General features: G+C 39.8%; 2 protein-coding genes across 29 annotated transcripts; one reads left to right on the top strand and one right to left on the bottom strand.

Moving 5' to 3' along the window:
* Window positions 1–49,429: 49,429 nt before the first annotated feature.
* On the top strand, window positions 49,430–97,756 carry CEP162 (centrosomal protein 162). Of its 15 annotated transcripts, none has more exons than XM_065056452.1 (29): window positions 49,448–49,572; window positions 50,634–50,809; window positions 51,651–51,754; window positions 56,915–57,053; window positions 60,533–60,643; window positions 65,529–65,666; window positions 65,925–66,111; window positions 67,086–67,135; window positions 69,334–69,449; window positions 70,427–70,457; window positions 70,848–70,970; window positions 71,646–71,837; window positions 72,013–72,094; window positions 72,920–73,187; window positions 74,048–74,315; window positions 75,967–76,109; window positions 76,919–77,146; window positions 77,826–77,963; window positions 78,889–79,001; window positions 79,744–79,852; window positions 81,705–81,831; window positions 82,753–82,916; window positions 84,405–84,509; window positions 85,564–85,788; window positions 86,795–87,465; window positions 88,366–88,507; window positions 90,422–90,520; window positions 92,771–92,905; window positions 94,995–97,756. In XM_065056452.1, exons 3-29 carry the CDS (start codon window positions 51,695–51,697, stop codon window positions 95,214–95,216), a joined length of 4,386 nt encoding a protein of 1,461 aa, XP_064912524.1. In that variant the 5' UTR covers window positions 49,448–49,572; window positions 50,634–50,809; window positions 51,651–51,694; the 3' UTR covers window positions 95,217–97,756. The 15 variants fall into 15 exon arrangements, with proteins under 15 accessions (XP_064912531.1, XP_064912524.1, XP_064912525.1 ...); XM_065056453.1 differs by having other exon boundaries at window positions 49,562–49,728; window positions 50,725–50,809; XM_065056462.1 differs by lacking the exons at window positions 49,448–49,572; window positions 60,533–60,643 and adding exons at window positions 49,589–49,728; window positions 67,652–67,697.
* Window positions 91,875–122,646, bottom strand: MRAP2 (melanocortin 2 receptor accessory protein 2). Of its 14 annotated transcripts, XM_065056470.1 has the most exons (9): window positions 122,487–122,646; window positions 115,596–116,512; window positions 113,461–113,628; window positions 112,552–112,656; window positions 111,449–111,592; window positions 111,156–111,305; window positions 107,263–107,362; window positions 101,586–101,997; window positions 99,159–101,304 (listed from the first exon to the last, which is right to left on the bottom strand). In XM_065056470.1, the coding sequence occupies exons 6-8, from the start codon at window positions 111,280–111,282 to the stop codon at window positions 101,604–101,606; spliced, it is 621 nt and encodes a 206-aa protein (XP_064912542.1). In that variant the 5' UTR covers window positions 111,283–111,305; window positions 111,449–111,592; window positions 112,552–112,656; window positions 113,461–113,628; window positions 115,596–116,512; window positions 122,487–122,646; the 3' UTR covers window positions 99,159–101,304; window positions 101,586–101,603. The 14 variants fall into 14 exon arrangements, 12 of the variants coding, with proteins under 12 accessions (XP_064912542.1, XP_064912539.1, XP_064912536.1 ...); XR_010471225.1 differs by lacking the exons at window positions 111,449–111,592; window positions 113,461–113,628 and adding an exon at window positions 91,875–97,145 and having other exon boundaries at window positions 101,142–101,304; XR_010471224.1 differs by lacking the exons at window positions 111,449–111,592; window positions 113,461–113,628 and having other exon boundaries at window positions 99,159–99,999; window positions 101,142–101,304.
* Window positions 122,647–126,671: the final 4,025 nt, after the last annotated feature.

The following is a 126,671-nucleotide window of genomic DNA, read 5'->3' as shown; positions in this document are numbered from 1 at the left end:
CAAGATATGGTCGTAAGAGAATGTTACCAATGCACTAGAAAGAATGAAGATGGGCATTTGCACTAAAAATACAGTGGTCACAACATAACAGTTAATAACCTTGGTGAATGTGATCACATTTCCCCTACAACCACCTTCACTGTCTCAGCATCCAAATAACTCATCTCTTCCCCTGGTGTCAGAGGCACAAGCCGATGGGATCAACATTCTCCCTTTGTTGAGAACTGCAGTGCACATGTCTGTCCAGCTGATTGTAGGTTGGATCCACCACTTCAGCTGCCAGGAGTATTTGCTTCAGAAACATTAATTTGCTACTGGAGTAAGTGGTTTGCCAAGGTATTTATTTCCAGATCAAACTCACCCCAGTGGGAAGTGTTGCACTCTTTGACCTGTTCCTCTAACTGCAGTGTCCCTTCAGCTCTCCAGGAAAGGCACAAAGGAAGGTAAACAGATGCCCTCCTTCTCCCCCTTTGGCTCCTCTGCCTGGCTGAGGTTCCCATGTCATTTCTAGTATTGAGTTCCCACATCTTTTTTAGTGCTGAGTTTTGGATCAAGGCCCCTAGTCTTCCTGCAGCTGTAACAACAGCAGCAATTTAGTGGTAAATTCTGTCAGAAGGATTATGAAATTCATTGACAAATGTTCCTGTATAGTGTGTCAGATTTGAAGAATAACTGAATGGGAAAAATAGTCTTACTCCAAAGAGTTTTGAAAAATGTGCAGTATGCACAACTATTTGTTCTATTTTGTTGCTCAAGGAATCAGTTTTGGTTATATTCACATTTCTTTTGTCACTGGTTTGTTGGACTGGGTCTGGTGGTAGCTGATGGATCTGTTTTTATGACATTGCCAAGGGAGTCCAGAAGTGTGAGGTGGGAGTTCTGGCACTGTAGTCTAATAAAAAGGGGAAAAATGCACTCAAAAACTGAATGCAGAAGGCCCAACAAGAGTTTGAAAGATGCAATGAGGGTACTTTCTTTTTTCCTTCTCCCTAAGTAACTCCCATTTATCATGGCCCTTGGGATGGCAAAGAGCCACCTGACTGTATTATTTCTCTTTTGTGATTAAGACTTTGGTGTTTTGCTGTATTTGTGACTTAGGGAGTGATTTAGGAAGAAAAAAAAAAAGGAACAAAACAACTCATTCTTTAATATGTGGAATGTGATTGTGCCTGTCAGTAAAGTGGGAAGAAGGGATAGAGAGTATTTCTCTGTATGAAGGAAGAACAACAGCTTTCCCAGTATGCTGGTGGGGTAGAAGGACTTACAGAAACTCTCAAGTTCCACAGCACATTGAAGAAACTATTTATTTTTTCCTATCCATTTTTAGGATCAAATTTTTTTTAGTGCTCATACTTGACTTAACTCTGATCCCACTGACTTCAAAAATAACAGAAATAATCCACTGCTGAGCTCTTCTGCAAACCTCACTCTTAATTCTTATGCAAGAAGGAAAAATGCAGCCTCGGAGAGCAATGGGTCATGCAAAGAAGGCGAAACTCCTAGTTTTTCATTCAGAAAGCACACGGATGCAACAGTAAGTCAGAAGCGTTATAGCAACAGAGCCTGGTATCATGTACACATTATAGATGCCAACTAATTCTCTGCCAGGATAAACTCAGAATAGCTAAGATTTCTTATTTGCAAAAGAGAGATCAAAGACTCAGGAGCAGGTCATATTTCATAGAATGAAAATACACACTTCTGGGAGCAGGCTGCCTTTTTCTTACCGTGGGCAGCTAAATAAAAGAGAAACAGGAGTGGCCAACCTGTGACTGTTGAAGCATGTGTAGCTCACAAGCGACACAGGAGTTGTTTCCTAAGCTGAGACTGCTCCACATAAGCAGCAGTAGCAATGTTTTGGTGGATAACTGAGATGCTCAGGGATAAGAAGAAATGGCCTATCAGATGCTACAGATGCTACAGTGACTGGTGGTCACTCAGTCTGCCGGGGTCCTGGTTGCTTCCTTTCTCGTGGAACAGCTGGAGACCTGCAGAGCATTTGCCATCTTACAGTTTTCTTTTTCCGCTTGGTGTTTTGAGGTATGTGTTACATATGGTGGGCTTTTAAAATAGATTAAGAGCTTTATATACTTAGTGGTGCACTAGGAAGGGTTAGCGACTCCTGTTTGATATAAATCCACTCCCCTTGTGGACCAGCAAACATAGTAACACCCATTTGGTTCCCTACTGATGGTACTGAAGAGAGTGGCTCCTGCCCTACTCACTGTCCACTATTACATATGTCTCCTTGGGGGCAATGCTTATGGTAATACATGATTCCTGCACAGAGAGTAAATCTTTCATGACAGACTACGAGACTTAATCTCTGCAGGTACATGATCTCCAATGCTTAGAAGAGAGGTCTACGGTAGGATACCTCAGCTGGTCTTCAACTGCAGGATAGACAGAGAAACTTGTTGAAGTGCTTAGAAGAAGCTAAGTATAGGTCTTTCCCTACTCTATAACATACTCCCATCTCTGGTTTCTTACTTCACAAAAAAGTATAATCCAGATGAATAAAGCTTGGAACCAGTATTTGGGCCAACATGGAATCAGAGAGTCAAGCACACTGTCTCATCCCTTGATACATTGCCATGTATTTTACATCTATAATGATTCTGGGATGCTTTCACCAAACTATGTAGTTGCTGTCAGTAAACTTATCAAGTGAAAACCACGGTAATTTAGAAAGAAAATAATCCAAGTCTCCTTCAGAAAAGCATTCTTCTAGGGCTGTGTTGCCTTGCCTTTGCGAACTGTCATTGAAATAAACGCAGCTTTTGATGGGATCAAGAGGTACACACTACAAGTTATGCAAGTTGATCCAATGCACCAGAGAACAGAATTCATTCTGGTCCTCAGCATGCCAGCTATACCTGGGGGCACTACTTGGAATGTCCTCTGGCTCAGCTGCTTCTAAGTGTTCCCTGCAGGTCTGGAGAGTCTTACTGTTTGCTGGTGTTATTGTTTCCCCGTAGGAGGCGCATCAGAAATGGTCCAAGATTCCATTACAACTCAGTTATCCATGAGTCCTTTGGACTGAATTCCTATTACTGTACCCCTCCTGCTTCACTTGTGAAGCCCATGGAAAAGAAATCAGAAGCACTTTGTCACCTTCTCCAGGAGGTATATTTCCACCCCATCCCAGCGAGCTGCTGCCAACTCCGGTGCCTAGCCCTGTGTGCAATGGGTGTGTTTTATGAATGTTGTCCAAATTGTCTTTTGATAGCTACAGCACCGCTTTACATACTGTGAACGCTTAAGTAAATACATTAACCTCAGATCTGTGACTTCACAAAGCCTCATTATAGTTTGCATGCTTCACTGAAACTTTACCCTGTAGTACTTAACATCTGTGATTCAGGGTGTCAAAGCGTTAATCAGCTGGCATGATCAAGATTAAACAAGTAGATTATTTTGATATTCTTCAGTAATATATTAAAAGTGAAACATGATCCATTGGCCCTTGAGGTTCAAGTCTCAGCACATGCAATTATACAAGAAGTTCCCTGTAAAAGTTATCTGGAGAGCTGAAAAAAGCAAGTCCTTCCCAGATGTGGTCTTAGCAGTGGTCCATAATACATGACATCAATGAGTTAAACTGAGGAAACTAGTGAAGGCCAACATCTTGGTTTTAAGTTTCAGTTGAGGTTTTTGCTTATGCCCACCTCAGGAAATGAATATTGCATTCATAAATTGTTTTTCTTATCCAGGAGATGAACCTTAACATTTTCATTCAGCCCCAGAGTATTAGATTTCTTTAACACTTTGCCACATTAGAATATGTTTTCCATCTGAATCTGATGATGCAATATCTGAAGAAAAAGTTGACTGAGTGGCATTCCATAACAAGCAATAAAAGTTTATGATGCACAGAGTATGATAATTGGCACAATATGAATTGAATGCTTCCTTATGGATAATATTTGATAAGATATAGCATGTGCAGCCATCGTAACATTTCAATCAACCCATGATTGCTACTTTAAACTGTATTTATTTTATTGTCTCTATAATGGATTTTACAGTGCCAAAAATTGGTCTGACTTCACTAGAAAGATGAAAAATCAGTGTGTTGTTTTCCCTGGTGCATTTATTTCCCACTGAAGTCCTTTTCTCTTATTTTCTTCTAATTTTTTTCAACCCATCTCCTTGCCATAAGCTGTTGACATATGATTTGTTGAAAGTTGAAGCTAGTGGACACCAGTGTTTTATTTTTTCCCCCCGTCATGGCATTATTTTTGCATAGGGGCTTTTACAAGGTTAATTAAACCATAATGGGGAAATCATTCACGGACAATGTCCTTTCCCAGTTTCCAGATTTTATAAACCTCACACCTGTTTTTCTTATGTTTTTGTGCTACATCAGCCTATAAATCCTCTTGTATTTCCCAGTGTAGTTTCTTATGAAATAAAACTTTTTTTCCTTCCATTTGCTCAACTGTTTTCAATACTTGCAGTCAAGCCTGAAGTTGTCAGTCAAGGAACAGCTTATCAGTCTGAGCTTTTCCTTTTCAAGCTTATACTCAGTGACTTTTGAGACCTGTCAACACCCAGTTGATTTTAGCCTTAACAATAAAGTCACACTCTATCTCCCACCTAGTAGCTTTAGATTAAATTCTGATGTCATATACGTCATATTTACATAGTTAAAACTCATAACAAAGCAAGCCACAGGCAATAGGATGTAATAACCATGCAACAGAGCCATTTCCTGTCCCCTTTTTTCTCTCACACTATGTTTCGTGTAGTTTATTGGATGTGAATGTTTTGAAAATGAAAATCGTCTGGGAGAAAACTGCTAGCCAGGCGTGAGGTTTAGAAGAATTCAACTAAAAGAATATATAGAGTTGTAAATGCTTGGCCACCTCTGGTATTGTAAAATAGAAACTCTTTCAATATTCCTTTCATTTCCACAAGAAGAATAGATGGGAGGCCACAATTATGTGTTCTAACAGTCGATTTTTAATATCTTTAATTCTGCTCATATTAAAGGAAAACAATTAACTCAGAGTCAGAAAGCTTTAAACACCAAAAGTTTTACAGTTTTCATTTTAAAGCACAAAGGACCTACTTCAAATACAATGCAACAGGAACTTTAACCACGGGCAATGTTTAAAAGACAGATCCACCATGGTATTTTAAACAATCAATTAAGGCAAGTTTAACAATTTTTTTTCAGCCTCGCAAAATAGCCCCATTAAAAGTAAGAAAATAAAAACTGCTGTGTGCTTCTCTCTCTCTCAGACATACATGCACACAGAGTACTCTTCACACAGTCATATCAAGAGATTGTGTTTTATCTAAAAATAAAGACTAAGCCTTAATCATTGAACTTTGTACAGAGCGGTGCAGTACCTCCTGCAAACTGTTTTTTCAAACTGAGGACAACTGAAATGCTCCCATTGATTTGGCTATTGCTAGGACTCTGAGTGAAAAGTAAAATATCACTTCAAACTATTTATTGGGGGAGATTTTTTTCACTAGTATTGATTTATTTTAGAATTTGAACCATATGCACGAATAAGAGAATACCAAGAGTGAAGGAAAAAGGCATCAGTTTCTGCCGGAAGGCCAAAGAGACCCTTCTGATGGGGAATCTCAACGACCTTTCCCTCCTGCCCTTGCCATGTCCTTCTCTATGAGGTTCCAGCATGGAAACAAATCATCCTTTAATGCTGAAGGAGGGAACTCTAGGGGATCCTCCAGCTGCTAAAACCTTACAGGTAGGCTGAGTTTAAACACAAGTCTGTTTGCATTGAGCAGGGCTTGCATCATGGGTTGCATGCAGTGGGCTTGCCCAGATGTATGGCCAGCATCCAGTTCTTGCAAATCTCGCTGCTTCTGTTTTCCTTGCTGCTACAACTGCTACTATTGTTCCATCAGCTTTCTTTGCTACAACGGCCTGGCCTGTTGAGGGTAAATCAAACCGGCCTTGGGGCCAGACAGCTCTCCACAGACTTGGGAGAATTATTTTATTTGTGCTGAGTTCTCCAGTTCTTGCTTGGTAAATAATGGTCCATTTCAAAGTGAACCATGTGTCAAAGCACTAGCTTTCTAGTTTGTCCTGAGAGTGCTTTATTTCCCAGCAGTCAGCAACCTAAATTCCTCAGGATAGACAGCTTGTTACACAGAAAGATCCACAGAAAAAAGGATCTCATGGGTGACCCTGGCTTGGACATCAAATTTAAGCTACTGGTGCTGGAAACCACAGAAAAGGTGAATGCTGGAGGTATAAACAGGAGTGACATTTGTGAGACATCCTTTGGCTCGCTTGGACAACTTGTGCTGAAATTCTGAATCTGGTCTTGGATGCAGCACTTCAAAATTATGTGAAGGGAGGGACTCACAGAAAGACAATGAGAACAAGCAGAGATTGAGGAAGCAAGGAAAGAGAAGAAATTTTGTACTGCTTAGCCTAGAAAAAAAGAAAACTGAAATGAGAAATGGTAATAAGGTTTGAATGTTTTGAATGATAGCTGCCAAAGGGGAAGGATCTATACTCCTGCTTTTCACCTCTCCTTAGATATTACAAGCAATAAGATGCTTAAGGTCAGGCATTATGAAAACCTTCTATCCATAAGGATCTTTGAGCACTGGAAGGTTCCTCTAAGGGAAGTTGTGCAGTTTCTAGTACTGGTGGCCTTTGTAAAAAGAAACATATCTGCCAGAAATGGCTTTGGCACAGAAGATCTTGTCTTGAGTCAAGGAGACGGGTAGTGAACTCCCACAGATTCTCACACCCTTGTTATCTACCTCTAAGTTTATGCTTGGCCTTTGTTTCTCTTCCTGACTAACTCCATATCAACACCTGTTTCTCCTAAGCCATCCTGCTCAAACCTGCAGCCCCTCCTAAGGTGAAGTTAATCGTCAGCAGGCAGTAGCACTGACTGGAAATAGCTACCTCTATTCCCCCAGCTCCTGTTGGCGTTTCCTGACAGGAGTTTACAACTGCAGGGAATGGACGACCAAGAGCAGTAGCAGAGAAGGGAAGTCACACAAGGTCAAGCTACTGGTCAGCAGCTCAGCAGTCATCTTGGGCCTCCCACACCCATAGACCTGTGAATCCAATGGATCATGTTATGTCTGTCAGTCAGTCAAGTGGCCTTCAGTACCAGGGTTTGGCTATCTCTACAGAAGGAAAAAATATATGGGTATAGTTAACATGTGTAACTCTAATGCATAACACATGTAGCCATGTATGTAGCCAGAAGGTGTTCATTGTGCTTGCTGGAGTGATGATTGCCTCAGCTTGCACCACATTTTTTTGTGCCACCGCTGCATTTCCCCCATCAATTGCCTGTTTGGCCACAGAGCATGAATGTTTTTTTCTTCCCACATAGTGAAACAACTGGTCTCATGCCAGCATCAAACCCACTATGGACCTCCCTGTACCACAGGAGATTTCAGGATGTCACGCAGTCAGTCTGACATTCAGAGTTGCAAAGCTCTTGCTGAGCTTTTGCACCATGCTCTGAAGTCAGCAAGAACAACAGATGTTCAGCAACTTTGGAAATCAAGCCAAGAGCCTTTGCTGGGGTTGCTCTGATGGCAGAAGGACCCTATTCTGTGTATGTGATATAAAGCCCAAGCTGTAGACTCCCTGTTCCTCAAATGCACATGACATGTACAGTGAAATTGCACTCTAAGTCTTCTGACTGCTTCATTTCATAGCAAGGAGGTTCATATGAAGCCTTCATAATGGAAGACTTGATTGAGTGGACATAGACTGCTTAGGCCTGCAGAGATTATATATGCCGATAGAAACACATGAGGTCTTGCTCATCGGAGAAGCATGACGCTACTGAGCAGCGTCTGTCTCTGGACTCCTCGTAGGCTGAGATTAGTGAAGGAAGGATGCAGAAGCTGGTGCCCCTCACAAACACCCCTTTTATAACACTGTGGTTCCCATCTTCAGGCCTTGCACCAGTCCTGTTGCATATCAGCCCCAATATGCTGAGCCTTGGCACTGGTGTGGAGGTTGTTGACCACCTGGTGTAAACTACCTACAGGACACCACCCAGTTGCTTTAAGGACTCAGTGGAAGAGCTTTTCAGCCAGCCTGAAGTAGCACACATATACATGTGAGAAACAGCTACTGCTCTTCTCGTTCTTTGATCATTGTATAAGGCAATGAATCCTGACAAGAGAGCTGAACAAGAGCTCATGTTACTGTCTGTGCATCTCAGTCCATAATGGCAACCAGTCCCTTCTCAGCTTGGCACATGGACTAATGCCGAGGAATGAGTTCTTTGCTGCCCTCACAACTCACAGTGGCCTGGGTCTGCAAAGGCTTGTCTCCAGCAGGTGGGACACCAGCTGCATCTCTTCAGCTCCGACTCTCAGCTCTCAAATGCCTTTTGTACTTTCTTTTTTTACTAACAAAGCTTTGTCACAACATTTTAGAGAAAGTACAATTTTTCCTTCATTTTCCTTACCTTTTTATTTATTTGATTACAACATTTCCTCATCTCATTTACTAATACTTTTATTTGTCTAGGGTAGAATAACTTTCTTTTAATCTGACACTCATTTGTACAGTGGCTGAGACAACATTGCTTTAAACCACTATTATTCTTTAAATAATAATAGTAGTGGTGGTGATAAGAATAACAAATGCTTAAGGCTTTATATCTCAGGAAACATGAATTGGGAGTCCGTGCTTGCAGGAAATGTTGGGAAAAGTAAGCTAGAGGTTACTTGCTTTCAAAATGTGTCCATACATTTTCTTCTGCAAGTGTTGCATCATACATTAAGCTTTCTGGTTCTTCAGTGAATGGAGCACAGCGTGTATAATATGTCAAGAAGACATTGTACCTGAGAAGTTTATGATGATTACAAAGGCAGAAGCCAGAGTGCAGTGTTAGTTCCCTTCAACTAGTCTTCTACCAGACAGTTTAATAAGGAGGAAATACAGGGGCAATAAAGTGAGTAAAAGAGAGGAGTAACTGAATTAGTTGGAGGAATGAAGCAGACTGACATTCAGCTTGCCCAGCTTGTCACTATTAGATGTGTAAGGGATAAAATAATCAGAGGAACAGAATGGTCTCAAATACTGCAAACTGTTACACAAGTCAGCTCTATGTGTCACATTAATGAGTATTTATGAAATTAATATAAAACAATGGAAAAGTTCAGTTGTTAAAATATGACCTGCCAACTGCTTCTACCATTGTTTTCACTGCATGCCATGAAACAAAGAACATTTGCAGTCCAGGCCTCCACTTCATTTTCAGCTTGTCCCAAGCTTGTGATTTGTTGTTGCAATTTTGCTAAGATGCGAGAAAACAGTGGCTGATTCCACCACCAGCATCTTCCAGTGGGCTCTACAAGGACTTTGCTACACAGGAACTGCCACACTGAAATGAACTGTCTCTTGTCAAACATCACATTGCATTCTCTTCTGTGAAGCTAAAGGCATTTTCTTGTCCTCTGCTATACAGGAAAAATCCTGTTGTTTGGGTTTTTGTTCCACTGAAAGCTGGGCCCTCTGGGCTGGGATAGACACCTGTGTTACAAAATGGCAGAGAAGATGGCTGTAAATCAAAATCAGGGCTCAAGTGCTACCTCTCTACCAAAGCAAACCAGACATGAGGACCTCACCTAGTATCATTTCATATCATGGATCTATAGTTCACACACAAGTGTATCTGAGATTAATATGTTTTTTCTTTATTCTTTAGATAGAAAATATCTGTGGTCACAGTGAGGTAATGACTGGCACACGATGATTTTCCAGTGACCTGTAAGGATGCTGCTCTTGATCTCAATTCAGCACTCCTGCTGGTATGTTTTCTTACCCTTTTTTAACATAGAGTCTTGGACTGGCTCCCACACATCCAGGCTTAGTTCTCTCAGGCTACATGTAGCAAATGCTGTCCCCTTTCTGCAAGAGTTTTTTTTTTTTTTTTCCTAAATTACTTTCTATTCTTCAACATGTGTTATTCCCTTTTTTGTTAGCTTCCTTTCTCCCCTCTGTATATTAGCTTTCCCCACTGAACTGGTGGGTCTTTACTTTCCATTCAGCCTTCCGCACTTATTACGCTCTGCCAGCCCTTGTATTTGGCTGGGGGACTCCTCTCACCTTTGCCATGCCCTGTTCAGGGCCACCACAGGAGGCAATCTCTCAGCATTGCTGATTCTTCCACACCAGCCCTTTAGCTGTCTCACATCCCAGACCTCCTCCTTGCCAGAGCAAAGGATAGAAAAACAAAGTAACAAATAACTTTCTTCACTAGGGGGTTTATGCATATAATGCATCTTTCCCTTGCTTCCTGCTTTTACCAGCTTCCTACCTCTCAGAATTCAAAGTTGTCCCTTTTAATGTCAGAATGTCATTTTTCTTGATTCCCCTCTTGGCCTCAAAATTTTGGGGTGTGCTGTCTCCTCTTTGCCTATGTGATGTATCATACAGATACTGCTCACCCCTCTGAAGATAAACTGCTAGTACACATACAGAACAACTGAGATGAGCAAATACCTGGGCAACTGTGATCAAGTGAGAAAACTGATCATTTTAGAAAAATAATACCTCACACTTTTAAGAACATTTGGGAAAATAATGCTTTGCTTTTGACATAACTCTTCCTTCCAAAGACAGCTGCAAAGGACAGCTGCAAAGAGACTGGGGTTTTGTGTTTGTTTGTTTCCCTGGCTCAGATGTCAGATTTGTGTGGTAACTTAGGGAAAAAAAAAAAAAAAAAAGAAAAGAAAAAAAAAAGTTCATCTTGGCTTTAGATACATTCAGTTGTCCCCCACTGTTATATCCAGAAACAAACTGATAAACTAGTAACACAAGCACAGCTCTGAACACAAGTGGAGTTTGAACATAAATCAGACTGTGCCCAACAGTCCCAACATCATCTCTCCCCCATCTCGAGGTCCCATTGGCATCCTCAACACAGGCAATGCATGGGGGATTAAACAAAACCAGGAGGGTTGGAGCCAGCCCTGGATATTTCAAGTACCTGCTCATATTGCCTTGTCCGAGTGCATTGTCTTTCATAATTGCCATCATATGTTTCTACGTGCAATGTGACTGAAAGGTAGCTTTATATCCATTTCACTGTTTGCTTATGCTGCATCACAGTATGTAAAGCAAGAAAATCGGGACCAAAATGTCCATAAACAAGGAAAATCAGTAGCCTGGACTAATTTTCACTAGCAATAATATTTTAGTTGTGTGTTTTGTGATGGGAAGTAGATAAAATCAACTCTCTATTTCTACTGATACTAAATGCAGATAGTATTTTCCCTTCTGTAATTGTGTCTCTTCCTTTAATTGTAGTTTGGTTAAAGCAGAAGTAGACTCTATCACATTAAAAAAAAAAATTCTTTTTTTTTCCAAATGTAGCAATAATATTAAATTGATGTGGCAGAAGAAAATAATATATTATTTAATTCTTCAAAGTTTAACAAGAAATTCAACCTATGTACATAATTTGTCTCAGACTGTTTCACACATGACTGCCAACACAGCTTTGCTTTTTTCCACGTGTTCGTTCATTTTGTTTTTACCACTCCCTAAACCCAAAATTGCCATGAGGAAAATTTTACAATTTTGTGTACTCAAGGAAATCCAACAATCCTACTTCACCAAAGTCATTTGTATTTGGAAGCTAAAATAAGACAGTTCCGAATGGATGGGAGGGCTAAGTTACAAAATGAAAGATAGTGTTGCAAACTTCACAGCACCATTATAAATGAGGATTTTTCTATCTCTAAGTCACATGATCACCATGGTTCCCTATTTCCTCAACAAATTAAGAACATCCATCAAATGACAAATCTTTCCACTGATAGAGAGGAATGTTTCCACGCTCAGTAAATACATATCCCATTACAGAAACACAGCAGTATCAAGAAGATCCCGTGCATAAATACAAATTAAAAGTAGCCTACATAGTTTCATAATTTTACACAGCATCACCCAGCAAAAGAAAATCACTGTCTGAAGTGAAAGGACTTGAACTTAGACAACATCACTCAGAAAAGAATTCATTCAGCTGGGGGACTAGAGATTTGGGGTGCCATCAAAATGTCCATAATGCCCATGATGAGGTGATGTGCTAAACAGTTCTGGGGGATCACACAAACATGTCTATGCAGATCCCCATCTGCTTCCCTTGGTATTCACCTTCTAGATTTCAGCAGAACTGTGTTTTCTTTCTGCATCAAACCATCAAAGGAGGCCAAACACAGTCAGGGAATCCATTACAAACCTCAAACCTTGGTCCAACCTGCTAAATATTTATTGAATTTGGAAAAAATGTGAGACAAATTTAGACTGAACTTGGGCTGATTTATTGTGTTTGGCAAAACATGGTTATTTCGTATGATTATGACTCTCAAACCAGACAAAGCTAAGTGGTTTCTTTTGAATGAAACTAAAGCTTAAACCAAAGCTGGAGAGACATTACTGGAACAAAAGTTGTTGGGGTTTTTGTCCTTTTTTTTTTTTTAAGGAACAGAAGTTATTTTGGTTAGTTTCTTTTTTCATCTTGAGCCAAACTCCATAAAATATTTTACCTGCGGTTTTAGTCTGCCCGCACGTATACAAATGGAAAATCATGCTGATTTTCGGTACAAGGTTTTTCCTGATCTTTATTTACCTATATTCACTGGAATGTACAAAGTCCTCACAGTCTTCTCAAGGTGGATTTCTTCACAACAATTAGATTCTTCCAGAACATAGAACTCTTAAATATGCAGAGACTCTCAACTAAAAAGAGAGAGAGGAACTCTCATGGTTTTATTGGAACGGTTAAAACAAATTACTATTCCAAATGTTAAATTACAGGCAATAGACAAGTGAAAGGAACAATAAAATAGCAACAGAAAGATGCAGAAAACAGGTTAATTTTGGTATTCTGGAAAATTCCTGTGCATTGCAAAATTCATAGCACTTCTTTATATCATCATCATCATCACCGTTATTATTTGGAATCATCAAGTGGAGTTTTTTTTACAGACAGAAGAGTTTTGGAGAAGGTGAGTTGCAAACGGTTTTTTCATAGTTTAACTGATATTTTTATGTAGATTTAATTTTTAACAAAGAAAAGAAAAAAGGAAGAGAAAAGAAGAGGAAGGGAAGGGAAGGGAAGGGAAGGGAAGGGAAGGGAAGGGAAGGGAAGGGAAGGGAAGGGAAGGGAAGGGAAGGGGAAGGGAAGGGAAGGGAAGGGAAGGGAAGGGAAGGGAAGGGAAGGGAAGGGAAGGGAAGGGAAGGGAAGGGAGGGAAGGGAAGGGAAGGGAAGGGAAGGGAAGGGAAGGGAAGGGAAGGGGGGGGAGGGGAGAGGAGAGGAGAGGAGAGGAGAGGAGAGGAGAGGAGAGGAGAGGAGAGGAGAGGAGAGGAGAGGAGAGGAGAGGAGAGGAGAGGAGAGGAGAGGAGAGGAGAGGAGAGGAGAGGAGAGGAGAGGAGAGGAGAGGAGAGGAGAGGAGAGGAGAGGAGAGGAGAGGAGAGGAGAGGAGAGGAGAGGAGAGGAGAGGAGAGGAGAGGAGAGGAGAGGAGAGGAGAGGAGGGGCATTCAAGGAAATCTGAGGATGGTATTTAAACCCGAGCAAAATGCAAAAGGAGGGCACAGAGTACTTTAGCACAGAACATGAACAAAGGTAAGAAAATAAGTTTTGAAAATAGATGGGTTTTTTATATAGATAATAAGACTATCTAGAAATGCAATGGGTAATGCTTAGGAAAGAGGTGGTCAGAAACATGCCCTTCAGAGCTTCATCTTGGGATTGTTTGTCCCTTGGACACCTCACAACCACACCATGCCCTTCATGGGGTCAGATCTCTGCCTACATGCTGGTTGCACTTCCCGAGCCTTTCTGTGCCCATCTCCAAGGCAGACAGGGCACATCGGCAAGGCACATTGCTGGGGCATGGGTTATAGCAGCTGCTCAAGCACCAACTAATTAAAGATAACAGTATGGTAGTAGGGCCACACAAAGACCAATGTAAAGAAAAATCCTGCAGTTTTTCAGTACAGCAGATGTAACAACTGCCTCTGCTCTGTGTGTAGCTGCTGGCTAACATGTAGCCCAACTGGGGGTCTCCTGCTCACCTTTCCCGTTGTCTCATGCGATGCTGTGCTGCTAAGTATGAGCAACATTCCACAGCCTGGCCTTTCAGGGGGTCACCCCAAATTAAGTGTTTGCAGAATAACACCCTGGAAAGGTGAAGTGAAGCCATTTTATACTCCGCCACAAGCACATCTAAAATAATTCCCGCTCCCACTGAGGTGGGAGAAAAAGGCTAGCTGTAATGAAGCTGCTGAAGTATAGCTCTTTCATTCATTAAAAACTATTCTTTGATTTAGCGCACAACACAAAACACCCACAGACCACAGGAAATCTCTGGGCTAATTCTCCTGCCCTTTCACCTCTCACACATTCGAGCTTTCTGCTTTCTTCCTCCTGTCCGTCTGCTTTAATCATTAGCAAAAGCCTTGTGCAACAGCTCTAGCAAGCAAAGTCAGCTGTCATCAGAGCATGTTTAAACTCTGACTGTTAGTTTCCACTAAATCAGCTCTATGCCCACAGGCCTCATTAAGCAAGGAGAGGGGCAGTAGTGCAGGTCCCAGAAAAGGTCTAGAAGGAATCACCTTTTCCCAGATGAAACTGTGGTCCACACAGTCCTCAAAACAGGTTTATCCTTTCCTGAGTTTTCCTATGGCTTTGAAGTGGAAACAGGATCAGTGCAGAAAACAGCCACTGCATGACTGACACACTGGGGGTAAATCTGAGGATGGCAGTTTTGTTATTTTTCAGTTATTTTGGTTTGGGGTTTGTTTTTTTTAGTTATTTGAATGCCAAAATACACTATTATTAGAAGGTAAAAGTAAGTACAGCTCTTGATAGTGGTCTAACATGGTAAGTACAGAGAGGACTACAGTACAAGACCTGGATGGGGTTTGATTTTGCTTTGGAAGTGAGCTCCCCTTTCATAACACGGTTGCCTTCCCACAGAGCAATGGCTGAAGGAAAAGAATGAAGGAAACATCAGGAGAAGCTCTTGATGTCTGATCAGGAGAGGCTCATGGGCAAAGAGGTTTGGAAAAGTCACAGCACTTGTCCTTGAAAGCAGCAACATAATAAAGCACATAAAATGGAGATGCAGTCCTGCCTTGTAGAATCATTTACACACTTGGATTACTTCTGCTGAAGAATGGGGTATTAATTTCAGAGATGCAATTAAAACTACTCAGATTAAAAAAAAAAACAAAACATTTGGCCACAGGTAATCAAGCAAGCTGAAGGGATACCAGGGCACTTGCGTTTCCGCTGTCTTAGAAGCAGCTTTGGGGTTTTGGCTGTGCTCCTAAGTGCACATGCACTGTTTGCCTTGTACGTATAATGTCCACTACAGTGTTCAATCAATCCCTTCATCCCCCAGCCTGTATTGATATCAGGAGCTGCCCTGACCCAGGCGCAGAACCTTGCATTTGGCCTTGTTGAACCTTGTGAGATTCACATGAGGCCACTTCTCGAGCTTGTCCAGGTCCCTTGAAATGGCATCCCAACCCTCAGGTGTGTCAATCGCACCACTCAGCTTACACAGCACCTGCCATTCAAGAGCAGAATACTTTGGTTAGGTGTCCTCAGTTTGGAAAAGTGACAGTGGAAAAGTGACAGCGCAGAGTGACCAACAGTATCACAAGTGGCATGGCAAAGATGAATGACAAATTACTATTTACTGTTTGGAGGTAGACACAGTGTCTTTTGGACCTACTCTTTGCCCTGTGCAACCTGTGAAATTTTCAGATGCTTAAAATGCCTGTACAGAAGTAGTTTTTGACACTGCATGCAATTAAGTTATGGAAGCTGAAAAGAAGCAGACAGATTGATGGGAGGGAGGTCTGTCTCAAGTTATTAATCATGCTGGATTTCAGTGTAGGGCATCACTAAACCACTGGTTGCTAGAAGCTGAGAAGATGGGTGAAGGTCTACTTGCCTTGTGTTAGTATTCTGTCACTACCTGTCTGCTACCAACGACTGCTAGAAACAAGATACTGTGTTTGAGTGATCTTAGCTTTTCACAATGACAAGAACACCTTTATGCTCTCCAGAGAGCTTAACAACTTATAGGACACCTTGCCAGGTATTGAATTCAAATGTTAAAGTTACTGACTGAAACGCTACAAAGCAAACAAATGAATGAGCAATGAAAAGTCATATTCCCGTTGCAGGATTGCCAAATTATCACCTGGTATATTGAATAGTGTTTTTAATCTCAAGCATACTTTACTTATTAGCTGGTGGAAGGGTGGCAAGTCTACAGAGGAAATTATCCTGAGCTTCAGAAAATAAGTATGTTCCCCCCAGAGTAGCAACAGATTCACATTACCATGACTGTACACTCTATAAATGGGTACATTTAATGAAATAAATTTTAGTGTTTCAACAAAGTTGAATCGTTAGCATTAACTTAAGCATATTTGAAGTTAGATCAACACCTTGGTTCTGAAATCACGTCTTAGCGAATCAGTTTCAAAAGTGTCTTTTGAACACAAATTTCATCAAGCAAAAAAAATATGTGCTGAGAATGGTCCTAGAGAGGCAGCTCCAGAGGGTGCAGCTACACTTGGAGCTCCTGATTTCATGGTCCAGGCTCCTGCCTTCCACTTCCCTCCAGAGGACCGTGGAGCTCTTGGTGGTTAGAGAGTGAGGGAGTGCTTTGGACCATCCTCCCAACCAAGGCACCCTTCCCATATGTCTGCTGAAACGAATCTGGCTGTATTCCGCCTCTTACACCTCTCTAAATGGCCACATTTTAAAATACACACATACAACGCACACGAGAACATTTAACATTTGGTTTTTGCAATGTAATGGTTTTGCTTGCTTTGTTATGGTTTCGTGCACCAGATGTAGGAATGCTGAGACATATGGAAAAGAAAATCAGCTACAGCAAGAATGAACTACCAGTCATTGTTGCAGGTTCCTTGGAGATGATAGGTGAATAAAATTAAAGACAATGTCAACCAACTGGTAGCATGATTTAGAGAACCACTAGTGTTTCCTCCTTCCTTATCAACTCCCTCAGGCCACAAATGTAGTGCTGGGCCATGTTTGCTCATTTCTTCAAAGGAAGCAATTCCAGAAAAGATCCTATTACGACAGTCAGTAACAAAAGAGCCTGTTATGAATGTTGCAAGGCGATAGCAATTAAAAGAAATTTAAGCCCCTTCGCAGCCCAGCTTGGATCTCTTTACCAAACACTTAGGAGTTTAGATTAATGTCTTATGAGCAGGTCAGCCTTAGAGATGTTACCCAGGACAAACATCACAGGACAAACATCACAGGACAAAGTTCAAAAATCTCTCCATACTGAGGGAAAACTTGGACAAAAGATAGAAAATCTAGTGAGGATCTGGTTACTCCTGGTTTGCAACCTAGCACAGTGCCTTCCAGACCACCCCGGCCTTACTAGATGTCATCACTTCCTCACCGCTCTCTGCCTGAGAGCCTCAGCGAAGACAACATGGGCACACTTGAAATAGGTTTAATCTCACCAGCCTGTGGCCCTGTGGCCCTGTGGCTAGGGGCCAGCGTAGGCACAGTCATGGCTGCAGAGAGCTGCATGGGGTGCGGAAAACACCCACAGCTCTGACACCTGTCCAGTTCAGCTGCTGCCATCCCTAAGGCAAAGACATGAGGGGCAATGCCTCTTGCTGAGGCCCCTGGCTAGAGCCTTTCTGCAGCACAGCCCTGGTCCTCCTTCTCTTCCTCCTCCTCCTGTTCCTCCTCCTCCTCCTCCTCCTTTTCTTCTTCCTTCTCCTTCTCCTCCTTTTCTGCTTTCTCATCCTCCTCCTCTTCCTCCATGAGGCAGCAGCCCCAAGTTGTACTGCTGAGGAGCTCGGAGGTGTCGTGACATGCACAAGTGGCTGTGTTGGTAATAGAGAGCAAGATGATTGACTACCCATGGACTTAGCCAGTCTCTCAGCTGGGTTTCTCAGCCCTGGCTCCTGCCCTCCTCCCAGTACCTCACCCACCTTGTTCAAACCTAGTTTAAGTATGTCTGCACCGCACCACGCTTCCAGACGCACTCACCGTCCCGACCACCATAGTGCAATCTTGGCTCCAGAGATAACTCTTTGCCTGCGCAGTCATGCACAGAAAACCCTGGTTTTCAAAAGTGTTGACTCAACCCTTCTCACAGGCACTAGGATCACTTCAAGAAACATACAGAATACTTTGTTTCAGCCATCAATGGTCTGTTTGTGTGTTTACCAACTGGAGGGGGGCTGTAGCATGCAATTTTGCCAAGGCAAAAAGGTGTTCCAAGAAGAGCAGCAGCAGCTGTAAGCAGGCTCTGGGAATTAAATAATGACATCTTATAAAACTTCACAAACTGAGCCAATAAGTGTGCAATAAGTCCGTTTTGAAATTACTGTCTTATATCAAGTTTCTCTAATAAAAGTCAAATTTGTGCTTAGAAAAGCTTAAAGCCCATATGTAGGAAAATTTTATAACTCTAATGGGAGTCATGATAGAGCAGCATGTTAGTAAATACATGTGTAAGCAGCACAGTACAAAGAGAAAAGTAGCAATATGTTAATTATCTCCCTCTTGTATTATTTTTGGTTGTCACTGTGGATGCAACTGCAAGGAAACACATGCATGTTCCTGACAGCTGCTCTGTTCCTCAAGGAATAAAACAGCAGGAAGACTGGCAATGTGAAAGAGAGAAAACAGAGGCTTTTCTTCTATAAAAATTGATTACATGTCCATCCAGAGATAGAAATAACGTTTTTCATCTTCTCAGTGACTGACTCAGAGGCAACCTTTTTAAAGGAGATATATGGGTTGGAAAAGAAAGCTGTCTGATGCTGGAGAACCGGTCTGCAGGGACAAGCTCCTTATTAACAGCCATAGGCTCTCACTTAGCTTGGAAGCATTGCAAATAGTTGTGCCAACATGGACAGAGATGTAGTCTCTCACATCCAGAAGGTCTTCATGGCCCCTGGCAGTTCACCCAGTGAGTGTGGAGCCAGACTGGAATCCACTTGGCCACCAGAGGAAAGGTGAGCAAAGCTGTTGCTGCTCTGCTGGTGTGAGACTTGGACACTCTGCAAAAGACACATCCCATCACTGGAGATGTTCTAGCTGCACTGTGCAGAGAACCACCAACTAATGGCAAGTCAACCAGTGGTTAACTGTGTTTTCCAAATGGGCATACTTTCCTTTGCCCTAAAAAAAGGTGGGCAAACTCTTTTTGCTTGCATTTTTCCTTAGCTGCAGTACAAAGCAGCACTATTCTGTCCTGTCAAAAACAGGTAACCACTGCAAGATCTTCAAGGACAGATATTGGTCCTTTCACTTGAGCTTTTAGAGAAAAAAAGCGTCTAACAGAGCACCAACACAAAGGACACCATAGGCATTTTTCCATGTGTGGCAGTACACTCTCCCCCTAGCCCCCACCTCCACTGAGAACTGATGTGACAGCTGCATGTGTGCACACCCTCCCCACCTCTCCTGCAATGGGGCAAGTTAATGGCTCTTATTGTGAGACCCAGGCCAGGGTCAATAGGAGAGAGGAGGGGGCACACGTAGCCACAGTATTGGGGTGCAGAGGCACATGTAGACACCACAGTAGGGGGATGCAGAGAAGCTTCTGGAAAGCCCACAGCCAGATCTGACACGCCTATAAACGGGGTCCACCAAGGCTGACTTGTGTGTGGTCCTCTCGGAGCGTGGGCTAAATGCTGCCACTGAGAGCCCTCCTGGGACTGGGACACCATCTAAGGTAACCTCCTGAAAGGAAAATGGGACTGCCTCATCTCCACGTGTGGGTGAGTGATAACTTAGATATTTCCTCGCCAGATAAGCAAGTGTATTAAATAATTCCTCACCACTTGGGCAGGTGTTTTCCTCACTAGACATGAGTGTATTCTGTGCTTAAATATAAGCACCTGTATTTTCTTTAATAATTCCTTGCCAGATTCAGGCAAACGTATATCCTTAATATAATTTCTCACTAAACACGTGGATGTATTTTTCCTGGAGTCAGGGATGGCTCTGGCATTGTTTTTGGTGAGCCATGTGTATGCACACTGTGGATCTCCATTATTCTTACTTGTTGTGCCCCAATAATTTCCTCAAAGTTGATAGCCGAATCTGTATTTTATATTACCGGAGTAACTGATTGTACGAAACCCTTTTCTAATTGGTTGTTTTCCCAAACTTTCCCAGACAGAATAAAAGCTTGTTTTGGACCTGGTTGTCTACCTAAAAGTAACTTTGGGGTCCCTCTGTGACACCATGGAAAGAACATACCCTTAAATTGGCAAGATGTAAAGACAAAGGACAGAACACCTTGACAAGGTGGTTTCACATGCTGAGTTAATCCAGCAAATTATGAGATAAAACACATGCAGTCCTCCCTCCATCCTCCAAACCTCACCTATCTACCATATCACAGAATCGCCTTGTCACCTGGAAGACATTAACCACAATGGGACAAATAGAAATATTTCCAAAGTTATCAAAAACTATTGTGGCCAATCCACAAAGGTGTCGATAACTAAACTGGAGATGTTGCATTAAAAAGGTGACAAAGTGCCTAAATCCAAAAGGACATTCAAGGCTACAAGTCTCAATGAGTCCAGGGTTAATAATGTAAGTCCCACAGTAGAACAGGTCTTTCAGATATACCTTTCAGATATACCTTTCTCTTCACCATTTCTGTATCTCCACTTCAGCTTATTAGATGTTGTGGTTTCCACTCTTAGGCATTTAAGCCATCCACTGCACTGCATAAGCACCAGTCCTAATATCTTTATTAGATAATGTCTAAAACTTGGGCATTAAAATGCCTGCTTCTTTTTATGGTGCTATACTTGGGCTTATTGTAGTAGACTGGGTCATCTGTGTTTCAATTTTTTTTTTATTTTGAGTTATTAGACAAGGCCACTTCAAAGATTTCCTTTGTCTTTGAGAAAAAAAAAAAATGTAGCATCTATAACCTTTCCTTATCACTGGTCTCCTTAAGACCTACTGTTCTTCAGATTACTTCATGCTGTGCTTTTAGAAGTAGACAAATTATATCATTTTCCTGTGACATGGTAACTAAAACTGTATAAACAAGCGGTTCAGATAGCAATGTGTAAACGATGCGCTAGATCATCCCAATGTGAAAATATAATGGCAATGCAAAATTTCCTGGACCACAGTGAGGGTGTGAGCAAAGTAACTCCCCAAATATGCAGGAGCTCTGGAGTTGGAGGCCAGAAAATACTCCATCATCACAAGAGCATGCAAGTATGGGAGCCTTCTTCCTTAGCATGGTGTATGTTGTATATGGCTGGGTTATCTGGACAAGACTTATGTATATGGCAGTGGTTTGTTTTGCTTGGGCTTTTTCTTCTGTGTTTTGCTTTTTGAGTACACAGAGAGGACGGGTGTACTGGAGAGAACAGGTCATGGATGCACAAATTGTTCATTGGTAAGGTGCAGATGGTGCCCCTTTCTTGTAATAGGTTATTCCATGGAGATGGATTGTCCCTGTTGCTGCCAGGGCCTTCAAGGTGAAGCCAGGCAGCCGTCCAAGGTCTTCCCTCCCAGACCTCTTAGCCAACCCTCTGGAAAATGCAATTTTTTTCAAACAAGCATCAAGACCTTGAACTTGATTCATAATTCAGGGGAAAAAGAATTTTACAACACATCCTTAAGAGGGAAGAGCTGCCTAGAGCTCTTCCAGGTTTTGGGCAGCCCAATTCCACATTAATCCCTGTGCTTATGGTTTTCTGTGGCTGATATAGACCTTCAGGCATCCTACTCAATACAAAACACTAAAAAAGGCATTTCAGAGTGAAGCAAGGCTGACTGAGCCTAGGAAGGTTATCACTCCAAGAGATGTTTTTCTCCATGTTTTATTCTACAATATGACCAAGCCAGGCAGGAAGTGTGACAGCAAATTACACAGCAACCTGCTGCAAGTAGCCTGAGTTAAAATACCTGACCTTCAACAGGACTTTCAACTCTAGAACTCTGGATCTAGCTGCTGGTCTTCAATATTGGCTGCAACACCGGGGCAGAAAACTGCAGCCTCTGTTGAGTACAATGAGAGTAGCATCCAGAGGTATTTTTGTCAAACGTTGGGAGAAGGGATTAGACAAATAAACAGTCCCAAATTCAGTACCTGAAACAGCAAGTCTTGCCTGTACCTTCACAGCATTTTATCTCTGGCACTGAAGATTTTTTACTCATCCTCTTGGCCTTTTTATGCATGTGCATGTACACTACAAAATGGGAGAAGGGTCTGGAGCAATTAGTACAGTTTAGTTTAGTATAGTAATTCTGACAAATCTATAAAGTTTCAGTAGACTTTAAGTTGTATTCTGTTAATACAATAAATACACATTATTTTAAAAAAATATGTGGGTTTTTTCCATGAAAAGATTACAATCTGTCCCTAGCTTTTGAAGCTCTTTTGCCTTTGAGACGATGAAGCTCCACAAATGTGCAACCTTGGTATGGCCATTGTTTTGTTCTAGAATGTCACAACATGCTCTGCTCAGAAATCAGAAAATATCATTGTCTCCATATTTCACTATAATCTAGGGAATACAAAGTGAGCTTTTTTATGGAATAGGACAGAGAGGCATTGGAACAGCATGTGCAGGAAGTCACAGTGTGACCACTGGGGATATGTTGAGATGCAAAATCTCACTTTTCTACTTACAGGGCTATCTGGGAAGCAATTTCCCAATAATATAAAAAGATATATGGATAGTCTGACCTATTTTTTTGTACAGACTTACTGCAGCTGAGTATTTCCTGTAGTGACCTGGATCTAATATCATAGAACCTAATAAATCAGATAATATTTCAGGTAACTAAATATTAAAAGATGCCTTAAAGATTTAAAATTTTTCCACATATCATACTCCATCTTAACAAACAAAGGTAATGTGAAACATGTAAAAATTTCCCTCCTTTATTAATTTTTCATTCTTTATCCTTTTTTTTCTTTTCTTTTTTTTTTTTTTTAACTTGAAAGCTATCCAACTAAACAAGGGGAAGCCATGACCTTAAAAAGCGCTTTTCTCTTTACCCGAGTGTTCAGAGACAATGTGTGTGGCACATTTAAGTGATACATAATCCCCAGTTCTTCCCCTCAGCCTCTAAGGAATAAAGACAGAATCTCTTGTTGTGGTAAGAGCTATTCTCCAGAATACAGATTTCATCTATTCAGTGCATCGAATGTTGTTCAGTTATTAAAAATCCTGTTTAGTTCTGATCTGTCTGCAAATACAGCATTTTCTTCTGTGATTTTACTCAAGAATCCGAATTTTCATTTCTGTCACATAGGCTCCGTGGTGATCACAGAATCACAGAATCGACTGGTTTGGAAAAGACCTCAGAGATCATCGAGTCCAACCCTTGGTCTAACTTCAGTCCATTTACTAGATCATGGCACTAAGTGCCATGTCCAATCTCAGTTTAAAAACCTCCAGGGACGGTGAGTCCACCACCTCCCTGGGCAGCCATTCCAATGCCTGATCACTCTCTCCGTAAAGAATTTCTTTCTAATATCCAGCCTAAATTTCCCTTGGCAGAGCTTAAGCCCATAAGAAGTCCTTCACTACTCCTGCGTATGGAGACTCCATATAACCACCTCAGGAATAAATATACTGTTGGGCTCTGCTGACCATGATGTAACAGCACAAGTATCACACTGCTTAGCCTGGGAGAACCTTTTCATTAAAAATGGGAAGGAAAAAAAAAAAAAAAAAGAGGTCTTCCTATTGTTGTCTTAAAACAATAGGATCCCAGTTTCATAAAAACAAGGCTTTTGTATTAATCAGAGAATCTGTTGATCTTTACCTGCCACTACATTTCTTGGAAGTTCAAGGAGCTGAAACAGTTAATCCAACATATCACTAGTAGAAGAAAAGGGTTGGCTGAAGGCATCTTCTTGTGCTGAGTTTTAGTTAATTTTTTACATAACAACTAGGACAACATGCTATTATGGAAAAGATTAAAATTCATTCCAGTCCATTTGCAAGTCAGGAATTCTAGGATTTGTATAAGTCTTCTGTAAAAAAGCCAATTTCATGTAGAGCATGCAAACACTCAGAATTGCAACCATCAGGAGACAACACCAATAGCTGATGGAACTAAAGTCAAAAACATTGCAGTTACTGTCTTCCATACTTGATAAGCACTAAATGAAATTTTACAAAAAATGGTTGTGGTGCCAAAATAATATTTTGCCATTGATCCATATGTATGAATCCAACCCAAAATCCATAAAAGTCAAGATTTTGAATTTTTCATGAACCTCGGAGGCAGGCTTCTACGCTTTTCAAGTTATCCTGTCTCTCCAAGCCCTGCAGAGAAACACACGAACTAACAGTCCTTGGTGTAGCCATAGTTAACAGCCTAGTTACTGTTTTTTTTTTTTTACATATATTTGCAAATATTCTATGAACAGGCTGTAATTTGACTTCTTATTTCTTTAATTTCATGTAATTCCATCTTCAGGTTATAGACTGGACACACAGTATTTACTGCAAGTACCAAGTAAAGTCCATCTATGTTTTAAGCTAAGATTTCAGGTCATCACTGATAAAGCAGTAGACAAAGACCTAACTTTGTGTGTTTCTGTGCTGAAATTTAACTGCATAATGTCCTTATGTTTACACATATACCTAATGCTAGAAGTCAGGCAGTTAAGCTTGCAGCTGGATCAGGGGCTTGTCATAGGAGGAACATCAAAATGTTCTTTGGCATTGTTTTTACTTCAGAATAAAGAATAAAAGATGGGGTTGTTTCATTTAGCTGGCTGATTCTTTTTTTTATATATAAATGTGGGCCTGACAACATCAGGTTTATGAACTCATCAGGTTTATGAATGCATAGTTTATGAACACATTTTGCTTTTAACAAATTGCTTATAGATTGAGAAATGTTTTTTAAAAAAAATATAATGAATATTTTTAATTTTCCTAATTAAAATAGGACACTTCATTAGACAATCTTTCTTTTTTTTTCTTAAAAAAAAAAAAAATCCTCAGACCTATAGGTGTCCCTAATGTTTTAGTATTTTACCTGTGCTGCCCACCAGAAATCTTAAAATGTTTTAGATCTGGGTTAACTTGATTTTCTCCCCTCTGAACTGGAAACAAATCAGCCATCCTGGCTCAACAGAAAGACAAAACAAGCACAAATTTCAGTCTGAAATTATCCATAAGTTTGGTTCCTGTCAATGCCATAAGCAAGTCAGGAGCTGCCCAAGCCTGGTGGTGGTACCTTCCTGCAGGGAGGCAGCCCCCTTGGCTGGCTGGAGGGGATAGTAGGGGCAGGAACCCCTTCAGCTCCCTAATATTTATTCACTGTCATGTGTGAGTCAGAGCCCAAAAACTCTCTGGAGCAGAATTGCCATTTCATAGCATTCTTGTTACGCTCTAAATTTGGCCAACTCAAGCAGCTGCAATCCTACATTAGTCATTTGGCAAGCAGGTTGATCGTGCAATTTGTTGAGCGCATATAGCAGTCCTTCAATGTAGTCCATTAAAAAACCCTTGATGCAGGTGAGCACTTCTCAGATTCGGTGGGAACTGTGTAGTGACTGAGAGGTTTTGGTTTCAAAGGTCCCACCCTAGCCAGTACATGGGAATTTTGCCACTGAATTCTGCTGGTGTGGGGGAAGATACTCTCGGATCAGGTCGAGTCTGTAACAATGTGGAGGAAAAAACGCTTTCAGGTGTCATGTGTCATGAACCTGGCATCCTTGTTCTGCTACAGGAAAGTTTTCCACATGCAGAATTTGCATTTTCACTTTGTAGTGTTAAAATTATGGTCTTTGTAAATGTCTTTGAAAGCAGGGGTAAAACTGAAATCACTTGTGTTAAAGGTGCCGCACGTTTGCAAAGGCTTAAAATGCCTTTTTCTCCAAACTCCTCACAACACACATCCTCCTGGCTAATCCTGTGAATCCAGGGAACAAAAAGCCACTTCACACAGTCTGGCTCATTTGGATAATGAAAAATCCAGAGGAATTAGGTCTGGGGAAATGCTCTGATTGCAGTTGTTTGAAGGCAGGACAAGTTAATAGTGTCACTGGTGAAGATAATCCAAGGAATTTCAGAGATAAACAGGGCTGAAATGTTCCTCCTTTAGTGGATAGCTGATGTTACACCTTGTTATTTAAAAAAAAAAAAAAGTCTGCACTTATTAAAGACTGTCAACAGCAATGGATAAAGCAGACTTGAGCCTACTCATATCCACCAGACAATCCTGTTCTTACCCAGCTATCATATATTATTTGACTTGCAGCTACTTTTCTGATATATGCTGCTACACATCATTGCTGACCTGCCTTAATTTTGGTGCATGTGGCTATTGCTGTTCCCAGAGCACTGATAGCTGGCTGAAGGCTCTACTGTGGAGCAGAAGAAAAGGTCACTACTGAACTAACTCTCCAACTACAAGCCTTGTCTTCAGGGGCAGATGCATCTTCTCACACACACTCCTCATCTCCCTCAAATCAGGGGGCTCCAGGAGGAGCAGATGGGTCTACCTGTAGGGAGAAAAAAAGGAAAGGTGCAGATACACCCCTGATAGGAGAGATGTGTCAAGAGGAGGGGAAATAAAAGTGTCTTGCAACAAACCTTTCTCATTATAAGGGTCTGGAATCTGGTTTGGGTGATTTTTTTCTTCTGACCTGTAAATGCCTCTTTGAAAAGGAGACATATTAGCCATTTAGAAAAAGTGTATCTTAAGGAAATGGTTAAAAGAAAATAATATGAAGGAAGAGCCAGCCAGACACTGCAGGCAAAGAAGACGATATTTATCAAAGTTGTTTTAATAGCAGAAAAAAAAATAACTGTGTCGGTCAAGTAATTTCTTCCTGCTGAAGATGGCAAAAATAATAATTGAAAAACCTACTTGACAAAAAACTCTGGCTATTATTTAGTCAGCTGTAGTTAGAGCCTAATTTATGTCTTTTTCCCTCTTCATTGTTATGAGAGCATCCCTCAGGAGCTAACAGTGTGAGATGGTGCAAAAATGCTTTTATTTTATTTCATTTTATTTTACTTTATTGCCTACACCCAAATGCTTCATAATTGTACTAGGTTTTCTCAACATGACAACAAAAAGACATGCTGAGTGAGAATTTTAATAGGAAAAATTACTTAAGAAAATTTAAAAAATCACACTTTTCTCAACTTCCAATCTCTTGGACACCAGCAAATAACTGAATAGAAAAATGTCAGCCAGAAATAAGCATTCATGACCCAGTCAGAGCATTAATGGGCTTTAACAAGATGACCAAGGTCGCTAGAATCCACCTGTCTACAGCAAATCTTACAGGTCATCAAGGTGGAGGTGTTTCCAAGTCATCAAACAAATCTAGTATCCACACAGCAGGTTCCGAGACCCACAACACAAAGCATCCCTACAACTTCCTTTTTGTATGTGCACACAAGGCACACACATATTTTTGAAAACGCCCAGAAAAGCAATCACAGTAAAAAATGCAGCAAAACCAGCAGGTGTTTGGGGATACTGGAGTATTTTCTCCCTTTATTATTTTGCTTTTTTCTTCTGCTTTTATCCTCCCTCTCCCCTGAGCAGCAGTCCTTTCTGCACTTGATCCTCAGCTGTGCTAACCCTCTGCTGCAGCCTTCCTCCCATGCCCTGTATATCCCTGTACATCCCCATACATCCTTCAGCGACTGGCAGTGCCAGCAAATACTCAGCTCCTGGCCATGGCCTGCCCACTCAAAAGGAGAGAAAGCGATGGAAATATTCCCTCCGGAGCTTCCCTTCAGCATCACCATCAGGAAACTTGCTGCTCACAAAGGCACTGCTGGCCCCAGGAATCAAACACCGGCCTGAAGAGCAGGGGCTCTTGCTGTAGCCCAAACACAACTTATTGTAATCCCTTGCTGCCTCCTGTGCTTATACAGTACAGACCTTCTTGGGTTACAAGACACTTTGAAGATCTCACCTTCTCCCATTACTTGTCTTTTACATAAAATGGCCACAGATGTGAGGCTGCTAGCATGCCAGAGTACTGTGGTTAATAATTTATAAACCAATACTTCCTATTGGGTATATTGTTTAATGTAGGGGTGTATGACAGAGGGAGCAGGCTGCCTTGCTGCAGGAGCACCCTCTGCTGATGCCTGCATGTGGTGGCAGCCCTGAGGCGGGGTGATGGCAGCCATGGGGGGCCTTCTGGGAGCCAGCTCCTGGCTGCAGGAACGCTGCGTCTCAGCTTCTCCAGGCTGATGGTGACTGTTAAAGCCCTCACTCTGCTTCAAACAGCGGGGCTTAATGTCTCCAGCAGAGCACAAATGAAAGGGACTCTAGTGGAAATACTCTGACATGTAATTCTTGAGAATCCCATGCAACGCACCCCCAACTCATGAAGCATCATTTGCAGAAAGCCCAGTGTTCCTGTGTGCATGCTCCAGCAATCACACTGAAAAGGCTCCTCTTGAGCCAAAGCCACAAGGAAATGGTCTAGACAGCTATCCCTGAAAGCAGGCCGTTGTGTGTGACAGCATTTGCCCCATAATCCTAACTCACCCCAGGTCTGAGCGGAGCACAGGAGAGGATGTGGGCAGATATATTTGGCATGTCAAAGATAACTCTCTGCAGGTGGGTCTGGTGCTCTGGACCAGGAGTCACAGACTGAGTAGAAGGGTTCTCCAGAGGAGTGCGCACTGGGTGGGTCTTCCTCAGACTCCTTTCCCATCTGTGACAGCTCTGGAGCTGGAAATGCCAGTAACAATGGTGAGAGCATCTGAACAGCATCTTCCTGCAGGGATGTGTGGACTAGCTCATCATAAATAAACAATCTGACATAGCCAGCAATGGCTGCTCAATAAAGAACCATTGTGTAGCTCAAGACCACTGGTGGCAAGTGCTTGTCCTTCCTATTTTTACCACATCTGTCTCTATGAACAGCAAGTCTATTTATTATGCCACTCTAAAAAAAATATATTTTTTAAAGCTTCTAAAAACTTCTTAAGTATTTGCTAATTGGTGAGCTAATGGTTTTTCACCTCATCAGAGATCTTTCAGAGATTTTAAAATTATGATTCATTTCAGATTCTCAAAATGCAGTAAGCAGTATAAATGTTCCAGAAAATTTTCCCAGGACACTGTGCAATTTCAGCTTGCTTTTAGTTTTACTTATATTGTAGGCCTTTTTTTTTACCAGAAAAGTGATTAGAAAGCCAAAATGTTGATGGGTCTCTAGGCATAGCTTTACTGACCTGAGGACGAGTTTGTCTGCTGAAAGCTTGTCTGCCTTTTCAGACTAGCGTAATAAAAGATATTACCTCCCTTTACAAACCTTTCCTCGTTGACTGATCACAATGCTGCAAATGTTATTTCCAGCAGTGCTTTATTATTTAGATTAGAAGGGCAGGTTTTAAAACCTAAGGTAGAGGGATGTCCTCATTTAGCTAGAAACCAAACTGACATCCTTCTGTCTGAAATTTCTAGCTGCTTTTCTCCAGTCTATGGCACAGGAGCCCATTTTTGCACCAGTGGTAAACATGAATGGCTGTTGGAAGCTCTATGTAGGACATCCTCCATGAAGTGATGGAGGTGGCCATCATTTCCTTCCCCCTGCCCCAGACAAAGCTTCAGTGTTCTCTCATCATGCACCAAAGGTGCTGGGCTATTTCTCCCTCCACACTGGTGCTTGTGAGCCCCACACTGTCCTTTCCTACTGTTCTCATGCTGAGTATGCTGCTGGTTGATGCATGTGGGGAGGCATCACTGGGCAGCCTGGACAAGCGGTGGGGCACATGGAAGCTGCTGTGTTGCTACCCATGAAGAGGACTGTCATGGACTCCTTCAGACGCACATGTCCTTACCTGAGCTAAGGGCTACCTGTCTTCACAGGCTGCTGCACCTCCAGGAATGCCTTCAGGGACTGCTGAATGCATTAGCAAATTGCATTACGCTCTGCTTTCTCGGATTATCATATGACATAGAATTTGTCTTACTGATCTGGTTTTAACAGGGCAGGGATACAGGCAGAGGTGATATTGTGGTAAAAGATAAATTCTTTCTCAATCACCTACCCAGAGGGAATCAACACCTTCACAGAGGGCAGACCTGAACTTTTGCAAGGACAGACAGTAAACCAAGACCAAATGTTATCAGAAATACTGTGCGTGTTTTACTGCTGTGGAGAGGCAGTTTATTGAGCCCTCTTTCTGTGTATCAAGACATTTTATATTTTTAGAGGAGATGGTGAAATACAGAAAGGCTCCTTCTGCCAAAGCATACTTGTTAAGAGAAGTCTTGAGCTATATTTAGTTGGAAAAATGTTCTGATTGAACTGACTTTTGGATTTTACTTCTAATTCTGTTGGAGTTAGTGCATCAATAACACATGTACCATCTCTTTTCCACAGCTATGTAAGCACCTCAATTTCCTCAGTGACCTCCTTTTGTTGGTTCTCCTTTCTAATTCTATATGTTTCTCTTTAATTCGATAGGGAGAAGGAGTTTCTTGCAGATATAGTCTTTCATGATGTGGACCAAAGCTTGGTTTTGCAAAGTACCAGGCTTAAGCCAGCAGCTGTAATGTCATAGCATGGACCATGTTCCTAGGAAAAGACTGAGCTTTTGGGGTTTTTCATCACTCTCACTTCCATCTGACAGTAACAGAGAAAGGATTCTTAATAGCAATCTTGGGAATCTTGAATGCCACTCAGTTGCAGACGTCTGCACACAGTGACATTTTTTTTTCACTTGGCTGCATTTAACATAGCCTTGGGCCATGGCAATTCTCAAGTAAAACTGGTGGGAGTTATTTTCACTGAAAACCAGATATTTCTTCCTGGTAGATGTCATGTTTTTTCACCACATATGCGGTTCAGTTTTGTCTACTCTTTGCCTCCTATCCTCAGAGTCTCATTCTCTGTATTTTTACCTGGTTTTGGATCACAGAATCACAGAATGTTAGGGATTGGAAGGGACCTCGAAAGATCACCTAGTCCAATCCCCCCACCAGAGCAGGAACACCCAGATGAGGTTACACAAGAAAGCGCCCAGGTGGGTTTTGAATGTCTCCAGAGAAGGAGACTCCACAACCCCTCTGGGCAGCCTGTTCCAGTGCGCTGGCACCCTCACTGAGAAGAATTTTCTTCTCATATTTAAATGGAACCTTCTGTGTTCCAGTTAGTACCCATTGCTCCTTGTCTTGTCATTGGTTGTCACCGAGAAGAGCCTGGCTCCATCCTCATGACACTCACCCTTTACATATTTATAGACATTAATGAGGTCACCCCTCAGTCTCCTCTTCTCCAAGCTAAAGACACCCAGCTCCCTCAGCCTTTCCTCATAAGGGAGATGCTCCACTCCCTTAATGATCTTCGTGGCTCTGCACTGGACTCTCTCCAGCAGTTCCCTGTCCTTCTTGAACTGAGGGGCCCAGAACTGGACACGATATTCCAGATGTGGTCTCACCAGGGCAGAGTAGAGAGGAAGGACAGCCTCTCTCGACCTACTAACCACCCTGCTTCTAATACACCCCAGGATGCCATTGGCCTTCTTGGCCACAAGGGCACAGTGCTGGCTCATGGTCATTGGGCTGTCCACCAGAACCCCCAGGTCCCGTTCCCCTACACTGCTCTCTAATAGGTCATTCCCCAACCTATACTGGAACCTGAGGTCGTTCCTGCCCAGATGCAAGACTCTACACTTGCCCCTGTTATATTTCATTAAATTTTTCCCAGCCCAACTCTCCAGCCTGTCCAGGTCTGGCTGGATGGCAGCACAGCCTTCTGGCGTGTCAGCCACTCCTCCCAGCTTGGTATCATCAGCAAACTTGCTGATAGTGCACTCTATTCCCTCGTCCAAGTCGTTAATCAATAAATTTAATAGTACTGGTCCCAATACCAACCCCTGAGGCACTCCACTAGATACAGGCCTCCAGCTAGACTCTTCCCTATTGACCACAACTCTCTGGCTTCTTTCCTTCAGCCAGTTCACAGTCCACCTCACTACCCGATCATCCAGACCACACTTCCTCAGTTTAGCAGCAAGGATGCTGTGGGAGACTGTGTCAAATGCCTTACTGAAATCAAGGTAGACCACAACCACTGCTTTGCCGTCATCTATCCACCTGGATCAGCAACAGTTTGCTGTTACTTATGTGCTTGATAGCCTCACAGTGCAGAGTCAGTCATCAGATATGGAAACAGGGCAGTTTTAACTACATGTTGTTTCACTCATGCTTGTTACAAAGCAGCATTTAACAAACTCCCTGGCTCACTCAGCTGAACATCCACAGAGAGTAAGGTGCAAGCTGACCGACAGAGTCAGCAGTAAGAGGATTTGTTCTGAAGGTCTTTTATTTAGGAAGAGGAGCAAAATGTTAAGAAGTGCCAAGATTTTTCTTTTGCGTATAAATCCTCTCACTTTTTATTTCTAAGGTCACGCACCGCTGAGGTATGTGGTAAGGAAATAGCATCTTGAACTTGCCTTATACTGAAAAATGAAACAGATCTTCAATATTCCATGGAGAAGAGGGTGTGCATCGTTTCTTGAGAATAAGCCCTTTGTGTCTCTATTATTTTTACAATGCACTTTAATGACCCGAAAGCATGTGTGTGCCTTCTTAAATCATCACATACAAAACTATATTTTGACTGTAAAATATATTAAGAATCTTATAGAGGAAGTTATGCCATGTGTGCATTTTTTTCCTCTGTTTTTCAAAGATAGGATGAGCTTTGCCCATATTACAAGTACAAGCTCCAAAAATGAAAAAAAATAAGGTGAGAAGAGGAAGATTGCTTCTTTTTTTTTTTTTTTTTTTTTAAATAAAATAAAATAAATCCTAGCCCTAGACACCAGTGTTAGAAAAGGCACCCTAACCAGATGGCTAATACAGACAGGGAAAATAGCCAACTTGATTTCAAATGTGAGAGTGATTTTTAAAATGAATGATAGAAACTACTTTAGATTCATTATTTTAAGCACCGAAACTCATGTGTTCAGCTTATGGGTCTGGTTTGAATAAAAGTTTGTCTTTCTCGAATAGAAATCATATGTGATTCCAGGCAGTGGCCTGGACCATTTGCTAATACTAATTGTTGCTGGTTGAGAGTAGGGTAGAAGATTGTTAAAGTCTTCCCTGGCAGTAACTTGATCTGTGGAAATGTACTTTACAGGAACTGTGATGAGGTTTACAGCTGGCAGAAGCTTATGATAGGATGACCACATGACTTTACATCTCCCTTTTAATAACAGAATAAAAGCTCACATGACACAGTTTGGTAGGTAAAGGATGGCAGGGACTATATAAGCTGAAATGGGGATATATATTTTTATAAACATTTCACATTTTAAAAGATACTTGATGATGTGGCTATTTTGAAATAGTATGGTCACAACAGGCTGAAGTATAGCTGGCAAGTTCGAAAACCACCAACTGAGGCCAGATGGGCTGTTGGAGTTCTCACATGAAACATCAGTGGTGAAAAATGTGTCAGATTATAATCATATCAGTTTTCCCTCATCCAGTCTCAACAGAAACCTGGTCAGTTGTTGAATACTTCATTTATGGATAAGGAAGAGCTCTAACATTAGTTAAACAGAGAAAATGTTATTATTTTGTATAATGTAAATGCTAGCACCAGTAGTCTGGTAAATCCCAGAGTGAAACCTTATCTTCTGTTTCTGAAATGTCAGGGTTACACTATTTTCAGCCTTCGGCCATAGCATAGCACTGCTATCCATATTCACATCCAAGCTGGCAACCTCCTACAGCTGCATGAAGCACCTAGGGCATGCATTCAGCTGCACAAAAGCCAGTCTTGGTGCCCTTCAAAATGCCCTGATGTGTCTTGGACATCCCTGAGGGGCTGGCAGGTGCAGTGCATGACCCACCACACCTAACGACCCTGCATTCCAGAGTGGCGGCCAGCCACTCTGTGGGGGCACCCTGCAGCATCACAAACAGCACCAGACAACAAAGGTTGAAGCACTGAATGGAGTCCCCTATGTCTGTGGTATAAACCTGCTCAGCCACCTGGGGATCAGGCTCTGTAGGCATCCCAAACAGCAGTGGCTGTGGAGCAGAAAAGAGCTGTGGGATTGAACCCCTCTTGTCCAAGAGGGATGCCATCACTTCTTTCCCAGAGGGAAGTATGCTGAAATTGTAAGAAAAGCTCAGTCCTGGTTGAAGGGATAAGTGGCATTTGGTTGGTGTTCAAACCGATGACATGTCACTTGCAGGCTTATCCAGAAGATTTTCAGCCTGCAGTTCCAGTCAGAGCAACACATACTTATTTTCACTGCACATCCAATCAGTATGAACGTGTTTTCTGAAGCTTTGTCATGATCGAGTAGACAGAAAGTATTCTTTTCACTAATATTTGTATTGTTTCACATCTGGTTCATAATAATTTTCATGCTATTGTCAGTGGAATTGCTCTGCCATTTCCTTTCATGATGTGCTTGATGGCTGCTCTGGAAAACAGTTTATTTACAGGTTCAAGAAGATGCCATTGAGTGTATTTCCATTTGGCAAACTACAAAAGTAACATTTACAACTATAAACACTTGCAGAGACTAACATATATGTTGTATAACTTTCTTCACAGAGAGGTATACAGCATAAATAACATGTAAACAGCTTTCCACAAGTCAAAATAAATGCAGAAAAAAAAAAAACTGAGCCTCTTAAGGAAATAAAAAATAGAGAAGTGCAACTTTTCTCAAACCTTTCACTTCCATTCCTTCCCAATCCCAGTCTTTCTTTAGTGACTCTCTTTTGAAAGTAGTGAATATCGTGTGATCAATTTATATTCTATTGAAAAATAGAAAACCTTCACAACAATTGTTTTTATGCATAATTTTACCACTCTACGCATTTACTGAGTATCAGCCAACTACGAAAACACTCTGTGTTGTGTTGTGTTCTGTTCTGTGTGGTCCTACTAGAAGTTTCAGTGTATTCTTCTTTGGGGAAAGCTGAGCTCCTTGGTTGGGTCCCGTCCACAGCCAAGGCTGGCATTAACTGCTTTCCTCTTTTGCTGGTTCTCACCTGGGCATTCTCTGGCATTTTTAGGCAACACAATGTCCTTGCCCTAAACACAGCTAATCAACTTCAGACCCATTGCTCAACTGAAGAACAGATATATAAATTTTAAAATTAATATTCTTGACATTAAAATGTGAGCTTCAGTCATGCTGTTTTCTGGGTTAACTCTCGCTTTTTCTTGATGGTTTGTTTGGGTATTCTTGGCAATCTCTTGTGACAATGACAATAACCTTACAAGTATAGGTCCAAAAGCAAACTCTTCTAATTTCTTCACAGTTGTCATGTAGAAATAAAGGCAGTAGGCTGCAATGTACAAGAAAGTCAGTATTTCCATTGTTCTGATGTGTTTCGAGCAGTATATTGCAGCATCAGGTATGTCTTTCATGGACAAGCACACAACGCTACCCATATAAATACTATGTTTGGATATGAAATGGCCACTTAGAATCACAGAATCATAGAAGAGTTTGGTTTGGAAGGGACCTTCAAAGGTTGTCTAGTCCAACCCCCCTGCAATGAGCAGGGACATCTTCAACTGGATCAGGTTGCTCAGAGCCCTGTCCAGCCTGGCCTGGAATGTCTCCAGGGATGGGGCATCTGCCACCTCTTTGGGCAACCTGTGCTATTCTAAATAATTTCTTCCTCATGTCTAGCCTGAATTCCCCTCTTGTAATTTAAAACCATCACACCTTATCTTCTCGTAACAGGCCCCGCTAAGAAGCGTGTCTTGTGTACAAAGACTGCAGCTTCCCCGACTATGGAGTTTCCAGAAGACTGTAACAAACTTGCAGCTGCTCATGGCAAAAATACCTGGGAGAAAGTTCAGCTCTGACACTCATAAACCTGATACTACTCACTGAAACCTGCCTTTTGTCTCATTATCTCTCCAGACGAACAGAGATGGCTGTGGTACAGACCTTCTCTTCTCTGATCCAAAGGCCAACACAACACCTTTTTTCCTGGCACCTACATTCCTCAGGAAATTTATATATTTTTCTCCCTGTGCCTTGTATGTCCTTCAGTCGTCTTCCAGTGGAGGATACGAGGGAAACGGGCATAAAATGTGCAACAACACTCATGTCACTGCCTGTGGGTGGAGTCTTACCCTGGAGTCCTCTCCTGCCTCTGCTCCTGCACACTTCTAGGAGGTACAAAGCACCAGTGGTGTGGCGAAACAGATCAAAGAACCAGCAACCCATAGCTGTTCCCTACGGACAGAGCTGCAGCATGGACTTGTGGGCAGGTTCTTGGAAAGGACTGATTTAATTTAACTGCATCTCCAGAACCGCCAAGATTATGCAAAGACCATTGAGGCTACCAAAAAAGAACAACAAGACAGACTGAAGCCACCTGAGACCCGCACTTTCTACGCCATACCTCTGAGAGTTTCTGCCTGTGTCAACCTTTCACAAGCAGTTTGGTGCAAACGCTGAGCAAACGTTGGTTGTTGCCAGGAATATGCTTTAGAGAGCAGTGTGGACGAAGGCTAAGAAAAGCTTTCACAAAAAGCACAGAAAACAGGAATTCATGGAATCTCTTCCCCTGCTGTAATCCACGTGTGTTTTAAATACTATTAACACAGACAAAAACAAATTGTCAGATAATTTCTGTAATAGCAAAAGTGGTTGCTATTGTAACAGGTTATGATTCAATGTTTCTTTTTCTTTTACGCATTATAACTTACATCCAGCCATCTTTTAGCTGTTTCTGTCACCAAGTCCTGACTCCCTGTTAAACTTCAATCTCTGGCACTCATGACTAAAGCAATGAGACCAAGTCCTTAAACTTATCCACTAAATGTGTTTGCTCTGAGAGCCTTTTCCAGAGTTATGTCAACCCTCCACTTATCACTTATCTTCCTACCTCCTGCAAGTGCCCCTATTCGCAACACTTTGTACATAGCCTAGAACTTTCAGAGACCATCATGCAACATATTAAAACCATTCTAATCTGCTGCTTCACACATAACCCCTCAATCACAGCTCGTACTGATTCCAACCATCAGGTTCATAATCTTTGTAGCACATTAGCCAAAAAAAAAAAATATCCATTTTCATTCTATCTTATCCATAACATGTGCAAATATTACCTCATCCATCCTTAAGCTGGCTCCAGAGATTAACCCAAAGCTGACATGATAGATGTCTAATTTAAAAAATAGTCTGTTTCCTGGCAGTTGATTTTATTGTCAGTTTTGTTTTAAACTTCAACTTCGGGTGTGACATTGCTACCAGAATTTCATATTTTTAAATACCATTTCACTTTCAAAGGCTGAAGCCAAGGATGATGTCATGTGTGCTAGTAGCTTAGCGCGTATCTGAAGTGGGAGCTTGAAGATTAAAAAGCAAGTTTTCCCTGCAAAAGCAAGAGCCGGACATGTAGGGAAAAGATTTTTGTGGAAACCAACATGACACTATTTAACCTTCTGATTAGGTAGAGCATTACATGACTCTTTTTAATTGAGGGAATGTCACTTAAGCAGTTTACCAGGCAGGAAGCGGCTGCTGGTGCCTGTGGAAAGGAGGCTGCATATGAGGTTTGAAGCAGCACCCTTTGAAGTGAATGGAAAGAGTTTTACTGAGCTCAGTGGAGGTATTCTGCATTTGTACTAATGCAATTCTGAGCACAATTTGACCCATGGGGATAAAGGGCATCGGCTAAATGAAAAAAGAGCATGAATCCTTTGTTTACGTTACAGAAAACTCATATTTTATGCAATATTACTAAGAAATAAAATATCCTTTGCAGTGAAACAGTTTGTTCTTCCTAATCCAGTATTATTGTTACGCATGTGTTAAATCATAGGATACACATGGCTGTAATGCTGATTTATTAACTAACTAAAAATCAGAGGCATCCACCCAAGCGCCACCCAGCATCTGCTGGGACTAACGTCCCTCAAAAAAGTCACATATGTCAAAGGAGGGTATAGGCTCAGAAAAATACTAATCCCAGCTGGTCAAAAGGAGCAAAAGAAAAACAGGTTTTGCTTTATAGACTACAGTATTTTGTTTATTTTCATTAAACACTCTTACTGATTTTAAACATCTGTATTTGTTAATTTGTTTAGTTCTTTCGAACTTAAAGAGTACAAACAGCACCATATGTGCTCACTGCTGGCATTTCTGTTCCCCATGTTAACATTTGCCTCCAGAGCCAGGCTTATCTGTGACAACTCGGTAAACACGGCTCATGATGAAATTTGAACTATGTGAGGTACTTTGCTGCCTCGATAAGGCAGAAAGGACATGCAGAAACCTCTCTCAAAACCTACCATGCTCCCTGTGGCAATGTCAGCTCAGCTGAAGCAAAGCTGACATATGGGGGAGTAAAAGGAGTAATCATTATTACTGACTGGAACCAGTTACTAGAGGAAGCCATGTCTTTGTGCTTGCTTTCCTAGAAGGCAAGTCATGGTCAAACAAGTCACCAGTCCCAGTACCACAATGCTTCCCATGGACAGGAGATCAGACTATATGGTGTGTAGTCACCTTCACCCTGTATGCTCTGGGAACCTGCTGAGCTGTGGATATGTCATACTCCCCAGAAGTGTAGGGAAATGACAGTCGTGCTTCTTCTTCCATTTTGGGACCAACTGAGAAAAAAACCCACTTTGATTTCTGCTAACTTTGGCAATTTGAACAGCCACGTTCAACAAAACCAGACTCATTTAAGGCATTTCCTATACAGTGCCCTCATTCTGAATATTCAGGCTACCTTTTGCAACTATTAATCTAATTTCAGGCTGATCCCTTTTTCAGAATATTTTTACTTCACCTATTTATTCTTCTGTGATTGACCTGTTATGTCTAATTCCAATTTATAATATGCCTTTATGTCTCCTTGGCAGGCGTAAAATCTTGGAACCTGGCCTGGAATTATCCAACCTAATTATTGGCACCCAAGTTTCCTGCAGAATAGTTAATAAAAATGCACACATTTTAAGCAACAATTCTTAGGTTTTTTTTCTCAGGTAGCTTGCCCCTTCACACAGAGACCATAGATACTGACATTAAACATTTCTCTATGTTTAGAATAACAGAAATATGTATCTCTTTGCTCCTCAGACCCTGTCCTCCTTGCATACAAAACCTGTATTTCATACTTGGTCCTTCTCTAAGGCCTCGCACCCCACCTGTGCTCCATGCTATAGAGGTACAAGTCTGTGCTTGTCTCTCTCAGTTTGTTCTCCATGAGCCAGGCAACCATTCACTCCTTGAGATGAGGTGTACCTACACAAGAGAGCATGTGCATGCATGTATGTGTGTGTTCACACACATGCACTCACTTTTTTCAACATGCGCAGCAGCTCTGATGCCTCTCTGCAGCAGAAGACATGGGAAATACTCATACTGTATAAAAGCTGGGGGAGCAGAGGCAAGGAGAGGGCATGGTAGGTACATGTATACATACATTTCTTCAATGGAGAAGAGGAAGTGTTAGTGGAATATATGTGTGTGTGTGTGTTTAAATGGTAAATGAGTGGGGAGAAGCAAAGGAATGGCAGAGCTCATTTGCCAAAGGCTACAGAAGGCAGAGGACACAGGCAAATTGGGTTTGTGGATATAGGAGAACAGAGGAAAGCTTCTGCTGTTCATGTGCAAGAGTGTGTATAAGTTGGGGTAAGGGAGGATCATGTTGTGAATAGAGGAAAAAAACTTCTCCTGATCGATCCTCTCTGGACATGTCCCATGTGAGCCTGACAGCAGCTGGATGAGAGGACTAACAGAAGATGAAGTCAGGCAAAAGCTATGGTACAGCCTTGGTTCACTGAACACTTCCCAAAGGCAGGAACCCAGTGTTAGGAGAGGTGCATCACAATCCTTCAGAAGTCTAGTAAACAATCCATCAGAGCCACTGAATGTCACTGCTACTCCTAGAGACTTCCTGAAGTATCTCTCAACATTTCACTAACAAAAGTGTGTGAAATTGTCTCTTCTGCTCTTGTACGCTTCCCTACAGGAGGAACCAGCAATATGAGCTGCTCAGAGAATGCACAGGTTTCTAAAGATGTAGTTGATACCTTCTTCTTGTTCCTCTTTTTCCTGCAACATCCCTTTCACTCTAATTCATTCTTTAATATGTATCTTTTTTGGATAATAAACATTGGACTCGAGGACGACTAAATCAGCACATCGGTAAGAATGTATGTGTTAATTTGATTAAAGTCCCCTAAAAAGATGACAACAACAACGACAAAACAGGCATCAGAGGCAATGAAATGTCTAAAGAAATCTGGCTTTACTCTCCTGGGTGCAGACTGTTGCTTGTCTGCATTTCTGAAATCAGAGGCAGGTGTCTGGGAATGCTACCGCAAAGAAAATACACAGGGGGGGTCTAATCCATATCACTTCACATCCCCTCCTGAATTTGTACCTCTTTTCTTGTCCAACTATTGGGTGGTTTTTGTCGCTTATTACATTTTGAACTCGACACTGTGAAGATCAAATAAGCAGCCAGTCATCAATTAACTTTCCAAAGCAAATACTTCAATATTCACAACACATATGTGTTGCAGGCATAAATGTTGGGGGGAGGGCAGGGGTGCTGGTGTGTGTGTGCACATGCAGAAGGAACCAGGAGAATGGGCTACTCAGTTAACACACAAGTTTCCAAACATGTGGATTATACACTGTTCTTGTAGCTCTTTTCCCCACAACATCTCTTTCACCCCAAATGCTGGCAGATACTCATGCACACACGTGCTCACCTTTGATATGAAATTGGGTCTGGCTCTTGCTGTGAATGTAATTTTCTTCTGCTCAATGGTTCTCTTACGCTTTTCTGTAAGTGGTCCGAGGGGGCCACCAGCTAAGGAGAATTTTGGCTCACCGTGTTTCAAACCTCATCACACATTAAGGCCAGAAGCAGCAATAGCTTCTCATTGTAAATTGTGCCTGTTATTGTAATTTATCAGGATCAAACGGTTGCTGTCAGGCCTTTCCATAAGATCCGGTTGCAGTGTCTATATCAGCATCAAGCAAAATCAAACATGGCTTGCGAACAGAGGTTTAGCGATAAATAAATCACTCAAGGAGCTTTAGAGAAACAAGTCTTCACACACACCAGTGTTATGGTACTTGTCTTTATTTCTCTTCCAGCTTTCCTTTCTTTTCTTTTCTTTTTTTCTTTTTTTTCTTTTTAATTTGATTCACAGTGTTCTGATGACATGTGTTTTGCCTTATTCAGCCATTTGGAGTACAGGTGCACGACTGTGTTTTTGATGGAGTGTTGCTATTCTGGAGTGCTCCATCCAAAACACAATCCCACACATGTAATCCAAACTGCCAAAGATGAGTCAACCATCTTCCCATTGCCATGATAATTAGACTTTTTTTTTTTTCATTCAAAGTTGCATAGTCTTTATTATTAGTTGCAGATGCCATGCTTGAACAATATTGTTGAATCTTAAAAGGCTTTCACACCGGGCTATTTTATCCTTCAGAGTGGAGGAAATTAACAGAAAACCCAAGCTTATCCAAACTTAAATCAAATCAAATCAAATATTATTACACTGCAAGATAACAGTGACACCTAAATACCCTTAGTATACAAGTAAAGATCATAGCTTAATATTCTATTAAGTAAATATAGCAGCTCACCAGGGAAGGTTTGTCATAATTAGGGGATTTGTGGAACAGCAGCTTCCAGTCTTACTAATCCATGCAGCCACACATCTAAGTGTCTTTTCTTTGAAAACATTTCAGTTTCTTATCACATTAAGAAAATGACCACTTCCCAGAAGCCTGAAACAACAAAGAACCTCACTAGGTTCAAAATCCTTCAGCTAGGTATTATTTTCCAGACAAACTCTTGCAAAAGGCAGTTTTCACAGGTCTTAATATACACTGTCTGAACCTCGGGGCTGCTGGTGTTTATTTCTGGTACTTTAGGAGCTAATAGGCGATTAGTGGGGTTGATATGGAGAGAAAGAGAAGGCACAGGAGAGCAGGTGACATAGTCCTTCAAGGCTAAGCTTTAAGGGCTATTTTAGTCCTTCGACAAGCTGATCTCTTGGTGGCATTTTCGGAACTAGGTGGGTGGCAGACAGACAGCAAATGTTCAGCTGCTGGAAGTCTCTAAGTAATGACAGGTCGTATCCCCACCTAAAGCACTGTTTAGGAAAACAAATAAATAAAATTAATCTGCCTGTCCACATTTGAGAGTTTCAGAGTGCTGAGGTTTTCCTTTCCATAGCACCTATCTGGCTGGCTTTTTTTTTCTGTACACAGAACATCAGTTTAAACTATCTTAATTTCCAGGTATGAAAAAAAAAAAAGGGGGGGGGACATGTGCTGACTCTAAAAAGGTTGCTTTGCCTAGTGAAAAATGAGAGCTGCCTGTCAAGCACCGCCAGCACAGGGCAGCAAAGGTGATGTGCTCTAAGTATGCTATAGGTGGAGGATCTGCACCGATCAGAAATGGCCCCAAACAGTGCTGGGGTTGTGGCAGTGGAGAAGGAGATCTTAGATTTCTCTGACTTCCCCATCCCTTGGCTCTGAACTAACAGCATCAGTACAAATAGAGTGGGACCAAGGTCTGTGTCTCCATGAGCAAGAGGACAACAAGATTAACTACATTAAACCAACAAGTACGTGAACTTGCTTCACACAGAGAACTGATTTGTAATAGTCAAACTGTTCCCCATCTCCCCCAGTCAATACCAGTTAACAGGTCTCAGGATTTTCATTATTACATGTGAACCTGAGTTCTGGGGGGTTTATTCCTTGACTGGCCAAAGACAGAAAAGGTTATCCATATGCACTCATCCACCTTTTTTTCCATTCATTGGGAGAAAATGGCTCCCTGCACATTCACCTGGGCAGTCCATGTATCAATCAGTGGAGCAGAGCTCATACTGGCCACAATTCTGGGCAAGGATCTGATTTTGTCCCCTTAGCTTTTAAGACTTGGTGCTCAGTTCCCTGTGCAGGAATGCAAGACTGAACCTCACAGCACAGTTTTGAAGAAAATAAAAAATATGGAGCAGATTAACTTAAGATGAAATTATAATGAGAAAAAAGCTTGAGGAAAAAAGGTAACAGGGATAAATTTCACACTCCAGCTCTCCTGTCCAAATGTGCACTGTAACTACCTTTAGCCTCCTGAAAATGCCATAGAAATACAGTTAACAAGCTGCCTGGTTCTCAGGAATACTGTTTATAGCAGACAAAAAGTCAGGAAAACTGTGGAATACATTATTGATTAAAAAGTTAAATCAAACTTCTGGCAAATAAATTAATAATGGTCATTCCAAATTTTATTTCTAAAAATGAAGACTAGCATATGGCAAAGCAAGTGATCCATCAACAAGTAATGACCTTTCAAGCCAGAAGACAATCTTGTCCAGTACCTAACTGCTTAATGAAATTATTACCTCAGCAGCATGATTACAACAAGCCTTTTGCCAGGAGCCATGAAAAGTCAAGTGGACCCTGACCAACAACATTGAACTCTGGTGCTTACAGCTCCACAGCTCTATTTCAATGCAAGAAGCTATGAGTGTGTGCTGAATGCCCTCAGCCCACCACGGGTGCCTGAGCCACTGAAGCAATCACAGAATCATAGAAGCACAGAATGGTCTGGGTTGGAAAAGACCTTCAAAGGTCTCTGCAATGAGCAGGGACATCTTCAACTAGATCAGGTTGCTCAGAGCCCTGTCCAGCCTGGCCTTGAATGTTTCCAGGGATGGCGCATCTACCACTTCTCTGGGTAACCTGTTCCAGTGTTTCATCACCAATACAAACTGGTATCAGATTAGTATTAGCTACCACACACATATGCACCTGCTGCTACGCCCCACACCTTTCCCAGGGAAGACAGGCCTGGAGTTACCAGAGAAGTGTCAGCAGCTACATGCAGGCAAAGAACAGGCTGGAGGGACTGTTCTCATGCGCCTCCACACAAGGAATGGGCACCAAGTTCCGCGGCTGCAGTCTTCGCTGGTGTGGGCACACTTAGCAGGGAGCTTCAAAAAGAGTGCTCCCAACCTCTAACAGAGACATATCTCAGCACTGGGGGTAGAGCAGCTTTTTCAAAACAGAGCAGCTTTGAAACATTTTGACTGATTTTCCTGAGAAGATGCACAAGTCTTTCTTTCCACCTCTTCACTTCAGTGGGGACCCTAACCCACTGGAAATAGGGAGGCATGATCCTTGGCCAAGTAGGTGTTCCAGGTTCCCACCATTCCAATAACAGATCACTTTTAAATCGACCCCCCAAATACCTGAAGACCTCCCAGTTGCGCTAAACACAATAGTTTGACCCTTTTTCAGCCAGTAGGACAAAATGTGATGTTATGACTAGATATATTTTAGGGAGAAATCTCTTGTGGCAATCTTAAATCTACCTTACTTTCAGAAGAAAATGTGGAAAACTGCAAATCTATTACTTATGCTGTTCTGTAGCAAAAAATGTAATTGCACTTGCCATACTGCACTTTTTTGCACTTTTTATCTGTATCTGCAGAGAAATTACGTTCCCCTAAATTAGCTTTTTAAGATAAACACACATCCATGTGCTGTTTATTGTGCTTTAAAAATACAAAAAAAAAAAAAAAAAAAAAGAAAAAGAAAAAAAGTTGAGCACAGAGAAAATTCTTCAAACTGCATTTGGAGAGTGACCTAAGATGTGGGAAAGTTGTCTATTGCTTATGTTATTTTTTCACCCACTTTTGAGTGCTTTGAGGCTACATTTCCCCTGAGTTATGACAGATATTGCCACCCACCTTAGTTCTTCCTGCCTCTGCCCTAACAGAACCTCTTTGTTGTTTTATCTAATCAGATTCAGAGGCCCTGCTAGAGTTGGCTCTTTCAGACTGTTCAAAGCGGTTATATTTCTTATTTCCCAGGCTTCAGAAGAACTAAAAATAACCAAGTGAAAATCTGAAATGCAAAGCTAATGTTCTTGCCAGTGTTAAGCAGATATGTTGTCAGGATTAATGAGAGATTTTACAGATCTGAAAAATTTGAATAAACCAGAACACTTAATTTTTCTTTGCTGAGTTTTCTGAGTTTAATCTTTCCTAAGTCACTAAGAATTTCTAATAAAAATATTTACCTTAATTTTTTCAGAACTGAAGATATGTGGTATGTCTTCATGCAAAGAGAAAAATTCATTATAAAACTTTCTATACACAAAGGAGAATATTCATGGCAGATGAGGGTTTGCAGTTCAAACGACTTTGGGGTGAAAGCGATCCAAGTTGTTTCTTCAGTCCCCACAGAGAGCAGGAGTTGCAGGTGTGCTGCCCAGTACCAAATACTGAGAATTTTCACTGGCAAAGGACTTGCAGTAGGCACAGGGCAGCATCGTCAGGCTAGTTCAAACGTGCTATGGTTGGTCACCCCAGTCCCGTTTGTATCTATCTTTGCACAATGATTTTTCCAGGATTTGTCCAAAGTGACAGCTTGTAACAGGAGGGACCTTGCTTCACTGGCTGGATTATACACTAAAGCAATGTTTCCCTACAAGTTTATAGAGAATCAGGGAACAGAAGAAAAAGTAGTGTTAAATGTTGGCAAATGCACTTCTCTTAAATTGAGAGAGCAAGAAGCAGCTGTAATTACTGACTGCAAACATCCGCCTTCTTGCAGGAACTTCTAACTGCTCACATTTGCTGGCCGTAGCAGCTTTCCCTGTGATGGCGTAGGGGTTACACCTGCAGCCAGCAACTACAGCGACTTCGCACTGCCCCCTCTTTCGGGGTAGTCAGAAAGTCAGTAGTAGAGGGCACAGCATTAAGGCCATTAAGCATTTACACAAATGAGCCAAAGGGAGGATCCGTTTTGAAGAAGTCTGAGAAATGGTGCATGTCAGCTAGCCTCCAGAAACTGGGAAATGGTCAGCCTAGCTTCTAAACCTGCAGGTCAGTTCAAGGGACACAAGCATGAAGCAGAAATAATACTAGCAACTGGTCTAAGCTTCTGGAACAATTTGAAATATGATGCAGGATTTATTTCTCAGCTCATGGAGAAGCTGCGTGATGGAAAAGACACTGTGGGTGAGATGCTAAGCTGAGTTCATGCTCACTACTGTAACGCAGTCGACCACAAATCTGGCCCTTAGGATATGAGGACTATGGCTAATCAGTGGCAGAACAAAATAAGATCTGCAGTGAAAGAGAAGTGAAAGTATTAAAAAAAATATTTTAAGTTATAGTTAGGTGAACTACTTCATAAGTAATCCTAATTTAACAATACCAGACTACTGTTGTCTCTCATATGAAACAGTTTCATATAATTTTTTCAGTTTTCTGCACAACTTGTATTTTTACAGAAGGCTTTTCCTTTTTCGGATGTATATACTGAAAAAGATTTTTATTGCATAGTCATGTAAGGAAGTATTATCACAGTGGGCATGCATGGAGAATGCAGTTTTAACTTCTTAATTCACCACTGTTTGTTTGCTTTTCATTCAGTATGAAACTGTTAACCTTAAAAAAAAACATAACCAAGAATATAGCTAAATATTTATTATCATAATCTTGTGTTTCACATATTTGCAAGTTCAGTACTGAAACACTATCTAACGCAATGCCTCAGCCAAAGTGGATGTGGCAGACGTTTTGTTTCTTTTTTATTTGATGTCTTTTTCCCTATTGACATTTATGGATGATACGAATCTGAAATTACACATGCAAAAACAAAGGTATAGATATTTTATCCCTTTTAATTTTACCATTAATTCTTTGAAATTAATTTACTCATCCATGACGTCTTATATTTTAGGAATCTGAAGGAAAAAACTGTGTTGTGTACAGATGCTACACATTTAAATGAGAAGCCAATGACTACAGCAGCAAAATCTGGTTTCATAAAAGTCAAAGACTTCCCACTCAGCAGAGCCAGAATTCTACTTTATAATTTGGGGCTCTGTCCAGCAGGATCTATTTCAGAATTTGTGACTACCCTTCTGCTTTGTTAGCATCATCATCCAAATTGCCACGTTCCTGGCTGAAATTCATGGCTAGTCCTGCTGTTTTTTAAGCTACGCTGTTAAGAGCTCTTGAGAAAAATGCTCCAACTGGTTGGCATTAGAAGGAAATGAAAATCTTTTAAGTGGCTATTGTGCATGTCATTTGAATGCATTGGATGACATTTCAACACCAGGCAATGCCTCCTCTCCACCACAGTCATCAAGAGTGGTTTTGGTTTTTTTTCTTCCCATATGAGCACTGAGGTTTCCAACAGCATTGATCCCTCTGCACATTTTTCTATACTTTGTAAAAGCCTCTTTCTTTGAACATATTTCTGCAAACAGAAAGGCTTCAATGTGCTACAGTTTTTTAGCAGCTTGCAGGACTGAGCCCTTGATGTGATTATTTTTTTATATATGAAGCAACTCTCATGATCAATGAATGATGTCACGGCTATTGCTTTGAAGTTAACAGCAAAATTTGCATTGGCTTAAATCTGAGCAGGATCAAGGCATGCAGCATCAGAGTGACAACTCTTAATTAGATTCCATATTTCTCTTTAAATGCTCGTGCCTCCTTCCATGCTTTTTCATGAGAGGAGAGCAAAGAGCAAAAGCTGGAAATTGATGTTTTCACCAGCAGTAGGCTGTCACGCTTAACAAATTGTTCTAGTATATTAGTTTATGTGGGCATCCTGTCCTTGATCTGCTCCCACATTTCCCATAGACAGCAGCAGAAGTTGCACACAAAGACAGAATAAATAACCCATACTTTGCAAATGGAAATACAATACCCCATCTGCAGACAAAAGGCTGGACTGAAATAAGTATTGCAGCACCTTCAGCAAATTCCTATAGACTTGGGTGAAAAATAGAGAGCTTTTCTTCTTTGAATTTAAACTATAATTTATACTTGCATTAAAAAAATCTGGGATACATAAAGGCCATATTGGAAGCACAGTCTTTATCTCTCAAGCTAACAGGAAATGAGAGACAGCAATCGGATTTTAACCAGTTTTTCACTTATGATGAGTATCTAACACTCACCGAAGAAAACTTCCTTTCAAAATCTTTTCATCCCAAATCTGCTCAACGGAGCATCAAAGTGTGTGCGTGTGCGAACAATGTTCATTTGTGTTCTTAAGTGAGCTTGTTTTATTTTGCCATTTACTAAATGCTGGCGTAAAAATTCCTAAAGCGACGTGACTCTCACAACAAACACGACTGACAGACCCTGGCTGGAGAGCACATGCAAGCACAGACTGTAATTGTTCTGTGGTTATTTGAAAGACAGCGGCCAGGGAAACAGGGGTCATTAATTTCTCTGCATATTTTAAACATTTCCAGGGATGTGCTAAAATGTATTAAAAGCACAACAGCCGACATCTGAGGCAGAAACACTAGGAAAGTTTTAGGGGGGGATTTCTGTGTAGGAACAAGAACGGACGGTTTGGGTTTGACTTCAGTTCAAGAAGGACAGGGAACTGCTTGAGAGAGTCCAGCGCAGGGCAACGAAGGTGATTGAGGGAGTGGAGCATCTCCCTTATGAGGAAAGGCTGAGGGAGCTGGGGCTCTTTAGCTTGGAGGAGACTGAGGGGTGACCTCATTAATGTTTATAAATGTGTAAAGGGTGAGTGTCATGAGGATGGAGGCAGGCTCTTCTTGGTGACAACCAATGATAGGACAAGGGGTAATGGGTACAAACTGAAATACAGGAGGTTCCACTTAAATATGAGAAGAAACTTCTTCTCAGTGAGAGTAACAGAGCACGGGAACAGGCTGCCCGGGGGGGTTGTGGAGTCTCCTAATCTGGAGACATTCAAAACCAGCCTGGACACCTTCCTGTGTAACCTCATCTGGGTGTTCCTGCTCTGGTGGGGGGATTGGACGAGATGATCTTTCGAGGTCCCTTCCAGTCCCTGACATTCTGTGATTCTGTGAGTTTGTGACCTTGGCATTAGGGAAAGCAACGCATCTCGCTGTTGCAAAAGACAAGCTGAAGGGCGGCAGAAGCAGCGCACCCTCCACAAACCAACAGAGAAGCTGTGGCTGCGGGTGGCACCGGCGCTATCCCCGCGGCCCCAGTGAACAGACCACGGGAGCTCCTCTGCCCGGGCCCGGGCCACCCAACCGAGAAACACAACTCAGTGTTACCTCCCCGCTCCACCCGCAGGGCGCCGGCACGGGGCGGGCAGCGGGGGCAGCGCAGTGCCGAGACCGTCCGTGCGTGGCGGCGGGGGCCGCGCAGCAGCGCCTTGAGCCGGTACCGCCCACCCCGCTACGGAGGCAGGTGCGCGGGCAGACCTCGCAGGCTCGGCGGGCGGCGGGGGCCGCGTTACCCGGCGGGACCCCTCACGGAGAGAGCGGCGGCGCTGCCGGGCCCCCACCCCGGGCCGGGCTCCGCCGGCGCTGCCCACCCGCCGGCCAGCAGGTGGCGCCGCTCTCGCACGGCCAGGCGCGCGCCGCCGCCTCACGTGACCGCGCGGCGACTTCCGCCTCCAGCGGCGGGGCCCGGGGCGGTCTGTGCCGCGGTAGTAACGGCGGCTGGAGACCGTTCTCTCCCGTCACGTGCCTCCTACACGCGCGCGGGCGGGCGGGCGGCAGCGGGGCGGGCAGAGAGGAAAACCGGTGGGTTGGGCGCACCCACGTGACGCACCTACCCTTCTCCTCCCCCCTACCCCGGTCAGTTTTGGCGGGCAGTACGGTGGCCGGGAGGGTTTCCCAGGCAACCACGCCGCCAGCCAGGGAGGCGGCCCTGGCCGGGAGCGGCCCGGCGGGACACAGGTACGCTCCCGGTGCCACCCAGGTACGCTCCCGAGGCGGGGCAGCGCTCGGCTCCCAGCCGCATAATCTCCTGTCCCCCGCAGCACGCCGGAGCGCCACTTCTGGCCGCGGAGCCGAGTCCCGCCCGCCCGCTCGGCCCGGCGCTGCCCCGCTGCGGCTGCGCTTCCCCCGCCTCCCGTCCGGCCCAGAGCCCCTGCGCTGCCAGGGTCGCCCCTCCGCGCAGCCCCCCTGGGCCTCGGCCGGGGCGGGAGGAGAGCGCGGAGCTGCGGCCGGAGTGGGGAGGAGAAGGGCTGCCGGCCCCAGCGCTGCTGCCCGGCCCTGCGTGTGCTGCCGGGGAAGCCGGAGGAGGGTCAGGTCCCGGCTGGTCCTGGAGCCGGGATGATCAAAAGGTCACATACAACGTGTTAGGCCGTACAAGCTTCACTTCATCCCTCAGGTTTAGCCAGACCTTCCCAAAACTTCTGCTTTCCGAGCTGTGCTGTGGCAAATATCCCAGCAAGCGGCTTCTTTGCTTTACAGCTTGCGAAGTCATTCGTGAGCCTCCAGTTCTAAGGCTGTGGCTGTAAGGTGTACTTCCAAAGGATGTTTGCCTGTAATCTATGGTTATGGAAAGTCTCTGACATTTTTTTTTGACCTTTTGAAAATAAAGTTTTATATCATTAGTTTTTACGAAAGCTGTAATTATAAGGTGGACGGAAGTACGGATAATGTCAGAATAATCAGTTTGTTCTTCTGGCAAGGCTGAAATTAAACTATTCTCCATTTGCTTAAGTAGTTGGTGCAGCTGGCGAACTGTTAAAGCATCTAGTCAGCGTGTAGTGTTCTTTGATGTAAAAGTATAAAAGGATACTGGATTATGTGTGTCGTGAGAGGTAACATTCTTAATCTTCTTACCATGTTTTCAGAGATACTGTCCAAGTGCTTACGTAAGAGTACGTTATTCAATTCAAAGCCTGGGCTGTCTCCTATATTTTTTTTTCTTTTTAACTGCCAAAGCCAAGTGTTGGGTGGTCTATGGATGAATAAGGAGTGAAAGCAGGAAGCAGTTGTCACAACTCGCCTGTCAAAATCAATTTACTAGGTAGGTAACAGTCCTGTGTACTGAGAGGGCTGCATATTGGGAGGTTTTATTTAATGGTAAAAGCATTTCTGCAAATGTTTAGGCCTTTTATGTTTACACAGCACTTTTCAGCCTGGAAGGTGCTAGGGTAGTTTAATACTGCTGTACAAATGCAATTTAGAAGGTACCCGTATGTGTTGAGCAGTCTGATATACAAAAGCTTTGTAGCATTTGCAGTGTGGGGCATATTTTGTACCTGAGTCAACACAGACTTTTGGGAATGGGAAGAGGGCTAGTGACATTCACTTTGTGTGTCAGGGCAGATCAATCCATGTGTCATCTTCTAATCTTAGAGACTTTCATGCATTTATTGTTTACTGAGTCCTGAGCAAAAGAGAGGCAATGGGATAAAACTCTTAGTGCTGGATGTCTCCAGCTTTGGAGAAGAAGCATAGAGAAGAATTAAAAGCTCCTAAAATGGATGGGAAGTATTACTGCAGTGGATTCATGTTTGATAGTTGATAAAATGCTTAAATGTGGGTAGCAAAGAGCTGTCTTTTGAAGAAAAATGTAGAGATGGTGAAGAGAACCATATTTTGTTTATCCCTCGAAGTTTAAATACTGAAACTGTTGTTTTGGAATAGAGTATTGTGGTTATGAGGAACGTGAGTAATTGAGGTATGTTTGCATCGATTGTCTCGTTCAGTAAATAATTCAGATTAGGGGTGGGAAGAATGAAATTGGGCATCTCAAGGTTTGTTTGGATTTTTTTTTCTTATATCTCTATGAAAGCAGCAAATCACTAAGCTACCTCTGATTTAAGAATGCTTTTAATCAACTGTATTTTTATTTTAAATCTTAGTTTTTAAACTCAGCTGTTTGGAAGGTGACCTTCAGTTGCAGATCATGGCTCATCGATTTTCGAAAGAAGAATTAGATGAGCAGTTTGAAGAGTTTCTGAAAGAGGTATGTTTCAGAGCAAGGTCACGTCCCTTTTCTCTATTAAAATATGGGAGGAAATTGTGTGTGGAAGAATATAAAATGGAAGATGCAGCTGTGCTTTTATCACATAATTCACTTAGCTGTCTTATGTGTGCCTTTGCAAAGCCTTAACTTCATTGCTAAACTTAATTTGCACCATTTTACTGTATTGAAATCAGGAGAACAGTTTTGTGAGTAAATATTTTGTCTGCTAGGTTGTATCTTCAGAAAGAGCCCTTGCTTCTTGATTTTTGTTTCAACTTAATTGTGTGTGTTATTTAGTAGCAGAAGCTTCAAGTTGATGGATACTTGAAAATGAGATAGAAAACATTTCCTGTATGTAGGCAGAAGCTACATTTTAAGCATTTCTTTGTTTTTCTGTGCAATATCTAATTTCACTGAATTATATTTTAAAATTCTTGTATTAATCCTAACAAAACGAAGTATGTTGTAGTGATTAGAAAATTTTAATTTTATTCCTTTTATTCCTCATGGTTCTTAGTGATTCTGAATACAGACAAAATCATGCAAGTCTGTGGATTATAACTTCAGCTAATAATTAGCAGATGTGGTCAAAAGGCCCTAACTTGCTATAGTTTTTTTGCTGTGTATAGACCTGTAATTTCAGTATTTGCACTTTGGATTATCAAGACACACAATGTGGTAACTGTGAGATGTAAATACTGCATACATAAGGCCTTTACTAGATTCTCTTGCTGTATACAAGTGTAACAAATGGTGGCAGAGAATGTTCTTGTGGTCTCTGTTATAGGTAATATATACTTGAAGATTTTTGGATGTGGAGGCTGTGCTACAGTTTTCACTCGTGAAAAGTGTAGGTGCTAGATTGTATAAAATTGGCACTTTTTACTGTGTACTAAAGGTCTGTAGTAACCAGAGGCTTCCTTTTCAAGATGATTTTAGCTTTCCCAGGTAGGTCTGCAACTCTGCCTCGACCATGCGGCTTGTGAGTTGTTTTTACAGATACAGAAAAAATGTAACTTTACTGAGCAATACTAAATAGAGTAAACAGAAAACTAAAATGCCATCTGAAAATTAAGATTCACCAATAACTTAGAGGTAGATTTTGGCATTTAATTTGGTGATGTTATTGAGTTATTGTTATTGTATTAACTAATTTATTAATTTTAGTAAAAATAGAAAATTAGGCTCTACATTTCTGTCAAAAATCTTTCCTTACTGGTGTTATAAAGGGAGTTGCTCTGGGGAGGAGAAAGGAAGTTTATTCTTTTATTTATTTTGTGCGCCTGACAAAACTCTGCATATGATTGCTTCTAGTATTTTGTTCTGCATTTGACATGCTCTTCTTGCTCCTCAACTATTGCCCACATTGAGAATGCTTGAGTTAGAATAATTCAAAACAGCTATATTGATTTTTTTTTTTTTTTTTTTTTTCTAAGTGGTATTTGGCATGTTACAGAGTAACATGTAACTTTTAACAACTCATGTCTTAGTTGTTTTTTATCGTTTCAAACTAAGAGTGTTTATAAGCTTGCTTAAACACATATACTGCCAATCTAGTAATTAAAAATATGCATTGTTTTATGTTTGGCCAGCTTGGTACAAACCCAAATAACAATGACATTACACTCTTTAACTTTATATGTATGCATCTTATGTTATGTCCCTCCCTTTGCTTTTGTTTTTTTTATAAAAACTGTGCAGCCTTTTAATGTTAGAAAGATGAGAAACTTGTGTACTCCTTTGTTTGAAATCGCTGTGTAGGTGATGTTTGTGTTGAGAGTGTAACAACGATTGGGGGAATAGCAAAAACTTTCTTAGTAGTTTGAGGAAGACTTAGTATTGTTTAAGCAAATTTTTCTGAAAAGAAATGGAGCAGGATGTTTTTTTCCTTTTAAATAACTCATAGTGAAACTGCTTTGGGGTGGGCGGTTGTATGAATGTTTGTGATTAAAACACAAATTTCAAAGAAGGGCTGTGTATACAGTTGGATGATGCAGGTCTAATATAAGGATTAAACTAAAGTTCTTTCATATGCACTGAACTTTAAAAGCTATCAGTGAAGAGGATTTTCTAGGCTTTTATTATTATACAGAAGAAAACACAAATGTGTAATAATTACTGCATGTAGGACAGATCTTTTGATGATCCCTCTGCCCAGTCACGCATATTCCCAACCCTTTTCCCGAATGGCCTGTTGTCATCCATGATTCTTCTCTTCCTTCTCCATTGTCTGTGTCCCTGTGACCCTTCCACTCCCCACCACCGGTATCTTGCTGTAGTGTCCTTCCTCTAGGGTCACTTTATTTTCCTTTAAGCATCATCTATCATATTCATATAGCTCTTAGGTTCTCAGAGTGTTGGCTGTGAAGTTCCCTTAGGACATGCGACATGAGGAGTTCTTTCTAATACACAGTGCTTCAATTAATTGTTTTTTGATGACACTTCAAGCAAAGAAAAATTATCAAAAAAACATTGCTTGCTTCTAGTCTTCTACGTTGACTCTTGTTCTTGATATTCATGAACAGCTGAGGAGAAGCCTTTCAAAAGGCGAGACTATACCATCTTTATTAGAAAATCTGTAGAATAGTATCTGGAAGAGTAACAATGCGTATTAAATGAGGCTTGAAAAACATTTTTCTTTTTTTACTAAAAAATCAAATATATGAAATATTATTTTGTACTAAAATATAATTTGGCTTAGACTTGTTTTATTGAAAAATACTTGTTTTGTGAAGTAATTAGGACAACTGGTCATGAAAGGCCGAGTGTTTTAGATCCAGTCCTTTATTACCTACTACTTTCTTAAGTTAATTCGTGTGTATAGGAGGTGGTAAGCTGATTATGTGGCATGTAGTTGTCCCAGTTCTTAAAACTCTCTCTTTTGGCTTTTATTTAAATTGCGATTAAACAACTGGGACTTTTTTTTTTTTTTTTTTTAATCTGTGATTCTGAAAGGATGACTGGCTGTTTTATAGAGGAGTAGAATGAAGAAATCAGTGCCAGTAAGTGGCACTGAAAAGCCATTACTGGTCCAAAAAGTTTGTTTATTTATTTTTCAGAATAAGAAAAAAATCTGTGGGTTTCACTGTTGAGACAACCGACATGTTGGGAAAAGTGCACTAGTGTTTCTGTGGCAGCATTTCTTTCCCAGCTGCTGCAACTTTACTGTTTGCCGTTGACAAGATGGCTGGACATTGAAAGTTTCCAGAACTTCAGAACAACCTCTGGGAGATTCAGTTTCTTTAGTTACAGTACTCTGAGGAGTATGAGCATCACTGAAGTTCTGCTTGCAGAATAGAGGATACCGTGAGTCATAAAAGAAAAGGTGAGCGATAACAGAGCTTGCGTCAAGCACCTGTCAGTACCTCTCGCTGGCAGGAGGCAGCCTGACCTTTGGGGACAATGGCACTAGGACTTGCACTGTGACCAGTGTAAGGAAGGTGTTATTTATAGGGCATTTATTAAGAATGTAAAGCTGTTTTGTTCTATGTCACTGAGCCAACTTAAAGAAATTGCAATACATCCTGTTGTCTGGCAGTTTCATAATTTATTAAAATTTTGTTTTATTGAAGTGCAAGGCTCAGAGCACTTAAATTTTCTTTCTAAGAATGTATGACAGGCATCTAGTTTTCTCAACTTGGAAACTTGTGAAACTGTAATCTCTAAAGATGTTCCTGGTCAGAGATATTAATTAGAATACTATTTACTTGTAATTATTTTTTTCTTTAAAGGTAGTTTTGGATAATTTGCATTTGATTTATGCATGTTCTTGTTAGGGCCATATACATTGAAGCATTAGGTATATAATAAAGGTAGGCTTTTGTGGTAGTGCTTTTTATGCAATAGGAGTCAGGCAGCGAACTGAAGAGGCTTGTTTTAATAAAACATCCTCTTGTGTTTTACATATTAAGTACCCACAGTCCTGTTGCCTCTAGTGTTCTGTTTATACTGTTCTGTTTTCTTATTTGTGACTATTAGAAAAGTGAGGCTTTTGAAATTTTCTCATATGATGCTTTTCATATGTGAATTCTTTGTTTCTTACGCTTTATGGCTTTTGCTAACTCTATTCACTGTGTTCTCTAAGATACTTTAGGACAATTGGTTTCAACAATTATGGCTAAAAAAATAGATAAAAATAAAAAGTACGCCGCTCTCCTTAACCCCATGTTTACTGTGTTTAAGCACAAAGAATATGTAACACGTAAGATTGCAGTGCACTAGCTTAGTGCAGTAAAAATATGCATTGATTTATGTTTTGCCAGCTTGATACAAAGCCAAATAACAATGATATTATCTACTCTGTTACTTTATACACATGCATCTTCTCTTATGTCATTTGCTTCTAGTTCAACATCTGGACAGCTAATTGTGGCTCTGAGCCTGCTGTAAGCCACAAAGAGCTTTAGTAAAAGAAAAGAGCAGAGATTCGTTTTTAAAAAAAAACAAACAAACAAACAAAAAGCTACATCACTTGAAAAAAGTACTGTTGTCCTTTGAAGTATCTGTAGGTCTTTTCCTTCCTGTTACTCTTCAGTAACTTGAATTCATAGGATGTTCATACTCATAGACTGGTTTTCTCCATTGATTTAAGCCATCAGTCAAAATTGTCCTGGGTGACTAACACATATGAAATCTTGATACACAGAGTTGGGTAGGAATGGCTCTGGCATTTCTATTAATTTCCATGAAAAAAAAAAAGTATACAGTTTCTGAAATCTGATTTTCTGGGAGCTAGAATATTGCTTGTGAAGGTTTATTTTTAGAATATTAGTAATGCTGTTCATGCACAAAGCAAGGCCAACAGAAAACTGTTTCTGCCCTACTTCATTATCTTCAGGGATGTATTGAGGATTTTGGTTCTTATGTGTTGTAACTAATTGAAAAATAGCTGATTATACCGTTCATTTGAACATATACTCTACTAAGCAGTTAACTTTGAACATATCCAGATTCTGGCAGCAGGATTTTTATAGTATGCAGTGTTATGCCACATTAATATTGTTTCTTACTCAACTTTGTGACTAATATGCGAAAAAAGCAGACAGTGTGGAGTAAAGAGAGGCATCTGAACTTGGAAGTCCAGAATTAAGTGGCATAAAAGACAGTTAAACAATGTGAAAATGTAAAAACTGTCTTTAATCGTGGATGCCATTGTCTCAGTCTCTTTCAGATGATTCACTTGGAAATTCAAAGAAAAAACCCAGCATTCTTGAGACATTGGGACAACCCAGGAAGAAAGAAATGAAGAAAAAGGATTCTGTTCCATGGTGGATATCTGAGGAAGATTTGGATGATGGTGGTAAATATTGTAGTTTTGCAATTTTTTGGCCACAGGAGGTCAGGCTAGTTCTTTCTCATACTTCATATAGGCCTGGTTTCAGATTAAGTAGATGCCACTAAAGTGCTTCAGAACATTACAATGCAAGTTTGTAAAGTATAAAATGGAAATGTAATTCTATTATTTTTAAATGGATCATATTCAAGCTGTAAGCAAGCGTTCTGCTGTTTTTCTGTAGATTTCAAGTTATTTAAACTTGTAAATAGTAAGCGCATTATAAAGAATAAGATAATTAGAAAATGTAACTTATGAATTCTGCTGAGATGTTCATAGGTGTGTTTTTTAACCAACTTGTTCCTTATACTGACCTTTAATAGATTTCTGTTTTCAAAACTGAGAGGAAAAAGACCGATGTGTATAATCTTATGCAAGTGGCAACATTTGCAATAGGTTGGGGAAACACAGAAAAACTTTTCAACAGCAGCTGATTCAAATATGTATGTCTGTCAGTGTTCTCAGCGTTGCCCTTGCCGAGAACCACAGCTCAAGAGGAGAAGTGCTGTGGTGATGTTTGCTAGTTCAGTATTGACCTGGTCACATAGTTCTGCAAGAAAATATATTATTGTTCGCAGACTTTCCACCTCTAGTTTTCCATGTCTTCATTGTTTTCTTACTGCATAGTAAAGCCTATGAGTAGTTAGCTTCTATGGAGTGATTGCCTCTTGTTTCTTGTAGTAACTGGTGGCTTCTTGTTGTCATGATTTGTATACCTTGCAACTGGAGCTCAACAGAAAGATCTGGAAATAATTTTTTTCTTATGACAGAGTTAAGATATTGCTGGTAGTCTCCAATTTTAAACATAGCCGTGTCCTGTCAGTGTTGTCATAGTTGTGAGTCAAATCTGAGTCAGCAGCTGTGCCATTTAGACATAACCCTACAGGTGTTGTCGGGACTGCATATCTACCCTGGCCATTTAAGATGTTGCTGGAACACTCAGATGGATATGAAATAGTTCCTTTCAGGTAGTTATGAGATACTGTGATTTCCTTACAGGTTTTCAAAAAATGGAAGGACGGAGTGTTCTTGCTGGTCAGAGTGTAAGAACTAAGTGGTTAACGTGACCTCTTTTCCCTACACACTATCAAAGAAAATTTTCAGGTGACTTCAGAAGTTCAGCATCTTTCCATGGTTTTTCAGAGATGCTCAAGGCAACCTATAAAGCACTTTGCTTCTCATGCTACTTAAGCCAAAAACCACTGGAATAGGTACTTAAAAGGCAGGGCGATTACAAGTTTTAGAGAACAGTGTTTGTATGGGTTAACTACAATGCAAAGCAGAATCAGAAGAAATAATTAGAACTGAAACATACTTGATCTGCAGTTAATTGATATATAAAAGAAAAAGAGATTTCTGGTAAACTTTTTATGTTTGGTTAGTTGTTTTTTTTAAAAGTTTTTTCAAAAAAGGCTTCTCCTTTAACAAGAGAATCTCCTTTACTTGCAGAAGCTAGCCTGTTCACATTCATGCTCTTGATGAGGGGCTGGATTTTTTTTTGGAGGGAGTTGAAAGTAATCTGTGTGTAATGCTTTTTGAATCAAAGGTCCAACTTGTGTTGACAGTTGGAAATAGTAAAACTGAGAATACAAGAATGTGGGGCAAATATGCTAGATCTGGGCACTGAATTCTTCCCCAAGCACCATTTTTGTCAGCCAGATTATGTTTTATATCATCTATACATCTGTCATCACTCTTTGCGTAGAATTCCATGCTTATGGGACGTATGCAGTAAGCCATATCACACCTACTACTTTATTATTGCCAAGCAGAGAGGCCTTTAAGTTTTAGTAGACAGCTTTCCAGGTTCTGTCTTGGCCCGAAGATGACAGCTCTATGGCACAAAGCAGTGCTTCTGATTGTATCATCCCATGAGGAGAGGGCTATATTTGTCACACTGGGCACTTGCAAATGGTAGAACTTTTATTAACATATACTTTGATAGATTAGGAACTGCATACAGAAGCAATATGTGCTATGATGAATGCCGTTCTGCTAGCTGGAGTCTAGTTGTAGGGCAGTTAACTTGGAGCCAAAAGAGACCCGTTTGCAGAGGCCAGCTTGGCCACTTTCAGTATAAACTGAGTTTTCCTCTGCACTTGCAAAAGCAGGTAACTTTTATGTGGCTGTAACTGAGAATGATGAATCTCATACATAAAGGAGGATTTATACATGTGTGTGCACACTACAAACTATGGTATGTTTTTAGTTCATGTAGATCTACTTGCAATGTTTTAAAATGACAGGTCAGGTGACTGTAAGGAATTCAGTGTGGACAGTCTTCTACAACTGCTCCTTTTTCCCTCTGTGTGTCTCTCTGTTTGTCTTGCATGCTTTGTCAAATAGAATTTTGCCAGATCTAAGATTCTTCAGCAGGTGTATGTTACACAGTATGTTGCTTGGATGTATTAATAACGGATGAAGGCACAGCAGTGTTGCAGTATAAATTACTGCATGGGATAGCTGAGATGATGATTTAAATGTGTAGCTTTTTGTAAGGTTATTAGATGTGCTTTAAACAGCAAAATAATTGTCCTGGAGAAAAAAAAATAAAGCTGCGATAATAACAAATATGGAAATAAGCTGAATTTAATTCCTGAGAAGTATAATCTTGGCGTGCTTTGACATTTTATGGAGTTCCTTTGTATTCTTCTAGGCTTGAACCTCCACATTGGTTGCAGACAGGACTCTATTAACAGGCTGTCAGCTAATAGAATTATTATTGTCGTCATGAATGAAACTTACGTAAATGTATAAACCTTACCTCCACCCACAGTACGTTACAGATACGTGCTCAGTATGTATGAGTCGATGTGTTTGGGTGGCACTGTATAGAGAGATTGCTATATTAACAAAGTCTGGCTAATGAGCTTGAGTAATGCACCAAGCTGATAAGTTGTTTCCAGTTTGAGGTTTTCATTTTGAGTTACTTTGGTATCTATATCATGCTTTCTTGAAAGACAGAAAGACTAAATATATATTATTAATTATTAATAAATTATTAATTAATAATTATTAATAAATTATTAAATAAATATATATTATACATTAATTTGTTGTCTGATTGTTTTTTCCAAGGCATCTTCTTACAGAAGTGCCAGGAAATAGGTAGAGATTTAAACTAATAGCCTGGTTTCACTTGGTTTTGTAGATTAATGGTAAACACCATAGACTATTACTGGTCATTTGTTTGAGAAATATAAAATACATTTTAAAATAACTCAACTTATTATTTTAGGCACGTTTGAACTCTTTGTTCTTCAGCTTTTAACTGAAATGTGCAAATTATGATTCAGATACTGTCTCACATATTTGACAGGTTGAAGACCTACCTCTAAGTAATGTCCTTTCTACTTGCTTTTGTCGTTTAAATGATAAAAAAGAAATTGGATAATAACAAGTCCTGTCTTGCTTGCCTGTCCTTGCTGTTTGTCTTACTTTTCAAGATTTTCAAACAAGATTTGTTAAACTGAGGAAAGAGAAGAAACTGGTGGAAAGTCATGCTGAAATAGTGGAAAACAGTGAACAAAAGAGTCCTCATTCAGATTCACAGTCTGGTATTTGCCTAAATACGTTTTGTTATATTTATTCAATATCAGCCTTGTATTACTAGTGCATTTCCTATAGAAAATCGTTTGCCAATCATCCATTTTGACCATAGTGTTCTCACTGAAAGCAAGTTGCCACTTACTTCATTTGTCATTTCCAGAAGAAACTAATAACTGTGTGAATTTTCGCTCAATTGTTATTACATCATACATCACTACCTATAGTGATGTATTAGGACAGACAGTACTGAATGTGAGCCTGTTGCGGGAAGAGGAATAACTTTAAAAATCTAAACAAAAATCAGTATGTTTATTAAGCAGAAAATCTCTTATGCTTTCTGTATTTCATACTCAAGAAATATTAATATTCACTGCTTCACTTGTGTAGTTTCAAAGACTGCAGTCAGATAAGTATTGTACTTATTTTCTATATATGTGATTCTTTTCCCTCTGCTGACCAGTAGGCTGCTCAGTTCATGATGCCCCTGGAATGGAAACAGTACAGTTGGTGTAATAATGACAAACTAAACTGTTTAATCTGCAGGACTATTTTAGTCAGCATCACTTCAGGTTCAGCCTTTTATGTGAAATCACTTTTTATGCTATCTGCAGAGAAACTCCAAAGAATTATTAAGAGTTATAAATACTGATCCAGGAAATACTTTTGTGTACATGACAGTAGAGATTCACTTGTATGTACTAGTTCAACCATGACTTTGGTCTTAAATTCAAGCAGATTAAAAAAATTTCAGAGAGCCATGACAAATAAATATTTGGCGCTTGGTCTTTGGATCATGTTGGTGATCTGCTATGTAGGCTATAGAACCTTTCCCTGTGTCAGCTTTCTAGAGTGTGTGTGCTGCCCTGTTTTCCTAAGTTTCATTTGCGTAGAATAGCTATAAAGCATCTTGGTCTGGGAGAGAAACACTCAAACTGAATCTGTTTCTCAAATTAGGCTTAATATTTGGAATGTGAGCAATAGGAGGACTCTGGTAGTTATTTCAAATTACTGTTTTAAAAGGCATCAGGTGTTTGCATTATTTACAGCAGAAGGCATGCTGTCAGCACTTAGTTTTCCAGTGAATGTTGGAGAATATAAATCTAAAGAAGTGATTCCTCACTAGTGGACTTGGACATCACTTTAGGAAAGAAAAGACTCAGGCATTGCATCAGAATGGATTTTATACCATTTCTCTTTCCAATGCTGTACCTGCCATATGCTTGCCAGCTTCCTTTAGTCATCGTGAGTTTCCAAGTTGTGTTGGCTTCTGGCCACACATCCCCATGTTCTTGTTTCTAGAGAGCAGAAGTATTTGGCCTGATCCCCTTGGCTACTCTTGCTCTCTCTTGCATCAAGGTAAATTGAAAAGACTTGTACCTAAGAGTTTTATGTATATTATCCAATTTGGAAGTCCCCTTCACCCTGAGAATTAGAACAAGGAAAAGTCTAGTACGGTGCACCTGGCTAGCCAGAGGTATATAATGTGTGTAGTGTGACTATCATCCAACTATCATGAGAAAGCACAGTTTTCAGCATAGGTACTCTTATCTAAAATCAAATTCTACTAATGTGAATGAAAGGCTCTTGGTTTTATTTGCTGCTAAACAAGTCCTCACAAGGCTTTGAGCAAACAACATGCAGTTCTTGCACCTGACAGTGATTAAGACAGTAATAATTCACATTTATGTACCTATGTTCTTTCACTTTTCTTTGAACCGATCCAGATGCTTTCTTTCAAAACTTGTAGTACAAAACGACTTCTATTGTTGATGTAGTTTTACTAGTTTTCTTTGTTCTCAGGTGATATATTGAGCTCTTAGAACAGTGTATTTGAATGCAGGATATACATGGAGCAAGAAGGAATTTGTCTTTTTAAAAAATAAAAGAGAGTTACAGAAGAGTTACAACTTCTGTTCTCAGAAGTTGTAACTATTTACCTTAATTTTTAGTTATAACTAGAAAATTATAGATAATTCAATCTACAAGAAACTAAACTGTATTACTTTTTCAGAAGTGTCAATTTGAATTCTCACATCTTACCTTTCTCTTTATTCCCTGTCCATTTTGTGTAAAAAACGATAAATGTTTGTGTACACTTAAAAGTAGTTCCCCCTAAACCTTCTTCTAGTGCATCCCGCAGCGAGGCTTTGTCTAAATTCAAAATGCTGGAAAAATTTCATAAGGACAAGAAAGAATTGTACTTAAACAAAGAAGAAGGAAGCCTTACTTCTGACAGTCCAGACGATTCTGAGGGTAACAAATTTACTGTATATTACATGATATTAAAAAGGTAAAGTAGCTCAATTCTGACAGTCCTGGTCAGATCAAGGAGAAGTTACTTTTTAAGTAGATTTTGTAATTGTCTGTAAGTTTTAGTCCTTTTTATTTATGTTTTTAAACTTTTCTAGGCAAGTGTTGTGGTTAGAAATATTTCTCGAAGTGAAACTCAGGTTCTTATATTAATTGATTTCAAGTGGCAGGCTTTTAAAAAGAATACTATATATCATTAGCCTTACAAAATATTGCACGTGAAGATATGGGTAGTGAAATCTTTGAAGTTCAAGAAAACAGCTGCTTCAAGAACTTTTTATGAAAAGTAACAAATATGCCCCCCAAAAATAAATCACTCTTGCAAGACCCACAGAAATCAGTAGGACTGTTCGAACAGCCAAAAAACCACAGTGAGAAGAAGCCTTGAAACATCCAAGTTGATTTTTTTTCCAAGTTTGATGTTCCTCAAAGTTCAGATTGTGTAGGGCGAGGAAAAAAAGACATTCTTGCCTTCACTAGCAACAGTGGTATTCCTGTAATTGGGGATGTGTGTCTGGGAGTTGTGAGTGGCTGAGTTGCAAAACTCAATGGCTGCAAACCAATATGTGATTTTCAGATTATCAAGGGAAGTGCTTTCTTAAAAAAAAAAAAGCTCTGGTCTGGTTTCAACTGGCAAAATACTTAAAAAATATTAGATAGCTTACATAAATCCCATAAGCCTTCAAGATCAATGTAAGTCCGTTCAGAAAGTTCATTGAGTTTGAGATTATTTAAATAAAACAACTCAGGAAAATTGTTTTCTCTAAAATTTTCTTCTGTTAAACTCTCTAACTATCATTTTACTGAAGTATGTTTCAATCTCCTTTCTTGTAAATCTTATATAGGAGGACAGTGACAGTTTATCTTTGATTCTGCTAACATATTCCCATTGAAAAAAAATAGTGTTGAAGGTCTGGTAAGATTATAGCTAATCTAAAGATGTGCAAAAATCTTGTGATCTAGCTTCAAAAAGACTCCTGTTTGCTGTTTTGATAAGTAGAGTAGAGCACCATCCAGGTAAATAACTTTAAATTACTCACTTCAGCAACCAGAGAAATGGACTATTTGTACTTTTTCACTTCTGTTCAGCATTTTGAGCTTTCTATTTTATACTTTTCAATGTAGTAGCAAAAATATATTTATTTAGGCATAAAGTTTATATACATGTGGAGCTTGAGCTTTAGTCAATGTCTCTCCTATTAATTTGTTGCATGGGAGGCAAGTCAGCTCTGTATTGAGGATGGAGCTGAAGTTAGATATGGTAATGTGGAGGTCATTTCCAAAATGTAGAATCTTATGCTCTTCGCCTCCTAATAAAGTGTGCAAGAGGACTTTGTCATTGAAATCAATTTAAAAAAAACTATTCTGCTTCTTGAGAGGGAGGCTCTTACAATCTGAATGCACATTATGAGGGCTGCTCGGTAGGGAAGGAAAAGGTGTACCTTCCCCACTCTGGGGAGAGGATTCTCCTTTGTTATGACAGAGGCAAGTGTGGCGTTTCCTAAAATGGACTTGACTGGACCTGTATAGAGGACAAAGTGACAGCCAAGAGTTGAAGTGCTTGATCAGCATGTGGAAGATGGGTTTAGTGTTCTTGATTGGAAGGGTCATTAAAGTACAGATCTATTGCAGTCTCCTGCCAGCAGGAATTGAGCTTCACCCTTCCTGGTATGTCCTGTACAAGGACAAAACTACAGTCTGAATCATTTGGTCAGACAAAACAAAAAATTCTAAGTTTGTTTTACCAATTGGAGATGCGTATTAGAAAAGATGGACATGGTTTCTGTTCCCTTCCGTGAGAAACGCTACATCATTTAATATGTCATTGGATAAAATGCATGAATAGCTTTTCTCCTAGCCTTTCTCCCAAGAGAACCTCTAAAGAATCTAAGTATAAATGTATGTGTGTTAGGGGCAGGTATTGCTTTTTAATTAGTAATGTACTGCAATATTTGTCTTTTGGTTTTCCATAAGAAGAGGCAGCATTCTGTCTGAAAGTAGAATTCACACATGAAATTGGTAAGGTTATGTTGAACCCTCACAAAAATGAAATTACAGAAAGGAGAGCAACTGCATGTTGTAGTTGCATAAACATACAGAATGGAAGAGTTGGGTGTTCATCAGTGACATTTAAGTAACTTTGGTTACTATTTTTTTCCTTAAAGCATTTAATTTCCAAAAAATGAAAAGGAATTCCTGGGCCAATGGCTACAGTTTTCAAAAGTCTGTATGTAGTAGATGAAACAAAATTAATAGCCTTTTAGCAAAGAAATGTTAATTTCTGTAAAGGGTTTGTGTGTGTGATTGTCCTCCATAAGTAGTCAGTTTTTACAGTTGTATTTGCCCTACACTGGACTATAAGTTTCTGTTCAGATATGAAGGATGGCAATAAAACTTATATAATAGACTAATTAATTGAATTAAACAAGATTTACAAATCTCATAATAGAAACTGAGTTTAAATTAATGTGACTTGTGAGAGGCTATCTTTGTAGTTGCAATGTGAGCTTAAAATTGGTGGTTCTGTGTCATACGAATAGCTTTTAGATGATAGTCAAGAATATTGAAACTCTTTTTCCCTAGGAATGCTTGGAGCCACTGGAAACTTTGTCAAGATACAGAACGCTTCACAGCCTACAGAGGAAATTGATGAGAAGATGCAGCTTCAGAGAAGTAATGGGGATCTTGTCTCCTTAAGTAGAGACAGCCTGGAGACAAATGGTGAGAACTGAGAGTACAGCCATTTCATGAAGTTAACTAGATCAAAATAAACTATAACTACAAACTAATTAATTGCAAGTCAGGATTCTTTGCTTCTGTCAGCTGCATCTCATGAGCTGAAAGCTCCTGGTACTAGCTTATGATTATTTGATACTGTTAATATTTTGTGCATCTGTCCATAGCTGTTTACTATTATGACTATCATATGTGGACATACAACACAGACACAATTAGTTTATTCTTTGTTTTGAAATTCAGGTTCGGTTTTAGCTTCTGGGCCTAATCAAAGTGTTGTGGGATTTGGATTGGATACTTTGGAAGAGCAAGAAGAAAAAGAGATCTTCTTTGCCAAACTTGAACAAGAAGCTTCCTCTACTGTTGATTATTCAAGACTAAATAAAGACCTGGATTCCCATGATTCTGTATTACTAGCACCATTTGTACGGTAATTCAGAGGGAAGAGAAGTTCTGGGCTATATTACTGGTCACGTGTGACATGGGTATCTGAACACCATGGCCACTGAAATTTTGTTGGACAAGATCCTGTATGATTTCAGTCAGCTTTTTGTTCGTTAGTTGTGGTTTGATTGATTTGGTTTGGGGACTCAACTGAGTTTAATAAATAAAATAAGGAATAATGTGAGAGCATGACCTGGTGATAAGTGGACGTGGCTACACACTCTTGTGCGTAGCTCAATAATTACAAGTTGATTTAACATTCTTAGTCGTAAAGTGTAACTAAATGGAAAGTTAACAGTGGATAATGACAAGGAAGTAGATCAGGAAAGATTCTGTGTCTCCTTGGACGTGGTGTTTCAAAGGAATCTGGAGGAGAGATACGAAATCTCCATAGACTAGGATGATCCATGTATGATCAGTTATGTGAAAATAAGCTCAAACACGTGAGAAAAATGGGGCAATTCAGGCTGCTGTTGCTAAAAATGCTGAGTGCAAAGGAAACTTCCAATATGAAAACAGTTGGAGGGTCAGAATTCCTGAGAGTTTTAGTTAAGGGCAAAACATTAACTTTACAGGAAAAGGGGAAACAAAGGAGAGATATTGGGGTTTTGTTTGGTTGGGGTTTTTTAATGCAGAATGAGAAGGTCAGAACAGGAAGCAAACCTGATGATAAAAATTTCTTTTAAAAGCAAACGTAGATGTTGGAAGGAATGCAGAAAGGGAGTGATTTAAGAGTTAGACTGAGAGTTTTAACCATGGACAGTTGTAAAAACTTAAATGTCAGCAATTACTAAAATAAATATTTATCCAACTTCCTTACCTGTGATTTGATATGATGGACAAATCCAGATTCTTAATTTTATTGCAAATTGTAAGAACCATCAAAATTTGGAATTAGAGAAAAAAAAAATGTATTTTTGCCGTCTAACAAGAGAGTAAAATTTTCATTTTGTTTCTCAGAAATGAAAAAACTGAAAAAGGCGAAGAATCCACACATGAAGAGAAATCTGGTAATACCTGCTCTCTAAATTGTTAATTTGAAAATTCTTGGGTTTTGTTTTTTTCTGTGTATACCCTAGGAATTTTAAGAACCTCATTAAACAGAATAACAGAAATGAAAGCCGTGGATTAGTGCTCCAGTTCAAATACAAAATCTTCAGAAAATGTCACAGCAGGGTGTCAAAGGATAGTGCAGGATTTTCCTGTTAGCAGTGGGATGTAAGTTCAAGATCTAGAAAAAGAAAGTTGTAATACAGTCTTGTGGCTTGTCCTATTCTCCATGTTGCCTTTGGAGCTTGTCAGGAAACTTGACTCTCTAGGTTTCAGATTCACAAGACAGCCCAGCATCCTCACTGAACATTTTTGTTCTGAGGAACATGGAAACCAATTAACTTCTGTTCCCGTATCACCCTGACCATTGTAGGTAAAGCTTTTATTTATCTGAAAGCTAATATAATTTTCATATTAATTATTTACATTTATCTGTAGTTCTCACACTGGCCTTTTCATCTGCCTTTGCATTACAGTGCTGCAGCTGGTGTTCAGACAGAGGATTTCAGGGGTTTGCTTTTGGTTTGTACTTTTTTGTTTTGAAGTGGATTTTTAGTCTGTTGTCACCAATATCTAAAAGAAGAACAGCAAAAAAAATCAAGCAACTGTCAATCAAAAACTGAAGAAAAAGATTACTCTGATGTTGAAATACATCTTAATGTTTGAGTTACTCTGACATCTCAACTGTCACCTGTATATCTTTTCATACCTGAGTTTGATCTCTGTAATCAGCAGTATTACTCTTACCTGATCACTTTCCTGAATTTCCATGGTATTTGTCTTTCACCTGTCTTTCACTTGTCCTCTCTTTTATTTCCCTCTTCATTGCTAACACATAACAGAGTGTATTCCTGTAATTTAATCAACAGATTGTTCAAATTTATATATTTAGCTGAACTGTTGAGAAGTACTGTTGTCAGGCTCAGACTTCCCAAATATGAAAAGACTGTATTTGTAAACCTTAATCACAGGCAATCTTTTCTCCTTGCAAGGTTGATTACTCTGTAGATTGCAAGAGACCATGATAGTTGCAGCAGAAATGCTACAACAATTTGGTAGCCTTTTTGTGGATGGGAAGGTTGAAATTACTTGATTGTTATGGTCAGTTTTATGAAATTGATACCTCTGATTTTTAGCACAACTGTTTCTATGGAATACCTGGAATGACCAATCTCTGTGTGCTTTGCATGGTTTGGTTTAGTCTTTGCCATGAAATAACAAAAGAAATTGTAGATAACACATTTACAGGAATATTGTAAGCATTGTGTATGTCTTTAGTCAGTATGAGAGAGCTGTTTTCAGCTGTTCTCATGGTCCAAAACCAAAGAGAATGCTCATATAGTTACTTTCTACAGTTTTTTTTACATATGAGTTAGAAAGAACACATTTTAAACCAAGGGTTTGCAATGTTGCTACATTTAAGGCAGGATGTATAAAGGGACTATATAAATCTAACTACTCCTACATTTATACAGTCCTAAAATTACATTTGGCCCTTGGAGGGCAACTGCGAGGCTGATGTGGCCCCCAGTGAAAATGAGTTTGACATCCCTGATTTAAGGGATAAAGATAATGCAGCCACTGACGCCTGGAGCCACAGGGGCTAAGTACAGGAGACAGGGCAACAAGGAATGAGAACTTGTGGAAGGATATGGGTAGCTGAAGGAAAAGCGTTTGGCTTGCTTGTAAAATTCATTGTCTGACACACAATGATGCTTACTCTTGAGGCTGCCTGTCGAGCCACCAAAGCAGGTTAGAGGAAGCAGAATTACAGATTCTGAGCCCAAAAACTGCTGGAGTTGTCAAGGCGGATGTACAGAGTACTTTGTCTACTGGGGGAAAATTGCATCATTTCACCCCTAAGTGAGAGAAAGTGATGGAATAAAAGGGGTCAATTAAAGTACACCTTGAGGAGACAGAGGTAAAGTATATTTGATCATAAGACAAACTTCATTTGAATTTAGAGAGATTACGTGTGACTTTTACTGGAGTTATAGTACCTCACCCAGTTTCTCAACCTTTCTGTTGCTTTTGTGAAAGGAGTAATAGTGGCAGTAGCTTTTCTTAGACAAGAGATTGGGGAAGAGGAAATAGCTTTCTCTTACTGTTTGATCTTCTTTGAATATTCATTCTACTTGATATTTATTTTACTTTTCAGGCAGCTACAGTGAAGATTTTGAAGAAGAAACAGATGATAATCCTGTCTTGAAAACTGAGGGAAGCCAGGTGAATCAGAACATCGTGTCAGGAGTGGATTTAAGTCCTCAAAAACAGGTATGACTTACTAAACATTTATATGACTTGCATGAATTGTAAAAGCTCTGCAATGGATAACTGTAAATATAGTAAACCTTTATATAATATGTACTGTCTGAAAGAAAATAATATAGTGGTTTTGGGACTACCTTGTTTGATTAAAAAAAAAAACTTTTCTGTGATAAATCAACTGAAAGGATTGAGTTCTTGACAGGGTTTCCTGCTTACTCATGTGAATTAAGAGCTGTGGAGTGTACAAATGATGAGCTCTGGTTGGACCCTCACCCACAGAACGGGTAGTGATTAATCTCTCACTTGGAGCTATTAAGTTGATGTCTATAGCAGTAGGTGACACAGACTGGGGGGGGGGGAAGTTCTGGACAGAGGAGCACTTTGGACAGAGAACCAAAAGTCTACTCTGCATGAGCGTTGGTATCACTGTCATGTAACTTAATCAGGGATTTGGATTTGGAGCAAGTGTGGCTGGAGCACAGCAGACGCATTCCTGGAGCACACCTTCCGGTTTGCTTTTTTACGAAAGTAGTCCATAGAGCACCATGTGTTAATCTATAATAGATAAAAGCTTTTTAAAAATTATTTTTAAATAAGTTTATTAAGATAATATTTAAAATAAATGTCTGAAAAGAACAAATAGAGTTGAAGCGTAATGTACTTGCTGCTACATTATTTTCTTTTGTCAAACTATAATAGAAGACAACCAGGGAGGTACACAAATATTGTTCCATTTATGCAGAGTAGCACTTAGTTCCAAATCACTTGTGAGAGGGTTCATAGAGTACAGGATGTTGAGGACCTTTTGGCATCCTAAGGAGAGTTTTAGAGAAATGCATGTTCTTGGAGCACCAAGAAGTGCTTAGTTCAAAGTTCTAAGACCTGTTCTTAGTTTGGACCAACTTTTAAAGTTCATCCAGATGCGGTGGGGTTTTTTCCCTGAAATTCAAAAAGTAATATTATTTTTTCTTTATTTTTCTTAGGAAGAAGCAAATGCTGGCATGCTAGCTAAAGGTAAAATATAAACTTTGATGAGTGCGAGAATACTAAATGTAACTTTCTGAAACTTTCTTACCAGATTTTTACTACTTTGTTGTTTTTCATCTGATTTTACCGTGTTCTACTGAAAATCTGGGTGAAAACGGTTAAAAATTAATCTACATGTTGGCACTACAAAGTGATTAACAGTGTCATATTTTATTTTACTACATCTAGTCAGCACTCAGATTTTGGTGCTTGCAATCAGAGTTAATCAGTTTACCACTAATGGCATTTAGAATAATCTATATAGCATTTTTTGCATGTTTAATACATTGAAGTAAGCTTTGGTAGTCTACTTTCAGTGTAAACAGCATATAAATAAGAGAGTTGTGTTCTCTTTAACATTTACCTTCTTGGTTTTAGTTGTATTACTTGATTCACAAGACTCAACTACAGAATTTCCAAAGGCTGTTGAAACATCAGATGCAGCTCTAGGTGAACATGATCTACCTGAAGAAGTCAGTGGAATTGAAATGAATGAAGCAGGTAAGGGTTGCTGTAAAACAAAACAAAACACACACCAAAACCCAAACACCCAAATCTTTCTTTAGTAGAACAGGTGGCTCTGATGTCTTCATTGTTCTTAGGTTATCACTGAACATGGCTTTTAGTAGCAAATCTTGAAAGGAGGAGAAAATATTTCAGGGAAAAAGTGATGTTTCTGCTCAAAAGACACCTTTTTACACTTGGTAACTGTAAAGCTGCTTTTGACATCACAGTTTGATTTTTAAATACCCTCTCCTTTTGTTGTTCATCATAGCTAAAATTCTTCGACGGCATTGAACGCAGTTATAAAATACATTTTCTTATCAAATTTTGTACCACAGTGTATGCCACTTATATCCAAAGTATGGCTCTGATGGCGTCTGTTAAAATGGTTATATCACATATGCTGTTAGTTTTAGGATTGTTAAAATATTGAGGCGAGGGAGGGGGGTGGAGAGGCATGCAAACTGCAGATGAGACTATTTTGTATGTACTAATTAACTTGGCAACTGTTTATAGTAAAAATGAGATTGTTTGGGGTTTTTTTTTGATAACTGAAATCACTATTCTCACCACATAATAGACCAAGCTAGTAACTGAAACATGGGCTGCAGTGGGATGTTTCCCAAAACAGAAAATCCTGTATTATCTCTTATGAGCCTGCATTTTTCACAGGCGCTTCCTATGGACGAACCACTAGTGACATCGAAGCGCTACACCAAGCGTACCACCATATTGATCAGTCTTTGGGAGACACTGATGAACAAAAATTGCAGGATTCTGCAATGACAGTCTCAGAATGCTTAGTGCAAGGTGCTTCACAAAATAATGACATCTATCCAAAGAACATGTCAACTATTGAATCAGGTAAAAACCTCAAAGGAAAGCATGTACTGTACAAGCATGTAAAATTAGTGAACTAGTAATATCTTTAATACTTTATGAAGCATTTTTGAATGTTGTGCTTTTTACAAATATTTTTTTAAAGTTTTTTGATGTTGTTTCTTTATTTATTTTTTTTTTACTGTTTTGCACTAATTAGACTTACCTACTGTGGAAGAATTGATGAAACCAATTAAAGGGCATTCATGTAATATTAGAAGTTTTGATGTGGAGCCTGAAAGGTACTTATTTCAGAATGCATTTTAAGAATTGTAATAACTTAAGTACTTTAACTATTTGTGAAAAACAACTCGGTAAATAACTCATCTGTCTTTTCCCTAAGTCTGAAATTTCGTTATGACTTGCACTGGCATTATGGCATCTGTGGCGAATTGTAAAGTGAATATACAGGGTTAATTGGTTTAGACTAGGGATTCCCAAACTTTGTCTGAGAGATAAGCAGCAATGTTTGCCGAATCATCTGGAGGAGTGTTCCTCACTCTCACAGCTGCCACAGCTAGGATCTCTGCTTTCCCAGTCTTCTACTCTTTCCTGTCCCCCAACACAGATTTCAACCCAGCTTCCATAATCTGAGATCAAATCTTCTTATTCTGCTTAATCTTGTGATTCTTACTAACCTGTGCTCCATACCTCCTTCTAGTTTGCTCCAACTGTTGTGTCTAACAGAGAAAGCACAGGTCCTGAAACTGTCAGAAGTAGGTTATGTTTAGCAAATGATTTTGGGGAACTTACTGTGTAGCTGCACTACCATTTGTTTTTTTAGTAGCATTAATTGCATGCTTGTGGGTGTTCATTTTGCAGCCGAGTTTGGTACCTCCACAAAAACAGTCACCGCTGGGAAATAGCTCTTTTGCCACAGAGTAGGAGTTAATCTGTATAAATAAATCTGCAAGGTTGTTCTTAAAAGGAGCCTAGTGGCTCTTTCAAATTCAAGCGGTCTTTACAGCTGATACCTAGAGGAAAAATGGCCCACTCTTTCCAGAGTGATAGGAAAGCAAAAGGTAAAAGTCTTACTATATATATGATGTTATTCCTTTCTTTCGTAGTCCTGTGAAACTGGTAGGCAGCACAGCAAATGACCTTTTCAGCCACTCACCCACTAAGGAGCACCAAAATAACACAGCTTGGGAGACAAACTTATTTGAAAAATTTAACAGAGAAGAGAGCATCTTGCTGCAGAGAGCTGTGAATGATGATAACTTTCAGAAGGTGACTGAGAAAGAAATTCAGACCAGTGAATTGCAGCCTGATGTACTAAGAGAAAAAATAGCACAAGACTCTCTGCTTTCACCAAAAGGCAACAAAACTAAACAAGTGAGTAATATCAACCAGATTTTTATTATGTGGAAACACATTTAAAATGTATATATTTTTAGACTGCTGGTCATTTGATTATGCTCTGATGTATAGAAATTGAGAGACTGTTGCTGTTTTTCTTGAAGGATTCATGTTACTATTGCTATTGTTAGAGGAGGTAGCCAAATCCAGTGGATTTTGGGACCAGCAGGATTCTTGCTGTCCCAGCCCCATACGCACAAGGCTCCTGCGGTTCCATGTCCCCAGCTCAAGCCAGTAGCGAGTCTGAGCACGAGTTGTCTTGTGGGGAACCTGTATTAACACACACAGGCCCAAAACAGAGAACAAACTGTATCTGTGGAGAGAACAGCTAGAAATAGTTCAATAAGAATATAGGAGAGACTGTAATGATCAATGTAGGGCTTAGACAACTGTACTGACCAGCAACCTGGTCATGTCACCAGCTTCTTTAATCTTGTTTTCCCTCTGTTTCCCACACTTGTTCCTATCTGATCCACTGTGATCTCTCCACCTAGTTTTTATCCTTTCCCCTAACATCCTCTAAGTTTTGCATGTTCTCAAATCCTCTCAAACATTTCATAACAAGATTTATACAATCCGAAATCTTCTCATTTTAATACAACTTCCCAGAACAACTAAATGGAGACAGTACAAAATACTTGAACTATGTGTGTTTGCAAAGCAGAAAAGTTCTGTAAAATTACATACTATTAATTCGGTTAAAAATAATTCTTCCTTCTGCCCCAAGTCTTACAGCTGTGTAATTCTGGTAACTGGTTCTGTGTTCTTTTAGTAGTGAAAGCTTAAGATCACACTAGAGCCTAAAACTTATTTTAAAACAATGTGCCCTATCACAGGCTCTTCAGTCTTGTTCCTTGAAGAATGAGAGATCAGAACCAGTGACAACTAAACCAGTGTCATACAAGAACATCAGAAGTCCAGCATCTTTACATAAAAAGAAATCTTCATATGGTCCTCCTGGAGCGGTTAGAAGTTCTGGGTACGGGAAACCCACTTCAGTCTCAAATCAATCTTTTACAGCTAATGAAAAGAAAGCACCAAAAGAAACTTTCAAAAAGACCAGTGTGAAAGCCAAAAGTCCTGCTGATAGAGCGAGATATAAAGGTAATTCTATCATAAGAAATCTGCCTTTTAAGAGCCAGAGAGCTTTGCTGTTCATGCTCACATTAAGGAGAGGAAAAAAAAATTCCAAGTGTTATAGAAGAAATCTAAACCCATACACAATCAAGTACTGAGATTTTTCTGTATCAGCATGAAGTTACTGGAAGAGAGACTTTTAAATAAATCTTTGCACTGTAGTCTTGTTTCATTTCCACTAACATATACCACCACTATGTTTGAGACTTACCTGTTGTTCATCAGTAGGACCAAAACAAGAAGAAGCTGGTGTTCGGAAATAAGTATCTACATTTTCCTTTACAGTAAATGCAAAAATTTACTGACACACTAACTTCTGTGTGATGCGAATTCCTATTCTGAGCTGCCTCTATTTATCTTTGCTTTCCTAGAGTACAAAGAAAGCACTAACAAGAAAGTCCTATTTTCTGCTCATGTCTCTTGTAATACTGAGGAAAGGAGAATACCTGTGTAGTCTTGTGAAAGCTGAGTTGCAAGTAAAGGACTGAACTTCTTTATTTTTGTTGTGAAGCCTGAAGAGTTTTTGAGATAATTCAGCTTAGTGTCTTTGAAGACAATGTTTGCTGTCTCTGAGACATGAGAAAATACAGTTGCCCAGGTTTTAGCACACTTCTAACATGTAATGCCTTTAAAAGCCCTGCAAGTAGTGTTAGGAAAAGCAGTTTAGAATTATGTTGCCCATTTTAGGGAGATGCTTCATTAGCAGCTGTCAAATTAACAGACCTTAGTTCCTCAGTGCATTGCTGTGCTGCTCCCTGGGGAAGCAGGGGGTTTACAGCCAGGTGGAGGTGGTGAAGTGAGTGATGAATCCTGAGAAATGAGACCACTGGCCTCGTTCAAACCTCTTCCCTCTCTAGCTATAACCATTCTCTGCAGCATTTTCAGCTGATTTCAGAAGTTAATCTCACAGGGATGAGAGAATGGCATTGAATCAAGCAATCCCCTAATCATCAGTGCCAGGGGAGCACCTTTGTGAAGGGATAGTGTGAGAAATGTAGAAAGTATCAGATTTGGGAAATGAACATTGCCTGTTTGTTTTCAAGTATAACATTCCTGAGCAGGAGCTCTTGGCTTACATTTCTATAGCCAGTTGTAGTTACCATCTGTATTTCAGAAGACTAAGGTGTGAATAATTTCCTGTATGTTAGTTACCCTTTAGGGGGAATTCCCTGATTTTTAATTTCCAGTCAAGTTGCTATTTGATGCAACCAATAGACAGTGCCTGTCTTTGTATGCTGTCTGCCCTCAAGTCCATTTTGACAATCGCTGTCTCTTCACCATAGCTTGAAATATGTTGTATTTCTGAATGCTTAGGTAACCGGCCACTTCTTGAGCAGAGAACTGAGGCTAACCTTGTTTCATGAAGGATTTATTATTCAGCTACTTGTTTCAGTTGTTCCCTTGGGTTTTGTTTTATCTTGCCATGAATTCCTTCCCAAAAGAAAAACTACAACATTTTGCATAATGTCCCATTGCTCTCAAGATTCTACATTTAATTCACAATTCAGGTTGTAGGATACTATGCCTAAGGGGTAGATCACATGCATAGATTTTTTTGGAAGGACATATTAAATTCTGTATTTAATTTTGTTCTATTTTACTTTCTGCCTAAATGAAGAAGCCTTGTTTGCTACTAGGATAATAAGATCTGCAACAAAGGAACCATCTTCAAAGGGGAGCATTAACAGAATTATGTCTGGCCAATCAGTTGTTAACAATCTTGGACACCAAGCTGTGGATTATTGCAGGCAATATCAGCGTGTAAGTAATAATCAATGATGCTCCCAATTATAGTATGTACCGCTTGGCTTGCAAGCCGATTTTGCCAAGACTTTTAATAATTATCACAAGATTGGCAAATGCTGAAATAGTGAATAAAGACTTCCCTTAAGTCAACTAATAGTTTTGCTTTTAAAATATGCAAGTATAATCATAGGGCTTTTCAGTTGTGTGGATAATTCTATTACTTGGGTGGTTCTATATACTTAAAAGTTGGAATACTTATTAATTTCTAAAAATTGCTATTTTGTGGTAGAAATTATTTATTCTAAAACCTTTTCATAGATGTATTCTGTTATGATTGTTAAATAGTACAACTGTTTGGAGTTTTTTTTCTGTTTGCATTGCATTGAATATTTAACAGTATCTTCTGACTTCTCCAAGATGACTTGATTTACAGAACCATGACAGATTTTCCTTCTTCCTTATAAACTGTATATAAAAAATAATTGAATACCTAAGTCATTACCGCTTTTCAAAAACTCAGTTGCCTAATAGAATAATTCTGGTAGCCAGATAGTGGCTCTCGTGTGAGAGGTGTTTGTTTCTCATTGTTTTTTGGCTTGTTTTCCTCAGACATATTTTGGAAATGATAAAGTAGCTCCTTAAAGTAAATGCAGGATGTTTTGCTATTAGAATGTTGTTTGGGGTTTTTTTTGTTTTCTTTTCTTTTCAAGGACATTGTGTGGTTGCCAAGAGCCAGACAAGCCAGTTAAATAAAACTGATGAGTGGAATTTTTGGTAAACAATCAGCTTGGTGTAATGTTTCTCTGAATTTTTCTATTCATTAGGATTTATCATTTTCTCCTACCAAAAATTGTGATAGAGAACTATATTTGCTAAAGCGAGTGCAAGTTGCAGAGGACGACCTGAACACAGCTCGTGAATTGATTCAACAGCTGACCAGCACGGTTTCAGAAAAAGAGAAAGAAATAGAGACAAAGATGGTAGAACTTAAAACACAGCACGAAAAAGAGCTTTCTCGGTTGGGTCAGGAAAATTACGTTCTTCAGAGTAAGGTACTTCATCATCTTGTAGCCCACTACTATAGACCAGGAGAAACATTGATTCTGAAACTTGAATTAATGTTATTTTATGTAAGTTGTTAATGAGCAGAAAACCCAGATTTACACACGTGCTACTAGTTTATAAATGCATACGCACTGTTGCATTTATTACCCATAAGACGTGATTTTTTTTTTTTCCACAGAGATAAACTATGTTTTCCCAAGTTCCTTTAGTTTTCTGTTTTGAGAGTTCTGCAGAAGGTTTTTTGCAAAGATTTAACTCACTCTTATGTAAAAAAATAAATAAATAAATATATATATATAAACAGATGCCAGTTGTTATATAAATAATTAGTACTATATGATGAGATTTTGTTTATTTTTTGATCCATTTTTCAGTGTTGTATTTTGCCTATATTGTGTATTCCCAGGATTATTCCACTATAACCTCCTGTCTAGATACATAAGAATAGAAGAGGCTAAAACTTAACTTTTCCCAAACTTTTTTATACTTCATATCTGTTTTGTAATGCTTCTGTAAAACTTCAAAAATAAGATTGGCTCTTTGGTGTGCTCTCATATCTTGATGAGAAGTTTGGCCTATTTTTATTATAAAAGTGTAGTCTTGTAGATAATTCCATATTTGTAACAAAATTTGCTTATTAATTGCGTGTCTTTTTCTTTCTGAAAGTTGAGAAGTATGGAAGAGCTGACTCAAGGAAAGAGATGGACCCATCATACAGCAACAGTTCCTGTCACTGAAGAAAAACTGGCACAAATACAAAAAGAAATTGAAGATCAAGAGGTCATTATTCAAGGTTACCAACAGGTACACCACACAGAACTGTGTTCTAACCAGTTTCAGAAAGAAAATTGTTTAATGGATGCTACTTTTCTGTTGAAAACAGTTATCTTGCTATCAAAAAAGTGGGTGCAATTTAGATGTGAAGGGCAAACGTATTGCGTTTTTTTAAAGGTATTTCAAACATGTCTAGTTTGGGCAAAGTTTTTCCATGATTCCACGTAACCATTATAAATTGTAAAAATATGCTGACTTGTCAGTTGAGAACTGGGAAAATACTTTATGGCCAATAGAGAACTACAAACTTTTTGCCACAAATGCAGTAGAAAACTAGCATTTTTAAGCAATATCAGAAATCTAGAGGGTTCCGTTTTTAAGATGTTTTTCATAGGATCTGAGGAGTTGATTTCAACGAAACCTTGTAAGTATGCCTGATTTTTATTACTCAGTCAACTGGAGAAATAGATAATTCAAGCTTAATAATCCTTTTGAATACTTGCAGCTGCAGAATCGAATAAGATAGTTTAACCAGCTCCCAGCTGGTGCGCGGCAGCATTTCTCGGTATAGGTCAGAAGTCTTGCCAGTCTGGCTGTGAACATCCTGCATTGGGGACGGTTTGTGTCCGTGGGACTGCAGCGTGGGCAGGCTGAGCTCTGATCTGTCAGCGCCCACCCATGTATATGCTTTTAGAATATAGTTGGGGTAGCTTTGCAGAGCAACTGGCCTGGGTTCTCCAGTATGAGTAGACACTTGGCCAAGATTGAATACTACTGTATACTACTTCAGCATAAAGCAATCATGAAAGTAGGTATCTATTTCAGAAACTTAGTAATAAAACATTTGGTGTTTGCTTCCACTTTTTCAGTAAGCAAACTATGCACATCATAGACCATTGGTTTTGAACTGGATAAAATGGTAATTTATGAACATTCTTTGTCTTTCTCATCTTAGGAAAATGAGAGGTTATACAAACAAATGAAAGAGCTACAGATCCAAAACAAAAAAAATGAGGAACGAATGTATAAGGAGAATCAGTGTTTAATGTCTGAATTAATAGCCTTAAGGTAGGCATATTTAAACACTAACTAAAATCTCTGGAGTTTTGAGCTGTGTTTATTATTTTAATTTATAAAGAATGACTGTGGAGTCTGTTAGATGCATGTTTTCCAGTGTTTCTTGGGTTTGTGGTTTTGGCTCTTTTTTTGAGTATTGGTTTGTGTTGATAATGGGCATTTAATTCTTAGTGTTCTTGCAGACTTGTGGGAAGACTCGAGTCTTTCATTTGGGAACTATTTCAATGCTAAAATTCAAGTATTCTTATTCATATCAGAGTGTAATGCATGCTACACTTGTTCTGGTATTACATCTCTGCTCATGCGTCAAAATATTTTGATATTGCAGTAAGGTACAGGGTAAATCAGAGGTGACAAGACATCCCCATAGTAGAAGAACAATTAGATTCACTGCACTTGAGCTGCTGTAAGATTTGGATCCTATACTAGTAAAGAGGAAAAAAAACTAGCAATTGTGTGTATTCCTAACTTACAAATCCCTGCCGTAGATGAGTTGCACTGAGCCAGAGTAGGTTTTGTTTCCCTCTCTCGTGTAGTCCCAACAAACAAGTTTGTGCAAGGTGAGGTGAATTTTTTTTTGTAGAAAGATGTCCTGCATAGTTGCTTCTTTAAGTCTGCACAGATTGACATTGTAGTACCATTTGGGGGAGGGTTGTGTTTGGTTTTTAGTATGTGCCACTATTAGTACACCAAGTCACTGCCTTGTATAAATGTTTTTGCTGTTACTGTTTAGAGAAAAGACAGCGAAGACTAATAATATCCAGTCACAGATTGTGCAGAATTCTGAACCAGCCAGAAACTGGAGTTTCACGGAACTGATGTCAGAGCTTCGAATGGCACAGGTAGCTCTGCACCAAGACTGGTTTTCATGTGTTCTTAAAAACATCACTTAACTAGCCATACTGTAGACTAATAATGTAACTGAAGAAAGTAGCAGAGGATGCTACTATTTGCCACACTTCTGTATCACAAATGTCTCATCATGTGAACTCTACAAGAAATCCCCTAAGACACAGATTCACTTGAAAGAAGTGCAATGTTGCCATGTTTACTGGTCATTCTGGAATACACTGTGGGAGCTTTCAGAAAGCAGTGATACCTCTGTAGCTTTCCCATATAAGACAAATCCGGAAGAGTGTTTATCCCCGCTCTGTACCAAGTAAGTTTTAGAAAAGAACATCAGAGTGAAAATAATCATTTGCTATTCACTCCTGTAACTTTTTTTGTAGTCCTGTAGGTGCTTGTGATTTTGAGGGAGGATATTTAGATATTTAGTAAGCTTCATGTTAAAATTAAAGGTTTTCAGAAACTTCTATTGTTCTGCTTCCTGCAAGTAGAGACTGTTCTGGTATGTTTCCTCTGATAGACCAGAAATTAAAAGCTGCTTCTTCCTTCTTTTTTTTTTTTTTTTTTTTTTTTTTTTTTTAATAAAATGAACTAATAAGGAATTAAATTATGATGAAAAATAACCCAATAACAACAAAGACAGGTTGGGTATGTGGTAAGAGTATCTTATGTGATAAGTATGTGGTAAGTGGAACATGGGAGGTTCCACTTAAATATGAGAAGAAACTTCTTCACAGTGAGGGTGCCAGAGCACTGAACAGGCTGCCCAGGGGGGTTGTGGAGTCTCCTTCTCTGGAGACATTCAAAACCCACCTGGATGCCTTCCTGTGTAACCTCATCTAGGTGTTCCTGCTCCAGCAGGGGGATTGGACTGGATGATCTTTCGAGGTCTTTTTCAATCCCTAATATTGAGTCTGTGATCTGCATTCAGTGAGGTTGAGGACTAGCAGAGGTGTTCCTGGTCTGATAGAGCTGACTGAGCTCTGAAGACTCCAGGGGCTCCCCAAGTTCCAACCTCACAGGTACTGCTGCTGCACTTTCCTGTCCTTAGGTCCAGCCTGTAATGAGACTGACCACAAGATCCAAAGATGGAGAAAGACACAGAGACAACACTACCATGGTCAGGCACACAGATAACACAGAGCGCAGTGCCTTTGCTCATACCACAAAAATACAAACAGCACTCTTGGAAACACAAGGAGCACAGACAGGTTGATCCTGTTGAGCAGCTCAGGATCGGAGTTGACGAGCAGTAACACAAATACATGCACATGATGGCCATCGCCAGCCCTGGACGCTTGGTCTGTTTACTGGCTGGCCCCAAAATCTCAGCCCATGCAGTTGCTGCTCCCTGTACGTGTGGATCCCAGGACCAAGAGCTTCCCTCTCCAGAGGCTGACACTGTGACATTTCCTCCTACTTAGTCTTGAAGTTTACTTGTGATCACATATCAACAGAACATGCAGAAAATGGCAAGCAATAAAATGTCGTAAGATGAACTGTTGGACAATACACGTCTGTTTAAGCTACAGTCTTAGAAATAAGTGATTTTCTTTACTGACCCTCTCAAAACACAGATATTTTCTGCTTTTGAGACAATTATATGTGTGTGTGTATATATATATATATATAAAGTATATATGTATATATTTTTATATTTAGCTTAAGTTTTCACTTGCTTTGCTACGGCAAGGCCTGAGAATAATAACAAAACACAAAACCTGGTTGCTGCTGTGGTCTCACACAACTGTTGTGATTCAATAATTTTATTTTAAAAGTGTGTTCACATTTTTAGTATGACCATGTGCATTCAGTTTCTCCTGTCTTACCATGTCCTCTAAAACTCAGAAGGAAGAAACTAAATTACAAGAAGAGATAAGACGTCTCAAACAAGATAAGCAAGCTCTTCAGGTAGACTTGGGACAAGCAAAGAAGGAGAGAGATTTAGCAAAAGTGCAGATTGCATCCACATCAGGTAAAGCACCTTCATTTTGTTGAATAATTTTGCCTCCTCTGTGCTTTACTAAATAAACATGTAACTAAAACTTGTTTCTTATTAAAATATGACTTAGCCAAATGCATCTAGACCGTTTCCCAGTATTGTCCTTCATGGTATGCTTTTATTAGAAGTTTAGACATGCTACAGTACTTTGGCACTATTAGAAAGCCTTTTCTTGTATCCAGCCGAACTCTTTGTTGTTGCCTATTAAGTTTCATTTCTTGCCTGTTTCCTGCTGGGCATGGAAAACAGACTATTCCATTTATACAACAACTCTTCATAAGAAAATATTTACTGTGTTGTATCTTGGTCTCCTGTTTAGATCTTGCCCTTTATTTACCTTTAACCTGATGCCTTGTGACATTTTAAAAACATTCTTTTCAGAATTCTTTCCAGTTTGACTTTAGCTTTCTTAATGAGAGAGGGCCAGCAATTGGACTCTTTTATTTCCAATATCAGGCATCAAGCACTAAGAGCTGTACTATTTGCCTCCAGGTCTCTTCTCAAAATGCTTGATCCAGAACTGGCAGGAGTATGGTCAATATATACCTATGCAGATATTCTGTATTGTCATCCATGTTGTTACTGAAAATTTGTTTATTAGAACATGATCAAGAATAGATCCTCCTGGGATTCTGTATTAAATACTATCCATGGTAACTGTCAACCACTGAGTACTACTATGTATGAGAAAAATAAGTTGTTGGGTTTTTGTTTTGTTTTGGTTTGGTTTTCAAATAATGTTGCATTTAAAATCCTAATTAGGGTCTGGTTTTAAAACTTCAGTGCAATAACAGGATTAGTAAATACATTAGATGTGGTGAGAAGGGTAGTGTTGACTAATTACTTTTTCAATGCGTAACTACTAAGAAGACTAAGGATAATTTATTCTTATAGATGAGAAGTCTTATGAATTTAAAATGATGGAAGAATCATACAAACAGGAAATTGCTCATTTAAAAAGAAGACTTCAGTGGTATGCAGAAAATCAAGATATTCTGGATAAGGATGCAGCTCGTCTTAAAGATGCAAGAGAAGAAATTGAGAAACTAAAACTAGAGGTGATGTTGAAATTTTAAATTATTTCTTTTCTAGTGATGAGTATAACGTAATTCCATCCTTCATAATAGTCCTTTTTTTCAGGAAAAATATGTAAACTGTTTATAACCTTTAAAGCAAACATGGAGTCTTTATATGCAAAATTGATATTACTGCATATGCAGTGAGAGTTGCAAGTGCAGAATGCTTAAAATGTGGTAACCTGGTTTTGCTTTTATTGGACATCTTGATGATTCTTCTGGAAACAAAAGTAATATGTTTCCTTAAAACTTGCAAAATTTGTGACTAAGAAAAGGCAGTACATTGTTACCTTAACAACTTGGAACATCTCTCCTGTCTTTTTCTTTTCCTCCTTTTTCCTTCATGGTAGCTTAGGCAACACTTTTTTCTCTTAAGTAGTGGTTCTAGATTCTTTCTTACAAAAAATTCTCTGGTTGTTGTAGCAGGAAGAAAAAAAAACAAAACGCTCAAAATATAAAGCAACCAAAACTAATATATGAATCTTGAATAGTTCTGAGATTCACATTGCCTGCTTGTCAGTAGATTTGACCTACGATTTCTAGAAATAAAGAGTTTTACCAGTGATAAAATATATTTGATCTTGGCGTTTTTTCATGGTGTTTTACTGGAGAGATTACAGATGAAAGGAGGTGCTTCTGAAGGAGCAGCCAGGGAAGGAGATCCCTTAAACACCACCATATCGAACTTTGATCAACATATCATTGCTGTGAAAGAAAATTTTTTGCATTTTCTCCAGGATGGACGGGTGTTTAAAAACAATGAAGAGCTCTGACTTCATATAAGCAATCAAATTAGTCAAACTATGCTGGCATAAAAGCATTACTTATGTTAACATTGCCAACATAAGAAATCAAGATAGTAATATTTCCAACTATACAAGGTGGAATATCACTGTACAGTGATTATAGTGGCCGATAAAGGTAGGAAATTCAATTTAGGTTAAGGCTTTGAGTCTTTGTGGCCAGACTTTATGGAAATGCAAGAGTGTTAGGTATACAGTTCCTCACACTGAACCTAAGAGTCAGCATTTATTTAGGCACAAAGTAAAGTTGCTTTTTGACTGTTTCTGTATCTTGTCATACAGCACAGCCTTGCAAATCACAAACTATTTCCTTACCTCACCCTGAATTCATGTAATGTACTGCAGTACTTCATATTGTAGCTTATTAATGAAGGTTGCATGCTGGAAGTGTGGCAGAAAGAAGCAGATGTACTGATATGAAGACAAGAATGTCCCAGAGTCGAAGTTTTCTTATAGATTTCCATGGCTAGTCTCAGCTTAAGTGTCTTGAAGATGCCGTAACTCAGTTTAAGAACCTCAATAATCAAATAGTACAGAAATTACTATTACCAGGTTTTAACCTGCAGAATACCTGCATTATGTTGTGTGTTCTTAAATGCTTACTTTTGTACTACAGGACCATGTCTCTGACTATATATTTTAGTTTATTTTCTCATAAATTGGATAGGTTGAGAAGCTCAGAGCTGAAGCTGGAGATCAGTGTGTGCAACAGAAGAAACGTTCACAGGACAGAGCAGCAGATGCTAAAAGAATTCAAGACCTTGAGCGACAAGTATGCAATAATAGAGCTGTGTTTTGTTTAACCTTTATTTCAGATAAGATCTTTTGTAACACTTACCAGCCCTTTCATAAATGTAATGCATTGAATGAAGCCCTATGATAAAGTAACTTGTGCTCAAGACAATTACTTATTATACTTACAAAGAACTCTTTTGCTACTATCTCCTAATAAGCTAATTACTGATATCCGTTTTTAAATCCTTTTACATTAAAAAGCTGTTTAAAGTTTCTTGGAAAGGAGCAAGAGGGCAAAAGCACACACAGCCTTGCTGTTTGTCTTCTAAGACTCCTTTTGTCAATGTTCAGTAACTCCTTAACATTACGGCCAATTTCAACCAACTTGATTGAAGAGCAGAGGTTTACATTTTATCGGATCCCTATGAAATTTGTGAAAACTGCAGGAGCAGAGACCTTAAAATTCTATGTTTCTACTGAAGAAAAGTTGGGTGGGAGTGGGCTTTCTGAAGCTTAGTGGATGCCAGCTGCATTTGGTAGGGATATGGGACAAATGGGAAAGAGCCTCTGCAGTATTCTAATGCGAAGAATATCTTATCCATAGGTAAGAGGGGCTTGTTATTAGTCTTGTGTGCAAGGTGTTACTTTTGTTTTATTGCAGACTTCAAAATAAAAAGCATATAATCTGTTATTTGGAGAATCATTTCAATGTGGTCATTAAATATCTCTGTAACAGTTGGAAAAGTAGAATGTGAATGTAAGTCCAGAAAAAAAGCAAGTACTCCAACAACATTAAAAGCCATATACAACTTAAGTGCTAAGAAAGTATATAAAAGATCCATTTGACACAAGACTGATCTGAAGATGAGAGCAATATTTTGTTTAAGATTATATATAAATCAATCAGTAAGAAATGAGTCTTGCTTTTCTGTAAATAATAGCATAAATGTAAACAATACAAAAATTCTTATATTCCATCTCTAGTTTTCATTCTTCACCCAGCTTAAGCACATGACAGTGTTGACATTCTATTACTTAGTTCAGTTTTCATTAGAACTCTATTCTTTTTGACTTAGTTTTCTTTTTGATAGATCAGAGAAATGGAAGGAATTCTCAAAAGAAGATATCCAAATTCCCTGCCTGCTTTGATTTATGCTGCTGCTGCTGCTGAGAAAACTAATGATCTTTCAGCTAAAACAAAAACAGTTGATTTTTTGGAGAGAAGAATAAAAAAGTTAGAAACAGAACTTGAAGGTAAAGATGATGAAGCTAAAAAAAGTCTCCGTGCCATGGAACAACAATTTCAAAAAATAAAGGTAAAAGCTGGCGGCTTGTTGAGTCGTCTGCTCTGCAAGTAGCAGTCGCAATGTCACTCTGGTCTAACACGGCACAGTGGTGAAAACTGAAGGCAAAGATGACATTCAAGGGAACAAATACTCATAGAATTCAGAGCCAGAATTTCAGTAGCTTCAGCACCTGAGATAAAAAGAGCATTGCAACCGTTGAAGTGGTGTTGAAACTGAGAGGACAGGTTCTTGAGGCATAATTTAATTGTTACAATTGGGATAAGAGGATTTCATCATGTAGGTCAGAGTAGCTGCTTACCTAATGCCTGCCGGTACCAAAGACTGTGGTTTCAGTTGGTGTTTCTGCAGGGAATGTCTGGGAATGCTAAACGTTCTGTCCAAAGATGACACGGTAGGAAGTCTTACTTCAAGAAAAAAGCGAACTGCACAAGTGCTTAATGAGCAGGAAAGGAAAACTGGCCAGTTGTTCCTCCTTTTCTCTATGTGAATAATGCATTACATTTTCCTCAGAGGCTATCCGTGCTATAAAGAAGGTTAGGTTTTCCTCAGCTCATTAGGAAGAGAGGTTCTGTGTGTCTGAATTTATACTTTTGCATTAAAAAAAAAACTGTTAAAATCTAAGATTATTTTTAAAATGTGAAGTACTATTTTGAGGCATATGACAGTAGTGTTTGCAAACTGACACATGGCAAATACGTAATGGCAAATTTTAACAAAACTAAAGATTTCTTGCCATATTAAAATAAGATTTTACTCTGCCTGTCCAAATGGGTAACATCTGTGGAGAACACAATTATATAAAAATGAAACAGTTCTTTGTCAATTTTTCTTTCCCATAGTTACTGTATTCATTAGGAGTAGATGATTAATTTGTAGTAATTTTTGAGTAATTTGTAGATTTTTGAGTAATTCTGTTTTTCACATGTGCAGTAACTTTAAAGAATGATAAAAAGAACTAGCAATAAATGTATACTTAAGGAAACCAGATTTTTTTTCTCCCTCTCCCCTCCATTAGATGCAGTACGAGCAAAGACTTGTAGAGCTTGAGCAGCTACTTGCCTACAAATTTGTGAGTGAATCACCAACACTGAACGGTGATAAAGCCCAATCTACAGAACTTGAACAGGAGCTTCAGAATCTAAGGAAAACCCATCAGATCACTGTTAAAAACCTCCAGACAGAAATTGAAAACCTTAGAAGTCAAAATTCCCAATTAAAACTCAGAAGTAAAAAGGATAATAAAGACTTACAGTCCACGGACTCTCCAATTAAGCAAGATAACACGAAAGACAGACTGTTAAAACTAAATGAAGAACTGGTCACCAAAAACAGAGAAATACAAGACCTTACAAAAACTATAGAGAAACTTCAAAAAGAAAGGATGATGATGTTGTCTGATAATAATTTGAGAAATAAAACTGATAATAAGGAAAACTCTACAGAGATCATGAAAAAGAATACCTCGGCAACAGACAAAAGGAACTCCAGCAACAGTGAACCCTTCCAAAGGATTTTCAACGATGACAAAGTATACCGACCAGATGCCTTTTCCGATTCTAATCTCTTGGAAGTTCTCCAAGAAAATGCACAGCTGAAAGAGGAGCTAGAAAGATTGTCTCTAGAAATGAACCGGCAGAGGGTGAAGTCTCAAGCAACACTGGCTTATTCTGAAAATAGCATACGAAGGTAAATGCTCAAACACGTTCCTTTTAAAACCTTGTTAAAGTGTCGGCTGATGCAGGACTGAAGTGGCACGTTAACATGTCAGCCACGTGTGAAGTTAGTTCATACTTGGCCAGTGTTCTCTGTAAATTTCTTTTATACTGTTTATTATTCATTTGGGTTTTTTTTTTGGACAGTGGTGGTGTTTGATTTTTTTAGAGCAGTGCACTGTCATGATTCTATGGACAAACCTATAATAATTCTTATTAATGCTACAGTTCATTGTGGGTTTGAGTAAGAAGATCTCAGTATAAATCATTGCGTATCACATGCTTTATATTTGTGTTGAATAGCATTAATGTTTGGTACAGATACTTTCTTTCACACTTGGGATATGCTTTCAGTGAAATTTACTTGACCAACTCCAGAAACTTTACAGTGGAATTTACTTGAATTTACTTGACCAACTGTAGAAACTTTACACTGGAGCTAGTTTCCCTTCAATCCATTCATAGTCAAAGTAGAGGACATTGGCATATTTAGGTTGCAACACATTCTCTTCTGAAATAGATAACCAAAATAGGACAGCTGAATTGTTATTTAAAAACACCTATTTTGTCTCCTTTTTTTTTTTTTTTTTTTTTTTTTAAATAAGAGGAGCCAAAAAAGATGATTGGCTGAGTTTTCTGTATTCTAGCTGCCTCTGCTTAAAAAAGGCACATGTTCAGCACTGTAGGCTTCACACACTGTCATCCCTCCAGAGCAGCAGTGGTGCTATCTTGTGAGGTTTTGTTATGAAATTTGAAAGCTGTGCTGCCTTTAACGTTTTTGATATTTTATATGTTCAAGTGAGAAACTTTGCTGCATTTTTGAAGAACTGTCTGTAGCTGCTTTACTACATCTTATTTTCCTGTTTCTGTTCAGGATGCAGGAAGACACGGCAGAATACATTGCATCTCTGAAAGCCTCCCATCAGAGGGAAGTGGAGAAGATTATTTGCCAGCATGCAAAGGAGCATTCTACTTCTAAAGTAGCTGAACTAAACAGCAGAATTTCAACACAAGAGGTAAGATACAGCAGATACATTCATTGCATATAGATATCTGTTAATGGTGTTTCTTTCTAAATTACTGTAAACTTTGTTTCTTTCAAGTAGGATCTACTGTTTCAAAAATGGGCCAGTGCCACTGTATTCACAGAATCACAGACTGGCTGAGGTTGGAAGGGACCTCTGGAGGTCATCTTGTCCAACCCTGCTCAAGCAGGGTCATCTAGAGCCAGTTGCTCGGGACCATGTCGAGATGGCTTTTGAGTATCTCTGAGGAGGGAGATTCCACAACTTCTCCAGGCTTAGAGACCCAATAAATGCTTGGGTACCTTCACAGTAAAGAAGTTTTACTTATGGTCAGACAGAACCTCTTGAATTTAAGCTGGTGCCCTTTTCTGCTTCTCCTGTCACTGGATACCACTGGAAAGAGCCTGGCTCCATTTTCTTTGCACCCTCTCTTCAGATGTTTGTAAACATTGACAAGATCCCTCTGAGCCTTCTCTCCTCCAGTCTAAACAGGCCCAGCTCCTCAGAATTTCTTCATAGGAGAGATGCTCCAGTCCCTTCATCATCCTGAAGGCCAGTCTTGCTAATAAAGACTTCACTACCTCACCCTTTTCCATGTCCTGAGTCACCAAGGCCCCTGGCCCATTCATCAGCAGGCCCATGTTTTCTCTAGTGTTCTGGTGGCCACTTAGGTACTCACAGAAGCCCTTCTCGTTGCCTTTGCCAGTCTCACCAGATTCAGTGCCAGGTGGGCTTGGGCTTTCCTAATCCTATATCTGTATGCTCATACAGTGTCTCTATATTCCTCCCAGGTTACCTACCTGTCCTTGTTCTCACTGTCTGTAGGCTTCCTTTTTGTGTTTGAGTTTTTGCCAGGAGTTCCTTGTTCATCCATGCAGGTCTCCTGGCGTTTTTGCATTTCTGCTTGTTGGGATGATCTGCTCTTAAGCTTGCAGGAGGTCGTCCTCGAATGTCAACTGGCTTTCTTGAGTCCCCCTTCCTCCCCAGGCCCCATCCCATCTTCCAAGCAGATCTTTGAAGAGGCTGAAGTCTGCTCTCCTGAAGTCCAGGGTTATGATCATGCTTTTTGGCCTGGTCCCTCAGGATCCTGAACTCCACTATCTCATGGTCACTGCAGCCAAGGTTGCCTTTGACACTGACACCCTAAACAAACCCTTGTTTGTTTGTGAGTGGAAGGCCCAGAGGAGCACCTGTCCTCACTTGGGTCAGGGAGTTGTCATCAGTGCTCTCCAGGAACCTCCTGGATTGCTTACACCATGGTGTTCCTCCAGCAGGGATCATGGTGGTTAAAGTCTCCCATGAAGACCTGGGCCTGCAATTGTATTTGTGCATTACAATTTTGTGAGTTTTGCACACTGTATGGAAGTAAAGAGCTATTGAATTTGGATTATTTCAGAGCTTTTTATAACTGAGGAAAGTTACTTGAAGATTGAGACTTGTTTTCATATTCTTTAGAGCAGGGGTGTCAAACTCATTTTCGCTGAGGGTCACATCAGCCTAAGGGTTGCCTTCAAAGGGCTGAATGTAATTTTAGGACTGTATAAATGCGGGAGTGGTCACATTGTATAAATGTGGGAGTAGTTACATTGTGTAAAGGTAGGAGAGGGTACATTGTATAAAGCTAGGAGTCCTTACATTATACAGTCCTAAAATGACATTCCACCCTTTGAAAGCAGCCACAAGGCTGATGTGACCCCCGGTGAAAATGAGTTTGACACCCCGGTTTAGATGTGCACGTGTGCTATGTAACAATGCTCGTGTTACATATAGTGTAGTTAAAATATGCATCACTTATACCTCCAGTGCTGCAATGTTGATTATATTTTTGGCATATTTTTCCTGTATAGGTTTACACATTGTTATGGGTATTTATGTCAATTACAATTATTTTTAATCTTTTTCTAGATATTAATAAAACATCTCCAAGAGCAAATCAGTGAACAACAGAGACATCAGGAAGCCCTTCTAATTTCACAGATGCGAGAGGAGCTCCTACAAAAAGAGGTATATTTAAACTCGTATTAGGGGTGCCTTATTCTAATAAGAGTTTTTATCCTTGTAAAGCCTCAAATAATATAAAGTCTTAGAAACAGTGTCTTTCTCAATTACTTCTACATCATTTATACCTGAGAATGCGATATATTTTTCTAATGTGAACAAGAGAACAACACGGCACAGAAAGTGGAACTTTTACCTCCTTTATTATTCTTAATGTTAGAAAAGTCTGGCACCTGTATGAAAATTGATCACCATGTTAATCCAAGTATTCCTAGCCTCTTCTTTGAGAGTTGTGATGGGTAGTAAATAGATGACAGGACTTTTTCTTTATGAAGAGGGTATTTTGTTATTGTATTCAAATTCTTTGTTCAGGTAAAGCCTCCATTTTTTTTATCCTTCACTGCCATAAAATTGACATAGGTGATTGTATTTTTGGTGTTCTCCTTTGATGTCTATTCAACTTGCAGTCTTTTAAGAACATTAAGTTAGTTGTAATAGTTTTTCTGAAATTCATTGGGTTTTGAGGGAGGTATTCTACATTTTTCCTAATCTTTTACTTCTATTAATAGCATATAATCTAAAAATTATACTTGTTCATGTTTTCATTTTTGGGCTAATATTGTGTAAAATTGCTGTCTTTTAGCTGTTTGAACTATTGGCCATGCTTTTGTCATTCCTGAAGTGCTGCCAATCTTTTTTTTAATCACCTCCATCACCTCCTGTTCAGGAGAGGACATTACCTGTCATAGCATTGTGCCTAAGCTTAATTCGCCATCTCCTTGATCTATGAACATGGCTAATTTTACCTTCATTTTCACAATGCAGTAATTAACCTGCAGGAGTTATTTGGAAGGAATTCTCTTTTTCTGTAAGTGACTGAGAACTCCAGACATTTAATCTTGTTTGCTGCCCACCTTTAGAAGAAAAGAGAGAAGTATTAACATGTGTTTAGTACGTACTTAATGTAATTAATCTTAATCTCACTAAACTCATTCAGTATTTATGGTATCCATACAAAATTCCAACTCGGTGAAGTGTTCATAGAAAGGTGAGGATTTGTAGGGAGACAAAAAAAGATGTATTAAACAAGCTCTATATTTGCTGAATGAAGGCTGAGACTTTGGATTCATATTATGAGCCTAATGACAGATGTCACCTTTCCATACAAAGCTTAATTCACTACAGTGATCTCAGTATAGATCATATTTCCTCCTGGGAAAACAGGGCGAGAGTACCATTTGCTTTACAGATTATTAATGATAGTGATGGTTAAAAGAGTGAGCATCCTATCTGACCCATGTTTACAGGCTGGATTTGAGGTGCTGGCATTTAAGAAAATGTAATGGAGTGCCTTTGTTAAAAAAAAAAATAAGAAATTACAAGACCATATAGAGAGAAATGTGAAAGTAAAGCCTTGCTTTTGCCCTCTAGTGTCATTGCTGTGCTGCTTATAGAATACATTTTCAGCATTAAATGGTTAAATAAGTTGAGCTGAAAGATGAAGGCAACTAAACCTACAAACATAATAAGTGATGGTAGTGAAAAGTGCTACTATTTGTAATGGGATCAAGAGTCCTCTGTCTAAAACAGTGGTACCTCAAAAAGGGCAGACTTTGCTCTGAGGCTCACTGGAAGATTATTATTTGAATACTAATCTCAGAAATGCTGTTCAGGGATGTTTTTCATTAACTATAACCATATACTTATCTGGTATAACAGCTTGAACATAGGACAGCTTTGTATTAGGAAATCAGTTGCAAGTCATTAGTACAGTTGACTAGACCTGGCAATTTTTAGACCAAAGAGGGTTTGTAATCCTGTCTGTTAGCAGCATGTCTTGTATTAATTTATTCCGTAGAAATACACTGATACATTTTGTATTTGATCTTTATTCAGAGTGTGAGAAGGGACTGTGTAAGAACATCTAATCATAGTCTTCTCTGGTAATTTTTTAGTATGTTTAGAAGTATAAAAATTGACTGTGAATAATCACTTTATAACGTATTATGAACAGGATTTGATTTATCAAAAAGAACTAGATTTTCATATCCTTAGGCCATTTCTTACAAATGAAAAATCCTAATCTAAGTCCCTGAGCCTCCAGTTAAACTCCTGAATAAAGGAGATTTCTCTTTTATCTCTTCTCTGCAGCTTTTGAATGAAGAGATTAAACAATGCAAATACTTTGAAAGGAATCCATTTTATATACTACTTAACACAATGATAACAATTTTCATCAATTCTCTCAAATTGCAGGTGACAAAACTGTTGGAAGAACTGAGGGAGGCTAAGGAGAGCCAGAGTCCTGAAATGAAACATTTCCTGTGCCTGGAAAAGAAAATCAAGCATATAGAGACCAGACGTGCAGAAAGAGAGCAAGAAATTCAAAAGGTACACCTGCATTTACTTCTCAACAGCAATTTATTGGTTTAACTGTATTTTCATGGTGTTTGCATAGGCTTGTTTAGCCCAAACTGCAGGGGGCAAGTACTTGTTGATACAGCTGTGGTTTTGTCTTTGCCTGTGGACGCAAGTGAATGTTGATGTGATGCTGGTCAGCCCTTCCTTGCTGTGGTACTTGAGATTACTTGTGCATGGCTCACATATCAGGTGTGTAACTTCCTCACAGCCCGACCTACAGAGGCCCAGCATTAGCAGAGGGTTGGACCACATCATTTCTAGAATTCTCTTGTCTCATGCGGTTATTTCATAGTTCAGTTCCACAAGAAAAGCTATTGAAAACCTGATGAAAGTGTGTAATGCAGAGTTGGTTAAGCTATGATGTATTCCTCAACTGAACTGTCATTTTATTCTAGTCCTGAAACCTGCATTAAAAGTATAGAAACATCTTACAGCAATCTACCACATACTGTCTTTAATACACAAAACAACAACAAAAGCCCTTTATCCTCCACAAACAAAAAGTTCTAGATTATGAAGGTTGGATCTTTGTGATACAGTACGGCTTCTTGTATCTGATATTTATGTCCCTTGAATGAGTAAAACAATTTTACACTGATTTTTTTTTTTTTTTTATCTCATTTTATTTCTTGGCCTCCACGCTAATTTTTCATCTCTCTGAGGAGCTTCTGTCATCTGGAAGCAGTTTTCTAGTTCACTTTTTTTTTCCTCAGCTCTTTCATCACCTAAATATGATTGTCATTCATGTTTTAACAAACCTGTGTTTTTTCAAACCTGTAGTAGTTCTTAGTTGGTGCAGTTTGTTCTAAAGTTTTGAAACCAGATCTCAAGTAATACAATTTTATGTGTAGAATTGCTCATGGTAGAAGGCTTTATTCTCATACATTTCTACAGCAGATACTTAATTTTCTTCCCCAGAAGAACTGTGCATAAAACAAGTCAGTGGATTAAGAACAAACTCTGCTGTGACTGATTTTATTATTCACATTCTGTCCTGCTGAAGGCAACTGTAATAGTTCTTTATGCTGTTCATTTGCTTTTGTATAATGTGAGAAGTTATTTACCATTTCTGTAGTGGCTGCTGCTGCCTAGTCTGTGATCTGTCTCCGCTGAATTAATTACCTGACCTATAGTATTTACTAAGATGTTATGTAATGTATTTAACAAAACCAGAGATAATAGTATACACCAGAGTTGCTACTAAGTAATTTCATCATTCCTGGTGCTACCGGCTTTGTTATGTATTAAGCTTTGGGTTTTGTTTGTCCTACTTTTGCACCTTCAATTATCTGCAGGGGGGCACCAAACACTCTCTCAAATGAATAGTAACAAATTGAACAATGTAGAAAAACTAATTGCTGGACAAGGAAGTAACGGATTACCCTTCGTATCAGACTATAAGTATGATAATTATGGCCATTGAATGATAGAGCTTTCCTTAAAGAATCTACTACAATTAATAGTAGTGTGGAGATTTTGATATCTTGTGACACTTTTTATTTTGGGTAATTTAATAAGATTATGCTATGGATTAATGTAAAAATAAATTCAAGCTTTTATCTGCAGAAGCTTAAGACCTTTGTGTCTACAGGATATTTTGTGATAATTTATAGAACTTTTGCTTTCTAAAAGCACAGGAATAGCCCATAACACATCATTCAGATTTCATTTGTTTCTCTTGCAGAGTATTCTTATAATTAATGCATTTAAATGGCAATTCAAAAGGTTCATTTTGATTACAGACAGTTTTATGGTTTAGGCTCAGTTTTGTCTTAAATATTCAAACTTTTAATTGCTGTTTTGGAGAGGATAATTCTCCTGAGACTCATTAGTCAGTAATGGATTCTACCCTTCTGTCACTAATGCAAATATTTAAAGGAATTTATTGCTGTCAGAATGATTTTTGTAATATTCAGAACAAATTGTTTCCACTTACCATGAGCACTGGGCTTTGGGACTGAGCATCGAATAGAATGAAGTAGCGCATTTTTGCACGGGGGCCATGTTGGCAGAGTATTTGACGAGGGAGTCCCAGCGCTGACTTGCTTCTGATTTGCAGGCAACGCAACTGACACAACATCTCAGCGAGGCTCGGCAAACCCACGAGGCTGAGAAGTGGCGAAGACTGGCACAGCGGAAGAACCAAGAACTGGAGAAATTTCGAGTGGAATTGGATTCAATATTAGATGTTTTACGTGAACTGCAGAAACAAGGGGTGGTTATTCCTGCGCCTAATTCCAGTGGATTCAGCATGACAGACGGCTGCTGGAAGACATCTTAGGTATGAGTTGATTAGAGAAGCAGAATATTTGAAGTTATGTATAGACAATATTGTTGAAAATCATTAATGTAACACTTGTAAATTTAATTACATTCTGTTCTGGAATCCTGCTTGTCCAAAAGTAGATTTGCACTGAGCAACACCCCAGTCATATCGTATGTCTTATATTTCACTAGAAATAAAGCTACATGCCATTTAGAAAAAAAAAAATAGGAATATTGAGGTTATTCTACAAACTCAATTACCATTGAGAAAATCCATTTGATGCTTTTGCAGATACTATAGAACATGCCTGAATATTTTTAACTTTTGTTTATAACTTGTTGCACCATGATTCCTTTGTGCGCAATTTGCGCAGTATGCTGTTTGGCTTGTATTTTTAGTATATAGAGTTACTATTTTTCATTTGGTAGGGCATGAAAATCCTCCTTTTTCCAACATTTTGTTTCTCGCCATCCAATCCATAAAACACTCCTTCCCTTATCCTAAAGACTCCTTTCAACTTTGTGAATGAGTGGAGGGCTGGAGCAGAGCAGGTGTTCTCACATGATGACCAAATTCAAACTCTTCTCTGTTTACACTGCAGATATTTCCAGCTGTGCTGGTAAGAACAATGGCAGAGTGGTCAAGCTGAATTGTTATGGGACAGATATGAAAAAAAGCCTGTAAAATACAGTGTGAGAGTAGTTTTTGGTATCCCTTTTAAAAGGGAAGGCTATATCGATGATCTTTACAGAATAAAGAGGCCAATTGAATGTGAAGACAGGGATATGTCAGTGGGGAAATTTACAGTTAAAACACTGACCAAATCGGAAAAGGGGACAGGAAAAAAGAAATAGTCTTCAGTATTGACAAAGGAGACTAGCATGCAGAAGTGGGAATAATCTGACACCCAAATACTGAACGTGGATATAACTTTCTGCTGAACTGACAGGCACCACAGCAGGTACCAAGCTGAGTTTTAGATGGTTGCCTTCTCCCTCTCCTCTCATGCCCAGCTGGAGTTTATACACCTCAGTGTAGAGCCTGTAAGATACTAGACAGCATAGGAGCAATTCCTACTGCATCACTAACATGTAATTTAGTGTGCTAAGCTTTTGGTCCCTTGTTTCAAAAAAGAGATGGACCAGCTCCAGGGAAGAGAACAACCAGCAATATATTTGGTGGCTGTAATGACAAGTTTTTCAAACAATAAAATCAATAAATTGCTAGTTTGAAGTCTCAGCACTGCCAAGTCTTTACGAATTCCATAGAACGTCTATTAAGGTTGTAGATAATTAACTGTACTTATTTATGGCCAAGAGAAGATAAAAGCTAGGATCTACTGTTCAGGTATTGGTTGAAGCCTTTAATTCGTGTGAAATAGTTCGAGTCTGTGTATATGTATTTACGTGTCATGCTGCTTCAGGGACCAGCAGTAAGCATGCATTTTTGGCATATACAGGCATGTGACTGAGCACACATAAAGAACAAAATAGTATAACAAATTATACTATCTAGACAGAGACAGTAAGCAACAGTTGCTTGGGTGTGGGTTTTTTTTGAGCATACACACAAAGTGAGATTGTATACACATATATAGAGATATAAAAAAGCAGTCAGTTAACAATTAATATAGTAATCTTGGTTGCTTCATATTCAGATATTTTCAGTATTTTTAGTATGGGTATTTTGTCCCCCAGTAATGAAGTATTAGTCTTTATTAATAAAATGTGTAAATACAATCATGCTTTGTATATAAAATATCAGCTATATGTAAATATGCTCTATTTTCTTGATTTGGGACTGTTTTACAAATGAAAAAGGATAAAACTGACTAATTTCAACTTACCATTTATTTCCTGTAGAATGTGCTGTGTCTGTAATACTGTCTTGTGTGCAGCAACCCTTGTGTTGCCAGTTGCCAGGATCTCTCTCAAACGTAGAATCCTTAGGTCATCAAGAGTGTTGCCTTAGTACTCATGCAGTTCATTCAAACACCTCTTAAAATTCTTATATTAGATTCTCAGCAAATGCTGGTATCTTACATAGAGAGAGAATTTAATTTGAAATTTATTTCAAGCTAAGTCTTGTTTACTGAGCAGAGACAGTACTATTTACTGTTTCTATAAGTTACAATATGGTTTATACTGTGTTCTTACGGGTATTTATGTAGCTGTACACTCACTGAGTTTTCAGGCATCTACCATGAAGTGGGCACTCTACACAGTAACAGACTGTCTCTGCTCTTGAATGGTGTCGCCATGATGCTCTTTTTGGAGAGCTAAGGGCCAAGATTTAAATTCTATGCTCAAGAATTTATAGTTCTTGACTTTCCAGCAGACTTAACCCTGCTGAAAGGGAAAAAACACCCTGAAACAGAGCAAAAAGGCTGACAAAACAGGTTATTAGCTTTTGATGTATTCCACTGAGGATTTCAGTAGGATCTTTCAGAGAATTATATACTCTTGTGTGTTTTTCCTTTTTTTAATGCCATGCTATTTAGTCACACATTTTCATAAGGCATTATAATGAATGGATTAAAAGAATCTGAAACATAATTTATTTGAATCAATGCCTCATGGGTAGCTTGAATTCACTTGTTTACAGCAAAGCAGCTGGAGTATAATAATTTGAATTGTCATGTTTGAAGCTTTTAGGAAATCAAGTGAGCAGCTGGCTGGGTGACTCAGTGACCTGGATTACAAGGAAGACATTTGCTCCAAGAGAAGAAAACAGAGGGTGCAGAAGAATATCAGGTCTCATCATGGCATTTGTGACAGTGTGCTCTATTGCAAGTTTTCTGAAATACATGTCAGTTTTTCTTGTAACAAATTAAATTAATTTAGCTTTGTCATCTTTCACTGCTGGAAGGACAGGCCAGAGTAGAACAGCACACTGCAGTTCCTCCTTTGGGAAGGGTTTTGTGGGGTTCTTTCAATCACAGAGTGACAAAAGGTGTCAGTTATAAAGTATTCAGAATGTACAGCTCAGATGCATAAGTACTAAATTGCATGACCAATGCCCAACACACATCACTTATTTCACCTTTTAGCCTTAGAGAACATTCATCACTGGGTGCCAGGAGAGAAGTTGATGGTTTTACCTTTCTATTTCTTTTCTCTGTGAGCAGGCATTTTCTGGCTTTATACTGTAGGTTATTTTGGTTTTGTTTGTTTTTTAAAAAGTTACACAACTGAAACTTGTTTACACGGAAAAACATTTCACAAATATTCACCTTTGAAAACTGAAATACACACCTTGGCCTAGTAACTTCATACAGAACATAGTGCATGTTTATGCAAGCAAACATATGTAATTATGCTAGGGTGACTCTCCATGAAGTTAAATCTACCAGCCACAGGTGATGCATTTAGTGAATTTTGAGAAGAGTCTCTGAAACAGACAGACCAAGCAGTAAGAAATTCCATTTCCAAACTACATTAAGTTGCAAGTATTCCTTTTGAAGGATTACGCTGGTCAAAACACACTTTTCACTTCGTAGTGAACCAACTCATGCTGCTTGACTAGGAGAAGATTATTTTTTTTTTTTTAAAACACACTACACAAAGCTGGTTATTATGCCAATCCCCTTTCCCCTGAGACAAAAGACCATGTCTGTTAGTTCTTAAAAAGGGAAAAGAAAGAAAGAACAGCTTTAAAATAACTGCTTTTGAAGACTGCAGAAAGTTTCTGCATTTGCCTTTGCTCTACTGCAGAGGTAGAGCAAAACATCTGAATCAGACTGTATTGCTGCTGCAGAGCTTCTGAAGCCACGTGGGAGCTGTGCGGTGGGGGCTGGCAGGTTATTTTTCTTTAAAAAGCAGCATGAAGGACTTTAAAGATAGAAAGGAGAGAAGACGGAAAAAGTAGATGGAAGAACAGAAGCAAGAACCAAACACTTAAATACCTTTACAGGATTAATACATGCTTTAGAAGGACATAACATACAACACATTGGAATTGTTGGTATTATCCCTTGATTGTTTTATTAAATTCTTTTCCTCTAGGCATTAAATGTCACCAGCATCCATACACATGTATACTTTTCCTTTCTCCCCAAAGAAGCAGTTATGCACCTAAACAAAAGCCACGCAGATTTAAAGATGGCAGAAAAGAAGCTTAGGTTAGCCCACTGGGAATAGCAAGCTTCAAGCTTTTCTTTTTTTTTTTTTTTGAGAACCAGACCTGCGTTATTCTAAAACATAGCTTTGAATGCTTTAAAAATGAACTTCATTTCTTGTTTGTTGAGAACCTGGATTCTACACAGTTTTTTTCCCCCCATTTAAGCAGCAGTTCTGTTTTCAAGTATGGCAAAGGAAAGAAAAAGAAAATAACAGATCAGACATCACTGAAGGGAGCTCACTCATCCAGAAACAGGCTATAAAAGCCACAGTTTGTACAAGTCCCAGAGCTTGTTAGCAAGAACAATATTGAGCTTCAGTTCAGACAAAGCTTAACCATTAGATAATTAACAGCTGTTTGAGGTGCCTCAGCAGGAAGCTGTTGCCACATTCAGAAGGCAGATTTCCCAAAATTTCTTAATTTGGGAACAGAAAAGGCAAGTCCTCAGCCACAGCTTTCATACTCACTCATGGTAAAGTACCTGCTGTAAGAGGCGGCCTTTTCTGCCCCTGAAGTAGCTACTGGAGACCCGTGCAGCTGTGCTCGTTTGTAACAGGGTTCACTTCAGTCTTCTCTTGGGAACTATTTTCCACAATAATCGTCTGGTTTTAAACAGTCTGTTTTGTCTTAAGTATCATCTCATTACTTTAAACACTAGGAGGTAGTGCAAGAATTACATCTGAAAACAGGAAATTTAGGTATAATGGTTTATAATAATGGCACAGGAGATGAAAATAAAAGAGGTTTCTCCCAGCTCTTACATTCTTTTAATGCACAACCTATTTGCTAGGTTTTTCTATTCATCAGGTGAAGGAAGAACGAATTATTCAGCATTTAAGTGTCTCAAGAATGTATCAGCACCCCATTGCTGCATTTTCACTCTGACACAAACACATTGTGTACAAATCAGGTGAGTTTTAAGAAACCCCAGACGGGCACAGGATCTGGAATCCACTAGCTCCATTTGTTAATGGAATATTTATTAACATCCTGCAGGGCACTCTTACTCCAAATCCAGCAAAGGATTTGAACCTGCTTACTCTGCATCCTATATGCTTGCTCTAAAACCATTTGGCCATTAGCTACCATCTTTGGAGGAAAGCTGAAACATAATTTAAATACTGGCTAAGGTTCAGAACCTTATTCCTTCTCTAAAAAAAAAAAAAAAAATCATCAGCGTCCAGGCTGAAATTACATCTATTCAATTCCTTAACAAACCTTTCCCTGGGGAAAAAAAAAAAACTGTGATTGCAACACCATCCCAAGTGAGTACAAAAAGAAGACAGAGGAGACATGCAGCTCAGCAATGCTTTTGGAGCTGGTCCTCTCAACAGCTCAAAGCCTGCTAGCCCTTCAGTGGCCCACTGGTCAAAAAAGGGCCACGTATAGAGCCAAAAGGTATGTGAAGGTTCAGCCTATAAGCAAAGCGTAACACCAGTTTTAAAATATCCTTTTTTGCCAACAGAGTTATGGTGGTGGTATGTTAATCAGGTTTCCTGCAATTTAGCTACTGAATCCTGCCTTTACCGAACAGGAAGTTTGCATAAGCAATTTAAAAAAAAAAATTACTGTTTATGTGTAAAATATTAATTCCAGGTCATCACTGTGCAGCTGTCAGAATGTCACTCAGAAGTGCTATGATTTCAGGCACCCGTTTGCTTTTACTCAGCAGCAGGTAGTGGTAGCATTTTGTAAACACTGTAACCAAACAATTTAATATGCAAGGTATTAAAGCTCTATAAGCTTTTAAGTTGGGTTTTAACCTGCACCAAAAAGCAGTTCGGAATCAGCAGTTGAAGTTCATGCCAAGCAGATACGCACAGTGCTGCCCAGTTTCAGGTGTCCTTTCTGGGAGTGGCAGAAGCTGCAGAACCTCCCCCAGCAACTGCCTGTTTGTTCCTTGCTTTAGTCTTGAGGTTTATACTTTCCTTGGCTGAGGAGTCTTCTTATCTCACCCACTGCCAGGCTCCAGCCTTCACAGTCCCTGCAAAATATTATCATATCTTTCAGAAACTGGGCATAAACAGTCACTTCAAAACAAAGAGCAAAACAAGCAAACAAAGAATAAAAGTCAGGAAGCAAAAATAATGTTGGGCAAAGGTTTAGACTGCAGAAGGCATCAGAAAGAAACGTTCACTCCTTTACTTCTTGTATCAACTGAGTTCTGTCAATAAAACACACAGGTCTGCAATACCTTTTATCAAAACACCACAAGGCCAAGAAAGGCTTCAAACTGGACAATAACAGGAATGCAGGAATGTTTACCTTAAAGTAAAAGACTTTTCAGTCAAGGTTCTGATGGGAAGATTGCATGACTGATTTGCTTTCTAAAAAGATTGGTGGCTCTGAGATGAGGAGATCATCATCACCTAGTGAAGAGTTCTGCTCCGTGTTGACAAAGTTAGGAATATTAAATTTTGTGAGACAGTTCAAGTCCTCATCAAATATTCCACTGCTCCTGGGAACTTCCTGGAAGTGGATATTACTTTCCAGACCTGGACATTTCTGACTTTGTTTTGCTTTGTCCAAATGTTCCACTTCATTAATACAGAAATGGAAAAGTGACCGGGATTCTTCGGGTATTTGACGAGAAAAAACCCTGTCCGACTCTAGAGGTCTTCCAAAATCTGCCACAAAGCTGTTCATGTGAAATCTTTTTTCAGAAGGTTCTGCATTACTAAGGAGGAAAAATAAAAATACAGTAAGTTTGAAAGTAGAAGTATCCAAGATCTTAACAGCAAAACTAGTGTCAGCAACTATTATGATCAGAAAGAAATGAAACCCTAACAGTTTATTGACAAGAGACTTCAAAAGCCAGCGCTATTAATCATTTCCTGCTGAAGCTATTTTAAGTCTTGATTTGCTATGATAATTTTCCATGAGAATACGTTATCAATGCCAGCACTCTTAAATGGTGCTTATAGGAATCAATATATTTTAATAATTGGCTTGCTGAATGAGCTCAGAAACACTCCTCAGTATTTCCTCTTGACATCAAATAGTGTCAAGCTTTTTTAAGATGGCTTTTAAAACACTGAGAAAAATCTTCAGTGGAGAAAATCCTTCTGAGACATAAGCAGCACTGTTGTCACTAAAGGCATTATTTGAGCACTTGGTTGTCCAGATATCAAACCATCTTTTCCCCTGACCTCAGTCAATTACACTCAGATTTCCAAATCAGGAGAGCTGGAACTAAAAACTGCTATAAAGACTGGCAGCCTTAACCAGACACATAGCCCAGAAAGGACATCTTTACGTCTTTCTTGGAGTTTTCTAGACATGTTAGCTCAAACCAGCTCCAATGTGCATGGACTTGTGCAAGAGCCATGAACACCTGGGGCAAGAAAAGCTCAAGCTAGATGGAATTTTTACAGGTAATATTATAATACAATCTTTGTCAAGCTAAATTTTGGTGTATCATCACAAAATGCAAGTTACTTGCATCTGAAAGGCAGCAGAGGCATTCAGATGATGAATAAAGTCTAAACATATTTGCAGAACATAAGTTCTGTCAAGTAAGAATTAAAAAAAATCCAGCTGTTCACATGTGAACGTGTAGCAAGTGACACTGGAGCCACATAGTTGGACTCCCTCTAACGGAGTACCAGCACTTACAGAGATTTTCAGAGAAACATTATAATTTAATCTTCTCGGTCCTGCAGTAGGAGGTAGGTGACTACATGCTTCTGAAAGCCTCAGATGGCACATTCAGAAATCTGCCCCTAAAACCTTCAAGTTCCAAGGACACCTACCATTAGTCTTTTAGCCACAATTAATCTTAGAGACCCTTGCTTCTCAAATGGTAATTTACTTCCATTATGTGATATAAGAATTCTGTCCTAACAAAATCAGTTACGCTGGCATTCATATTAAAGTAGTCCTCTGATTTATCAAAACTGTATTGGCAAATTCTGCATTTCTAAGTGAAGCACGTATAATAGAAGCATAACGTTTAAACTGATGCAACACAGACCAGTAACTAACTAAGAATCTATGGCATACACACTAATAAGCTACTGCATACACAGCAAGAGACAAACAGACTGGAATAATACTGTGGTAGCCTTCAGAACTGATGACTGAGATTTATGTATTTATAATGCAACAGAAATCACCACTCTGAGTTTAAGTTGTGTATGTAGTCTTGCAAATCTACCACCAAGAGTTTCTATGTAGTATTGCAGCACAGACAGTGGAGGTAGCAAATAAGCACAGAAAGAAGGACAAGCATTATAAGCCTAGGAAGGAATTACTTCAGAAGAAAACTTAAAATGCATCCATTAGAGATATAAAACTATTTCATAGGTGTGGAAAGTGCTCTCTAATCCAGTGAGCTATGAAGGAGCAAAGGCTGATTGTGTAGTGGGGCATGCAAGACTGGCAGTGGCAACCCAACCGAAGTGGAAGAATACAAGATGCAAAGAAACTTCATAATGACCCAGGAGGTTGAAGACACAACAGAGAATAATCCTGTGCTAATAAGTAGGGAACATGGGATTTCAGATTCTGAAATTCACAAACACTATCCTCCCGTATTCTGGGGAGGATATTCATTATCTTTTTAAAACTAGACTAGAAACTTGCATACTCTTGCTCATTACAGTATACAACTATACCTCAGGGTATATCTTTTCAGAACACTCAAAATAAGAAATCCCAGTTTTACCGTGGAAGGCAGCACAGACACCTGGTCAGTCAAATCCCTTTTGCAATGTTTGGGCCAACAGGACTCTCAGAATCTCAGAAACAACCAAACACAAGAGCAGGCAGGTGAATGCCACACACCTTGAGCATCACACATACTGAAAACCACTCAAAACAAGCAGTTGCTAATGAACTAGCCCAAGCTCCCTTTTCTAGGAATCTTCCAGCCTACAACATGGTGTTCTGGTCTGCTGGATTTGGTATTTAGCTCTGGACTCTGCCCAATGGACCTGAGTGCCCTGTCAGGGTACAGATCATTTTGCCCAAGATACCCTTCTAACAAAGGAATACTTGACATTCGTCTCTACCTTAAATACCCCTTCTCTCAGTACTCCTTGAAGTGACGGGGGTTACTTGGCAAACCATGGAAAGCAATAAGTAGCCAGTCCTCCAAAACAGCAGGGTTTGGCATCCCAAAGGGAACTTGGGACACCTAAACAGGTCCTTAGCAGAAGTGCTACTGTGAACCTGAGAAGCCTTCCTGAATACATTTTCAGCAAACACATACATATATCTGTAGAAGGTTTTGTTTCAGTGGATCTGCATTTCTCTGAGTGGATTTCACCCCAGAATCCTTAACCAAAGCCACCTGATTTCTTAAGAAATAAAAATAAATTTTTATTTTTATCTTTACTGTAACCAATTGTACAACCTGCTTCAATAGCTGCATGAAACTTTAGGATGACATCAGCCAGGATTTTGTACTGATAGGTTACGTGAACACCTGCATTTGCTGCACACGTTTTTTTAAGGATTTTTGAAATGCAGAAACAAACATAGTGTACTCTTTTCTCCTGAGTGATGAATGACAGTAGATTTCAGGCAGCAACTCTGAAAGATTGTCAATGCAATGTTTTGTTGCATCACCTAATGTTCTACGTATACTAGCATGCAAGCAAATGGAAAGTGCAAAAAGCATAATTTCCATAAGTAATTAAATTTCTGCCTCTCCCCATCCATATCCTGAACCTTTTCTTCTGGTCTAAGCATGTATCCAATTCTGAACATCTTGTACAATTTTGAAAGTACATGCTATCATACCCCTTTATATTGAGCCGAGAAAAGCATACTACTAGAAAAATCAAGAGTATTCTACTTCAGATCCATCCATCTGAACCCAGTTACACTTATCTCTCATGTTAATGGTACTTTAAGGAGCAGTCAAATTGACTTACTGAAGTTAGAGACACGTCCATCAATCAGGCTGGCTTTCTCCCGAAACCCAGGAACCCCATTAACATCTATTTCTAAAGGAGGGCTGCAAGACAGCTCACTAATGAAACCATGAGTCATGAAGAATCCAGTCAGGGATAAAGACAGAAGATGCAGCAAAGTATTATAAAACCACAGTCTGCACTGGTTTTACAGGTAAGTATGTTTTCCAGTTTTTATATATGTGTATCAAAAATAAGAGGAAACAAAAGGATTTGCACCCCTTAGCATATTCCTGGATGTTCTGTTTCTGGTACTGTACACAGGGGGTTACCAAATCTCAAGAAAACAGTGCTCAAATTTGTTAAAGGTGCCCACTCAGCATACGTATTAATTGGGCAAGCATTCAGGCACACAGCTCCCAAAGCTGCAAGGAAGTTTAAAACAAATACAGGAAGGAAATGACTGGGCTCCCTTCAGAAACTGAAGAGAAGTCATTAAGATTTAGATTGAAAGGGATCTCTGGAGGTCTTTAGCCTTATGTCCTGATAAAGGCAAGGCTGACTCTGACTCTGTTCAGGTTATCTGGATGTAGGTGACCAAAGATGGAGGTTTCACAAACTCTCTACGCAACCTATTCTAAGAAAATTGATGAAGAAAGCAGCAACACAGTGGGAGATATCAAGCAGCCCTCTGCTACCTGAAAGTGCATTTTTACAAGTATACAGACTTTTGATAATATCCATATTAAATTCTCCCTGGTATAAAAATGACTTCATCACTTCTTCCCCTCTTGTATTATTCATGTGGGACACAGATTCAGCTGCTCAGCTAAGAAACAAGATCTGCAGGGAAAAGAAGCAGCACACCAACATTTACAAGGACTTTAAATGTACTTCAGAGCAGAGTCTGGCTACTTGAAGGCACCCTGTAAGGAAGGCAAAAATACCAGCCATGAAGTGCAGCAAGTTGGTTCTGGGAAGCTGAATTCTTCTGCCTCTATTTCCTTCTCACAGAAGCAAAAAAATAAGGAGCACAGAAGAGGCTCGTGATACATGCACGTCCTCCTAGCACAGCTCTGCATCTAGAGCGGTGCTATTACAGCAAGTTTCAGAGCCAGTCAGAATAGGACTAAATAGCAAAGAACCTTCAGCAGGCAGAGACAGGCAGGTTGCTTTAGAAAGTGATAAGCACTAACAATTGCCTTTCACAATCAGCTTCTCATCATTGTTACCTGCCTGTAAGAGATCTCACTCTCCAGAGAGGCTTTTTGTTTCTACTTTGTGGCACCCAAGCCTGAGAGGACATGTGGGTTCAAACTTTTTCAGAGGATGAGACACTGACAGTTTGTGTGCTGCACAAATGCAGATGAATGGTTGAGGCCAGGCATAGTCTGCATGTACTTAGCAATAAAGAACAGGAAAAAAAAATATTAATTTGTGACTTTCAGGGGACCATGGTGCTAAACACACATGGTCTGATCTGTACTTCAACATCTACTGCAATTTCTCAGCAGAAACTAAGACACCCTGACACTGGGGGAACTACATAGTTAAGGGAAGATTTTGTAAATACTACCAATATCTACCTTTTGGACTTGAACATACAAACATGTGGAAATCCTCCAGACTTGAACTTCCTTAATTTAACATCTGCACTGCATTATATTTGTATATACTCTGTCAGTATTCACATTTCTCCACTCCATCATAACATAAGCCTACCTAGAATAACCCATTTGTTTGCAGAACAGTAATCTAAAGCCACCTGTTTGGCATCCTACCCACCAACTTCATTTTAGCATGAAAATGCACACATGCAGCTGTTCCCTTCTTACTGCATGTCTACTAAATATTTGCTAAATAGATCACACATTAATAACAGTTCTACAGAACTGGTCTCCTACAAGTGCTTGGAACAAAAGTTATTTGAAACATTGCAAGACAGCACTTGTTCATAAGGACAGAGTAGAACAAGAAGGTGCTGAGCCAGGGCAAGGTCAGCACTGTCGCTGCTTGTTTGGGTGCTGCACAAAAACAGATTTGCCACTTAGCAGGCTGGGAGTTATTCCATTTTTCAGACTCACTCTTGATGTGGTGCTCCTGTCTTTGTCAGCAGGGTCAGGACAAAAAACATGAAGATGACAAAAACTGCAAGACCAACCCAAAATCCAATCACAATGGAATCTGGTGAAAAAGAGAAAAAAAAAAAAAGATTAGTATTTCACCTGCAGTTGCAGAAAGTTCCCTTCCACATGCAGCATCACTGTAAAATCCAAAAGACTTTGCATCTTACTTCTGGATGGCAAAGAGAAAGGACAATCATATTTCTCTCTATCTATTTTTAAACAGAAAGCCGCCACTGAAGCTCTCATTTCTAGCCAAAATTTTACTGACGTCCGGACCCACAGGAAACAAGCTGAAGGAGGGAAGACACTGAGTGCTCTTGGTTAGTAAAACAGGAACAGCTCCCGTTGTGATGCCTGGCTCATGTCCAAACATTGCTTTGGAACAAACTTCAGTGCTAGAATTCTGAAGAGATGTTTATTTGATTTACAAGAAAAATCTCTATCCCTGTAGAGCTGAGCTCCTGCTATTTCAAATTATTTCTGCCTGAGACCATTAGGTTTCTGGGTTTTGACAGATTTCTTTGACACATTAAGTTTAGGAAGATCCAGCTTTCTTTCAGTGGTAAGATAGAGGATTATGAAACAAACAGAACCACAGGAAAAAATATATTTGCTACCTCAACAAATAACAACCACCAACATACACAAGACATTTCTGAGTAATTTTTAATTTAGGATTTGAACTTGCATACAGGAAACTGCAATACAATGTCAGAGGAGCCAAACTGATTTGAACAAAAATGTCAAACACCAGCTAATTACAAGAAAAACACCAATGCAATAGCCAAACATAGAAGTAATTGGGAAGAGCATGGCTTTTTGCCTATGTGCATAAAATGTACCTGCTCTTCTCATTTACAGCAAAATGATCCCTAGATAAATTGTCAGTCCTACTTAAAACAACTTATGTCCACTTATGACTTCAACATTGATCCACAATTGCTGCTGAAGGAATCAAGTTCCTGGAAGCTCTGAGCTTAAAGAGAGGTACAAGTGGGACAAACATATTTCCTGAAAACAATCTGCCCCAATCTGGCATGGCCTAAAGCTACAGAGCAACAAGCCAAAATATGACCTGGTCTAGGACCCAAAGTATATAGGTGCTTTTTCATCTGTCATTTCAGTTACTTAGTTTTTTTTAATGCAAATATTCAAAATTTCCACCATAAAGAGTTCAAAAAATTATCATATAAACAAGCAACAGGGAAGTCTTGGTCAGGACAGGTACCCAGATTTACCCTCAACCTCTTGTTATGCAGCTACTACTAAACCTCAGAGATCCTCGCTGGCTAGAAAGCTCTGCGATGGTCCATCTAACCCGGTGCAGCAGGCACAGCACAGCACTTTAACCAGCATGCTCCATCTCCTACAGGACTAACTAAAGACACCAGAAAACAAGGAATCAGCTCTCTTGCCTGGTGTTTGACCCTAGTGGTTAATCACACTCTTACTGTGAAATGTCTTCCATGTTAAAAGGCAGATCTGGGAGCTGGAAATCAGTTCAAACCATTTGCTCTTTCTCTGCAAAGTGCCTGATACAACTTGAGATTTTCTCCCTGGGAAAATACTTTTATGACAATCAAATCACTCTTTAATCCCTTTTTCTGGTAAGCTAAGGAGGTTAAGTTTCAAATCTCTCCTCTGCCACATCTCCCGCCCTCAATACCCTTTGTAAAATAACTAGAGAGTGGTTCAAATATAGGTATCCATGATGGAGGGGAGCAGGGAGAGTTTGTAATACTCCTTTTTGCTTAGAGCACAGCGGTATGAGTTTATTTCTGTAATTCCATGCACTACGAGCCCTATATTATTTTCTGTATCGTTCTGTAAATATAGCCTGTATTCGGTGGTTCAAGATGCATCTTGTGTTTGGCCTTACTAATACACAATAGCTCATGATTATCTACTATCCTACCAGACTTTATAGTACCTGAAAATTTCATCTAAAAAGAAATACTCACATTTCAAAAGATCACCATTTAGCCATTTACAGCTACTATTACCTACCAATTACTCAGATATGCTTCGATTATATGCAACTGCACTGATAAACAGAATATGAAGTCTGACCAGGTAAGATGTCTTAAAAATATGCATGTAGTTTATATTGATCACGCTGTAAAACCTAACAAAGGGAAAAAACCCTAAAGAAAAAAAAATAAATCAAGATTCTGATAAACTACTACTCTCCACAAAAACCACACATGCCAGCATTGTGTGTTCCTATAATTCATGAATAACAAGCCTGTCCTGCATTTTGGTTTTTGGGGTTTTTTTTGGTTTTTTGGTGTTCCAATCCCAACAGAATTCCTAAGTTTACTGAGCCCAAAGCTACATCTTCCTTGCTTTACTATGGCTTCTGATACCCTTCCAACACTCTGCTGTATCAATTACATTATTTGGATTTGTTTAAAATTAAAGTAGGTGGCCCAAGTTCTCTTCAGTGTTAAATTTAGGCCTCTCTCCATGTTGCCACTACAATGTCTGCAATCCAGAGGTGACTTATTTATATTTTTTCTCCTGTCACACTCTTGGACACACCAAGCTAAAAAGAGGGCATGTACATAACACTGCAACTAATCTTTGTAATCAGTAATCTTTGTAATCAGGATTGGCTTCTGATTAATAGAAGAATGGAATATAAATAGTAACATGATAACAGCTAACGTACATTTTTCAAGTATCTAACATTTGTAAAAATACAGACCACAATCAGCAGACTTCGGGGGAAAAAAAAAATAAAAATAAGTACAATTCAGGTTGAAAAGCAGCTTCTGCTCTAGTTCTTCTGAAAGTTACTAAGAATCGCAACAAATTTCTTTGGACCATTACAGAGTGTCTCCAAAACATCCTGACTATGCAGACCCAAGGGAGACCAGCCTTTCTGGGCTACTGATTACCACCGCAATCCCTCTTTCCCACTCTGAATCCTCATCATGAGCAAATGAGGCAGAAAGTATGTATCCCACCCTGGACCAGTGCTCCAGCACTGGATGGAGACCCTTCCCCAAGACTTTGAAGGCTGTTGCTCAAACCCTCTCACAGTGCATCCAGCTCAAAATAAAGAAACAAAATTATTTGCTTCTATTTGGTAAACTGCTTTTAAAACACCTCCTAGTAATTCTGAGTTAGTCTCTTACTTTTTTTTTTTCACCCATCATTTCCTCCTCACCTCCTTCAAAAAAATAGAAATTTAATAAAAGTCAAAGCCATTGCATAGACTTTAGATAAATGTTGGCCCAGCTGTACTAGCTTTCCTAGCTAAATTTCCTCTCAGTTCCTACCCACAGTGTTCATCTGTCTGATCCCTGCCCTCCACCTGTTACTTCTACTGTAAAACAGCTCCTGTATTAGCAGAATTCTGAATTCAGCACCCTCCTCCTATGAAGTCCCAAGGACAAAAGTTTCTGAAGAAAGAGAAATTTATTCTTTAGATCTGTTATAGCCTTCAATTTATTTTCTCTGAAGAAAAACAAAAGCTGTAAGGCTGCCCATCACTTTCCTTTTAGCATTAACAGGAACAAAACCAGAGCAAACCAGAACTATATCAAGTAGTCACCAGTAGCTGTATTTGCTGTTATAAACTGTTCCTGATCCTCTGATATTCCTCAGTATTGACAAATTCCTGCCGCAGCCAAGAAATCCATGGTTCTCTCATACACAAGAAAAGCAGTCAAGATGTAGAATCATAAACGATTACAATAATCTAATAAACAGAGTAATAACTCTAATTGCTGAGAATCAAAAAAATTAGGAGAGAGATTTTTGTGCAATAATCAGTTACAATGAAGAGCAGGAACAGCAAGATGGGCAAGCTCAGCTGCAATGAAGTGTATCTCTACTGAACTTACATTTATGAGCCTTCAGGCCTTCAAACGACACTGGTCCATACTCATAGTACTCGTACTCCCAGGTGTAATCAGAGTTAGACAAGGCCTGCTGGGAGGTTCTGTTAGAAATCAGCCCCAGGGCAGACATCTTGCACCTCAATAAATATATACCTGTGGATATGAAATGTGTTACTAGAGACTACACACTTCTAGTGCCTCTTTTCATTTTATAGAATCCTTTCTTATTTATGGGATCTCTTTCTCACCAGCGTTCCCAAGAATAGCCACTCACGCTTACAAAGGCCTTCTCTCACCTTTGCCTTTAAAATCCAGTATCGCTGCTACATCAGACAAAACCACCACATTCCCTTGCCTGTTTTTGCTGGCCAACCACTGGTCAACATATGTTTTCTCTTCAATGGAAAGAAGATAATCTATGTTCACTTCCACATAGATGCCTGTTAAATGTACAAACATATCAAACCCAGGCTCCTTAGATTGAATATAGCTTTTATAGCTCAAAAATAGTAAATACCAAAGACCACCAGCCTCAGCAGCTTACGGTGAATGCTGCCATGAAAATCTGGACAGAGAAATGGCTGGACCACCAGTTTCAAAGGGTTTTATCATCCATACAAAGTCCAGCTGGCAGTTGCTTACCAGCAGTACCACTCAGACTGATACTGGGCTAACAGCATTTAACATATTCCTAAAAGAGCTGGACAATGAAATGGAGTGCATTTTTAGCAAGTTTCTGGGTTATAAAGAGACAGTCAAGAGGCTGGAGGGCAGACTGTTACTCAGAGAGACCTGGACAAGCTGGATAAAGGGAGTGAGAGGAAACTCATGAGGATCACCAACGCAAAGTCCTGCACAGGTAGGGAAAAATCCCACGCAGCAGTGCACCCTGGGGGTTGACTGCTGGGGAGCAGCTCTGCAGAGAAGGACCTGTCATGGACAACAAGCTGAACGTGAGTCAGCAATACACCATGTGGTAAAGAAGGCCAGGTGTGTATTGGGCTGAATTAAGAAGAGTGTAGCCAGCAGGCCAAGAGAAGTGTTTATTCTTCTCTGCTCACCACTGGTAAGGCTGGATCTGGAGTACTGTACCTGATTTTGGTATCTCAAATAACAGAAAGACATGGACATGCTGGGGCACATCCACTGGGAGCCCACCAAGACGGTCAGGGATCTGAAGCACAGGATGCACAAGAGCCTAAGGAAACTGGGTTTGTTCAGTCTGGAGAAGACGCGGCTCCCACGAGAACTTAGTGGTCTCTATACAGTTACAATTACAGACAGAAGTTGCAGAGATGACAGAGGCAGACTCTTCTCAGAGGTGCAGAGTAAAAGGACAAGATGCAAAAGACAAATTGGGAAACTGAAAATTTAAATTAGATACAAGGAAAAAATGTACCTGATCTAGTTGATCATGCTTTGAGCAGGAGGTTGGACCAGATAACCACCAGAGGTCACTTCCAGCCTAAATTTCTCTGTGCTAATAAACAGCTTCAATATGTCACTATAGAAAGAAAATAAAGCAGGAGTGATTTTCCCCACAGATTAACAAAGACCTGCAATGCAACATTAAGCATCATTAAATTGTCTTGACAGATATTTCTGTCATTAGCACAAAACTACATTAAGGATTTGTATTTTGCAGAGTATTTTTTTCAGAATGTTAAGACAGTTTTATGCATACCAAAAGAGAGCACATCTCTGTGCAAAACAGGTGCTTCAACAGGACGTCCAATTTGAAAAATATTACAAAATACTTTCAGTAAAAGTGAATTTAGCTTCGGGTAATTTTGCATTCACTTAAAACCCATTAGGGTGAAGATTTCATGTAGTTCAAAAAACTATTGCAATTAGTTGTTCTGTGAACAGTGAAACTTCTCAGAGCACAAAGTCAAATCCAAATAAAACTGACTGAAAAGAAAGGCCCTAAAGAGCTGTGTCACTCAAAATAACTAAACCTTTAGTCCTTCCTAAGGATAATTAGATAGACTAAGGCTGTGCAAGTAAAGCACATCGTTCTGCTAGGAGGACCACACGTAAAGAATAGGTATCAGGCACAAAATGAGGAACACAAATTCACCCAGGGAATTTGAACAGCTTTTCAAATCTGTAAAAAAATTCCTTCTGCAGCTATTTTAGCATGAGTAAATGCTGGCAGGAATGTCTCAAAACAATTTTAAATAAACAGTGAAGTATTCCTGAAAAAGTAAACTGCATACCCTGTTGCAGTGTTCAGAACCTTAAATACATACCAAAACTTGACTAGCAAGTATATAAATCCTTTAAAACAAGAAATGGATCTATTTACCAACTCCAACCAGCTTAGTTTTCACAATAAACAATTTGCCAACAGGAAGGAGGCAGGTGGAATTGGGAGAGAAGTGACCAGTCCCATTTGCTTGGGTCAGGAAAAGGAGCTTCAGTTACCCTCACTCTCCTTTAGGCACTCAGAAAGCTCCCAGCAAGAATAAATAGCCTGAAGCATAGAAGAGGAAGAAAAAAGATGGCTGTAATGGACAATCCAGTTCATGGCTGAGGACGCTTCCCACCCTGTACTTGCAGCCCTTAAAGAACATGACAGAAAGAGGTACTTGTCACTTTAAGTGACTGTGTTAACAGTAAAGTTCCTCCTCTGATTTCCCAGTGACTAGAAGACATTATTTTCTAGAATCAAAGAAAGAATGTCTAAATAAACTTCAGGCAGAGTTCATCTTGTTTTTAATCAAGTAAGGTAACTGCTGCCTTCTGGGAGAAGCAAACAGCACAGAGAATAACTTCAGATTCTTATCCTAGTTTGCTCCCATCTCAGCTCTGTCAGTTTTCTCTTACAAGACTGTGTTTCCTTTTGTGACTGAGTCCAAAGAGACTACACGGTGCTGCACAGGGTTCCCACCTACCTTTTCCCTCTCTCCTTAATGTCTTGTTGATGATTTGTCTATTACACATTCCTGTTTAAGGGCTGCTTTTCACTTTTATAGCTTCCTAGAGAAGTCTTTCATTTAAATATTTCTCATATGGAATCACCAATGCTCATTGTCACCTCCTTGCTTTTAGTATTACAAAAAAAAAAGCTGAACAGTACAGTAATAGGCAGGCAGAAAACTTCAGAATAGGGTAGATGCACAGTCTGAAAATTGTTTCTTCTTCAACCCCAAGTGCAGGCAGATTGGATTAATTGGGCCACATGCAGATCTCTTTCCTGATCTAGTCACTAGTGTCCATTATGATCTATGGGGAGAAGAGCCACTTCCAGGACACAAAGAAACTGTCTGGTTTTAGTCTTAGGTTAGGACTTGGAGCTCCAGTGTTTCATCACTGACTACAAACATTTCTAGACTTACTTCTACGGTAGACAAACCTACTATCAGAGGGAGAGGTGCTACCTAAAACTTGGATCACCAGCTATCAGGCTAAACCTCTGTCTCAGGATTTGTGGGAAATATAAAATATGCCTCTAAATGATCTAGTACAGCTAAGCATAAACATTGTCCTAAACTAGTTCACAGTTCACTTTTAAATTTTTTCTGTCCAAGTGCTTCTAAACCCTCAGCCTGAAACATGTTCAAGCTAACCTTTTCTACTTAAAAAGTCAGCCTAGTATGGTGGAACAAGGACCAGCCTAGCAAAAGTAGCGAACATTAAGACCATGCATCTCCCAAAGAGCAAAGCAGGGCAAGCAGAATGCCAGCAGCCTGTCACATGTATCTGCCAGGGTGCAGCAGGTCATGCGACTGTGGGTGCCAGATAAGGGCTTCTGGGAAGGAATTCCCCCAGGAGATGCACTCAAAAAGCCCTTTTTGCCTGGGGTGGATAGCAGTGATTCATCCCACAGCTCTGAAGCATGACAGGGAGCTCCTCTAATTGACCTTGCTGAGGGGTTTTGAGGGGGGACAGGAATTGTTTGAGGCAAACATGAAAGCCCTCCCTTGTTGACTTTGATGTGCATGGATGCAGACAGCATTTCCTCACCCTGGTTCACTTCCTTCAGGAGTAAGCGAGCAACAAAAAGCTTCACTTTGATCACTCAAGAAACCCCAAAGCAGGGCTGTGTTCAGCGCTGCCAGCCAGGAGATTCAGGCGGATCAGTCTCCTGGAAACTAAAAAGGGCAAGTGCTTATGGCCTTCTTCTGGAGCACTGGGTTGTCCTCTGCAGATAGAGGATGTCAACCGGTACCCAGACACTCCCCATGGAGACACAGCTGCAACTCCTGGAGCTGAATTATACCTTAATAAGAACTCATTTGGAACCCACGTGAAAGTTTGTAAGGCCACAGCTTGCCTGCCAGGCATACCTGAGCAAGGCAGTTTGGCCATTGAGCTGTATCTGCACAAAATCTACATCTCTGAACTGCAGTAGCGGGGAGCCAGACACTGCTGCACTTAAGACTATTTGTTTCAATCTGGACATCACTGGCACATCACACAATGCTTACAGCCACTTACCTTTCAAACTGAGTCACTGTAAAGGCAGAACTGGTCCCACACTGTATCTGAAGCACAATTTTCTGGTTTGTACCACCACGGGCAGCACAAAGGCAAATGTGGTTTCGTGCACATCTGGAACCAGCCTCGTACGTAACCAGCAGTAACCACCTCCAACCCGACCTGCATGCACAAGAAGAAATCTACGTGGACTAGTCAATGTACTGTTCATTTCTGGAAAAAGAGAAACTACCTATACGGTAGACACAAGCAACCTGGTAAATTTTTAATCCAAAGCTACATTTGTTTTTCCATATAATTCCATTCTGCTTACTGCCAGAGAGTCTAAGTACTTTACACTCTTCACAGAATAAATGAACAAACTGTTTGCCCCTTGGAAACTGTGAAGATCCCAAAAGCCAGGCAGAAAAAAAAAAAAAAAATAGCAACATTTCAAACTGTAAGAAGTCCTAGCCTGAGAAAGCTTCGCACTACACCCTCAGGCATCAGCTCGGCACTACAATTAACCCAAAAGTTGCTAGCTATAAGAAGTTAACAACTCAGGCTGTTCCCATACCTGCAACAATATTCTGCATTGGGGAAGAAGGGGATCACCCACCACTATGTTCCTTTTTACTCTATCGCAAAGACTAAGAGGTGAGGTCAGAGGGAAAGAAGTCAGCAAGGAAAGTAATCACAAACTGATTTACTCTGTACTGCATGAGCTGAAAGTTACCACAGACCCCATCTTTCTAGAACCCTACTACATGGATATTGCTTCAAACAAGCTGTGCCACCCCCAAACACTGATGAGAAAGGAGTCTGCAAGAAATACTTAACCAAACGGTCCTTGCTTCTTGATAATTCTCAAGACTGTAGAGGTGCAAGATTTGAGTTCAAACTTGTGGTCTTTTCAGGGGAATACCCAATCTTCTTGCCTGCAATAAAAGAAAGGAAACCAAGCTATACTAAACAACTGAAATCTAGCAAGAAAAATACAAAGATGGCTGAAAACTGACTGTACAAATTAAAAAAAAAAAAAAAAGGGATAAACTAATCATACATGTTAACTGTGAGTGCATAACACCTGGGACTTTCCTTGGAGAGAAAATAAAGTACCACTGTTAACACTGGTTATGTTTGTGATTTATGCTCACCAAGAGCATCATATGCATGAGCTAGAGCACTAAAATAACAAGAATGATGTTGGGGCACTAAAATAACAAGAATGACGTTGGGTTCATCACAAAAGGACTTTGTAACAATGGTAAGAAAAAAACATTGGTTTAGTCAATGCTTATCCTAGGAACTAAGGATCAGAAATGACAAAATTGCAGACACTTGTGCCTCACATCACTGTTATACATCATATAACATACGTTTTATTATTCTTATAACTATGCAATGTAAGCTAGACTCCAACAATAAACTGCTTACATACCACACACACAAATTCTCATGAAAATTTCTTATTGTCCATGCGCTAACTTTTAGTGTCTTGTGCTGTGTGTGTTGCAGTGTAAAATACGGTCTCCACAGCATTATATACAATTTGCATGCTAATTGTAAAGCTACTGTTTGTACTTAATTTAAATGTTATGACTTTAGAGTAAAATTTAACAAAGAAAAGACCAAAACAGTTTGCCAAATGTTTTCCTAACAGAAGACAATGATGGATGCAAGCACTAATGCCTGCTTAGCATTCAACTCAGCAGAGGCCATCTGGAAGTCAAACTAGTATGAAATCAAACTGTACTATGAGCTCACAACTATATGGATCTGAAAATAGATGGAGCAAACATATATAAGCTCACTCATAGACCTTGTCTGAGAAGACAGCTGAACTATACCTAAGACTGTATCACAGAAACTAGGTATTCCTTCTGCTCTTAAAAAGTTACAATCCTGCACTGACAGTAAAGCGAGATGGAACAGTCAGTGTAGAGCTATTGGGACTTGCTCACAAAACACACTAAAGCAAATAGCTTAGCTTAAGTCCAGTACCAAAAGCCTTAAAAACCTGCAGCCAGAATATAGTGTCTTAAGAGACACTATTATCTACAAATAATAAAGTGATGTTATAATTCCACTTAAGTAATGATAAGTAATGATAATTTCACTTATTTCCTGCAGCTAGGGCAGAATTACACAATCAATCCATCACATACAAAACTGAGCTTCAGTTAAGCTCAAAAAAACATTTCATTTTGACATTCAAGATGGCAAAACCTGATATATTACAAAAATTTACCCTTCCACCCAAATAATACAAAAAACCCTAGACAATTACTACAGTCACACTAGAAAACAAGACTAAACCTTCCTTTCAAGCAACAAAAATCTGTTTTTCTAAAGAGAAAACAAATAGATAAAACTGCATCTGAATAACAGGTTTAAATTTCTGAGCATGTTTTAAAGAGGGAAGATTATTTTTTCAACAATCTTTTCTCAGACATGCCCCAGCTGAAACCTCCACTGAACTTGCTTCTGGAGGGCAGCAGGCTCAGGACATGGCTGGGACACTGCGAGGCTCTGGTCAGAACAGAGCTCTGGCTACAGCCGAGCCCATCTTCATCTCCTCACTAAGAGTCAACCTCCTCTCAGATGTGCACATCTGGCAGCTTCAAAACCCAAGTTCTTTCAAAACCAACCAGACTAGAAGTGCTATCAGTGAAGACTAAAGTACTGTGACCTTCCAGTTCTATAACATTACAAACGCTGACATCAGTGGTACATGTAAGTATATTCAACACTCAGCTATTCCCCGCAACTCCTTAAAATACTGTCAACTAAATTTAACCTTTCACACTACAAATTTTTAACCTTCAACCTTTGAGGGGTCTCAGGCTGATTTATTATAGGAAAGCCCTCAACTGAAAGAGGTCTGGTATATCCATTAACGAGGTAATAGTAAACTGTAGAGCAATTTTGCAACCGGCGTGCCCTGAATGCCTCTGCTTTTGGGCTGTACTATCCTCCTGAATTTTCCTGGCTTGGCAAAGTAGATTTTTTTTAATTTTATTTTATTAAATGTCTCTTTTTATTAGCTTTATTCTCACAGAAAGCTCAGCACAAAGATGGAGATGTTTTGGTTTCCTTGTTACCCCTGAATTCTGACAATCTGATGCCATATCCAGAGTAGAAAGGAAAGCTCTTCCCCCTCCACACTCTTACTGATCAGCCCAGTGCAGGTCAATTGGAATTGTTCCCTCAAAAGGTGAGTTAGCTATAAGAGTTGTTTTTAAAATACCTTCTATTTGTGTCATCACTCAGGAATCTATTAAAAAAAAAAAAAAAGGCAGCCTCAATAGCAGGGACAGAACACTGTACATTTTTTGTAACTAAAAGATGATATTAAATTTGAAAGCAAAAAAAAAGAAAAAATGTCGCTGTGAATTTACGTCAACACATATAAATCTAAGCATAGGGTCACTAGACTAGATTTACTCAAATCAGCTAGTCTGCAAATCGTGAAGAAACACTAGAAGCACAGTGCTCAGTGTAGCCAAAAAACAACTTAATCCAAGAGATGAGACAACCAGGAGTATTTCAAATAACCATACTTAAACTGACCATTTTCAACAGAGGCGAGGCTGAAAGAAGGAACTACTCTTGTGTGATTGCTTCTGGGATCTCAGCACTGATTAGGAGCCGAAATTACCCAGGCTCCCTTTGTGTCTGTCACCTGGGTGTGAAGAGGCCTGTGCCTCACTGCCACTTCTGGGGCCAACCTCCCCAGACCCACAGGGCTCCCCATCACAGTGTGCTAGACCTGAGTTTAAGTGCAGAGCAGCTGTTGGTAGGCTCGCACAGCCAAGAAAACGGATGAGTGCATTCAGACCTCATTTGATAGCTCTGTTTTGGCTTTGCATCCATGAAAAACCACCAAAGCACCAAGGCTGACAAGCAGAGTGGAAGCTGAGTACATTTCCCCTCTCCCATTACAAAATCAGACTCTAATCTTCACATAATGTCTATCTGGTCTGAGGTACAGGCCACAGCACACCTCCCATAGCATCTCTTTAACTTCCCAGTGGTTCTCCCTAAAGAAATAGGTTTGTTTCTAGTCTATGCTGAAACCAGTGGAAGATGAACTGGCAGAGATGGAAAAAAAACACACTAGTATGATAGACCATTTGTTCAGAGCTACTATCACACTTCATGCTACAGTGAAAACATGTTCAGTTTATGCTCTCACCCACACAGTGTCTGTAAAGCCATAATCTCTCAGACACAAAGTAACGGTTGAGTTTTTCAATTTGAAAAATCAGTTGTGTATTACATTTCCCCAAGAACTAATAAGATTAAAAAAAAATACAGCTTTTCGTGAAAACTTTCACACTTGAATGACAAACATTTTCTGAACTTTTGTAGCTAGCCTACAATACAATAAAGAAAGTTTGCTTTAATCAGTTCAGTGAGAATTTCAAACAGGCACTGAAACAGAGCTGTTTATTAGAAGTCAAACTGGTTTGGGATTTTTTCAAACAAGAACTGTTAGTGTTTTTTTTTTCCTGTCTTTTAGATATAATTCTTCCCTCCAGTGCTTCTGAAGAAGCAAACAATTTATTGTGGTGCCTCAAATATAAATTTCTTTTCAAGTAAATCAGACAGCAGTACACAACTCACAAGCACACATCTGAATTCTCCCATTCTTGATCCCAGCCACATCTCTGTGCTACACCAGGCTCTAAACTAGAGACCAAGAAAACATCATTACAACAGTACAACCAAAGCCTATTGCAGTGAGTATGCAGAATTAAGCCTTCATTTATTTGTACTAAAATATGAACTAAAATTTTGCCATTAATATCTCGTATTACTGGTTCAAAGACTCGTAATTTGATTTAAACCGTTGAACAAGCTGCCAGAGCTAACATTTGTCCTTCACCTTAAAACCTCTTCCACCACAAAGTACAGGCAGACAACCAGCACAAGAATAAGCAGTAAACTACTTTGTCCAGCTCTTAATATTCTGGATTATTTTTTTCCTTCAAAAAATAAAAGGTATTCTCTTGCAACAGCTTGATTTATGTTATATATTTTTGCTTGCAATTGATACACCCAGAATGTCTCATTATTTTTGGCAAGAATAGAACCAGACTGTTCTCAGTCAATGGAGAGTTGCTGTTCCCCTGGCTTCTTTCCAGGTATTTACTGCTGTAGTTAAAAATTATCTTGACTCTCTGATTAGGAACCTGAATAGGAAACCACAAATGGACAAGAAAAAACAAGCAGTATTTGATACAATTTTATCCGATTATCTCCAAGCAGAAACCAAAACATCTATTTATTTCCACAGCACTTATGTAAATCTGTATCCCTGTGTATACAGATTCTGGGGAACTCAAACAAGAGTAACAGACAGGAGCAGAGGGAGCAGCTTCAAAACAGAACAGTAGGCTGGGAAACACACCTGGAAATAAAAGTGCCTCAATGTTCTCACAAACAATCCCTGGGCAGCCTTGCTGAGACACTTAAAGACAGCATTGGCACTGCTGTCCCATGCCTCTACCAGCTACACCTGTCACAGGAAAAGTGGCAAACTTCTCCTGGTGTGCCTGTGCTTCCAGTCACCACCCAGCATTAACTTCTGCACAACCTTGATATGTCAGGATAAGACGCAAATATCAGGGAACAGAGACTGTTCAGAGGGAAGTTTTGCCAGCTGATGAGGTGATCATCTCTAGCAAAAAGAAAGGCAGACAGGTCAGGAGAGGGACCTGAACTGAGTATAATACCAGTCACTGTCAACAGAGGCTGCTCACTAGACACTGTGCAGAGATAACTGTTAAGAAAGAGACAGTTAAGGGAGAAGGGGGAGGTGGGGAGAGAATAAAAAATATGAGAATCAGGAGAAAACTAGAGAAGAGCACATCAGAGAAAGGGAAAAGGGCAAGACTGAAAAGAGAAGTAATCTAAGGCTGAATGGAGAAGAGATGGTCATCATAAAATCATAGAATGGTTTAGGTTGGAAGGGACCTTCAAAGGCCATTTGGTCCAACCCCCGTGCACTGAGCAGGGACATCTTCAACTAGATCAGGTTGCTCAGAGCCCTGTCCAGCCTGGCCTTGAATGTCTCCAGGGATGGGGCATCTACCACCTCTCTGGACCACCTGTGCCAGTGTTTCACCACCCTCCCTGTAAAAAATTTCTTCCTCTTGTCTAGCCTTTTCATGCCTTAAGTCTGAAAGCACAAAAGGAAATGACATCTGAGAAAACAAAAGTTAAAAAAAAAAAAAAACACACCACAAGAAACACACAACAAACTTATCTTGCTCATTTTTGCCAACAGGTTGAATTTTTAAGTCCATTCAAACGTTCAGCAGTCAGAGCGCAACACAACATGTAATCTGAGGGGACTGAAAATAATTCCCATGTATTCCGAGCAAGCTCTGTGCTTTCTAGCTGGTTTGCTTTGTTTTTGTTTTGATAACATCAGAAGGAATCACTCTGTTAGAAATTCGGAAACGAAACACTAGCTTTCTGCAGGTTGCGTTTTCCACGCCAATCAAACGAACAGCGCCAACCTCAAGCGTCTTCAAGAATTTATTTCAAATCAAGTAAAAATCAGAGGAGTATTTAAGAGCTAGAGGCTTGCGAAAGTCAACAGGTCTCAGTATCAGAACCACCCAGCCGCGCGGTAACGCAGGCTGAACTACCGGCACTCGGGGCAGCGGCGCCCCCACCCGCGCCTCGCCGGGAGGCAGGGCAGGGCAGCACCGCCCCGGCCCTCCCGCCGCTCCATCACTCCCTCACCGCGCTTACCGCACCGAGCGCTAGGCAACCCCCGCAGCGCCGCTCCGTCCCGGGCGAAAAGGAGCAGCCCCGCGGCAGCGGGACGAGACAGCGCTGAGTGGGAGGCGGGCGAGATGACGCCGGTCGGGGTGACGCCCGCCCCCGCTGTCCTACCTACCTGCCTGCCTGCGCCGCGGCAACGGCCGCTCCGCGCGACGCCACGCGCGAGACCCGCCGAGCCAGACCGGACCGGACCGAAGCGCGCCCCACCGCAGCCAATGAATCAGCAGCAGCTGCGGAGCCCCAGCCCGCCCGGGCGGCATGGCACGGGCACGTGACGCGGCCGGGCCAATGGGCAACGCGGGCGGGAGCGGCCCCGCGAGCGGCCGCAGGTGTGGGCAGCGCTGGTGGCCCTGAGGCGGCCCGGCCGGCGGGGACCGCGACCGGGACCGCCACCGCGGGGGCGACGGCGGGCGTCGAGGGGAGAGGGAAGGAGCGGGGCAGGGAGCTGCGCGGCTGCTGGCAGGGGCAGAACGCAACTTGGCAGTGCCCACTGTGTGTCACTTGCTGCACCAGAGCACACACACGCCAAGGGGGAACGCTGATTTTGGAGGGTGAGGAGAGCTGACAAGGATGGGCTGCCCTATTGGGAGTGGAGGGGCTAGCACGTTTGCATTTGGGCAGGCCCCCACAGGGAACCATTGTGAGTGGGGCCCTTGGCCCTAGGCAGCCAGGCCCAGCTGTCCCAGCTGCCAAGGGGTGAAGGGCAGTGCATGAAAACTGTGGGGATTGTGTGGCTTCTCACACCATTTCCATCCCAATGAACTGCAGCTTCTTAAGATGAAGAGGCCTTTAAGAGTATGTGAAATCGGTACCTCGCTCTTCTGTGTGCAATCATCAAAGCACAAGAAATGACAGACTCATTGAGGATTGGTAGGATATATTTAATGGAAGTTCCTGTTGCTGCAATTTGTGCCCATTGCCTCTTGTCCTGTCACTGGACATCACTGAGAAGAATCTCACTCCACCTTCTTTACTCCCACCATCAGTTATTTATGCGCATTGGTAAGAGAACCCTGAGCCTTCTCTAGGCTAAGCAGTCACAGTTCACTTAGACCCTCATACATCACATGCTCCAGTCCCTTCACTACCTTCGTGGCTTTTAATCATCTTTGTGGCAATCAAGTGCTGTAATGAATGACATCACTTCATTTTTCAATCCAGTACTAGGAAACAAGTCTGATCTACCCAACAAAGCCACCTGCCTGCTACAATGCCCACCCTCAAATGTTATGGTGGGTGCTTGCTAGTGCTCTGGCACTTACTCTTTAGCATCAGCCTCTTGATGTGCTTCCTATCCATTTGTCTTCTTGCACTTGAATGCAGGTCATGTGCAAGTAAGGGCATCTGTGAAACCACTAGTTTTCATGTATTTCTTTCCATGCAGAAGTATCGTCTTGGACAGTGCTGTCTCTCTCCAGCAACAGTCATAAAGGCAATCATCATCTTCATCTCAAAGACTTAGAACTGATGCTTATGCATTGTCATGATTATGATCAGAAAAGTGAACAAGCACAATGGGAACCTCCCATCTGCTAATTCCACTGCTGTTGAAAAGGCAGAGTGACTCAGGCTTTTGTGCATTTTACTCAGCCTTAAAAAAAAAAAAATAGCATTCAAATTGCCTCCAAAAGAAAAAAGCCTCGTGTAGCCAATACCCTGCTTCCACCACAGCTCTTGTGCTTTGTCCTTTCAGAAAAGATTTTAGAGCTTTTATATGAAATGAAGAAGAGGCCGAACAGAAACAAACCAGAGCTAGACTAAAGAAGCAGAATTGTAGCATTTCCTCAAGATTCTTAATTTCATTTCTAACACTTATTATTACTGGTAATGTGGAATTAATGACTATTCAGTAACAGCAAGATGGCTGAGATTGCAGCAGAAGGAATGTACTGTTCTTTCCTGATGAGATATGGAACTACAGGTGTGTAAACTCCAAGTGTAGATAAGGGTGCTGCACAACCTGTTTTCCATTCCTCCTGTCATTTAATTATCTGTCTCTTTATGCACATCATTAGTGTTTTTTCCTCCTAATAGAGCCAGCAGTGGGAATTTTCAAAAGGCAAAGGAATTCAGCTGAGGGAAGAGAGAGGCAGCGCAGCCACTCACACTGTGGCTGGCCAGAATGAGGATGGAGTTTCATCTGCAGCAGCTGCCCTCTTATGGCTCAGCAGCTGTGGCATCAGCCCAGGGTTTAGTGGCACACAGCTAGAGACAATTAAAACACAAATTCTGCAGAAATTCATTCTACCAGTCCTTGTCTCTTGCCGAACCTTTAGATTCATGTATAGTTGGTTGCTGCCTGGGGTTTAGCAGTCATCTAGAAAGCACTAGCAAGGAAAAAAAATCCTCTTTACTGTAGCTTGCTTAGAATTGACACAGGAAAAAAGCAGCCTTGACAAGGAAGATTGTTACAGAGTCAAGAGCCTTGCTGTTCTTCCAGATCTCTGCTGGTTTCAATGGAACCATCAGAGGGACTTTTTTGCATGACTTACAAGTAGGACTATGTTACAAAAATAAAGTTGTTTGGTTGCATTTGTATGTTAATAAAAACAGCATAAAGAAATGAACTTTAGCATATTTACAGTTTTTCTGTATTAACACTCTCAAAAAAAAATTTTTCAACGTTGCAGACTGATGAACAGGCTTCTCTAGTTGGCTTCTCAGTGCTGCTGGTAGGCAAATTTACTTAAAAATTCAGGGTTCAGGTTGCCAAAAATTTGGTTTAATTTTCTCTCAAACTATGTTGAGTTCTGCTGTTTCTCATGTCTTGAAAGAAATAATTTTATAGGCAAAAGCATACTTCATGTACCTTACAACATGAAGCTAAATCAAACACTGAAACTAAAACATCCATGAATGGAGAGTGAAGTTTTAACGGAAGCCAACGTAATTCTACAGATACACATTACAGTAATAAAAAATGGGTGAGTAAAGAACTATGTTCATATCTTGTAGCCACATCACTTTCACAAGTGATCATTTTTAAGATGGAACTAATATTAAGTTGAGGTTGCAGAGATACCATGGGGAAACTCCACGTTGTGCAAGCAGAATAATTGCTTCTGAGGGACCTTCCTTGCCCACAGCAGCGGTAGGAGCATCCACCTTTCTCCACTGGAACATCCACCTTTCTCCACTGGAACATCTAGTGGTGCTTTTGTGCTCACCTGCTGAAACCGCTGCCTCATTTCCAGTTGGAGTTTGAAACTCTTGGTGCTATTTCTGTGTTAATAAGCAAGTAGTTTCCTGGTATATTCTTATGGTAATTGTGTAATTATAATTAACATTCTTTGGATAAGGTTCATAATATAGAATACTGTCTCAGAGTTATTTTTTTTCTTCTGGTAACCCATTTTAGTTTTTCAGTAAAGGTAGATCAGAACTTAGGCATAACTCCAGCATCAGCCACAAGCAAGGTAAATATCACCTGTCTACTAATCCTGAGTATTCCCCTTAAGTAAGGCATAGAGCTGACATAACTCCTTTGTACTGACAGTTTTGTCCTTTAAAACTGCTTCAGAATCAGGAATTTCTAGTATACTCTCTTTTTTTTCTTTATGTGTGACCTTCAGCCTGTATTCCTCCCTCTACAAACCGAATGTTCTAAAGTATCTTTCAAGAATAATAAAAAAATCAAGTAAGCTCATACCTGTACCAGTCTGCCACTGATAGCTGTTTGAAACCTGAACCGTGACCCCATCTGATATGTGCTTCTCAGCATTTTAATGTGATTAATTTTCTTATCTGAACACAGTGCAGATATTGTATGTGACTTGCAGTTATTTTTATGAACCAAACTTTTAATCTAATTTTAAAACTGGTTTAATAATTGCTAGATATACCCTAATGCTCTTAAAAATACTAAGTGATACTTAGGTTTGGAATAAACCCATACCTACTTTTACTGTCAGTGGTTAAAACAAAGAACTCTCTCTAACAGCCAGCAAATATCAGTAATCAGACTCCTGGACAATTGTCTCATCCCCCAACACTTGCAGTTACCTCTCAGATATTAACTTCTGAAAAGAAAGAACAAATTGCCCACAATGCTTGCAGTCTGTGCTTTAGTTTATTGGATGAATGCTGTACCAGTCTTTACGTTCTTCTGCCCATCTGTGGCAAGTGATCTAGGCTGTGCCTACATAGATCCTCTCATCTAGTCCTTTTGTTAATGCATTAGCACAACATCCCTTTTTCTTGGTATTTTGAACACAGAATAAAATCTTTTCAGCTAGCATGTTTCACCCTAATTTATGGAGCGTCTTTCCTTGTTCCTAGAACAGCTCCTGCTTCTGG

The sequence above is a fragment of the Columba livia genome, chromosome 3, assembly GCF_036013475.1.
Source record: "Columba livia isolate bColLiv1 breed racing homer chromosome 3, bColLiv1.pat.W.v2, whole genome shotgun sequence".
Classification (NCBI taxonomy): Eukaryota; Metazoa; Chordata; class Aves; order Columbiformes; family Columbidae; genus Columba; species Columba livia.
Note: the sequence above shows the minus strand (reverse complement) of the source record. Positions and strands in the feature narration are given on the sequence as shown.

Bases quoted from the DNA above. Each gene is read 5' to 3' on its own strand.
- CEP162 (XM_065056452.1), top strand. From the start codon at position 51,695: ATGGCTCATCGATTTTCGAAAGAAGAATTAGATGAGCAGTTTGAAGAG. The intron at 67,136-69,333 runs GTAATACCTGCT...TTTACTTTTCAG, and splicing joins CACACATGAAGAGAAATCTG to GCAGCTACAGTGAAGATTTT. The intron at 84,510-85,563 runs GTATGCAATAAT...TCTTTTTGATAG, and splicing joins TTCAAGACCTTGAGCGACAA to ATCAGAGAAATGGAAGGAAT.
- MRAP2 (XM_065056470.1), bottom strand. From the start codon at position 111,282: ATGTCTGCCCTGGGGCTGATTTCTAACAGAACCTCCCAGCAGGCCTTG. The intron at 107,363-111,155 runs GTAAGTTCAGTA...CTTTTTCACCAG, and splicing joins AGGCCTGAAGGCTCATAAAT to ATTCCATTGTGATTGGATTT. The intron at 101,998-107,262 runs GTGAGTCTGAAA...TTTCCTCCTTAG, and splicing joins ACAGGAGCACCACATCAAGA to TAATGCAGAACCTTCTGAAA.